Here is a 121,362-nt window from a genome sequence, read left to right on the forward strand (position 1 = left end):
AAGATGCCAGACACCAAAGGCCACATATGGTATGATTCCATTTTTATAAAATGTCCAGAATAGGCAAATCCATAGAGACAGAAAGAATATTAGTGGTTGCCAGAGGCTGGGGAGATGGAGAAATTGGGACTAACTGCCAATAGGCACAGGGTTTCTTTTTGGGTTGATGGAAATTAGATAGTGGTGATGCTAGGACAACACAGTTAATATACTAAAAACCACTGAATTATACACTTTAAAATGATGGATTTTATGTTATGCAAATTATCTCAATTAAAAAATCCTAAAATTTAAAAAATGTATTATGGTCTTCAGAGAATAATAACAATTTCAAACTTACTACAAAATGCAACTTTCAAGAAGATTGTAGGCAATTTTAAGAAAAAAAATAAGATATATCTTTTAATGCATTCTTCAGAAAAACACCTGTGACATGTTTTTGGGACAGAAACAACTAAGAAATGTGAATATGGGGCTGGCCCCGTAGCCAAGTGGTTAAGTTAGCGTGCTCTGGCTTTGGCGGCCCAGGGTTTCACTGGTTTGGATCCTGGGTGCAGACGTGGCACCACTCATCAGGCCACACTGAGGTGGCGTCCCACATGCCACAACTAGAAGCAGCCACAACTAAAATATAGAACTATGTACTGGGGGGACTTGGGGAGAAAAAAAGCAGAAAAAAAAAAAAAAAACGATTGGCAACAGTTGTTAGCTCAGGTGCCAATCTTTTAAAAAAAAATGTTAATATGTTCCAAGAAAAATAATTCTGCTTATGTTATTTTTTAAACAATCAGATGGTCAATATAAAGACGTTAATTTTTGCTTTCATGTACACAGATTCGTGTTACTCTTTTTTCCAAAAATTTGTTGGAAATAGCTTTCTATCTATTTTATTAATCCACCACTATAATAAACCAATTTATTGATCAAAAAATATTTCAAAAATTATATAATTTAAATTGTATTTAAAGCCCTCATTCATTTTCAAAAGTGTGTTACTTTCCACCATAAATTACATGGTCACCCTACTTAGAAAGAAACAGTCCAGAGCACCAGGTAATAGCTCCTTTGTACCCTGAGGAACCAAGACACTACACACCCTGAGGAGAAGGTCCCCTTCGAACACCTCATGGGGCTCCTGCCGTTACCTTCTCCCCACCCCCACCACACTCTGCCATCCAGATATTTTCCCCCACACTAGGAACTCCCCACTGGCAAGGACCCCGTCTCATTCCCCAGGACCTAGCACTGTGACTGACCTATAAAAGGTGCTCAAATGCTGAAAGGAAGGAAATAAGGGAAGGAGGAGGGAAGATTACCCCTACTTGTCACTCTGTGCTCTATTCCTGCAGCCCCAGTCCCTGGGGGGTCGTGTCCCCTCTGTTCTCTAGTGTGGGATCCAGAGAGAACGATGGAAAGCCTGGCGAGACAACTGGCGCTTGCCCCCTCTCCTCTCTGGACTTCTGGGACTGGCAGCCGCACCCCCCCTAGACTAGACAGTGAAGCCTCACATCCGGCCGCACACAGCCGGCCCTGAACTCCAGTCCTGCCATCCTGGGCTTGCTCCCAGCACTATGGACAGGAGCTGCGGCTCTGATGACTCTACACTGGGCCCTGTTGGGAGCAGTCAGGCCACAGTGGCTGAAAAACTTTATATTCGGAGGTCTCAAGTTGATGTGGCTGAAATAATTCATTAATTTTAAAAAGATATTTAACATACATAAATAAAACAGTTAACAATTTCAAACATGTTTATTTCATTAAATAATTATATATGTATGTGTGTATCTGTGTATGAATGCTGGATTAATCTGCTTATCACTCTTTTTTGGTGATGATTGTTCTGAAAACAAAACAAAACACTAGTGAATAATCAATCTTCAATGATTAACTTGTTGAAAATAGTTCTCCTCTGACTTCACAATTACCTGCTTCAATTAAATAAAATCATCACAGCATTATTTAATTTCCTGACCCAACTGCCAAATTAATCTAAAATAAAAACAAATTACTGTAATTTCTCAATCTTTTTTGAGGAAGGTTAGCCCTGAGCTAACGGCCACCAATCCTCCTCTTTTTGCTGAGGAAGACTGGCCCTGAGCTAACATCTGTGCCCATCTTCTTCTGCTTTATATGTGGGACACCTACCACAGCATGGCTTGCCGAGTGGTGCCGTGTCCACACCAGGATCCGAACTAGTGAACCCCGGGCTGCCAAAGCGGAACATGCACGCTTAACCGCTGTGCCACCAGGCCGGCCCCTCAATCTTCTTTAGACTAGCTGGCCTTTCGGCATTCAGAATGGCTTCAAATCTGGAAGTAACCAAGAAAAGAAAAAGCAAAATGTCTCTCTCTCCAGCAGAAAAAGAAGCACCCTCCCAGTGACAGGCTTGTCAATGTGCTCGCAGAAGTTACGGCACCCTCTAATTGGCAGAACTCCCAAAGGGCCAGCTGCTCCTCACCAAAGCCAAGAGGTGTGGAAGGAAAAAAAACGGAAAAAGGAAAGAAGAAAACAGGCAGAGGATAGTCAAGGTCGATCATAAAATCCCGGTCTAAGTCCTAACTCTACTGCTAGATATCTGTGTGACTTTAGGCAAGTCACTTAAGTTCTCTGAGCCTCAGTTTCCTCATCAAGAAAACAGGAAAAAAAAGTCTGTGTTTTGGGGTTTGGGGAGATTAAGCACATGATAGTGTTTCAAAGAGCTTCTGACCTAGTAGCACTCAATGAATGTTTCCTTTTTGTTGTGACAACAAATTACTTTTCCTTGGAGGCCTTTTGGATTCAATTAGGGATAGAGAGTTATTACAGATAGTAGATAAACTAAATGGAGAGGTACAGCTGAGAGGCACTTGCAGTCTACTCGTTGGCCCCTAACGTGAAGGAGGTTGATATTTTAAACCAACTATGTACTCCTTAAGACAGAGAAGACAAGGTTTCACTTTGAGTGCCAGCTCACACTAACTAGTAGCGGATGCCTGAAGCGCTATGGTGAGAAGGATTCTGCAGCTGAGTCTTGACTCCAGAAGCAGGAGGGATACGACAGATTGCAACGTCTGCCCTGATCTCAGAAGAGGAAGTGATGGCACGGGCCATTCCTGATCTTCCATGCACAAAGGACACACCTGCGATGACTTTGGTAGCCAACTTCATAAGAGAAACTCAGACAAATAATAGTACTTCTTAAACCAAGAAATAATTCCGTTCAGAATCACTTCATTAAAAAAAAAATTATCTAACCAAAAATGCCAATACTGATAAGATCCATGGCATTCCAGGGACAACTATTCAGGGATATCCTACTTTACTGACTTAGGCTCTTGAAACTAGAGGAAGAGACTGGGAAGGGAGACTCTGTTGGACAGCCCAGGAGCTGACACCATTGTCAACATTCGTAAGTTTCCTGTCCATGGAAGGAAATTTTAAGAAACAACAACCCTCTCCCATGCTCCCCTGCCCAAAACTTTACTATAATGCACAGACAAATCAGTAGTTCACAGTATTGTCCCACAATGAACACTGCCAAATACCACTCCCAATGCTGGGGAGAGCTCAGCTTGGACTGGCCTACCACAGAGTTCTCAGGCTGGGGCTGCTCCAGCAAAGGCCTCTGCTTGTGCCCTCCAGGCTTGTCGGCAGGGTCTGTTGATCAGAGTTTTCAGAGGCTTCATTCTGATGGGAAGATTTAGTAAGTCCTCCTCTACTCCACTCTGCTTTCTTAATCAACACTTTGCTGCCACAATAAGGGACTCTTCCTTTTGATGCCAGTTGCATTCCCTAATTGTAGGCACATCATCTTTAATACCCTGGCCAAACCTAAAACATACAGAGGAGGGTTCTGTGTCTATGCAGAGTGACACATGCCTCCTCCTTCCAAATTCGATACTGAATTTGATCAAGTGCCTCAGGAATTCCTAGAATAGGGTAGGAAGGTGTCCTTCATGAAATTAAAACCTGGTTAGGACACTAGTTTCCAGGGCACAAGATAAGGAGGAAAAATTCTAAGAGTTCAGGGAGGCCAAGGTGGCTAGAATTTGGGATGGAAATAGTTTATGTTTCCACCAGCCAGTGTGCCCTCATGATACAGAGGTAGAATCCTCAGAAGGGTGTTGCCTTAGTGGGGATAAATTAACTCTAGACCCGACACTGCTCTGGACTCAGCCTAATAAAGCTTAAAGGCAGGTCTTGAAAGGATCAAACTGATTCCAAGCAACTTAACTGGGCACCAGAACAAAGTCCAACACCATGTAAAAAAATACAGTAAAATCCAGCACCCAACAAGGTAAAATTCACAATGTCTGGCATCTAGTAAAAAATTATCAAGCATGAAAAAAGGCAGGAAAATAGGACCATTAACCAGGAGAAAGTGCAATCAATAGAAATAGACACACAGGGCCAACCCACCCCATGGCCGAGTGGTTAAGTTCACGTGCTCCACTTTGGTGGCCCAGGGTTTCGCCAGTTCGGATCCTGGGCAAGGACGCGGCACCGCTTGTCAGGCCAGGCTAAGGTGGCATCCCACATAGCACAACAAGAAGGACCTACAACTAGGTACTGGGGGGCTTTGGGGAGAAGAAAATGAAGGAAAAAAAAAAAGAAGATTGGTAACAGATGTTATCTCAGGTGCCAATCTTTGGGCGGGGGGGTGGGGAGAAAGAAATAGACACAGGCCCCATAGTGTAATGGTTAGCACTCTGAACCGACACAGAAATGAGAGAGGTGCCACAATTATCCAACAAAGACATTACAACAGCTATGAAAAATACACTCCATATGTTTAAGAAAGTAGAAGAAAACATGAGAATGATGAAGAGAGAAACTTAAGGTATAAAAAAGACCCAAATGGAACTTCTAGGGATGAAAAATATTATATCTGAACTAAGAAACACATTACTAGCAGTTTAGACAAAGATAAGTTAGATACAGAAAGGAAACAAAAAACAAGAACAGATATCAGATTCTTTCAGAAGTGGAAGGAAATTCTTCCTTATAAGAAGACATAATTCTCTCTGAATTGCCATTAAAATTTAAAGATAATGGACTTAATGTTAGGATTAGCAGCCAGGAAGAGAGAGAATAATCACTGATTGTTTTTTCTAGATGTGATCTTTATAGGACTATAAATTGAGATCTTGGTTGAATGTTAGATTCAAAACAGCACTGTCCAATAGAAATATAATGCAGTCACATATGTAAGTTTAAATTTTCTAGCAGCCATATTAAAAATAAAAACTAGTGAAATTAGTTTTATTAATATATTTTATTTCATCTCATATATCCAAAATAATCATTAATATAAAAATATTAATATTTGACACTTTTTGTACTAAATCTTTGAAATCCAATGTTTACTTTATACTTAGAACACATCTCAATTCTGACTAGCCACAATGCAAGTGCTCACTTACCACATGTGGCTAGTGGCTAACATAGTGGGTCTGAGCAGGTGCATCAGTCAGGGTAATGCTAGGTGTTGTAATAAACCCAAAAATCTCAGGGGCTTAACACAATCCAAGACATTTTTAATTCAGGTCACAATCCAGGGACTCTGATAGGGAAAAGAACGCTGCTTCATTCAGGGACTCGAGCCTTCTTCCAGTCAGTAGCTCCACTGTCTCCTTTCTGGAGACTTTTCACTGGAGTCTCTTCAGCCAGCCACCTGATGAGCAAGGAGCAAGGGCGTGCCCCCGAAGGAGCAGCAGCTACTGGTGCATTCTCTCCACGTGACAAATCATAATTAAACAAGAGTCAAGCCAAACCACACACACATTTAAGACCTCTGCTCATATTACATTTGCTAACATTCCATTGGCCATACCAACAAGAACAGAAGGAGAAAGGAAAAGGGGAATGAATGTGCTGAACAAAGAAGTATCAGATCTTGTGGATGGTTCAATTTGAAAACTCTTTGGAAAAAGGAGAAATTACAGCTGAGTAACTGATGTGTTTCTTTCTGCACAGGTAGTGGTAGTTTTGCTGACCCCATATTCTCCAAGGAAGATAAAATATAGATTAATAATAAGCAATAACATGGGCTGAAAATAATCATCATTATAGGAAATGGCTCAAATTTCATCACTAGGTGCCTCTCAATGATTAGAAAAGCCTTTTTTTTCAACTGTAAAATAAAATATAGATACAGAAAACCAACTATAGCAATGGATAACAATAAATTATTAATAAGAGGGAAACTGTTGTAATAGCACTCAGGTCAGGAAATACTTTGCCAGCCACCCAAAAAGGCCCTCAGTATGCCCAATTCTAATCACAATCTCCTCCCTGCCCCAAAAAGTAACACTATTCTGGCATTTATTACAATCATTTCCTTGCATTTCTTTTAGTTTTAGTTTTAATACCCACTGTGCATCCCTAGACAACATAGTTTAGTCTTGTCCATTTTTTTCCAAGTTATTTTATTGAGGTCATAATGGTTCGTAACATTGTGTAATTTCAGGTGCACTTTATTATTTATCAGTTTCTGTATAGATTGCTTCGTGCTCACCATCAATAGTCTAATTTTTATCCGTCACCATACATATGTGCCCCTTTACCCCTTTCGACCACTCCCTCAACCTCCTTCCCCTCTGGTAAACACTGATCTGTTCTCTTTATCCATGTGTTTGTTTCTCTTCCACATATGAGTGAAATCATATGGTGTTTGTCTTTCTCTGCCTGGCTTACTTTGCTTAACATCATACCCTTGAGGTCTATCCATGTTGTTGCAAATGGGACACTTTTGTTTTTTTTTTATGGCTGAGTAGTATTCCATTGTGTATATATATATATATATATACACACACACACCACATCTTCTTTATCCATTCACAGTTGAAGGGCACTTGGGTTGCTTCCATATCTTGGCTATTGTGAACAATGCTCCAAAAAACATAGGGGTGCATAAATCTCTTCGAATTGTTGATTTCAAGTTCTTGGGATAAACAGCCAGTGAGATAGCTGGATCGTATGGTATTTCTATTTAATTTTTTGAGAAATCTCCATACCGTTTTCCATAATGACTGCACCAGTTTGCATTCCCACCAGCAGTAAATGAGGGTTCCCTTTTCTCCACAATCTCTCCAACGTTTATTATTTTTTTGTCTTGGTAATTATAGCCATTCTGACAGGTGTAAGGTGATATCTCATTGTAGTTTTCATTTCCATTTCCCTAATAATTAGTGATGTTGAACATCTTTTAATGTGCCTGTTGGCCATCTGCATATCTTCTTTGGAAAAATGCTCATATCCTCAGCCCATTTTTTGATCCAGTTGTTTGTTTTGTTTCTGTTGAGTTGTATGAGTTCTTTATATATTTTGGAAATTAACCCCTTGTCGGATATATGATTGCAAATATTTTCTTCCGGTTGGTGGGTTGTCTTTTCATTTTGTTAGTCTTGCCCCTTTTTAAGAAACCTCCTATGTCCTTTTAATCTGAAGATTTCCCTTTATCCTTTTCTTTTTCTTATCCAGGACATTCGGCCTCTAGGCTTTTCCACAATATGGATTTTGCTGATTCCAACTTGTAGTGCAGTTTAACTTTTTTCTCTGACCTTTGTATTTTGAGTTGCAAGTTGGCAACTCAATCCAGAGACTTGAACAAACTCAAGATTATTTTATCACTTTGGTTAAAACCATAGGTGATTTGTATTCTTTCATAAAGAGGAAAAAACATCTGGTTGCCTTTGTGATATTAGTAGTACATGGTATTCAATGCCTAGATCCATTAATTCATTGAAGATTGCAAAGTGTAGATATTCTATCATTTGTTTTTTCACTTATTAGCAGGAATACTTTAGTAAGAGATGCCTCTCTTCATCTATTCTTTTGCTCTCTAGTGGTTTAATCCCTTTATTTGCTAGTTTTCAAGAAAATGAATTTACTCCCTATAATCCTCCAAAGGTAAACATTAAGAACTGAAGGATTTAATCATATTTGGATTTCAATGCATACCTATACTGAAGCTCAAATTATCTTATTTTTGGCCAGTGGGAGCCTCTTCAAGTTAGCCACTGTGTTCTTTGTTATGACTAATTGTCTTTAAAGATTCTTTGCTACCTGGTATAAAAGACATTCCAGGTTCATCTTGTATAATTTCTGCACCAGACCTAGAATCAACTATTTCTCCAAGAAGGCTTAGTTTCTTTCACTGGGAAATTGTGTTATAGTATTTCAGGACCATAATCTGAGCAGAGGAGGTATGTGTCTGTGTGTATGTCCTTAATACAAAATGAGAACTACAAGTTTACTCACCCGCTTCTATTTTATATCTGTATTTGCTTTCTTCCACTCCGAGAATCCTGGTCTCAAGGATACAGATTATGATAAAACTGAAATATCCCATAATTACTCATTTGTTTTATCCCACATTACATACAGTCTCAGATACCACTAATGATATCATTACTAAAAATATTTTTAAATTTTGCATATGCATTATCCATTTCCCTTTTTTTCAGTTGTACTATATCCACACTGTCAGTGCATACGGCCATTACATACTTTACTTCCTCTGTTGTAATCCTTATTTATTCCTAGCTCTACAAATAACCATACATTTAACGCTTACAACCAGTCCTTATGAATCTCATTCTCTAGGAAATTCCTCAGAAGGGCCCACAGCAACAATACTCCTTGACTACTCATATGTTGATAGCAGTTTGTGCTCTTCATACTTGAAGATCACTTTTACTGAGCATAAAATCTTTGGTCCACACCTTCTTTCCTTGAGTATCTCAAATATATTATTCTATTTTCTTCTGGCATAAAGCATATGTCAACAAGTCTGATAATAATCTAAATTCTTTTCCTTGTAAGTCACTTGGTCTTTTTTCTTAGATGGCCAAGGGATTTTTTCTGTTTTTAGAATGGTTTCGTAATCTACTAGAATGTTTTGTCTTGGTGTTTGTCAACTCATATCCCCAGGTACACAGTGTACTCCTAGTTTCAAATCATTTTTAAAAATTGTACTTTCAGGAATGTTTCCTTGAATTGTCATGTTTGGTATTTGTTTTGGTCCTGTGCTTTACTTTCTTCTTTAGGAGCTCTTACAATCCGTAGGTTGGACCTTCTTTCCCTATCTTCAATATATGGCACTTTCTCTTCAATATTTACCACCATTTCCTTTCTTTATTCTTAAAATATCCTCATTTTCACCCTCTGTTTAAGGCATTATTTTTGTGTTTATTCACACTTGTGTCTTCTGTTTAGTCTTCAGTTCTGAAACTTTTTAAAAATTTGTTTCTTCCCTAAGTTTTGTCACTTCATTTCTGAGTTTATATAGCTCTAATTTATGTTGTTCTTTTGCATCCTGAATTATTTCTTTAATTTCATTTAGCCTGTTTTGAAACAGTAGGTTAATAGTTTTGATCTATTTTGTAAGCATGTTATACTAGTGTGCTTTTATTTTCTGTACTATTCCACTCCTTAATCTCTCTCCCACTCTGTCTCCCTCATAATCAGTTTATATGGGATTTGATCATGGTATTTTTCTGTTGCTTATATTTCTATAAAATTAGTTCTCCTAAGTATTTAGGAAGCATGGTTCAGAATAGCTTTTCTAACTTCACAAAGTTCTCTTTTTTCTGTTTTTTTATAACTTAAAAAATATGTCAGTTTGCTTTCTGATGTTTTCTGACTTTGCTAAACTTCCCCACTTTTATCTGCACCCTCTCTTTCCTTTGTCTTTATTGTCCCCTCTTGGTTTTCTTTTTTTCTTCTCATAATGATGTTAAGAAACTGATAGATCATGATCACATGCATCACCATGTGCATTACCTCATTTCACAATAATCCCATAAAGTAGATATTATTATCCCCATTATACAGATGAGAAACTGGGGTACAGAGCAGTTAAGAAATTTGTCCAAAGGCACAAATTAGTCATTAGTGGAGTCAGGAATCAAAATTTGACAGTCTTGACATCAGAGCCTTTGTATCCTGCTCAATTTTGATACATCTCCAAGCAGTGTGTTGTTGCCCTATTTTGGAAGGGAGCTATGACCAGTCAGTTTCAAGAGTTCATAGGGGTTAGACTGCTTCAGATCTGAATGTGCCTTGCACTCACTCCCTGTGAATTGTGCAAAACCCCTTCCAGTTTCACATGCTAATCTCCAATTGATCTTCTGTGCTTTCCAGAGATCTGCTGGCTATTTTGGAGTTGTCCTGTTCTCAGGTCTATTAAGACAACTTTTGCCTCCCTTTGCCTCCTCCTGTAGAGATGCAAATATGCACACATTTTGGCTGCAGTACCTTGTCCCCACCTGCTTGTATTTTGGGGCTCGTGGGTTACCTTGTCACTTAGTTTTGCTGGAAAAATTGTATGTGGGTTTTTCGTTTTGCTATCTAGTTTTCCTGCTCATTTTTGTGTGGCGATTCATGGAAATTCAAACACTAAGTTGCTACTGCCACCATCTCCCTAGGACCTACAACATTTTAGTCACACAAGATTCTTCCCCTGTACCTACCCAATCTTCCCAAATAACACCATTATTTACTTCCCAAACACTCAATACCTAATTCCTTTTAATCAACCTCAATTGCAGGAAGGAGTATGGGGAAAACACAATCACAAGCAATCCCACTGAGGAAGAGTAGGGTGATACATCATCTAAAACAGTGGTTCTCAAACTTGGCTGCATGTTGTAATTACCTGTGCTGTTACTGAAGCCTGGGCCCCCCTCTCAGAGATTCTGATTTAACGGTCTAGGGCATAGGATTTTAAAAAGGTCCCCAATCTAATGGACAGTGTGGTGATTATTGCTAGTAATACTGTATTATATACTTGAAATTTGCTAAAATTTTAAGTGTTCTCACTATACACATAAAAACTATGTGATGATCATCTCAATAGATGCAGAGAAAGCATTTGACAAGATCCAACAGCCATTTACGATAAAAACTCTGAACAAAATGGGGATAGAAGGAAATTACCTCAACATAATAAAGGCCATATATGACAAACCCACAGCCAACATCATATTCAATGGGCAAAAACTGAGCACCATCTCCCTGAGAACAGGAATGAGACAAGGATGCCCACTATCACCACTCTTATTCAACATAGTACTGGAGGTTTTAGCCAGAGCAATTAAGCAAGAGAAAGGAATAAAAGGAATCCAATAGGGAGTGAAGAAGTGAAACTCTTGCTGTGTGCAGACGACATGATCTTATATATAGAAAATCTCAAAAATCCATTGGAAAAGTAACTATGTGAGGTGATGGATGTGTTAACTAACGTGATTGTGATAATCGTTTCACAATGTATATTAAATCATGTTGCACACCTTTAAAAAACCACATTGTACAACCTAAACATATGCAAATTTTATCTGTCAATTCATGCAATTTTTTCCACACCACCAAGCAATTCTGCAATTCTCAGCAGAGACACACTGCGTATCCTACAAATTAACTCAATTCTGACACTCTCTACCTGAAGATCGCATCAGATAATACAAGTCAAAGGTTCAGTCCCTCAAGACTGCTCCCACTTCAGATGCCAATTGCAAGTCTAGGCTGTCTCAACAAGTGGCTATAAACTGGAGGTCCCCACGACCCCCTTTCTCAGGCTCCATTAATTTGCTGGAGTGTCTCACAGAACTCATAGAAACATTTACTTACATTTACCAGTTTATTATAAAGGACACAGATGAACAACCAGGTGAAGAGGTACATAAGGTGAGAAATGGAAGGGTCTTGAGCACAGGATCTTCTATCCCCATGGAACAGGGATGCTTTACCCTCCCAGTATGCGGATGCATTCACCAACACAGAAGTTCATCAAATCTTGTTGTTCAAGAGTTTTTATAGAGCTTAATTTCCAGCTCCCAAACCTTCCCCTTCCCTGAGGTTGGTGGGTGGGACTGAAGGTTCCAACTCTCTGATCACTTGGTCTTTCTGGTGACCAGTCCCGTTCTGAGGCTAGGCATAAGGAGCCCTACTCTAAGTCACCTCATTAGCATAAACTCAAGTGTGCTCAAAAAGGCTCCTTATGAGTTACAAAAGAAACTCCTATTACTTCTGTAGATGAAGAATAGTGCAATATCTGGGTTCAAATCATTTCTTCTTTCCCATAGCTCACAATAACTCTTCTACTTCATCATCTATTACTCAGTCAAGTAAGATGAAGAAATAAATTCTTATACCTTGATATCTATCATCAATGGGCACCAGCTTGTTCCAGCCACTAGTTTTGCCCTTACCATCATTAAATGATGTAATAGCAATTCAGAGCAAATGCCTCTGCCTACGAATACATATGCGTTGCCCTTGTTTCTACTTGTCACATAATATAAGGGGTGGAGGAGCTCTGCAATTAAACAGATGTCTAATTACTTTTCTCTCACTGAAATATAAACAATCGCTGGGCTCTAATCTTTATCCAGTTGGCATATGTCCTGCCAGATCCCATTAGGGAAAAACTTCCTGAGGTCAGCCATTTAGTCACACTGGCAATTTAATGTTTTGGGGAAGGAAAAGTACTCATCCACTTAGGAAAACAGTTTAAAATAACTAAAGGAAAGTGATTCCTTCCCTTGGAAAGAAGCCCACAACCTAGCTGCAACCACTCACAAGGACTCTCTATTTTTTCAGCATTATAGGTGCTCCAGGAAACTCACAGTGTTTGACATCGTCTGTACTTTCCACACACCCAGCCCATCTTCTCTGTATCCAGGCCACAATCTCTGAGCTCTCACGGTTCTCTGAGACTCATTTTTGGGGATCCTCCTATCTTGGATCCATGCACCTACCATAAAGTTTCCCATGTGATGCAAATGAAACACATTTCCTTTTAAGCAACTCCTTTTCCTGCTGCTTCGTCCCAGAAGGCCTGCTCTTTCCCAACTTTCCTGATGCTATTGACCTTATTAACGTTAATATAGTTGTCTCTCCCATGATCATAGCGCTCACTTTCTAAAGAAATAGCTGAAGCTAATTTAACTGGTAAATCTGCCTTATCATATTCATTAGCACCCTGTCTTTAACCTTACTGATCAAATGTCTACTGCTTGCTGTCCTAGAACAAGTCCTTCTAGACCAGTAAAACTTTATGGACATCTGCCATAAAACAGAAAAGTCCCCCTCCCTCAAATCATAATTTCTATCTGTAATCACACTGCATTTGCAGAGAGATCTCTTAAATAGCAATGGCAAGTCCTCAGAGGACTTAGCCTCCAGGCTGGTCAGGGTCTCATCAAGTAGTCATATTTCCTATCTTCCACCTGGTACAAACTGGCACAAGCTATTTTCACCAAAACCCTTTTCCACTGACTTCTATCTATAAACTAGATAAGATCACTTTTCTTTACTTCTGAGAGAGCCACAGGATTACCAAAATCAATCCCTAGATATTACTTGGTCTCAGATTACTTATTTTGAGGGGACAAGTCTCTTTAGTCATTCATTCAATAAACTGAGTGCCTATTATGTACCAGGCAAAAGGGACATAAAAATATGCACATGGTTCCTTACTATAAAAAAGCCTCTCAGTATGCACACACATAAACAAGTAACTTTCATACAGTCATTAACCCTGGCCAGTCATTAATCTGGCTGCAGGGCACCTCTCTCTTCAAGTGCCACCTTCTTTTCAATTACTGCAGTGAGTGTGGTGCATTTAAACCTCCTTTACATTCAGCGCCCCAAAGATGGGGCTTCAAGTCTCAGTACTTTTTTCCTGCTATACATTATAGCCAACAAGAAAAAAATCAGTGAAATTTAAATGCCATTTCTGATCTAGCTTTGTGTTTAGGATGCACAATGCAGAGATAGCCAGGAGACTCAGTCTTCGGTCACTAAGTCTCCATCTGACTTACTGTGTCTCTTGCATCTTGAGGCAGCAGTAAGGAAAGGGCATTACAGAAACAGAACACTCTGCTTTGAATGCTCTGGTCAGGCTAAGATGAAAGGGGGGGATATGGACAGGCACTTAGCAATCCATGCTCTGAAGTCCACACATTTCTCTCTGAACATCATATGGAACCAGAGTATCTTTACTTTTAACCAATTAGACCAGTTCTTTAGGGCTACAATAAGTAAATTACTCTTTTCATCCCATTCCAATTGCTTCTGTTCTTTTTAGCTATTGCCTATCAAATTACTGAATAGTATTACTTATTATTCAACTATTTAGATAATAAAGAATATATAGACCAAAGAACAGTATAGGTCACTTTGCATTTATTATATGTTTAACTGAGTTTTTTCAAATTACAGAATTCAACTCCAAAATAAGGTAATTAATGGCTAAGTTATTATTTGCTTGCATTTTTTCCTCCTAAAATTTTAACACAGCAAAACACCTTAAAGATATGTGAATAGGTTGAGTGCACTTTCAGTGGCTCACAATCATGAGACAAAGACCACTTTTATCCATGAAAAATAGGACAAATAGCTCAATATTTTAAAATATTACTGACATGAAATAAAACAAAGGAAAAAATAAAATACTGCATTTTCACCACCAGTGTTTTGGTAGATGGTAGTAGAATATTGTTTAAAACAATGTTCCTCTGCAGAGCATATGCCGTGCTTGGCATGCTTTGCACATAAGCACCCGATAACTGCTCTGCTTCCATCTGCGGTTTTTCAGAAGGACCCTTCCTCAGAGCCCACCTTCCCCTGAGCCTGATCTGCCTGGCTCCACCGGCACTATCTGGTGGGAGCCTGATCCTTCTTCCTCCACCTGTGCTGCAGGCTTTCCCTGTCTGCCATTACTCTCCCCTAGATTCACACTTGCTGCCACCTGCATTCCCAGCAAAGATGCCTGACGCGGAACTCATGTAGCTGAGTATCCCCCCACATAGCTCTTACTCCAGATGTTGTCCCTTCACTTGACTAAATTATGACTGTAAAGTAAAGAGACGATCTACCCACCAAAATCATTCTCTCTACTTTATAGTCACATCTCCTACAATGCAAAAAAGGTTGATGATGCCCGATTTAGAACTTAAAACATTGAAATTAGTTTAGGCAGAATAGATAATGCTCTGAAGTACTTTAAAATCTACTCTTTCTTATTATTGTTTGTTTTTAAAACCAGAAAAATATAAAAATTGTAAACATTCTACTAAACATTTCAGTAGAAACCCTGTTACCCTAGTTTTTATTTAAAGGGTTCAGAAAGAACAAAAGTGACACCATGTCCCCTTTGGCAGACCCAAAATCATGCTTCCAGCCCTAACCTACTATTACATGTCTCCGGCATCGACAGCTCTGTAGGCCAAGCATGTCTCTCGTGACAACTGCTGCTATCACTCATGAACCCCACTCATGAACACCCTTGTAGCAACACAGCACAGCAGCTCATTGTAATCTCTTCCAGACAGCTGTCCATGTACTTGCTGGGCACCTTACATCTACTGCTCCACACCAGACCCAGCCTCGGTGACCATGCAAACATGTGGAAGTAAGAACACAAAAAATTGGAGCACCTCCTTTGCTACATGCTGCATTCCTCTGCAAAGTGAGAGGGCACTTCCTAACTCTTTGTCAGAGTAACAGCAGAATCAGGTGGAGTGGGGGGGTGCTGCTGACAGAGGTAAGAACAAAGAGGATGCTGATGAGTTTAGCCACTAGTGTCCACCACACGCCCAGAGACAGTACATTCCCTTCACCATGACACTGCTGGAAGCCTAAGGATGAATCTGATCTTCTATTCAAAAGGAGAAACTACACAGGAAATTCCAGTCACTTTTCATTGCTCTTGTAGCAAGGTTATACTGTATTTTTAAAAGCATAAAATTACCAAGGTCCAACATTTTTTGAAATGAATAACTTAAAAAATAATTTTAAAAAATACTCCTTTTGTTTTCAGGGAGGAATATGCTAGACATAAATGCCTAATGAAATCTATCAGCTCCCGGGAATCCCCTTAAGCATCTTTATCAGCTATGATGCATGAGATAACTTAAAACCAAAATTCCACACCTTGGTGATAAACAGTACCAATTAATCAGAGTATTAACTGCAATGACTTAAAACTATATTACCTGAATAGTCTCCATGGTGAAGTACCAGAAAAAGTGAAATAATAAATATTTTCCACAGCACCATAACGTTTTATAAAACACTATTTCAGTTTTTAACATTAATGTACAATCTCAAGATTCTGGTCCATTATTCATATTAGGCTTCACCTCTTCTTCTACTGATAACAGTTCTGACAGAGGCCATACAGGCACAACTATAACATGAAAATGATATATTTTACTGAAGAACCTGTAGAGTATACTTATGTTTCAGTTGTATCCATTGACTACAAGTGGATTCAAAGGCCAGGAAAGACAGTTTTGCCACTTATACTCTAATCACAAATTTTTATTTGGCAAAAGGAGTTCAGTGGTAACTAAGCTATTTGCCATAACTAAAAAGTCCTTATATCTGTTTGCTTTAGTATTGTGTGCTCTTGTGGGTTTTGTTTCTGTATGATAATATTTTGTAATTGGCTGTGAGTTTTTAAAATAAAATAAGTGATTCACGTTGAATTTTAAAAATAAATGCAAGTGGAAAACATACAAATTTTGTAGCCAGATTATCTGCAATTATGTGCAATGAGTTATCTATAATAAAAACTGTGTCACAGACTGGATCTCCCCAGTATCCAGCATGCTCCTGGATCTCCTGAACTGTTAAGAGTGTGCTGTGCCAACTTAGTTCAACACTGATATAAAAAACATAATTGAAAGTAATGACTTCCCTACCAAAAAGCATACACTGCATTCCCAAGCCAGATATGAATTAAGTTTGGGATTATCAATTCCATGTCTCCCCTCCATTAACGCAGACTTGACTTTACTACAAATCAGCTAGCACTAGAGTAAATTTGCTATAAAATTATTTATAACAAAATAAATATTTTCAGTCCCTCACGCTAAGTGATATATAAATCATTAGCAGTTTATAATATTAGCTTAGGTCACTTTTTGGAGACCCAAACAAACTGTACAATCCTGAGTAAAAGGTTAGGGATACAGTTTCTTGGGGATCCTTCTTGATCAAGAATCATAAAGAAAACACATAAAACCACAACTTGTAATAATCCCCATTTTCATTAGAAGTACCATGAGTTCTTTTTACTTTGGTAAATAAGTTTGTCTATGTAAACCATTTATTTTGATGGAGTAAAATATAAACAGAACTTCTGCTAGGATCCCTCCATCACCTTTTGACACTGATACAGTAAAGAGTCAGGAAGAGAAGGGCAGGAGGATCTGAACCACAGGGCTAATACGTCACTGTGAACTCGGAAATGCAGCAAGCAGGGGATGGATGGGAGCAGCCGACAGGCCAATAGCCCTTCGTTGCCTACAAGAGAATAAAAATTAAAAATTATTTAATACAAAAGGACTTCAATGGACATTTCTCCAAAGAAGATATACAAATGGCCAATAAGCACATGAAAAGATATTCAACATTACAGATCAGTAAGAAAATGCAAATCAAAACCACAATGAGATACTACTCCACACTCATTAGAACGGCAATTATCAAAATAAATAAATAAATGTGTTGGAGAGGATGTGGAGAAACTGGAAGCCTTGTGCATTTCTAGTAGGAATATAAATGGTGCACTTGCTGTGGAAAACGATACAATTTCTCCAAAAACTGAATACCATATGATCCAGCAATTCTGAGTATATAACCAAAAGAATTGAAAGTAGGGTCTCCAACACAGCTATCTGTGTACCCATATTCAGAGCAGCATTATTCACAATAGCCAAAAGGTGGAAGCAACCCAAGTGTCCATCGACTGATGAATGGATAAACAAAATGTTGTATATTCATACAATAGAATAGTATTCTGGCTTAAAAATGAAGGAAATTTTGACACATGCTACAATATGGACGAACCTTGAAGACATTATGTTAAGTGAAATAAGCCAGTCAGAAAAGGATAAATATTATGATTCCTCTCATATGAGGTACCCAGAGTAGTCAAATCGGAGACAAAAAGTGGAACGGTGGTTGTCAGCGGCTGGAGAGGGAAAAGGAATGAGGAATTAGTGTTTAATGGGTGCAGTTTTAATTAGGGAAGAGAAAAAGTTCTGGAGATGATGATGGCGATGGTTGTACAACAACATGAATGTACTTAATGCCACTAACCTGTAAACTCAAAAATGGTTAAAATGGTAAATTTTGTTATATATATTTTACCACACACACAAAAAATTCTTTAATAAAGTCTGAAAAACACATTCATCTGAAAGATACTCATAACAGGAAATGTAGCTCTAAGAAATCTGACACTTATAAGAGGTGATTTGTGTTCTGATTATGAGAAAGCCCCTATAAACACAGGATTGCCTTTTCATGATTCTACAAACCTATAATGTCAACGACATGAAGTCTTAGTTTCCGTTGCAGGGTCTTTAGGACAGAAGGCAAAGTGGCTTGAGATTCTGACATCTTTACATTTTGCTTCACATCATTTGCAAAGGATAACCAGAGTTTGCCAAAGTCTTCAGTCGAGATTTTTAATGGTCTGAAAAATAATATTTAAAATTAGATTTATGTCCAAGAGAATGAAATGATTCTAAACCAACAAATCCATTTCAAATAACTCATGGGAATAAAACAATCATTGTATACCTGGGTGCCATAAAATTTATATTTTTAAACCAAGTATGAGTAGAAGGCTTACCATCATCCTCCAACCCGATGAAAATACTGAATAAGGAGATGTTATTAAAGTGCAAATGTCATTTCGATAAATCACTCAGTTCTGAGTATGAGTCACTTCACTAAAATTTTACCAAGTAACTTCAAGAATCATTCAAATATAATATAAAACTTGTCTTCCATGTATACTTTGGATTTGGGATAATGAGACATTCTATTAAAGTCATAAACAAGTATGAATACAAAGACCAGCACTTTAAGTAAATTAGAGCAAGAGAATGGATTTTAACAGATGTATTTTTTTTCTTTTTTGTACTGCTTTTATCATGTATAGAGATCAATAATTTTGGTTTGTTTTTTTGTTTTTTTTTTTTTTGCTGAGGAAGATTAGCCTTGAGCTAATATCTGATGCCAATCTTCCTCTTCTTTTACTTGAGGAAACTTAGCCTTGAGCTAACATCTGTGCCAATCTTCCTCTATTTTGTGTGTGGGTCACCACCATAGCATGGCTGACAAGTGGTGTAGGTCCATGATCTGAATCTGCAAACCTGGGCCACTGAAGCAGAGCACGCTGAACCTAACAACTAGGCCAGGGGCTGGCCCCTCAATATTGTTTTAAACTATTTTATTGAGGTCATACTGGCTTATAACATGGTGTAAATTTCAGGTGTACATTATTATATATCAGTTTTTGTATAGACCTCATTGTGCTCACCATCAGTAGTCTAGTTTTTTATCCATCAAACAAATGTACTTTAAAAGTGATTCATGAGACAAGATCAAATAGTTAACAATGGGTATCTCAGGGTGGGATTACAGAGAACTTTTATATTCTACTTATATTTTTCTATAGTTGAATTTTTATAAGTATGTATTAATTTTATAATTAGGAAAAAAGATTTTTTAAAGATACAGAAGATTTTATTAATATGCACAGAACTCGTTTTGCTATATATATTGTACTTCTTCAGGTAACTAATGCTCACCATGGAATATACCTTCACAGTCACAGAATGCAAGTTTTCTGAAGGCTGGATTCTATCTAATACAGTACCATGGTCATTAATATTCTTTGACAGATTGATAGACAAGTTGTTACTAAAAGACTTGAAAGAGGAGCAAAAATTATAGCACTGTAACACAACTGGATGTGTGGAGGTTAAAAAAATTTTACAGATATTCATTGGTATTCTGCATTCTTGGTTCAGGTAGCCTTCATTTTAAAAAATGTTTGAATACAGTACAAAATATTCATAAAACTAAAGGAGAGCAGAAGAGTTAGGTTTTTCTCAATTATTCTGGTAATACTGCACAGGGCCTAGTATACTGCTAAATATGTACTATAAAAGTTTAATAACTGTTGAATAATTTTCTTACAGCTCTCTAAAGCTTAATAAACAGATTTTATGAAAGAATCAAATAAATGAAATACAAACTTGACAAGCTTTAAAAAAAAATCATGCAGAATCTTCGAAGTTATTTCAGTTTAAATATTACTTTAATATTACTTTCTCTCAGAAGTTTTCCAAGATCACTAACCAACCCCAACCTAAATTGGATGCCATATCATAATTGCTCATTGTCCCATTTACTTTCTCTGCATGACACAATTACATATGCACTTATATGAGTGTTCAATGTCTCCTCCCTTGACTGGACACTCCCTAAAGGTAGGGACTGTGTCTAGTTTTGAACTGTTAAACTCTCCAGCACCTAGCATAGTGCTTCTGCCCAGAGAAAAGGCCTAATAAATATTTGCTGAATGAATGAATAAGCTGAATTAACATTCCAGAAAATATTTACCGAATGAAATCTAATAATGATAAGTTCACTGAAAATTCGAGCTGAACAGAATGAGCATCCATCATTTGATAATTTATGAAACCAGAAAGACTTCCTTCTGTGAAAGGTTTTTCCATCTGCACACTATATTGAAAGTTTTTGGTGGTGTTTTCTGCCTCTGTTACAGGCAAGCAGCATCCAGAGTGCTCAGTGATCTGTAAATAAAAGTAATAAAAGTACTGAAGAAGAGATCAATACACACTATAATATGAATACCAATTTTCTATTTAATTGAAGTGGTACAAAAGCATACTATTGTGAGTGTGGTTAGTAACGAACCACATTATGAAGATGAAAACTACTTCACCTGAGAAAAATTCACCAGCACAGATAACTAAGAAATAAGTACACAAGTCAAAACTATGTAACAAATGGCATTACAATGAAAACTTCTGTATAATTTAACAACAATGACAAAAAAGATTATTAAACTCTAGTCTGTGGCTCTCAATCCTGGCTAGCACCAGATTTTGAAAGCTAGTAGAGTTAAAAATAAATAAATACAGGTGTCTTCCCTTCTCATTCTCCTCCCTTACTCAAGCTCTGGTGGGAGAGCTCAGCAACTGGACTGGTTTGGTTTTGCTTTGTTTTGTTAAGTTCCACAGGTGATTCTAATGCACATCTAGAGTCAGGAACTTTAGTCCTGGCTAAGCCCCTTTAACATCCCATTCAAGGCATTCCGGCTCACAGAGGAAATAGCGTCAGTTTTATGGAATACTGATCTACTAATCAAATCTCATTATAACCTCACCAAGGACATCCACACAATATCGCAATTAGCATATTTCCTGAAATCATAATGGCAGTCTCTTGAAGCTAGGGAAGAAACAGAATTGATGCCTGGGCACTCAGTATAGTGCAGAGGCACACACTATTAATATCCTCATTTTAAATGTGAGGAAACTGAGGCACAAGGCAGTTACATAACTCGACCCTGTAACACAGGTCAAAAGCAGCAGAAGCAAGATTCAAAGGCAAGCAGTCCAAGTGAAGAGCCTGCATTCCTAACTACTGTGCTCTGTCAACACTCACTTTACATTTATGGGCTTCCCCACCACAATCTTTACTATGTTTCCTCATCTCTTGAATAATTCGTCCCTACTCAAAATAACGAAAAATCTGTCACACCTCTTACTTTTTTTGCTAAAGAGGAAAGAAGGAAATGGAAGAAATTTATAAACCCTCAGAAGAGCCAACGGGAGAAACACTAAGTATGCACTGACCATTTAAGGCAAAAATAATGAAGCACTTATTGTCTTACCTTGAAATTTTCTGCAGGAACAATTTCTAAGTTAGCACTTTTCAATTCCGAACCACTCTTATTAAAAACTGACCAGACCATCAATAAACAGTCATCTTTCCAAACTTTGTAAGAAGACACTGATAAGGTTTCATTACTACAGACTTCCATAAGATCTGAATGCATGTATTCAGGAGTTCCTTCCAACAACGAAGAAACTAAATAGGTTTCATTGGCAGCCGAGGCTGCAGTGGATGGAGGGGGGTGAAAAACTTCCATGCTGTTATCAGCAAACAAAGACAGTGTACGTGGTCTGCAGTCTGAGAGCTTCTCAACCAAGGGCAGTTCTGTGAGTGACTCAGAATCCAAAAGTTCCGAACTGAGAGAAAATTTCTTTAATTCTTTGTCTCCTCTATCCTGCAAATTATCCAAATAATCTTCATAAGTCACATTTGGCGAGGAACTAAAGGAAGAACAGGTCATATTAGGAGCACTGGTTGTTTCTCCACTTTTGATTTCCTTGACTTTCGATTTTCTTCTGAACTTGTGAGAAGCAGTATCTGCTTTTCCTAGCTGCAAAAATAAAACATAATAATATAAAAAGAAACCATTCTATTAGTCATGAGTTTTAAACATTTTTCTATAATTTCAAATGAGCAATTTACTAACTTGCTAAGCTTCTATCTATAAAGCATAGATTAACAAAGAATCAGAGATGAACAAAATGTTAAGCCCTAAAATTTCTGACAGCTACATAACTTTGAACTATTAGCTAAATCTTATTTCTCATTAAAAAGACATAAAATCAGGAAAAGAAATAAGGTCAAAAAGTCAACTGTGAACAATTCTAAAAACTTGTTAGATTTCAGAACACTAGAGTACAAATTAAAAACAGTGAGGAACCTAGCCATTTTTTTGAGTTTCCAGAGTTGTCTTGTAGAAGCTAAGATACCCTCAAATGCAGGGATGGCTCAAATTCTGGTTCAGTAGTTTATAAAATGATTTCATGGCCTGTGAGTCAATAAACAGGGAAGAAAACTGATTTTACCTCAAGAATCAACTGGCAGAGGCTGACTGAACACACAGCAGGAAAGAATTCTGTGACTAGTGATGTCTGCTACAGCCTCAGGAGGGTGAACGGCAAACTTGCCATCCTTGAGCTCCCCTTCTGAGGAAGGGTCTACGAATCTCTGTAAGAAGAGCGATGGCTCTAGTGTCCTCTCGCCTCACAAAGTTCTGTCTAGATCAGGGCAGCACACTGGCATTATTACTCTAAGCCCATGTCTCCGTCCTCCTGGGGGCTTCAACACTGTGTGGCCACACGTTGCATGATTCTAGTTATCCAGAATTCTAGTTCTCTCTTCAAACCTTGTCGTTCTCTCAAGTTCCAACATCTCTTCCAACTCTCAGCAGACATTTGCCTCCTACCTTTCACTTCAGAAGTCATCAAACAAGAACCAAAATTCTATTAACACAAAAATGGAAACAAGCGAAGGAGGTGGGAAAAGTGGGTGAAAGACTTCCATTTCCAGTACCATTTGGACTCAAATTAGATGTATATTAGACTGCTTGATATTGTTCCTCAGGTCACTGATGCTCTGGGTTTTTTCAATTGCTTGTTTTTTTGTTTTGTCTTTTCTTTCTTTCTGTGTTTCATTTTGGATAGTTTCTATTATTTTGTCTTCAAGTTTAATGATCTTTTCCCCTGTACTGTCTAATCTGCTGTTAATCAGAAGCTACACAAGCCAGAAAACATAGGACTGACATCTTTGTTAAATTACTTAAGGAAAAGAAACAGTTAACCTAGAATTCACTAGCCAGAGAAAATGTCTTTTAAAACTGAAGGTGAAATAAAAGACAAAGGCGGGGGAAAAAAAATTTGACCCTTACAGTGAACTATGTAAACAAATTAACTCATAATGGACCACAGACCTAAAAATAAAAGCTAGTTAAAATGAAATACATCAATATAGCCTTGATCTATGTAACTGAGAACCTTAAACATTAGAAAAATCTGAAGGGAAAAGGATTGCTAGAGAAAAACAGCCATCTAGAACATGGAGCATATCCAGTCAGTGCCCACGCTGTGTGCTCTGCCCTAGGGACAGACAAAAAATCAGGGTTGAGGGGTGAGACGATACTTGCCAATTTTATGTAAGCATTTGCTTCCCCTCCTTTCTGCATGATGCCATCTGAGTTACAACACAGTTCCTCACAGAATTCAGGGTCCCATAAAACAGGGAAATACACTCCTTTTTTTTTTTTTTAAACTATTCTAATGATAGCTGAGGGGAAAAGAAAAGCATAAGGGGTAACTCAAAAGGATTCAGCATAACTTAAATAGAAAAACATCTTAATTACATTTCTGATTTCAAGCCCACCACAAAAGAGTCTGATGATTCATGTGTCACCCTGTGTTCTCCTGAGAAAGACTCTAACTGAAAGCTATGCACTTTGTTGAGAAGGCAGGAATCTTCCACACCAGCAATGAGGTTCACAAATCAGGGCTTCATTAGCCTGGGTGCGCTCTGACTGCTGAGAACTTGCACCAGCAGTGCCAGAGCACCCACTGGTACCTTCACCACAGCTGGCTGGTAACAACTCAAAGACCCAAGATCAGTCACTTTGCTGCTGAAGTGCAAATGCTGACGAGACAGCATTGAGATACGTTACTTATAATACTTTTAGGCTGAATTTGTTTTTTCTTAGGAGGGAATATCAAGTCTGACAGAAATGGGGTCTGGAAAACAGAGAGATACAGGCAGAGGATAGCCTAGAGTCTGGCCTAGTGTTGACAGGGATGGAGGGAAAATTCCACCAGTGGGGAGAAAAAGGATGCAAGAACTGGGATGAAGTAAAACTGAAGAAAATGTAGTTCTAATCACAATTTTGCACTAGTTAAGTTCATCAGCCCACCAAACGTCAAATTACATGGAATTCTCAGATGCTCAAAAACAGCACCTGCCCTTCACTCCAACTTTTCATTCTTTTACTATGAGAACATTATATCAGAGTAAAAAGTTGAAAATCATCATAATCATAATGCCTGAATCTAATTTTCATTTTTTGTATAATTCCTTTCAGCTTCAACATACTTTTATCTTCTTAACAGTAATACAAAGGTATAAATAAAACTTTATATTCTGGGTTTTTTGCTTAATATATCATAAGTATTTTTTTAATTTACAATGCAGCATTTATCATTTTTAAAGGCTGAGTAATATTCTGAGCTAATATAACATGTACCCATTCCCCTACTGTTAAACATCTAAACTGATTCCTATTTTTCACTTTTAGAAATGCCATTTCGAGGGGCCGGCTCCATGGCCTAGTGGTTAAGTTCAGTATGTTCTGCTTCAATGGCCCAGGTCTGCAGGTTTGGATCCCAGGTGTGGACCTACACCACTTGTCAGCCATACTGTGGCAGAGACCCACAAACCAAGTAGAGGAAAACTGGCACAGATGTTAGCTCAGGGCTAATCTTCAACAACAACAACAAAGCCATTCTGAGAACTTTTCCCATAGACATATCAATACTGTTGAACTATTATTATTGGCACCATTTCCATCAAGCCCCCATCCCACTGAGAACTGTCCTATCAACCCACAGGGGTGAGCATACCCATGGTCATATTTGGAACTTTATTTGGACCCTGACTCTGGCCCTAGCTGACTGCACTAAAGAGAACACCTGACTCAAGCTGCCATTAGATTTTCTCTTTCAGGAACATAAAAAATGTGTCGCTAGTGATTCTGGAGCTGGGGAAGCCATTTCCCACCATGTGTATAAATGACAGCCAAGAGCTTTTGTAGAGCCAATTTTTTTGTACAAAACAGGGGACACAGATTCTCAGAGGAATATAACTGACTACTTACCAAATTGATTGCACTTTCTGATCCTAACCCAACAAATAATGATGATGCCAGCAGCTGCTTTTCTTTCTCCTCTTTGGATTGGGTAAGGACTTGAGAATGATCCTTTTTTGTTATAGTCTGATCTACATTCTCCATTGTTATACTCTCTTGAGGTACAGGCGCAGCTTCAGTTTCATCACCAGTTTTGCTTTCCTTCTTGGGAAGGTAGCCCTCTTTCCCCCACAATTTCTTAATACCTTCCAGTTTCAAGCTATTTGTCCTAAGGAGATCAAAAATGAAATCTGGTCAATTTAAATAATTGCTAAATAGTTACTTTCTTGAGGCATTTTTAAAAACACATCTCTGCCATGGTTTTTCAGAAACAGCTTTCATATTACATCCCATATTCCAGAAGTAAAACCTAGGTCTCTAGATTTTATTTTAATTATAGCCAACCTCCCTCCACCCTCCAGCCAAAGGATTTAAGGCAACAAAACTCTAGACTTAGTTAAAAATTTCAGATCATTTAACTTTCACTTAGTTGCTTGAGTAAGTTGTCCAAAAATAGAACTACTGTAAATCGGTTCCTTTCCCCCATTGATTTTTCAAAAATATCTTATCTTTAATTCTGAATGCGTTACAGATCAGAAATGACTCAAGTTTCTTAGCTATAATCACTCAACAAAGGAATTAACCCTACATATTCACTAAACCCTAAAAATTCACTAAATAAAATCCTGTTGAAAGCAAAAAACATCATTCAAATCCACTACTATGTGTAAACTTACCTTTAATCCAAAAGATTTTCTTAATATCAACACTAGCTACATTTTCAACTATTATAAATGTAATTTTATAAAAATGAAATAAGGTTTGATCTATAAAAGAAAACAGTAAGATTTCTGGAAAAAGCATCAAGGTTAGGAGTTTTCTATACCTGAGTTGAAGAAGAGTTAAAGTAGTGATTAGAATTTGGACTCACCTACAATTATCCCAAAAGTTACAGCTGTGAATCTAGAGTGAATAATATAATCATAAGCGCTGGCTGAAACAGCCAAAGACTGCCTCTGTTGTTTACATATAAAAACTATGTGTCCTTGGCACTTAGCTCATTTAAGCATCCCTGTCATGGTCCAAAATAGCATTTTGAAAATTTATATTACAAGATAGGCAGATCATGAGATGAATCTAAAAGAAAGACTCAGAAATATCTGTACTAATTATTATTCCCTTCTAATTTGCTGGAATCATGAACAATCTGATTTTCTGTACTCTGCCAGAAACAAAAACAGGTAGTTATACTTCATATTGAGTGAAGAACTGATACTATTAAGCACAAATGGGCTGAAAGAAAATCTGAATATTAATAAAGCACACCCAACAGGAAATTAGTCCATTCCTCCTCAATCTATTTTACTGAAGAATGTTTCTTTACAAATATCTTCCTTTCTCCCTGTCTTTCAGGTACCAAAAGAGTTTTCTAAAAGTTTTTAAAAAATAAAAACCATTAGTTATCTATCAAACCTCTTAGAAGAAAACTGATTGTCCTTGCATGAGCAGATCTGAAAGTAGTCATGGGAACCACTAAACTGAACACCAACATCTCTAGGCTGCTCAACAGCAGCAACTCAAAGGGATTCATGAATGCCCACAACAGGATTACAGTGCTTCGGTAACCCTGTTCACCAAAACAAATCCTTTAATTATTAAGGAAAAAAAAGAGCAGCTCCCCAAGTTCCACTAATAAATGATCCAACTATTAGTTTAACCAAAAAAAGGCAGGTACACTGGACACTAGAATGCTCCATCTAGATCCCCCTTCAATGAAGCACTTGTTGCCCAGCTGTTGGGAGTGCAGGTCCCTCTGGAATCGCCTCGGCCGCAGAGGGCCACCTCACCCGAGATCACACCCCTTCCCAGGGCAGCCCACATCCAGTGACTGATCCTGGCCACCCATTTTGGCCTAACTAAGGACAAATCTGAAGAGCCATTCTAGCTTCAGACCTCCCCGTAGGGTCGGGAGAAGCTGTCATTGGCACTGCATCACATCTCATCTTCTTCCTCTGCCCAAACCTGCTCCTTTCCCCTTCCTTCCACAGATGTTGATCCCAAGGGCACTCTTTTATATTCTGCATGCTAAATTCCACCACAGAATGAGCTTCCGAGGGAACCCAACCCACAACAACGGGCAAAATGAGAAAGGGGAGGAAAAATAAGCCTAAAAGGAGTCTTGACTTATTTTAAAGATTTTTCTGGCTCATTTCATCTGCATACATGCCTATTATCAACACAAATTTTTTCTGTCATGCATTACATATAGACAGTTTAAAAAGCAGGAAAATAAGAGAACAGCAAAAGGCCATTTCATACACAAAATACACTTCTTTATGATACAAAACATATTGTAAAAGAATTTTTTTAAACATGAGTCATCTTTGCCTGGATTTTGACAACAATATTAATATAATTCGTGGTTTTATATGGTATATTGTATTGTTTTTAATCAGACCATTCAAAGAAAGATGTAAATTCTGGCCAAGCAACCTTCAAAAGATTAGGGATAGACTTTAATTCAGCTCTAGGAATTCCCATTTGAGGAAGGGTACTGCCCCATAACAGGTCTTAAGGTAAGAAATTCTAAATTGGGCTTGCAACTACTTTATTCCCAGTTTGCCAGAGACTGCAGAAGAGCGACTGTCTCCTCTCTAAAGCTGATTACCTTGCTAACTACCACACGGGTTCCTAATCTGAAATAATGTATGAGCTGTGGTCCTCTTTGGAAAGAAATTTTAAATTCATCCTTCATGTTCCATTTCACCATAATACAGCATACGTATAATTCCTTAGCAGCTTTGCCAAATGTCATTTCTCTGAGGGTAAGACATGCATATGTACAGGAATTACAAGGCCCTGTCAAGTCCTCTAGATCCTAGCTCAATACCAAAAATGCAAATGCTGTCACCTATTGTGCAGGTAAAAGGGACTGTCTAAGCTTCCTTCCCGGGTTTGAAGGGTTCCTGTCTCTCCTTCCCTTGCCCCTCTGGTTCCATTTGGGGCACTTAATTGCAATCACATGCCCACATGCTCCCCATGCTTCCCAAAATTAAATGTCTGGGAAAGAAAAGGGTGAAAGGGTATCAACAGAGCAGGAAAACAAAGGCTAAGAAAGAGAAGTTGAATTTATGCCATCTCATGCGACATATTTTACATTCCTCATAATCTATGTGTCATTCTTCTAATAAATGCTTCTTATAACTATCTCATTGGAAGACTGACAAATGCAAAGATGAACATAAAATAAGGAGACTGACTCCTTAATGAACACATGAGAACTCAAAATTCAAATGGCATCTTTCAAAGTTGTCACCTTTGAGATTTTATCACATTTATTCCAACCATGCTGCCACTTCTCAAAACATTTTTTAACTCTTTTAGAAAAAGCTCCTTCACAGACAAGAAAGCCATTTTCATTTTCTATGTCACATCAGTATACTATTGACCAAAGTTATCCAGACTGATCACTAATTTTATTTGGTAAACTCAGCTTTTGCATAATGATGATCATGATGGCAATGACAATTATTATTAACAATAGCAGCTACCATTTATCAATCACTTACTATGTACTGGGTTAGATGAGGCACTTTACATTCATCTCATTTTATTAACTTAATCATGCTTCTAAAAATTATTTATTTATATTTCCAAAATCAAAATCTAAAAAGGAAGAAGATTTGGCTCTATGTGAGACATTTAGACAAACATGTCACGAATTTTTAAGGTGGCTGGAAAGAGGCTCTGAAAGCATTTTGAGCAAATCACAGAGCCTCCCGAAGTGAAGTCAGTTTCCTTATTTTATGTTCATCTCTATATTTGTTAATCTTCCAATCAGATGGTTATAGTAAGTAGATTATGAGGAATGTAGAAAGATATGCTGAATACTCACCTGGTTATATAAGTTTTGATACAGTTTTGATTTCAAAAAATATATATATGTATATATGTGTATATGTGTATATATATTTATACACATATACATACAATATGTAGTAATAACACACATATCATTACCTTGTGTACATCCTATGCTGTCTTGGAAGTAAGCAAGCTCTCTTGAAGTATAAGGACAGACTATACAGTATCAACATCTTAAGAGCAATAAATAGAAACAACTGAAACAACAGCCCATGCAGAATTTAGCTTTCAGAAACCCTTCTATATTAAAAGACAGTTAAACACTCCCATGTTCTCAATTTTAATGGGAAAGGAACTTACTCTTTCAGCCCTGTCTCCGCACTATTCCCAGATATATCTGAACCAAGAGAAATGCCAGCCGGAGATTGTCGTCCAGTGAAGCCAGATGAAGAAAAGGAAAGTCCATATGGTTCAAAATTGAGAACTAGAATTTTAAAACAGTAACAGAGATTCATATTTAAAACAAAGCAAAAATTATGGGGAAAAAAAGCAAAAATTATCAGTTACCATTCACTACTGAAATAAAATAATTGAAGACTAGAATGCAGTGACAACTTTTAAACTAGAAGGAACTCTGGAGATAATCTAATCAAATATTTATAATAATTATAATAATAATAAAGTAGCCATAATTTATTGAATGTCTACTACAGTCTTCATACTATTTGTTGATCAAAGACAAACAGTCCTTCATTTTTATCTTTTTACCTCCCTTAGAGAGAAAAAAGGATTCAATTACGAAAGACAGCTGATAAACCAGGTGTACTGAAAAGTCGCTGCTCTCAGGCAAAATGTTTAATGAACTATGAATGAAGAGATGACTATGTTTTGCTTAATGAAAGGCTCTTCAGCACATTCCTACACCAAATGGATTGATGGAAGTCCTCAGTGTGAAATCTCCCTTACTGACAAAGAACAAGGTTTACTCAGGTTCAGATCCCTTTGAGTCTGTATACCCCAATGAACTCAACCAGAGCCATGAAAATTCATATCGTTACTGTGACAGAGCAGATGCCAATATACATTCTCCTCTTGTTTCTAGTAATAAAACCCTCCATTCATAGCTGGGTACATGCCACCAAGAAAAGAGATGACATTTCCAGACTCCTTTGCCCTGTGACTGAGGTCTGGCCAATGAAATTGTGCACACATTTTGTGCACAACCTCTGGGAGGAATCTTCCTGAAAGAAAAAACATCTTTCTTCTTTCCCTTCCTCTTTTATATTCATGAGGCCATCAGATCGTAGGCTGCCTACATCTGGATTTCTTTAATGGGACAGAGCAATAACCTTCTGCCTTGTATAAGGCCCCACTTTGTTTTCTAATACGCCATTTAACTAAACCTAATCTAACTGGCACATTTATCTTTTTGGACGGTCTGGATTATAATACAAAGGACCTTCTTAAATCATAAAAAGTATCTCCGAGGAGCCAGCCCCATGGCTGAGTGGTTAAAGTTCTGCACAGTCCACTTCAGTGGCCCGGGTTCACCAGTTCAGATCTCAGGCACAAACATACTCCACTCATCAGCCATGCTGTGGCAACATCCCACGTACAAAATAGAGGAAGACTGGCACAGACGTTAGCTCACGGTTAATCATCCTTAAGCAAAAAAAAGAGGAAGACTGCTAACACATGTTAGCTCAGGGCAAATCTTTCTCACCAAAAAAATAGGCTAGAAAATATAAATGTGAACTTCTGTAATTATTGTCCTCATTTTACAAATGAGGAAACTGTGGCAGAGTTTGTCACGAACATACCCAAGATTACAAAGGTAGAAAATGATAGAGCCAGATAAAAAATTAGATACTCTGGTTCCAGAGCTGCACTCTCAACTATTATATTATACTGCCTCCTCCCAAGGAAACAGCATCTAATCCTAAGAGTACTAAATAAATACTTGTTTGTTAGCTAAATGATTGATACAGAAGAGGAATCAATGTGAAGAAGAAATAACAATGGGCTAGTTAATAATCAGAAGAATTGAGTTCTTGATGCAGGCTGGATGTCAACTAAGTGTATGAACTAGACCTTAATTTCTTTGTAAAGTGAAGAGTTCGGACTAGATCAGCAGTTTCCAAACGCTGATTTAAGAACCAGCATCAAGCTGACTTCATAGAATCTCCCATGGACCTTTGTATACATACAGCCAAACCTCCAGAGGTTCAGATACAGAATGTATACAAGTAGGGCTCAAAAATCTGTATCATTTTTAAAAACTCTCTTTGAGACTCTCATAATCATTTTTGAACCACTTGTCTAAATCTTTCTAAAGTCCTTTTCAGCCACAATATCCACTCATTTTAAGCTTTTCAATCATCTAGTTTAACCTTCTGTCCCACATTGGCCTCTTTCTAATAGCACCTGACAGTCAGTCATCCAGACTCTGCATTAACACTTCCAATAACAGTAAAATGTTTCCTATGCACAAGTAAAGACAAAAAGTTTAAACCAAAGAGCAACTAAAGATAAAGAGTTTAAGCAAACAGCAGAAAGAATTCAAAATTAGAGGTAGAGAGTTTGAAAGTAGAAAGAAAAAGACTAGACATGGAAGAGGACATATCTGGAGAATAGTCAGATAAAATCCAATCCTGAGACAAAAAAATTAAAAATTGTCATCAAAGGAAGGCCTGGAAAGGTTTGAGAATGAAGTTCAAACGACATTATTTTCATTCTTTAGTGAAAATTTCCCAAGATCCTTACAGAGGTGAATGACTGGAAGGGCCAAAGATTTTTAGGAGGTAACTAGATGTGCAGGCGCTCGTGTGCACTTGGGGAGCTAGAGGAGAACAACGGTGCGCAGGAGTCAGGAGAAGGAAGAAGAGGGCTGAACCGCAACTTAAGGAACACAGGGAAGTTCACCAGAGGAAGAGTGAGGGCACAGGGCAATTCCTGCAGAAAAGCAAGCACGAGCTGGAGGCAGACAAAGTCCTCGGGAGTCGCGAGTTACTGCAAGTAATGCAGGTGAGAGATAAGATATAAACCATCCTGCGCATCAGTGAGTAACTCAATATTTAACCTCCGTGACTTTATACGCACACTTCTTCATCTTACCTTGTACCGCAGTGCTTTTATATCTTCATCATTTGCCTATACTTCTCTGACCATTCCCAACTGTTATTTTTTTTAATTTTATTTTTTGAGAGACTAACAATCTCAACTTGACGTGGTTTTCTAAGAGCCATGGTTTTGTAGTCAGGAGATTACACTGCTATTTCCCTTTACTATTTCCACTTTTATCTAACATTGGGGTTACAACATATTCAAATAATGTTTTAACAGAATAATCCAAACTCATGCCTAAATGCTTTTCTTGAATGGTAACTGGTAATAAAAGTTTGTTTCCCACTATCCTATTTTTGCCAATTTCTTTAAGTACCATTCATAAAAGTGACATTTAACTTGAATGATTTATAAAAAACTTAAATAAGATCAGTATCAGAATTGCTGATATTTGAAGGATTCCAGAATTAATAACTTTTTAGGCAGTAAATACCTATTTTTCCCCTACTCTTTATTTTCTAATAGCCACTCCAATTCTAAGATATATAATTTTATAACTTATTCATCAAGTATTTATTAAGTACTTGCTATGTCCTGTCTTGTAACTGATTTTCTTTTCCATGATATAACAGACAGTCTAAATTCATAAAATTTCAATTTACTTTAGAGAACTTTTGAAAAACAGATTTGGGAGGAGAGAGGAAGAGCCTAATTTGAGCACTTAAGCTCATTTATAATGATGGTTCTATGGAAAAAAATGTACTTGGCAAAGGAATGGATTAGCTTGGGGAATTCCAGGGCTATCTATTATATTTGTGTCAGCCACTTAACTTATTTTAAGAAAGAAGACAAGCAGTGCCAGGAATTAGGTCTTGTCCTATCTCCCCTTCCCTACCCTACTCTTGAATAGCAACAATAGCACCTGATGACCCCTAGACATTTGAAAATAAGGAAATATGGCAATTAGACCACATCTCCCACTCTGGAACTCCAGATTTTCACTCCACGCCGTGGATGTCATAAGGCCTCTATATGCACTATAGTCAGAGGTCAGGCAATCGTAATTCATAACTTTATTTTTTCCTCCACATATGCTATCAATATATGAGGCATTAATAGGAAGGAAATTGATTACCCTTTGAAAGAAAATTGAATTTTCTAGGCCATTAGGTATCACTATGCTAAATAATATGTCAAAAATCTTAAAAGAACAAATACTTCTGCAAAAAAGATAACATCAAGGCTATTATTAGTGTTCATACCTTTAGGTCTCATTTTAGGATCAACCATTTAGTTGTATTCGTAGGCCTAGCACAGAGGCTGAAAAATAATACGTACTCAACAAAATCATTAAATGATGAATAGAGAAAAAAAGACCTTTCAACATTGAACTTTTCAGTATAAAATTCTGAAATCCTATATATATAACATTCAGTGGTCTCCCTTTATTCATACACATACTTTCCAGCCACCAGCCAAATATCTCAATGATTTTCTCTTTATCAAAATCATGACAGAAGTCTTTCACTGACAGGCTACATTTCTTAAATGTAAAGTTATTCTTTCCTTTCTTAGCTTTCCCAATTTCAGTGATCAGATATTTTGCTGGAGGAAGAAGTCTAAGATACTTAAGATATACAGGACTGCTCAGAATGAAAACGAAACCCACCAGTCCACAGTAACCACAGTTTCTTTCTGAAACTTATCCACTGATATGCTCACACTAGCATCTGTCAGCCTTCTAGCACAGTGACCAACATGATAATTCCACCTTCGAGTTCTTTCAAAATTCCAAGATGGCTGTCATATCTTAGGCACTTATGTATATGGAGCCTATGACTTTGGGAATACCTCTAGGCTAACTTTTATTTTCTGGGTAGCCAAAGACCTAGTCAGGGTAAATAAGTTACAAGCACATTTAAAGAGGGATAATAAAAGTAAATATCCTCAGTTATTTACTTACATGATGATAATATCTATTGCATTAAAAAAAATGATGTCCCTACGATCTAGTTTATTATAAACCCATGAAACATTACCTTTTCCCTGAGAAAGCTTCTCCTCCTGCCGTTGGTGGTGAGGTTTGTAAGGTGCTGCGCCCTGACTGAGTTCTTCAGCCACAAAACCATCCAAAAAAGATAAAGAAGCATCTACCTGTATTAAAATGAAGCAAAAATTAGGAATTAAAAAAATTTACCTCAGGGGCTGGCCCGGTGGTGCAGCGGTTAAGTTCACACGTTCTGCTTCAGCGGCCCAGGGTTCGCCAGTTCAGATCCCGGGTGCGGACCTATGCATCACCTGTCAAGCCATGCTGTGGCAGTCATCCCACATATAAAGCAAAGGAAGATGGGCACGGATGTTAGCTCAGGGCCAGTCTTCCTCAGCAAAAAGAGGAGGACTGGCAGCAGATGTTAGCTCAGGGCTAATCTTCCTCAAAAAAAAAAAAAAATTTACCCTCAACAGTAGATGGTACCTTCACATAAGTAATTTAGGCCCATATATCCTAAAAATAATTTTTAACTGAAAAACAGAACTTCAATTCTAAAAAGCACTATCCAACTCTCTAGCTTTCTGAAACATCTATTATCAAATGAATCAGCTAAGAATCTAACAGTGTAAGTCATTTGCAGTTATTACTAATTTCATTGCATTCAGAACACGTTTTTGAGCATCCAATATGTTAGGACATCATGTTAGGTGCTTTGATTGAGTCTTCACACATTTGCACTCTCATAAAACTTGTAATCTACTAGAGGAGAAGACATACACTCTAACTACAGTGTCTGTATTTGTTTCCTGCTGCTAGGGGCTAAAAACAAAGTGTTGACAAGGCTAGATCCTTCTGGAGGCTCCAGGGGAGACTAAGTTCCTCGTCTCTTCCAGCTTCTAGAGGCTGCCAGCATTCCTTGGCTTGTGGCCACATCACTCCAATCTCTGCTTCTCTTGTTACTCTGCCTTCTCTCTGACCTCTTGCCTCACTTTTATAAGGACACTTGTGATTATATCCTGCCTACTCAGATAATCCAGGATAATCTCCCCATCACAAAATCTTTAACTTAATCAAATCTACAAAGACCCTTTTACCAGGTAAGGTGACATACCTACAGGTTCCAGGGATTAAGATGTGGACGTCTTGAGGGGGCCATTATTCAGCTTCCCACAGTGCCTTTGATTTAACTATCCTATTCCCTTCCACCTGAAAATGCTTTTTCACAAATCTATGGAAAATTACTTAATTTCAGCAGGAATAGAAAGGTACAAGAGAAGGATTAAATGAAAAGAACTAAGAAATGAAGAGAGATTAAGAGAAAAGGAGAAAAGAAAAAAGGCGTAGAGAGAGAAAAATAAGATATACACAAGAGGATACAGCAGTGATGACCTCACAAACCACAGATTTGCTTCTCCTGATTTAGCCAAGTGTATGCAAACAGCTCAGATAATTTAGAACAGCAAGTAACTCAAATATTTAAGTCACATGTCACACTCTGAATTTGGAAAGGTTTAGTTTATTTTTTCTTTTTTTAATATTTACTGTCCAGTCCTTTTTTTATTTTGTAATTTTACTGATTTTAGTGAGGAAGATCGGCCCTGAGCTAACACCTGTGCCAACCTTCCTCTGTTGTGTGTGGGACAGCGCCACAGCGTGACTTGATGCGTGCTGGGAAGGTCTGCACCTGGGATCTGAACCTGCGAGCCCCAGGCTGCCAAAGTGGAGCACGTGAACTTAAGCACTACGCCACCAGGCTGGCCCCTGGGAAGGCTGAGTTTCAACAAGAGTCTTAAGGGATGAAGCTATGTCATCACTGTTATCTTTTATTGGAGGAAAGGGGAAGTGCAATTACTTCCTAATTTAATACTATATATAGCATATTTATTCATCATTTCAATGAATGTCTCTGAAATGCATACCAGATGTTAAAGCAAGACCTCTGCCCTTGAGGAGCTATTGAAAGAAGTAATGAACAAGGTTCAAAATGAATGCAAGCCACGAAAATCTCAATCAGAATTAGTGAGAACACTGCCTATCCTCTCCTCTTTCTCAACTATATGACATCTAATACACAAAAATTTGAAGAAATCTGGTCTCCTTTTGGAAGTTTTCTGATTTACACCAATCTGAGGAAGAGACTGGTACAAAGTCAGAGGGTGCGTAGTAACTGAGCACTTCGGGTCAAAGGAGGTGGTGGCTGACAGCAGGTGGGAGAAGGAAAGCTGGGTGATGAGGTTCCAAATGGTAAAGAATTCAGATAGTAGATTGACAAAATAAAACGGAGAACTATTTTTTTACATTCTCACAGAAAACAGAGTAATAATAAAATGACATATTAGAGAAGTCCAAAGGAGATAAAACTAAAAAATTCTTGAATTATGATATATTAAAAGAGATTGTCACTGAATATAAATCCCTTCACTGCAGTTCTCCAGAAGAGAGACTCTTCTATTCCCGACTATCAGGAATTTAGGATCACTACTGAACGGAAGCTCTCAAATTCTGTCTCATGCTAATGTGAGGAAAACGCCAACCTTCATTTTAAGTGCTACAGAAGCTATATTTTGATATATTCCAGATATATCACAAAAATGCAAGAATTACTCTGTTTAAAAACAATGCACTTTTTAAAAAGATGGAATGCAGATGCCTTACCACCATGTCTTCACAACTCTTGTCAACTGGAAGCAAGCTCTTCATAAGTTCCACATTCTCATGCAAATATTTTAATTCAAATGCATGTTGTCTCATACAAGTATCCAAAGATCCAGTAAATTCTTGGATTAACTTCTCAACTACGTTAGAAGAGTGTGCTTGCACCGTCAACTTGGTCACAGCAGCAATTAACCAGGCCTTTGTTTCCGAAGAGACAGAGTCATTCATGAGTAACTTGTAGAGCTTGGTTATAACTTGCTCTGGCGTTTCCTTATCTAAGAGGTAGGAATACTCCCCTAACACCTATGAGCAAAATAAAGAGATGTTTACATACAAATATCAAGTTATATAGCAAACTACACTCAAACACCTAAATAAAGTGCCTACTGCCAGACTGAATTTAATCCAGACTAAACATATTCTCACGGTGAAGAAATTTTTGGATAAAGACACAATTACACATTTCAGGCTCAAAATTATATCAAGAATTGGAAGTCAATACAAAAAGGTTTCCACATCTTTATCATTAACAATATATAAAGCAGCATACCCTTACAAGTTAGGTTTCTTCTCAACTTCCAGGTTTGGTTGTTGGTTTTTACAAGCACTTTCACATTGTTACTATTTTCCAATAAGCATGTAAAAGAGTACTTCTCACATGCTAATATGCATAAGAATCACCTGAGGTGTTTCATAAAAATACAGATTTCTAGGCTGTACCCCAGATATTCTGATTCAGTATGTCTGTGGTGGGGATCTAAGATACACGTTTTGAACAAGTGTCTGCTGATTCTGATCTAGATGATCCATAGAAGAGACACTGAGGAACAGTGATCTGTTACATATCTTTTTTTTACATCTAACTTATCCAGGTGATATATAATCCTATTGGTCTAAGAATCATTAATAAACTGATAATTCATGGAGTGTGAGATCTTTCCTAAGTGGTATTTATGAAGCACTTTCATGTCTTTGGTGTAATGTTGGCACCAGCAAGAAAAAACAGAGGGAGGTGAGGTGATAGGCAAGGGTAGATTTATAGCTGGTAACAAGAGGAGGAAAAAGAAACAGGACTAAATAAGCTCAATCCTTAAATAGTAAGATAACGTTCTGAGTGGTTTAATAAAAGATAGAAGGTAGCTCTAGAAGAGCAGATAACCTAAATCCCAGTTCAAAATCAATGGACTTATGCTTCTAGGAAGATGGAGTAGATGTACTTTTCCCCTCCTCTTCCCGCTAAGTACACCTAAAAACCCTTGATGTTATGTACAAAACACACATAAAAAGACTGGACAAAATAAGGCAGATCGCTAAGGACTATGGGACCTAAGGAACAATACAGTGGGTTGGTTGTGTGTTGCCTCATATTCCCCAAACTGGGTACCGGAGAGCCAGAAAGCTGAAAACACCCTGAAACACGGGCACAGGCAAAAAGCCCTAAGAAAAGCCTGCCCTCTAATCAAAGAGCCAGGAAGACAGAAAACTTTTGGATAATAACCTTTTTACTCCAGCCAAGCACCACACAGAAAAAACTGCAGCCCCACCCACACCAGCAAAGGCGGAGTGGAGAGCCAAGCCTTTCACCCCTAGGAGGTGTCCCAACTCCCCCACAAGGGTGGTGGCAGAGAAGACTGAGTGGGGAGCCAAACTTTCATTGCCACCAAGGTGTAGAGAGGCCCACTCCTCTGCAGCGTCCATGAAGATCACATAGGAAGGCTGCACTTCACCTCCACCCACATATGAAGACGTACGCCTCCCACCTCTGCTGGGGTGATGTCAGGGGAAGCCCAGTGGAGAGTTAGGATTTTCACCACTGCTCAGCAATAATGAGGCCACATAGAGACCTCATCACCCTTGTCTCAACACCATCATCAAAGTAATTTAACTCACTTTTATAAAACACATCACCCAAGAATTGCAGAATACCCACTCTTTTCAAGCACCCACAGAACATATAACGAGAAAGATCATATCTTAGGCAATAAAACAAACCTCAATAAATTTAAAAGAACTGAAATCATAGAGTATTTTCTCTGATGACAATGGAATCAAACTAGAAATTGGTAACAGAGAAGAAAACAGGAAATTTTCAAACATTTAAACTTAACAACACTCTTCCACACAATCTTTCCAGAAAATAGAAGAGGAAAGAACACTCTCAACTCATTTTATGAAGCCAGCATTACCTTGATATCAAAACCAAACAGAGCAGAAAAAAATGAAAACTACAGACCGATATTCCTCATGAAGAGAGATGCAGGAATTCTTTTCTTGTGTGTGTGAGGAAGACTGGCACTCAGCTAATGTTGTATTTCTTAGGTGTAATAATAGTTTTATGGTCATCTAGAACAATGCCACTCTTAGGAGATTTACACTGAATTTTTTATGGGTGAAGTGTCATGATGTCTGCAATTTAACTTTAAATGGCTTAGCAAAACAAATTGTATATAGCTAGACCTAGATATAAATGTAGATGTGGTAAAGCAAAGGTGATTAAAAATACGAACTGGGAATCTAGATGAAAAGTATAGGCTTATCTATTACACTAGTCTTTCAACTTTTCTGTCGATGAGAAAAGAAAAATTCTTAAATAAAAGTCTAGGTAAAATTTAAGTTAACATGCTAACATTTGGCAAAACTAAACTATTAAAATGTGCATATCCTATGACTCAGCAGGTGCACTTCTCCAAACCGTCCCCTGAAGAAACACTCATCCAGGGGCCAGCCTGGTGGTGTGGTGGTTAAGTTCACGTGCTCCACTTCAGTGGCCCAGGATTTGGAGGTTCAGATCCCAGGCATGGACTTACACACCGCTCACCAAGCCATGCTGTGGCAGCATCCCACATACAAAATAGAGGAAGACTGGCACAGATGTTAGCTCAGGGCCAATCTTCCTGAACAACAAAAAAATTAATTAATTAAAAAAAGAAACACTCAGCCATAGGCACAAGAAAGAATACATAAAGGTAAGGTGACAGGATATAGGCAATTATGTATGAGTATATTACATAAAATTGTGAACTTTATCTTGCAAAGGGATAATCTCCCTTGCTGGCTTTGATGAGGCTGGCAGCCATGCTGGGAGACCCACAGGACAAGAAACTGAGGGCAGCTCCAGGAATTAAAGGCAGCCTACACTCGACAGTCTGAACCTCAAACCCTCAGTCCTACAGGTGCAAGAAACTCATTCTGTCAACAAGCACATGTGAGCGTGCAAGCCGATCCTCCACCAAACCTCAGATGACACCGAAGCCCCAACTGACGCCTTGACTGCAGCCCAGAGAGACCCTAAGCAGAGAACCCAGTTGAGCTATGCCTGGACTCCTGACCCACAAAACTGTGAGATAATAAATTCATGTTGTTTTATGCACTAAGTCTGTGGTAACATTATTATGCAGCAACAGAAAACTAACATAACACAGATACATGAGTATTCACATATTCAAATAAAGGTTTACAGAGAAAACACAACAAATACATTGTAGACACAGACAGGTATCTACACAAATACCCACATTTAAAAGACTAGACAAGTGAGATGGCAGGGAGAATGAACAGACAAGTAGTTAAGTGACAGAAGGTGGCCACTGGGAAAGAAAATTGATGACTGAAGGAGTTAGCTGAGTAGAACCGAATGATTTCTGAAGGAAATATATTGTTAGTATTTGGTTTATAAAAAATAACGTTATAAACATTTATAATTTAATGTACTTTGCTCACCCAACTCATAACCTGAAGAAATCTCTGTGGATAGAACACATTTTCCACATCTAGTAAAGTGAGATAAGACTGAACTGCATAAAGCCTTAATTGTTGATCTTCTGTTTCATCATCAAAACCTATAAAAAAATTGGTATATCATTTTAATTTCCACTAGATTCCCTAAGGCCTCTGTAATAAAAACATCTAATTTTAAAATCTTTACAGAATGCAGCAGTTCACTAACCTTCAGCAAGCAGTCTCAGAAAGTTATTTGGAATATCAGGATGCATTACATCTCCTCCCACTGAAAACACAGCATTCATTGTCTGAATAAACCACGCATTATCAGGAGCATATGTGTCCACAGTGTTAAGAACAAGTACACTTCTAAATGTCACTTACTAAAATTATCCTCTCTGTATCAACCTTTTAAAATATAAACCCCACTTCATCCTAGTTTGGCATTTTTACCTTTAACTTCTGCCAATAAACTTGTATACTCCAGTTTTATATAAAATAGATGCTCAGTATAAGCTTATTTAATAAACTTAATAAACCGAGTTCATGTTGCTTTATCTAGCACTGTGCCTTGCAAATAATAGGCATCCAATAAATAAATGTGAAACAATTGAAAGAAATGTTCCAGTTAACTACAGACAAATAAATACAGTCATGCACCACATGACAATGTTTCAGTCAACGACAGACCGCATATATGATGGTAGTTCCGTAAAATTAGTACCATATAGCCTAGATATGTCGTAGGTTATACCATCTAGGTTTGTGTAAGTATAGTCTATGATGTTCACACAACAACAAAAGCACCTAATCACACGTTTCTCAGAACGTATCACCATCATTAAGCAACACATGACTGTAATGGAAAATGATACACACTTCAGAGAGGCCAATTGTTGTGGCATGTCTACTTGAACAAGATGTTTAACCTCGTTTCTAATCTGTTCCTCTTCAGTTCTAAAATTCTATCATTTTGCTGGCCAGAGCTATAGCACTAGCTAGGGCAAAACTATACTTGAGCAATTTCCAAGAAAATTTGATTAACATTACTCATTCATTCTTTCTTAGATTTAAACAGACATCTTAAAAAGAATGGAATATCCTTGTGACCTGTAAAGTTCCTCTGATTTTTAAAAAACAAATGTGAAGAAAAGTAACATGTGAATCGAGGTCCCAACTACTTTATTGTGACAATTTCCAGTAAAACAACAGTGTAAAAGATAAATTTTGGCATCCTAAATCTCCACCAACACTCTACAAAACAACCAGAACTTTTACTCAGAAAAGACACTGAGTAGGGAGTAAAGTCGAAAACAAGGAGGGACTGAAAGAGGAATTAGGCAGAGGTTCCTGTATCTTCATGCTCCTAATACTGACCAACCAAATGAACAGAATCAGGAAAAAGCCATCTCCTACAAAATCTAGACAAATTTCTTCTCTTGATAACAAGAGGCTTGAATATCAGAAATGGAAGTTATTGCCAGGTTTCTGAATTCAACTTGCAAGTGACCATGTCAATACCAATTATTTTAAAGTTGCTCTGTATATTTACAAATCATATATCCAACAAGGGGGTAATTTCCAAAATATACAAAGAACTCAAAATTCAACAACAAAAAACCAAACAACCCAATCAAAAAATGGACAGAGGATATGAACAGACATTTTTCCAAAGATATGCAGACGGCCAACAGATACATGAAAAGATGTTCAACATCACCAATTATTAGGGAAATGTAAATCAAAACTACAATGATATATCACCTCACTCCTGTCAGAATGGCTATAATTAACAAGACAGGAAACAACAAGTGTTAGAGAGGATGTTGAGAGAAGGGAACCCTTGTACACTGCTGGTGGGAGTGCAAAGTGGTGCAGCCACTATGGGAAACAGTATGGAGTATCCTCAGAAAATTAAGAATAGATCTACCATATGATCCAGCTATCCCACTGCTGGGTATTTATCCAAAGAACTTGAAAACACAAAGGCATAAAGATACTTGCAACCCTTGTTCATTGCGGCATTACACACAATAGCCAAGACTTGGAAGCAACCTAGGTGCCCATCAAGGGACGAATGGATAAAGAAGATGTGGTATTTATACACGATGGACTACTACTCAGCCATAAGAAATGACGAAATCCAGCCATTTGTGACAACATGGATGGACCTTGAGGGTATTCTGCTGAGTGAAATAAGTCAGAGGGAGAAAGTCAAATATCGTAGGATCTCACTCATAAGTAGAAGATTAAAACAACAACAAATAAACACATAGCAATGGAGACTGGATTGGTGGTTACCATAGGGGAAGGGGGGAGAGGGAGGGCAAAAGGGGTGATTAGGCTCACATGTGAGGTGATGGACTACAATTAGTTTTTGGGTGGTGAGCATGATGTAACCTACAAAGAATTCGAAATATATTACAACGTACATCTGAAAGCTATATAATGTTATAATCCAATGCTACCGCAACAAAATAAAAAAAGAAAACGAAAAAAACCCATTATGATCTCAATAAAATAATTGAAAAATAAAATAAAATAAATAAAGTCACTATATAACTAAAGGTATTTTATGACTTATGGTCCAAAGGATATTTCTCAGCCAGCTCAGCTATTTTACCAACCAAATTGACAATAATATACTCTTCTTTGCTCTGATGTAAATATTCAAGCATTTTCTGGACAATCACTGTTATATTCTGTGCATTAGTAATTCTGTAAAGAAGTTCCAGAGTCTATTTAAGAAAGAGAAATAAAATTAGTATTATCAAACTATGCATAACACCAATAAATACAGTAACATATAGGTTTATAACAGTTGATTCTTCCACTTTTACCTAGATCTCCTGGGCAGTCAGTTAACAGGTGCTCAAGAAATGCACATTTTAACTGAAATAGAACTTAAGAAAGGTAAAACTATGGTCAAAAAATGCATTATGATAAATTCCACAGTCTAAAAGCCTTCTGTTCATACAGATAATTATGATCGGACATTTACACATGACAAGCTGTGTAAAGACTAAAAAGTTAAAAGGTTTATAATCTATTTTCTAAAAATATAACAGTTTCTTAAATCTACATTACTTATGCCTGTGTGTGTGTGTGCGTGTGCACATGTGTGTGTATACACACATACAAACACGTATAAAAATCTAGTGTTAAGAACTGTATTTTCCACACTACCCAACAACAGAAAATAGCCCTTGAGTGGGTTTGTCAGCTAAGGGCCAATGGCCTCTAACGGATGGACAAACGTTAGTGGCTCAAATGCTTCAAAGCCTGGCAAGGCCTAGGTTCAGAACCTCGGGTATCAAAGAAGAACCGTTTTACAGCTACTTTCTCAGTGCTGAGGAATATACAACTTGCTGCCTCGAGCAAGATGAAGGAAGACCAGTACCAGAGTAAGCTCCCTTTTGGCTGGCTTTCTAAGGCCTCATATTAAAGTTCTAAAAATATCATAGTTCCCAGAAGTCAATATGAGACCAAGGACCATACTAAGAAAGTATCACTTACTAGTGTTTTAGGATCAACGATACTAGCCATTAGTATTTCCATGTATCTTACTTGTCAAATTTGTTCAAAATACCTTTAGGGCTCTTTCTAATTTTTCAATCCTTACAGCCAGGACTATCCAAGTATAATGATAACAGATGTTGAAAGCTTTTTTTAAAAAACTGTGTCAGTTAATCCTTAACTCCATTTAAAATCTATAAATACTTAGGTCCCACCATCAACAGCTTTCAATTTACTTCAGCTTTCAATTTCAATTTCAGACATGCTCCCTGTAGACTAAACTATATGTTATATATTTTTAGATAATCTACATCAAACTTATTTCCTACTCTAAGACCATGAAATTCAGCGCTTCCAGGACTGAGTGGTGTCATAAATTACATCTTAAAATGGTACTAATGAGAAGACCTAGAAAGAGAATTCAGGTCTCCTAGTGATATAATTTTTGGACCAGAAAGATATAAATCAATCCATACAGGTAATTGGACCTAACTCCTCCAACTCACAATTTAAAAAACATTCCTCTGAATACCAACACAAGTACTTTTTAGAAAAGTTCCTTAAACTTTTAGTGGAAAGAATAAAATGCACTCAAAAGTTAAAATACATACGTGTGTGCACATACACACACACACTGCCCACCACTTCAATCTCTCTCAATAACACCAATAGAAAGTTTAAAAATTGTAACACTTCACATACACTATTCAAAATATCAGTTTACCTCTCTTTTAATAATGGGATCAGGATGGTCTAAGCATTCAATTATCGTCATCTGGTGTTGAAGGGCCAGAGTGGGATCCTGTTGGATAACATAGGTAAGAGCCTTCAGTCCTAGAAACAAAAATTACATCACACAAAGTGACTTGAAGCAAACACCCATCAAACTTCAAAAGCACTCTTTGTAATTTCGGTCAAAAGAACCAAACATCTTACCTAAATATTTGAGATTTATTTTAGGTGATAGAACAAATTTTCCAATGCACTTGGCAGCCTTCTCAAGTAATTCTGATTTAGGATAAATAGAATAGACTGTATGCACACATTCAAACAGAATAGCTAGAGAGAGAAAACACAAAAATGTCAGGGATCATGTTAAGGCACAATGAAAGAACATATTTGTGTAGAACTCATAACAAAACAAACTAATTGGAAGGTCGGTTTTAGTCAAAAATCTTATTTATGTAAAATTTTCAAAGATAGGAACTTTACTGTTTTCAGGCTTATACAGTTATTAAGATTACATTACTACAGTATGCATTTCAATTTAAAGAGAATTATATATATTAATAGATAAGAATTCATTCTTGCAACAAGTATTTACTAAGCACCTCCTATGTGCCAGGCATAGTTCTACTAGGGTGGATACAGCAGTGACCAAAACAGACAAAAAGCCCTGCCCTCAAGGAGCTCACATTCTAATGGACACGTAAGTAATATATTCACTGTTCCTATATAAACAGCTATTTCCAACACTCCTTGAATGCTTTAAAATAATTGATTCCCAGGCAGTTTCTACCACTTATCCACAGAAACTGAATATGTAGTTTATTTTGATGTGTTTAATTTCAATATAATCATTTTAGGATTCTTCAGCACTTATTTCATAGTAGGGCCACACTCAAAAATCTTCAAGTCACTTCTTTAAAATTAACCTCGAAGAATACAGAACCTATCGAACATCTTGATAGTGTTCACATTTGATTTTCAAATATAGTCAAAGCTACGACAGATATCTATAATAGATGATCAAAGTGGATGATAAAATTTTTTCCAAACTCTTTTAAAGAGCATGAGTCAAGGAGGTGGAGTTTTGCCTTGGCAAAGAAGAATCCCTGAGGCACCATTCCGTCCCACGTGTCCTGCAGAACCACAGTGTGACAAGTGAGGGAGAGAATTAGCCGACCTAAAAACAGTTCTGCTACAAGCTGAAGCACATCACGCGTCCTCAGGAGAATCACTCCTCCTCTGTTTCCAAAAGCTTAAAACATAACAATCGGTCAATTTGTGTACAAGATAGATCCTGAACATTCAACTAGTTTTACACTGAGTAGTTGCCCATCAACTGATGCACACATAAATTTTGCGTAAAAAGCTTTATATAAACGCTTTCTATAGAAGGAGAGAGCGAGAGAAAAGAAATGAGAAATATAAATTTATCTTAAGAAGGGAACTGACTTCAATTAAAGGAAAACTTACAAAGTAAATTAATTGAACCTAAAAAGACAGTTTGTATATTCAAATATTGTGCTGCAAAATGCCTTTACTCTGTGCTACGAAAAAAGCTGACTTTATGACTTCATGAACTAAACAAAGAGAGCCTTGGTCAACTGACTATCAACTAAGGTAGGAGTGGGCAAACTAACCACTAAACCCAGCCCTCAGACTATTTTTGCATGCCCGTGAACTAAGAATGATTTTCACCTTTTTTTTGAGATATAATTGACATATTAGTTTCAGATATACAATTATATTTTTTAAGGGTTGTGAAAAAACAAAACAAAAATCAAAGGAGAATATATGACAGAAACCTATACGACCTACAACGCCTAAAGTATTTACTCTGGCCCCTTTTTCAGAAAAAGTCTGCCGTGGGGCCGGCCCCGTGGCCGAGTGGTTAAGTTCGCACGCTCTGCTTTGGCGGCCCAGGGTTTCACCGGTTCAGATCCTGGGCGCGGACATGGCACTGCTTGTCAGGCCCTGCTGCGGCAGCATCCTACATGCCACAACTAGAAGGACCCACAACTGAAAATACACAACTATGTACCAGGGGACTTTGGGAAAAAAGGGAAAAATAAAATCTTTAAAAAAAAAAAAAAAGAAAGAAAAAGTCTGCCAAACCCTGACCTAACATGACAGTCCTAAGTAAGATTTAAAACGATGATGCTCCATTTTCTATTGTAACTGACATTTTCCTTCATGGATTCCTGCCAATCAGAACTCTCTTGCTATCAAATTGTTTTACCAGAAAAGCTTCTCATGACCCATCTAAAATCTAAACTTGTATATTTAGATGCTCATAAGATTTCTGGAAAGCTAACATAGATAAAATTAATCGTTCAAAAATTGCACTTATTAGCTACTTATGTGTTGAAAATGAGTTTAATAGATTTTTAAACTATTTTCCTACCTAAAGCTAGGTCTCTTTATTTTCAAACTCAATAAAAATCTGAGTGTAAGTCCATAAATGAAAAAGCAGCCACTCCGCTGTGTCCTCTCTGCAGTGGTTAAAAGAAACATACTTCTGAGGATTTCTAAATCTAAAAGCACGACGTGGAGCTTTGTTTACTCCTCAGAGGAACCCAGGCCCTAACCAAAACACTATCAAATAAAAATTAACAAATTAAAAATTAATAACATTCTAACATTTGTGACATTGTAGTTTTATCATTTTGGGGGTTGAATTATGCACAAAATTTGAAGAAATTCTACTAATACCTTATCCTTCAGACTACACTTTACTTTCATTTTAAATAAGTTCTGTCTCCATCTACTGACACCACTCTGGCAGGGAGACAGGGGTACTGCCCAATGCGGGTGGAAGTCCAGGTTCTCCACTCTGCCTCCTTTGACACTTGGAGAGAAAGGGGATCCTGGTTCCTTCTGGGTGGGGGACTGGCGTATCTGTTGATACTACCCTGCCCAGAGAAGGAGGGGCACCTCATTACTGCTCCCTGTGTGGCCTCCACTGACACTGAGGGGGTGGCCTCAGTATCCCTGACCAGCGGTGAAAGCCCTGACTCTCCACTAGGTTTCCTCTACCACCACCCCAGCAAAGAGGGGAGGGGTACCTCATTACTCTCTGCTCCTGGATAACGTGAAAGCCAGGCTTCCCACATCATCTCCACCAACAATGCAAGAACGGGGGCCCGCTCTAAGACCTGGAAGGGATGACATCTGCTTCCCTGCTGGGGTTTTCCACCACTAGCCCAGTGGAAGGATTGGTACCTCGTTACACCTGGTGAAGGTGAAAATGTTGGCTCCCCACTCAGCCTTTGCTACCGTGGGTGGGTCCCCAGTTTTTTGTGTGGTGCTTGGTTAGAATGGAATGGCTACTGTCTAAAAGTTTTCTACCTCACTAGTTTGGCCTTTTCTTCTTGGTCCTTCGGCTAGAGAGCAGACTTTTCTTGGCATTTTTATCCGCGCCTATTGATGTTTCCAGGTTGCTGGCTCTCCAGTACCCAGTCTGGGGTATATGAGGCAAAAAGAAAACCTAGAGTCCTCATCATGGTTTCCTTCCTTGAGTTCCAAGGTCCCTAACCAGTCTATCTCCATTTCTCCCCCTTTCAGAGTCTTACTTTGTTTTACATATAACCTCCAGGGTTTTTAGTTGTACTTACTGGGAAAATAGGAAAAAGTACTTCTATCTACTTTTGATGGTTCTGTCCTTTTTATATAACTCTCCCAGTTTACTAAGCAGTTTACTAAAAATGTCATTCTCATCTTATCAGTACCCTGTCCAAAAATCTTCCATACCTCCAGAATGATATATTATAAAGTCCAAACTCATTTGGCTGCCATGAGAAGACCTCCACAATATGACCTTTCCACCGCTCTCACTATGAATTGTCCATTCAGACTGGTGAGTCATTGTCCTCTGAAGTTGTTTTAAACACCCCCGCTTCTGCACCTTCTCTCATGTTCCCTCTGCCTAGAACCCCCTTCAACCTTCTTTCTGGCTATCTAAACCCTACTTACCTTTCAGGGTCCTATTATATCAATAAATCTTTGTGTGCACCCTCAGGCCCACAGTGATCTCTACACCACCTCTGGACTCCTGTAATATTTATTCCCTGTACTACCCCTCTGCATTCTCTCTTATACCGGTATGATGCTTTCATAAAGGAGTCCTCTCTTCCATTACAAATTCCTTGAAGGTAAAGATCACATTTTATACTTCATATCCTCTACATCCCCTTATACAATGACTGGCACATAGCAGATACTCAATAAATGTCTCTGATGTGATTTATTTCTTGATTTGACACTAAGGTAAGTTATAATAATGGAACTTTCATAAAAATATGGTTTAGAAAGTATTAAGACTGAAACTCAATCAGATTAACTGATAAAAGTAAAATAACTTTCTCTTCCTTTAATTCAATTAAAACATATTACTCATTGATTAACCCAGTGCCAGATACTTGGATATTCTGACTAGTAAGACAGACACAGTCCCTGCCCTTATGAAGTTTATAATTTAAAATTCACATTCTTCAGCAATAAAATATTTATATTAGGATTACTAGAAAATACTCTACCATTGATAAAATCAATGTAAGCTATAAACTGTATCAATACAAATACGAGGAAAAAAGCAGAACAATAGAAAGATGAATAAAGGAAATAAAACAACAGAAACTATAAGGTTTCCGTGGCAAGGTGAAACACTAGACTGACAGCCTACAAAGAAACAAATTGTTGGTGTTCGTTCCAGCAATCTTAATAAAAGGGTATCCTAGCGGAGAACATTAAAAAATATTTCCTTGGGTATACAGTACTCTCCAAATCAAAAGGAATAGGTAACAGTGGTTGTCTCCAGGAAGGGGAACTGGGAGGTTGGGTGATAAGGGTCAAAGGGACACTTACTGTTCACTGTATACCCTTTTGTACCTTTTGAATTTTGAACCATGTGCATATATTACCTATTCAAAAAAATAAAAAAAATTAAAGCTGAAATGTCAATCACAAAAAAAAATACTTTCTGCAAGGAAAAGAAAAGCAGATTCTTAACTGATTTTAAACAGAATTCCTTGAGAGCCTTTCAAACCCTTATCTGAGACACTGATTATACCTGAGGCAAAACTTTTTAACTTACAAAGATTCTGACACTTGTCTGGATCTTCTGACCCTCCTAGCAAGGCCATCTGCCTTAGTAAGGGTTCTCCTTATCTCTGGCCCCTTATTTTTCCCATTACATAGCAGGATCCCAGATAATATCCACTGTTCATTATACTACACACTCATAAGGGCAGGGCCTGTGTCTACCTTATTCTTCTGTCCATCTCCCACACTTAGCAGGGAGGAATACACAAGTCAATCAACTCTTTCCTCAATCTGTACCTAGTTTACAAATCAAGTATCGTTTTGCAGGCATTCAGTAAATACTGGCTGAACAAATGCATAAACCACTCTTATTCCTTTAATTACCATTTATACATGCAAACATAAATCTATCCTTCAAAATTTACTATCTCAATTCACTACCATACACATCGTTTTTCCTGGACTAGTCTTAGGCATGCAATCTTTTCTCCTCATTCCTACTGCACCTTTGTCAAGCACTTTTATTACAGTTAAACTAGTGCAATTTCTGCCCTCTCATCTACCCCACACTTCTACAACTATTGTTCTTAAAGATCCACAGTTCAGCACTGTCTGAAAGAACAAGCAATGTTCTTCATCCCCTGCTTTATGGTATTTTACCAGATTAAGTAATGACTTCTTGTTTGAGTTCTATCACTCAATGCCTCTTCTTCTGCTCTTCTGCAATGCAAAATTCAAACTGCTTGCTTCTATCTTTTAAATGTCGCTAAATATCCCTACTTCTTCACTGAGCTTTCTCAGACTGATCACTAAAGAACTAACAGCTCCTCCCTCTGGCTATTCAGACTGAAGTTTTTTGGTTACTTTTCTCAGTTCTCCACCCTCGGCCTGCAACTTACTCTTATCTACCATCACAAAATTACTTTTTATATAACATAAATAGCTACTGTCTTTTCACAAATAGTATGTTATTATTCCACACCTACATATCCTTATCTATATCCTACTCATCCTTCCATTGTCTTCTTACATATCACTTTTTCAGAAGAACTTTCCTTGTTCTCCCCCACACCTAAGACTAGCTGCTATATTCTCCCACGGCACACTGTACTCTTCCTCTATAACACTTACAGCACCTGTCCTTTTCCATCTATATAGACAGTGAGCTCAGTGATAATACTGTTTCATTCACTGCTGTATTCCAAGCATCTTGCACAGGGCCTGACAAAAACGAGAAATTTCAGAAATATCTCATGACTAGTTGACCAGATTGATTTATTTAAGAACTGTCTCTTAAATATGGAACAGATCTACCAGGTTACCTTCACAGTCAATTAGATGCTTGATGAATGTTTTCAATAAAGAAACAATTTCTCTTAAAAAATAAAGTCTTTAAAAAAAAGAGAGAGAATTATAATAATGAACTTAGGTCAACATTCAAAACAATGTCATAATTTCAAATTATTTCTATTAGTTATTCAATGCTTCCACTGAAAAATAATAACCCAAAGAACCACCTTAAAAATTAACATATAAAGTCTTATTGAACTTTATAGTATTCTAACACAGATTTAGCTATAATACTGAAAAACATTGTTACTCATTAGAGTATTACCTACCATATGTGATATTGTGATTTAATTCAGCTCTTCGTAAGGATTCATCAAGAACATCATACATTAATTCACTTGTCCTGTTTAAAAGATATTTTATTTGCAGTAGAATTACAGTATTATAACCCAATAAAACATAGTTTTTCAAACTTCTCTCTCTTTAAACTGAGGATCTACAGAAAAGAAGTGAAAGAAATTCATTTTATAAAGTTATGGGAATTTCACTTCTTAAAGATTCCATTTACTCTTTTTTCCTGAGTTTAACTTCCTGCTTTATCAAAGTCGACTAGTCAAATGAAGAGATATACACAAGTCAATCAACTCTTTCCTCAACCTGTACCTAGTTTACAAATCAGGTTTTTGTTTGGTTGAATACATTATCTTTTATAATAAAACATTTCTATCTATTTTAAGTTACTATAGTAATACCTCACATATCCAGATTATTCCAGACAGTATATTATCTGTATTTTAATCACATAGTTTTAAAATATATTCAAATACTAGTCTTTGAGTAGCACTAGGTTCTTCAGAAAGAAAACTTTAACTTTCATCTATGTTAAAGACAAAGAAATTATATTTTGTGGAATTAACAGATTTGTACCGTTCCTATGTCTTTATGGTCACTGCTTAGTTACCGTAACCGGGTTGAGGCAGATACTGTAAGAAAATGCAGTGCTTTATAGAGCCCTAGGACTTTGCCTCCAAACCTAGAAAAGTCCTCTCCAAGAGGCCAATATGGAAACTAGGGCTTCTCGGCTGATATTTTTATATATTTTCAAAAAGCACTAATAGAAAAACTACCATCAACACCGAATACACAGTTGTTTTGTAGAGAAACCACACTATAAAACAAACAAAAGATCAAAACAATCTGGAGCTATACAAATTACATATCATATATGTTATATCTTTTTCAGAAAATTTCTTTATTCCAAACATAGAGCTATAAAATCCAATTTGAACTGCATGTACTTTTACTTTATCTTCACTGAAGTATAAATATCCAGTGAGAATCCAGAGCCATAGTCTAAAATCCCTCTTTACTGTGTAAGCATTTCTTACACAAACAATAACGAACACAAACACTACGAATCCTCCCACAAAAAATTTTGTGACACTACACCTAGATTACAGTCTGGCTTCTCAACTTTAAAAGCCAATGTCTGGCATAACAGTCATAATTAACCACATGAAATGTGTAAACATTTGCAGACATGATCGAGTTAAATGTTAATAACCTAAAAAACAAAATGCTATAAAACACAAGAAAATATTCAAACAATAGTTATAAAAGACATAAATATAAGACTTTTCCAGTCCATTAATTCTTTCAATTAAATACATTAGAATCCTGTTACAAAATAACAAGATTTTTACTTTGCCACATTGAGCTAAATGTCTTAAGAAATATAAAATTTATGTTAACACCAAATCTCACTACAGTTGGGACAACAAAGGAGAAAACTTTCTAATATTCTACAACGTTATAAAAGAGTTCCAATCTTTATTCATTTAATTGACCCTAATTTCTATTTGGCTGAGCTCTTTGAAGGTTAGCAAAGCACTCTCTTATTCATCTTTGTATGTATTCTCCAAATTCATCCATGAAGGAAAGAAGAAAGGAAGGTAATGGGTTAATGAATTTAGTAAACTCATTAAATTCCTCTGAAGTTACTTCCTGACAGTATATAACGGCATTAAATCTTTTTAGACCACTGAGGTTTGGATGCATTACCATAAAATTCATGGTTTTAAAATAGAATTCCAGTGAAGTCCAACTAGAGCTCCACACTGGGATAGGTTGGGTTATATAAAATAATTAGGACAAACATTTCTAATGGGTGTGTCTGCTCCATCACCTCCAGATTCTCATCCTAGGTTTCAATCAGGGTTTAGATTCATAAACACAGAAAAAGCAACAACAAGAATGATACAGCCCAGTTAGTGCTCACCAGGAGCTCAAAGGCAGATGGATGCTGACATAACACAAAAGGCATTACTAGGAACAATAGCCTAGAGGACACTCCCTTCATAAAGCTAGGCTAAAGAATCTGCATAAAAATGTACCCTACTGCATAAAAGAGAACCATATCTCATAAAATAAGAACACTGATTAGCAAATATTTTCTTAAAACAGAAACACATCAGGGACTCAAGCATGGTCCTTGTCTCAAGGGAACTAAAATCTAGTTGGACTTGCTCTGAAATAGTTCAGAAAAAAATTTAAAAATAAAAATAATATGTGTGCACCCATGCACATACAGAGAGAGAAAGAACGATAAAGTAAATGCAAATAATTGAGGAATCTAGATAGAGGGTAGAAGAGAGCTCCTTGTACTATTCTTGGAACTTTTCTGTAAGTTTGAAAAACTACGGCAAAATAAAAAGTTACAAAAAATATATATAATTGGAAAGATGTCCATAAAAAGTTTAATATAAATTACTGGCTAAAAGAGTAATTTAGACAAAAGAATTAAGAAGGTGAAATGCTCATACCCAACTAGAGCAAGGGTCAGCAAACTCTAGTCCACAGGCCTAATCTGGCCAGATGTCTGTTTTTGCATGGCTGGAGGCTAAGAATGGTTTTTACATTTTTAAATAATTGGAAAAACAATCAAAATAATAATATTTCAGGTCACATAAAGATTATACGACATTTAAGTTTTAATGTCCATAAAAGGTTTTTTGGGAACACAAGGGTGCTCATTCATTTACATATTGTCTATGGCTGCTTTTCAGCTATACAAGAGCAGAGCTGAATGGCTGAAAAGGACAACCCATACCCCACAAAGCCTAAAATATTTATTATCTGGTCCTTTACAGAAAAAGTTTCCCAACTCCTAAACTCAAATGATTAAGAAAGCTTCAGGAAGACAAGGAACTTCAGCCGTACCTTTCACTCTGAGTTGGATTTAAATAAAGAGCAAGCCAGGATTATCCCAGCAACCTGAACTTATATACTTCTTACAGCAGTTTGTTTATCACTGTTACGCCAATTAAGCACTAGGAGAATCTGGCTTATCATAAACCCTCTAAGTGACTAAAGCCTAAGGCTGTCAAACTTACTTACAATAGTTTACCTTTGATCGTCTTTTCCTAGAAGTCCTAGGATTCTCAAGAGCTGAATTTGTAACCACGGTGCTGGCACACTGTGGTAATTGAAATCTACCGGGAGCTTTCCGCCAACTACTTGCTTCAAAATTGTTACAAAACTCCCAGTCAAGTCTTTATAACCAGATGAATTCTCCTACATCCAAAAAAATGAAACAAAATAAAACAAAACAAAAAACTTTCTGTTAATAAAAGTCTTAACAAATGTAAAATTGAGCTGATTGAAATGCCATATAGACTCTAATTTGATACATGCTCACTTAGAAGTAAGAACTCCTCCGGCTACCAGATCCAAAGCTGAATCATCCTTCAAAAAGCTTCCAACGCTGCCTACTTGTCCCCACACACAGTTTAATCACATTGCAAAAGTTCTTATAATTGCATCTTAGATAGAACCTTTAATAGCTAACATCAGCAATTAAAGCAAAAAGTGAAAAGAACTAGCATGCTGAAAAAAGGGCAGTAACAATCTCTCCTTTTGATGAAACTCAAGGCGTGTTTGCAATCTCTGTACTTTGTCTGCAAGACTTCTCGTGTAAATGAGCTAAATGTGTTCTGGGTGGAAGAGCACAGCCAAGACTACTCAAACATTCAAACCCCCCAAAATCAGTGAGCCTGCTTATCAAAAATTAATCAACCCTACAGTATTTAAACATATTTTATGATTCTGAATGGGTGTGTCTTGATTATCTATCTGACTAATCTCTTAGATTGGGGAAATTAAATACACATTCCTCAAAACGAACATTAGATTCTTCATTGTAATTTTTATTACGTATCAAGGACAAATTTTTTGGAAGGGAACTAATAGCTCTTTCAAAGTTTAGTAAATGTTAGAGGAAAAGATTTAACATCAAATATCTATTTATAACATACCATTTTGGAACACAATGTGTAAAAGTGAAGACAACCTTCAGTTCTGTAATTTTAAATTGACTTCAATAGCATGTTCCATTTCATTATAAGGTACTCAGGAAAGCTCTCACAAATACATACTTTCAGAGACAAAGGCTTTCAGGCAATACACTGGGGCTGAATTCATATAAACCCATATCATCATTTAGAAAAATTTTTTTACCATATCATTCAACTCTCCTTCCTCATCTGACACAGTATCAATGTATGGAGTCAACACTGTAGTCTATACTTTGCACAACCTCCCCTGGCTCTCCTCATTTCTATAAGCTATTATATGCATCCCATGAAGTTGTATAAAAGAGAGTCATTGCTTAAAAAACCTCAAATCTGCAAATTTCAATTGCCTTCCATAACTACCATTTTCCATGTTTCTTTAGCAACATGAAAAAATTCTAGGCATTAAAAAAAAAGACTAGGACCAGCCCCAGCGGCCTAGTGGTTAAGTTCAGGGCCCTCTGCTTTAGGGGCCCGGGTTTGGTTCCCGGATGCAGACCTACACCACTCGTCCATCTGTCAGTGGCCGTGCTGTGGCAGTAGCTCACATACAAAAAAAAAGAGGAAGATTGGCAGCTGACATTAGCTCAGAGCGAATCTTCCTCAGCAAAAAAAAGAAAAAAAAAGAAATTCTGTAACGTGCCTATAACTCATGCTATCAAAACTTGCAAAAATTACTATTAAAAAGTCTATGATAGGAGCTGGCCCCATTGGCCGAGTGGTTAAGTTCGTGCGCTCTGCTTTGGCAGCCCAGGGTTTGGATCCTGGGTGCACACGTGGCACCGCTAGTTAGGCCATGTTGAGGCAGTGTCCCACATGCCACAACTAGAAGGACCCACAACTAAAATATACAACTATGTACTGGGGAGATTTGGGGAGAAAAAAAAGAAAAAAAAAGAAGACTGGTAACAGTTGTTAGCTCAGGTGCCAATCTTTAAAAATAAAATAAATTTTTTTAAAAAGTCAATGATAAAAATTTAAAATGTTAAGCATTTTACTGAAAAATCTAAATATTCTTTTAATTCCATAATTATATTTTTCTAATGGTAACTACTCAGTACCCGTGAAATTTCCAACTTACCTTAATCATCCTAAGGTATATGTGCAAGGAAGCAGCCATGACCCCAACATCTCTGTCACAAAGCGCTTTTCGAAACTTAATATGAATATGCTGCACTTGATTAGGAGCAATGAGATGGAATTTATATAATGCCAGAACAGCTTTTCTTCGTATAATCTCCCTAAGGATAAAAAATGATATCTAAACAAACCATCTGAATCATCGGGCATTTAGCTTGAAAAGATTATGGACTAGATGACTTCACAATATCAGCTATTACCTTAAACTAAAGAGCAAGAGGGAATTATACATTTATTATTAATTTCTTTATTCTAATCCACCAAACTATAAAAAGTGGTTATCTCTAAGACGCAAGACTTCAGGAGACTTTAGCTGCCCAGGTAGTTAAGAATTTTTTGGTAACAAGTATATATTACTTTTAAAACCAAAACAAACAAGAAAGATAAATAAATTCCTTAATTCCCTAATTCCATTTTTGAAGACCATTTCTCCAGAAATTGGTAAAAGAATCAACAGCAAGTTTAAACTAGTAAGAGGTAATTTCGGCTGATTAATATTAAACAGTCTCTTCATTAATATTAAAAGTCTCTCTAACATTCCAGCTTTTCATATTTCTTTTCTTATATCATGGGTAATCATACTCCAAATACCTTAGGGGGGCAGGAAAGCATGGGAAGACTCACATTAAAAGATGTTACTCCTCTCTTTGCCCAGCTCATGTTTCAAAAACCTCATTACAACAAAGAGGAAAGTGTACCTAAGTCCTGCACTCCATTTGTAACAGATAATGTCTAGCACACAAGATGCAAAAATAAAGAGTTGCTATCCTATGTTCGTAATGTAGTTTCCCAGGAAGTGTACTCCTTGTTATTCTCTCTCAAGCCTATTTCTTCACATCTCATATTTGCAGACTATGCTGGCAGCACTTACAACAGCAACAAATGTCACAAAATTGAAGTATTTGATTTTAGGATTCCTTAATATATACTTCTTTTACCTAAAATCACAGAATCTCAAAATTAAGATTATGCAATAAGTCCTTTGTGTTCCACTCAAGAATATCTTTTATAAGATTCCTAACAAATGGTCATTCAGCTTCTGCTAAATTCCATTAACGAGCAATTCACTATCTTCCTAAGCAAACTATGCCATGCTGGACAATTCACATAGAAAGAAAAGTAGATTAACAACAGATTTATTGTTAGTATTAATACTATGATGACTATAAATGAAATCCCAATGCACTGCTATTGAGTGTTAGCCAATATTAGCTCTAGGAGAGAGCACGTAAATGAGATGAGGAAAGAATAAAAACTCTGAACAGGCTCAGGAATCCCAAGACCTGGCCTGAAGTGGTAGTACTAACACAAGACATCAAGAGACCAGGATTGGGGCTCTAGATCTGGCACGATGAAATTCACCGAGGGATTCAAAAGTAAAGTCCAAGTCCTGTCTCACCCCTTCTTTGGGACATTGACTGGCCTACCTGCAGCTCAGTCCCATGTTCTTGAGCTCTTTACTCTACAGCATGGAATTAGATATGACCATAACTGCAGAAGTAGAGTTTCAAAAAGTCTAAACTAACTAGTAGAAGACAGGAGAGGCCAGGATTTTAAATTAGAGTAGATGGGAAGCAAGAAAGAAAAAACCAAAAGGGCAAATGGGAAGCACAGGGAAAAAATTCAGTTCTCAGACGGATTTCATACAAACGGTCAGTAAGTATGATTACCACAAAACAGTGGTGCTGATGGAAAAGCTATATAGAAATATGCTCTGCTATGATCAGATTAACCTATAATTATCTAAGAAAAGTTAATATTTTATTTCCAGTAATTAACTGTCCATAGTCATCATTTGTTTTAAACAGATGTGATAGAAAACATTATAACAAGTCAGAAAAAACCTATGAAGTTATTCTATAATTCTTAGTAAAAGTTATCATTTTAGCTGGAAGATTAATAGTCCAAGATTTCTTAAAGAATAGAAACCATAAAACATTTTATAATCTTAGAACACTAAAAATACTGACTTAGAGAAGCATATGAAATAAGGAAATACTATATGAGTAACAAAAAAACTTCATCAAGAACGTATGTATAATTAAATACTGTAATCACAAAAGAAAATGGAAAATGATTGCAAACTTTTTCCTAGCTTTAAAGATTATAAAGTTAAGTGGCTTGGTCAAAAACAAAAGAATTCCAAGTGTGATGAAAAAGTAAGTCAAGCTGATAAGGAGTGAGTTAAATCTCACAAATAAGATTAGCAGAAAACTACAAGTTAAGGCTTATTTAGATAGATTCTGTTATAAAATAGAATTTGAGCACTGCAGTTTTGACCTAAAAGCATCCCCAGCACACTGAAGCTCTGCCTTCATAGCACTTGAACCATTTCCAAATGTTTTCCATTATTTCACTTTATCCTCAAAACAACCCTGTGAGAACTAAGGAGCTTCAACCAACCCCATATAGCCAAGGGAAAAACACAACCACTGCTGATTAGTGGCACCAGTGGGAGGAGAGCCAAGGATTCCTGACACCAAGCCTCTGTCTCAGTTTAACTTGAGAAAGCTGCGTAACATTTTTCTAAACCCACGTAAAAATAAAGGACAATGCTATCGGGGATTATGGCACTATATCTGGCAATCAAAGAATATCTTCTACCCTGGTTGCATTAAGTTAAAGTTACAACAGATTTTTGAGTGTAAATGTTTTGTTTTGAAACATATAGTACAGACACCTATTCAAAAAGAATTTACTTACTTAGAATGTTGAAGCTTATCTTCTATTAATGGAAGAACAGCTGGAATCATTTCTCGAGGAAATATCTGGCTGACGATAGTAAGTGCCATACATACTTCTACCAGGTTAGTGCTCTGCAAGTCCTGACGTAAGAAAAGAAAAACCTTCAGTGCAAATTTTGAAACTTGGGATAGTGAGCTCAACATCCTTAAGTCATACATACTTACCAGTTTTTTACTAACTTTATAATTAATTCGTATAGTCAGGCTTACCTCTTATTTTATACGAATATGCCTGTTTCATTTGCCTTAATAGAGTCATTAGACAAATATAGCCAAAAAAGCAACTGATCCAAAAGGAGATTGTTTTTCTGTTCTAACACTGGTCAAAGTAGTCTCCTTTATTACAGCCTTTAAAACTTCTCTAAACTAATAAAACAATTTTATGAATTTTTTCTTGTTAATGATACAAGTGGAAGTTTAAAAGGAAGTAATTCTCGAATATATACAATAAAATGCATGCATTCATAGCGGCTCACATAAACACAAAGTTTATAAAGCATTCTAATAGAAGCTGAAAATATGTTTCTGAAAGTTTGGAAAAATTTAAGCTACTTGTAACTTTAATAAGGTATATGACTTAAAATTCAGTAAGTACTACACATACACACACAGACTCACATATCAAAAGACTGACATAAGATAAACACGAAAAAGCTGAGCAATTCAACTATACTTCATTACCAATTTTGATTAAAAGTTTTACAGGAAAAAATACTGTGAGTGTGGACTAAATTGTATTTTTATTACCTGTACATTTCAGTAACTCAATTATACTCCACTCTCCTTTAAAATGACTTTTAGAATTTAAAAGACTTCAATTATTCAATTTATGTCTATACCCCTTTAGAACAGACCCCAAAGAAAAAGACAACAGCCTGGAAAGTGTACCTGACTAGGAGTCTGGAGATCTCAGTTATAATTCCAACTCTGCTTTTTTAAATCAAACAGTGATAACAGCAGCAGCAACAACTACTACTTTACACAGTGCTTCATTTAAACCTCACAACTTGGTTAAGTTCTCTTCTTATCCTCACTTTACAGATGGAGAAACTGATCTAAAAGACCATTCTAAGCCCATTCTGTAAGCCTACCTTCTTCCAAAAATGTCTAATTCAATAGGATTAAGGAGAAATGTCAGACGCTTGCAGGAATAATTTAAGACTTCATATTAACCAACACACAATACAGTACCTTTACAACTGTATTCACCAGGAGAAGCAACAGCTCATGATTTTCATGGAGAAATAAAGAAACAGCCAAATAACCTATAAAATTGGAGGGAAAAACTCTTATTATTACCTGCCAAAAATTAACTTTTCCTGAGAAGTTAAACAAAGCAATAACATATTCCAAAATTCAAGGGTCAAAAATACCAGTTACAGGTAAATATAAAAACAAATTGCAAAACAGGAGGTTCAAAAACTTCAGTAAGTAAGATTTCAGGTCATCTTCCTCCTGAAATCTTTCACAATTATGTATTTCCCAGGACATACCTGAAATGGAAAAGAGGCTATGTGTACCAGCTTAAAAGTTCTGTAAATGACATTAGGAATATATGCCTTCTATCTCCTGTGCAAATCTCTACACAATCAATCAAAACATTTTCTATCTTGTAGCTAAACATATAATTACTCAAAAACTAATAGCTACTACAGTTAACAGTGAGTTCCTGGCTATTTGTATTACTGAATGCACTACCTAATACCAACCCATATAATGTAAATCATATATTCAGCCATAAATAATACCTTATTTTCTCTATTTGAAGACGTACTATTGAATGAATAGTTACTGAAGAAAGAAACACTGTCTACCATATCAAATGTACTCATTGACCTTAAGCATTTTTATTTCAGTAATATTAAAACACAAAAAAGTACATCTTAGAAGTGAGAAAATACCTTAATACTGTGACAAATGCCATGTGCAAGGAATTTAGAAGCTCCATTTCATTTTCCTGTCACCCTTCATATTGATAACATTTGTTAGACAGTTAGGATGGGTCAAGTACGTTACAAGCCTCACCTTGTTTAATCCTCACAACCCTATGAGGTAGGTATTATTATCATTCCCAATATAATAATGAGGCTCCCAAAAGGGTAACTGCCCAAAGTCTATAGCTATTACATGGTGGAGCCAGGACTCAAACCCAGTCAGCAGTTAGCTTGTTCCTAACCCCCATGCTGTAACGTCTCTCCACACAGTCTACTTTGAGGCTCTATTCCCTGACTCCCATGCTCATTGTTCTTCATTCTCCTCAATTCTTTCAGCCTTTTTATTAGGGATTCTAATGTTCACTATCCCCATCATTACCCAGCATCCATACTGTCTGTGTCTTTTGGGAAACAGGGGAAAACTGTTAGAAACTTCCTATTCTCACAACCAAGAAGTAGCAGCGTGACCCACTGCAACATCTTCACTGAAGGTCAGAGGAGCAGAGCTATTACTCCCACAATTATGAAAGAGAAAAAAGAACTAACCGGAGCCAAGAAACAGATGAGAAAAACTCTAGAGAGCATTTAAAGCAGAGATTAGGTCTTCTCAGAATGCTGAAAACTCATTTGCTCAGCTAAGGTATCACCCATAACCAAGTCACAAATATCAAGGTACAAGATCAACAAACTAATCCAAGACCATCTCAATGAAACCTTAATCTATCTGTTACAGAGACTATGCTGTTTTGACAATCAGGAAACAGAAAAAGATATTCTGTGACTCAAAAAATGAAAAAGGTTTCAGGAAAACAAAGAATAACAACTATGATTATCGAGTATATTTGATATGACTAAGAGTGAAGTATAGAATAAGAACACAGGCTTTGACTCATAGAAACTTGGCTTCATATTCTGGCTCCACCACTTATTAGCTCTGTGACCCTGGACAAGTTACTTGACCTTTCTAAACCTCAGCTTTCTCCTGTGTAAAATGAAATACTATCTCACAAGATAAAGCACCTAACATAATGCCTGAATTAATGGGTACTGAAATTTATTTATTCAACAATATTCACATAAAAAATAAGAAGATATTCTCCATCAGAGAAAGCACCAAAGCTAGCCTTAGAAATCTCAGGAGAGTGGATGAAGCAATAGTATCAGAGTAGAGACACATAAAAGGCTTAAATGCTGTCTCAAAAAACAACTTCCGCTCATTAGCACATATAAAGAATATCTGATAGTTGCAGATCTCTCTCTCTCTAGTTGGCAATACAGTATTTTCCTATGGAAGATGATAAATTTCAATAAAAATGACTTTGAGGTCTTCTTTAAGATAAGCCACCCTACCTACTAATAATACATGTACAAGGTTATTCATTGCAACATTATTTATAAGAGCAAAAAATGAAAAACAACCCAAATGCCATGGGGCCAGCTCCATGACGTAGTGATTAAGTTCAGCATGCTCCACTTCAGCAGCCTGGGTTCAGATCCCGGGCATGGACCTACACCAGTCGTACGGAACCATACAGAAGCAGCGACCCACATACAAAATGGAGGAAGACTGGCACAGATGTTAGCTCATGGTGAATCTTCCTCAGAAAGAGGAACCTGAGGGCCTCTAAGCCTGGTTTGACCTGGTTGAAAAGACTGGTACATCCATCCACCCAACAAAAACTTTGCAACTGGATAAAAGTGTGAAGATGTCAAAACAAGGTGTAGAATAATCTATATAGCATGCTATTTTTTGTGTAAGTGGGAATGTGTGAGTGTGTATCCATGCATTTGCTTGTTTTTTCAACAAGAAACAATGGAAAGAGTAACCAAAAACTAAGGAAAATAGTTCCTATGGGCGTAACGGACAAACTGGGTAGAGGGGCTAGGGACGAAAGTGAGACTTCTCTGATTTCATCTTTGCTTAAGGCCCTAACTTTTGAACCAATAACACTTTACATATTTTAAAAATAAAACTACATTGAAAATGAAAAAAATTACAAGAAAGTCTAAGAAGCAGAATGTAGCAATAGTTGTACAAAATAACTACCCCACTAACCATCTAATATTTATTGAGTACCTATTGTTTCCAAAATTTCCAGCCTTTAGTGATCTTAGAATTGGTTCAGGAGCTAAGACATTAATATATGCAAAGACAACACCATAAGATAACAGATGGGAGGAGCCACCCGAGTGATCACAGAAGAGTTAAAAGTTAATTTGGAATACGGAAAGGGAGAGACAGGATACCAGAGGATATTCTTCTTGGAGGAAAAAATACAACAAATCTACAAGATAGAAGAGTATTTTGGGTGGAGTGAGGTTTAACAAGTGGAATACTGTGTGCATACAGTCTCCGAATCTTTACCAAAGACATCCCCCACCCCACCACATCATCTGAAAGCACAGGTCAATATAACTTGTGACGAATGCTGGTCCTTGACAACATGACACTATCAACCCCTCTGAATAAAGAATATGTTCTACTCTATTATTCTAAAGAGCTTCCTCCTTGGAACTCTGATATAAAGCTGAACCTATATGAATAGAAATATTTAGGTCCTTGAAAGGATTCTTCCTAATAGCCCTAAAGCTTGATTACAGAGATAACATTTTTAAAAAGAAACCTCTAATCCTCATAGCTAACATTTGTGAAACTGACAACAGGAAATTTAAAATTATTTAAGTCAATTTCAGTTTTATTCTACTAAGAAACGTTTCCGATCATTAAACTGATGAGGTCAGACAGACTTATTAAAATCAGCTTTACTGAGGTATAATTTATATACAAGAAGATTCACCCATTTTAAGTGTACAGTTTAACAAGTTTTGACAACTATATACAGGCATCAAACCACCATCAAAAGATCAGGCGGTGATTTTTAATCTTCTTTATAACTCCAAAATGGTACAGATTAGGAAAATTGATTTCATTTACAGGCTTTGAGTTTTTGAAGTGTTATTTTTTAAAGCTTTGGAAATTACAAGGCAATATTCTAAAAACATACTAATTACCTGGCATCATTCATTCTAGGTAGTAGCTGAAACTTTAAGAACAACTTTAAGTATAAAAGTCTTAAATACATACATACCTACTCTTTTTTCTAAAAGATTTCCTTGTTGTGCCAACTTGATTGCATGTATATAGCCAAAGGAAGCATCATATCCAAGCATTTCACAATATATAAGTCTCACCATACATTCCTTCATCATTTTCTGAAAAGCAAAATATCCAGTAACTGTATAGACAAACAGAATGTTCTGATTTTTTTTATTATGTTGTAATCATGTAACAGGGGAATCCTTTAATCCTGGCACTGAAGAGATAACATATATATTATAAATTAATCATCCCAAGTCAGACTTTATAAATAAAAGTTGCTCCCAAACTTAACTACCAACAATACTCATTTTAGTAAAATTATTTCAATATTTTTTTAGTGACAACACTATAAAATAAATCAACTGTAGCAGGCTTTTTTTTTTTTTTTTTTTTTTTTGCTGAGGAAGATTCGCCCTGAGCTAACATCTTTGACAATCTTCCTCTATTTTGTAAGTGGGTCACTGCCACAGCATGGCCACCAACAAGTGGTATAGGTTATAGGTCCGCAACTGGAACTGAACCCAAACCCAGGCCACTGAAGTGAAGCACGCTGAACTTAACCACCAGGCCACGGGGCCAGCCCCCAACTGTAGCTATTTCTAATTCTAGGTGCCCCTGTGTAAAATTTGGTTATAACATGAGACACATGCTCCTCATAAAAAATTTCACCTATAGTAATCTGATTGGCTTCTAGAATGCAGCACATCATTGTAATATACATTTGTCAAATGAAAACATCCATAAAATTCCCCACAGGTCCGTAGTAATTTCTATAACAAAAATATTTTTCACATTTAAAAACTAAATTGCACCTGGACTTTCTTCAGAATTATTATGTTCTATATAATATGCAAAAGTTTGCTTTATAGGAATTCTTTTCAACAATCCTCACAATTACATGAACTGAAGGGCACGACTTCATTAATGGTATAGCCATTTCAATATTTAACTTTTTAACTGGGTCTTTTAATATTTACAACACAAGCTAGTAAGGTGTTTTAGGAGATTCTATAAATTTGTTTTATTAGTATGATATTTGCATTCTCAATATTTACAGCAAATTTTCATCTGAAATTAAAAATATAAATAAAATGTGTTTCAAAATAAGAAAAGCTCACAGACTATGTTAACATCTAAAAATTGGTTAGGGTTAGTACATTACAGGATTACTAAATCACAAAATGCTTAGAAAACAGCAAAATAAAATGTTTTAAAGTAAGGATAATAATGTTCAACATTTTATTCATATATATATTCCATTTATGTATATACACACATATATACGTGTGTGTGTGTGTGTGTGTGTGTGTGTAAACATGAAGAGTTTAAAAAGAAACCGTAAGATCGGGGCTGGCCCCGTGGCTGAGTGGTTAAGTTCTCGTGCTCTGCTTCAGCGGCCCAGGTTTTCGCCGGTTCCAGTCCTGGGCGCAGACATGGCACCGCTCATCAGGCCACGCTGAGGCGGCGTCCCACATGCCACAACTAGGAGGACCTACAGCTAGAATATACAACTATGTACTGGGGGTCTTTGGGGAGAAAAAAGAAAAATAAAATCTTAAAAAAAAAAAAAGAAACCATAAGAAAATCTTAGGGGAATAAAATTTAATTCAGGTCACTTGTGATTACAGTAACCATAGTTAATTCATTAGCACATTAATTAAGACTACTAAATACTGAGAAAACAAGCTTAAAAGATACTGGAAGTCCCTCTTCAAAGGTTTCTGCATCAATTAAAACAAAAGACTTCATTTAAGCCATTAATTATCAATTCTGGTTTTATAACATTTTATCTCAGCGTTTTTCAAAAGTCATTATGAACTTTAAGTAAAATTATATTGCATACACTATTATTCTCTTATTTTTGGAGAAGAAAGTGCCTTTCCCAAGCAGGAATTTGCTTTACAATATCTCTAACGAATGTCACCCAACCTCTCCATGACCACCTCGGGGACGGACTACTCTGTAAAGTATGCCCAGAGCTGGGTAGCCATAACTATTAGAAAATCTTCCTTCCAAACTCTGGCTCCCTAACTTCTACCTATTTATCTTAGCTCTGTCCACACCAGGTTTATGCCTGGTAGCAAGAAAAATTATATTTACTGATGCCAATTATAGAAAATGGAAAGTACAAAGACAGAAACCATTTCTGTTTAACATTTCTATCAAGTATAATGACGGACAGTGATTTTATAAATACACACACATACATATCTATACACACACACATACGTACATATATACACATGGATATATCAGGTTAATCATGTTTTGAGTTTCATTTGCCCACATATTACTAATGTCATAAAAGGAAATATACACATTTTCTCAGACTTTACAAGTTTATTCACATACATGATCATGTGCTCATGCAAAATCATCACCCCAATATTTTTATTAGAAATACATTCCCACAGTGACTTACACACAGAAGGCACTCACTAAATATTTGCTGAATAAATGTGGCTTGGGAAAACCTCATTATATGAAACCACAAGAAAATTAAAAAACAAAACAAAACAAAAGGAGGTCTTTAACTAGGCAGGGATGGTCTCAGAGCGGCCTGCATGTAGTGGCCGCTCATTAAATAGTTGCTGAATGAATGCAGTTTGAAAAATCAAATGATATGGAACCAAATTTTTTTTAACACTGGATCTTGATTTAACTGTTGTGCACTATACTCCGTTTTACAGCAAGAAAATCATTTTCAAACCTGTCAGCCAACCTATAATAGTAAAACAAGAGATCTACAATATGTCAATTCTGGTCCAAAAACATTATTTTAAATGATATATTCTAACCTTTTCTCAGTGCACAACATTAAAACAAAAATATCAGCAGTGAAGTCCCGGGAGGATTGCCACATTTATGTTATTATCGTCACGTTGGCAGTGACATCAGTCGAGCAACTCTTACTCTGGTGCAGCCAGTCAATAACTAAAGGCTAAAGTTAATGTCTGACTTGCTACCATCCATAACGGATTTGACTACGATAAATCAGATTTTAGCAACTGATCAATTAGATGCCACTATCAAGTCCACAGTGGATCAGATTTCAAATTCAAACGTGCTGACACTGACTATGCAACCTTACCAGTGTCGTAGTAGGAGCGGAAACAGCTGCTTTCAGATTACTCAATTCTTGCTGGATTAATTTCTCTTCCTCCTGAAAAAGTGAAAATATTTAAATGCATGAATAGCTATCTTTTTAAACTGTAGAATCATTTTCTAAAGGAAAAATATAATTTATAATACTTTCAATAAAAAAAGAAACCATATTCTAAAGGAGAGTTATAAAAATTATGTGCTTAAGATTTGCCTAAAGGCATTTCTCCAACCCTCAGAATCATTCCTGGAAAGAATAAATATTTCCAGGCTAACCCACCATTCCTCTTTTGTTCACTGTTACTGTCCCCTAAAGGACAGTTTAGCAGAAAATTTTTTTAAAAATTAATGGTAAAGAGAAAGCAGAAAAGAAATTCTTCATGTACTAGCCCAGGATAATGTTCTCACACTTTCCCCTTAACAGTAAAACGTCTTCCAGGGCTGGCCAGTGGTGCAGCAGTTAAGTTCACACGTTCCACTTCTCGGCAGCCCGGGGTTCACCGGTTCAGATCCCGGGTGCGGACATGGCACTGCTTGGCAAAAGCCATGCTATGGTAGGTGTCCCACGTATAAAGTAGAGGAAGATGGGTACGGATGTTAGCTCAGGGCCAGTCTTCCTCAGCAAAAAGAGGAGGACTGGCAGTAGTTAGCTCAGGACTAATCTTCCTCAAAAAAAAAAAAAAAAGTAAAATGTCTTCATGGAATAGAGAAATACGGTAAGAAGGCAGAAACAGAAATCCATCTTTTTCCCTTAAACCATATTCTTCCCTATCCTTTTCTTCTTTTCCTCAAATCCTTTCCCTCACTTCCCATCTCTCTCTCACACACACAACAAATACACCAATCTGGTGTCTGCATTGTATTTCACCTCCTTAAGCACTTCAGAAATTGGCCCCATTTTTGGCTAATATAACGCTATCTTTAAATCATACACTGAATTAGCAGACGTCCATCAGGTGGCTAATCAAGAACTATTAGTGAAGTACTGCCACATTTAGACGCCTTATGTACAGTTTGAAACTGCAATTTAAGACCAAAAATAACTTTTTTAATTTCATTCAGTCACTCATAAAAATTAGCAAACGACAAAACATTAAGACAAACAATATTTAGGGGCAGCCCCATGGCTGAGTGGTTAAGTTCGCATGATTCTCTTCGGCAGCCCAGGGTTTCACCGGTTCGGATCCCGGGCGCAGACATGGCACTGCTCATCAGGTCACACTGAGGCGGCGTCCCACATGCCACAAGTAGAAGGACCCACAACTAAAAAATACACAACTGTGTACTGGGGGGCTTTGGGGAAAAGAAGGAGAAAGAAAAAAAATGATTGGCAACAGATGTTCACTCAGGTGCCAATCTTTAAAAAAAAGAAAAGACAAACAATATTTAGTCCACAAATAATGATTTCTGAACGTGAAGCAGGCCCTCTGCAGTACAGCACCCTATTTCAGTTTTAAAAGCACATTTTAAACCCTCAGAGCACGCTGAAGAAAACCCACTCCATCTTTTCTTCTCTCCTGGCAGTTAGATTTCATTGCATACTGCTTAGACTTGTTTTAAGCCCAACACGAATGATCAATTCCTTGGGAAAAGAAAATGTTTCATTCTATTTCCTCAGGGTGTAACACATAACCTCTTCCATAAATATCTTTTGAACAAATTATGACAAAACACACCATCTTTTTCTAAAATAGAAACTCCTTGAAGCTTTGAATCAGGTTCTTACACAACTCATGCAACTACCAAAAGTCTGTGGGAACTTAATAACTTCTATTACAACTGCTCATTTTCGAAGCCCCTCTGAGACAGCGACTTACTCAGCAAATTTTACATTTTGGAAAAATTAATGCTTTTTCTTTGCCCAGCCCGTTGGTCTAACCTAAGAACCTCAAGCTCCCCAAACATATTGGTATGGCAGAGTCTGTTCCGGTGTGTGACCTCTAGAAGTTGAAAGAACTGGGGGAGAGAAAGAACTTGAGCAGGGAAAGAAACTTCGTAGAAGGTGAAAAATGCTGACACGTTCACTTGGTGTTTTCACACGCTGGAAGTCTCATCTAATCGTCAAAACAACCTATGAAATATGTATTGGTACTCTTGCACTTCAACGTTCAGGAAACACCTGGAGACTCAAAGATTAGAGATTTGCCCCTAGATGATAATGAGTCAGGTCAGGGTCAACTGAGGAAACCCGGCCTCCCAGTTGTCAGTCCGGGCAGGAAAGTGAAGCTTGCAAACAGACTCAAGGACAGACAGACACACACGCTGTCCCTGACCCCGCCGGAGGGCCCACCCCGGAGGCTGGCCGCCGGACCAGGGCCTCCCAGCGCGGGGGCCTCCCCCGGGCGCCCCCGACCTCCCAGCGCGGCGGGCACCTACGTGCTTGGAGGTGAGCGCGGTGATGCCGCGGACGAGGCTGCCCAGCCGCGAGGAGAAGGACGCCTTGGCGGCCGCCGGGGCGCCACCCGACTGGTTCTGCAAGAAGAGGCCCGGCAGCGCCGTCAGCGTCTTCTCCACTATGTCGCTCATCGCCGCCGCCGCCCGTTCTCCGGTCGCCGCCCGGCTTCATGCCCGGCCCCTGCCCAGCCGCCCGCCCGGCCTCCGTAGGCACTTCCTGTTTGTTTGAAGAAGAAATCTTTATTCGCGTCCCGCTGGACAAACACAGCGTCGTTCTCGAGAGAGGCCGCCGGAGGGCGCGAGAGTCCGCGGCAGAAAGGCAGCGCGCCAGGCCTGCTCGCAGAGGTTGGCCTCCTGTAGACCAATAGAAGGACCGACGCTCCCGTTTCGATGGCAACCCTGGGATCTCGGGCGTCTCGTGGTCCTCCTAAGGTAGCCGCTGGGGCCCGTCCTTCTTAGACTTCGTCCCCGAAGGTCTCCATTTCCCTGTAGCCGAGCAATCCGCCCGCCTCCTTCCACCGCACCCCGAGGGGCGGGGTCGACGCGGGGCCCTCGCCCTGGCGGTGCTGGGGACTCTGGTGGTGTTGATTCTGTTCTGCGGAGTCATCCAACCAGGTTCAGAGCCCGCCGCGTACGGGGGACTCGTGGCCACTGTCGCTTCCCATCCACTCCTCTCATCTTGGGATTTGGGGAGGCAGCCGGGAAAGAGAAGCGGTCGGGCGGGCAACCCCCTCCCCCCGGCCGACTCCTACTCAGCAGGTCGCAGTTTAAAGGTCACCTTCCTGGAGCGGACGTCCCTGGCCCGGCAGATAAGGATAGGTCTCCCTGGCCTACCCTCTCACTACGCTCGCTTCTTTTCCATTTTAGAACTGATCACAGTTGCTGCTACATAAATATTTATCTCCCTATGGAGACCCTTATTAACATTGCTATTACCCCAACTTCGACCTAGAACAGAATCTAGTACATACGGTGGTTCTCAAAATGTGGTCTGGTGACTTCCGAGGGTCCCGGACCCTTCCAGGGGATCCACAAAGTCAAAACTATATTCGTAATATTACTTAACGTTATTTGCTGTTTTTGCGCTCATCCTCTCGGGAGTGCACAGAGAAGTTTTCAAGAGAATAGATGATTTATAGTCGCCCTATTGGTTAGTGAAATGTATGCTTGGGTACTGTTGTGTTTTCTAGAACTTTCTAAGGTTTAGAGTATAAATATACACGTTGTCAGAGATTCTCAGCTTGTCTTCCGTACTTCTAGTGTGTTCTTACAAGCTATCTTCACTTGTGCCTATTCTCTGTAACCTCATTAATTATACAATACACGTTTTTTTGAAATCCCTAAATTGTCCTTGGACCTATGCAGAAACATAAGAAAAAAGCTCACTTTGTTGACTTGTTTTGCAAGAATTTTTTAATTTATTGAAAACTGTTGTATTTAAATTTTATCTAAAACTTTTATTCTTTTAAAATGTAATATTTTATTCTAAAAGAAAATTTTGTTGATATATATATTTTTTTTAATTTTTAGGATCTTTCATTGGCTTACAAAAGGAAGATTAGAAGACTTGCTTTCCTAACCCTCTCGTATCTAAAGATGCTGAAAAAGATGTTGAGGTCAATATCAGAGGCTTCTCTGACTCAGGTAAAGAGAAGAGTCTGGGTGAAACTGTAAACAAGAAAGAAAAGTATGGGCCTGACCCGGTGGCATAGTGGTTAAGTTCTTGAGCTCCAATTCATTGGCCTGGGTTGGTGGTTTCAGATCTCGGCTGGACCTACACACAGCTTATCAAGCTGTGCTGTGCCAGTGTCTCACATACAAAATAGAAGAAGATTGGCATGGATGTTAGCTCAGGGCCAATCTTCCTCACCAAAAAAAAATGGAAATTGTGCCCAAAACTTCATTTTTTCTTTGGGTTTAGAGATGTTAATAATTTAGCTTATTTTGTCTTAGTCAACAGAACATTTTCAGATACTATTTTGGTGCCAGTTAAGTTGAGGCATCATTTTGAGACCAATCATTCAGAGTTTAAAAGAAAGGAAATTAAATATTTTAAACATGATAAACGCTTTAAAAGCCAAAGCTTTTTTCTTACCACTTTTCAAACTAGAAATGAAAAACCCACTGAAGCATCTTACAGGTTAAGTTATTGTGTTGCACTGGCTGAAGAGAGCATATGATAGCTGAGAGACTAATAAAGCCTGTGCATTACTGTGCCTGCTAGATGAAAAATCAGTCAAAGAAATCATGGCAGTGCTGCTCTCCAAAGATGTAGTCACTCACCAAAATAGAAATTTAGCTGCAAACATAAGACTGAGTTGACGTCTCATCTGCAGAATTATACTGGCTTTAAGATGGACAAAAATTATGTAATTACAGATGTAGCTAGACTTGTTGCTTTGCTTGTATTGATCCAGTGTCAGCACCGACAAATACTTGAAGATCTTTTCTACAAATGCTTGGCAGTAAACACAAGTGGTGCTGAAATCAAGTGTTGAACAGTTTTTTTCATCTCGTAGTTTATCCTGGAACAACTGTGCTGATACCTGCGCTATGATATAAAAGCACTGCTGGCCAAAGCTGCTGGCATCTTGGTATAAATCAAGGCCGAGACTCCAGACTGTACTCTTCACCAACACACGCTCACATTTTAAAAAAGAGAAAAAAAGCCAGTTTCACCTAAGGATATCTTTAATGAAGCAGTAAGGATTCTTAATTTGATTAAATCACAACGCTTGTGAACATTTCCTGTAAATACTGTGTGTGGCTAAGCGGGAAGTACACATAAAGCAGGTCTGATGCGCAACCCAGGTTTCTCGTTTGTGCAATAGTTTGACTTGAAAGCTGAACCAGCCGCTTTTCTTCACGGAACACAATTTTCTATTGAATTAATGATTAACAAGCTGTGGTTTTCTTGAAAATGAACAATGAGTTTGTCACATCCAGGAAAATAACTGACAGTATTTGTTGCCAAGCTTTCAAAATTAAAATTTTGAAAAATGTGTATCTGCCACCAGGAATTTGATAATTTCCCAATATATAAGGACTGTTCTGATAAGATTGGTGGTGACATTAATGAATCTCCTATTTTTATATTGTATAATTAAAGGTGTCAACATTTGGAAGATATATATAACTCAGAGAACCAATATTTTCCAAATGATCAATGCATGACGTTATAAAATTATGTACAGACTAAAGATCCATTTAAAGTGCATATAAACCAATGATTTTCTTTTTTCTTAAAGCCTGGCACCTGAGCTAACAAATGTTGCCCATCTCTTTTTTTGCTTTTTCTCCCCAAATCTCCCCCATACATAGTCGTATATTTTAGTTGTGGGTCCCACCAGTTGTGGCATGTGGGACGCCGCCTCAGCATGGCCTGATGAGCCATGCCATGTCCGTGCCCAGGATCCGAACTGGCGAAACCCTGGTCGGCCGAAGTGGAGCGGGCGAACTTAACCACTTGGCCACGGGCCCGGCCCCTAGACCAATGATTTTAATGTAACCCGATAGAAAAAGTTCACTGTTTTCAAATTCCACCTTGCAACAAACCTTTAAGAAACTACTTCCTGTTGAGTTTTGATGTTGTATCAAAGAAGAATATGCAGTTATTTCAAAAGGCTATTAAAATACTCTCTTTTTTCCCCTGAATTATGTATCTGTGTGAGACCAGGTTTTCTTCATAAACTTCAAACAAAATAACAACTCTGTGATAGGCTGATAATGGCTGCCGAGGATGTGTCCACATCCTAGTCCTTGGAATTTGTGAATGTTGCCTTGTGCGGTAAAACTTGTGCAGATGTGATTAAGTTAAGTATCTTGAGATAAAGAGATTATCCCGGATTATCCTGGTGGGCCCCAGATCCATCACAAATGTCCTTCTAAGAGAGAGGCAGAAGGAGATTACCCACCGCAAAACAAAAGAAGAGAGGTTGAGGCAGAGATTGGAATGATGCACTCACAAAATTAAGGAATGCCAGGAGCCACCAGAAGCTGGAAGAAGCCAGAAATGAATTTTCCTCCGGAGCCTCCAGAGGGAGCACTTCCCTGCCGACACCTTGATTTCCACCCAGTGAAATTGTTGTTGAAGTTCTGGCCTCCACAACCCTACGGGAATACATTTCCGTTGTTTTAAGCCAAGTTTGTGGCAATTTTTTACAGCAGCCCCGGGAAACTAACACAAACCCCAAAGCAACAGATTAAATGCAGATCCAGACATGAGAATCCAGCTGTCTTATATTAAGCCTGACAGTGAAGAGATTTGCAAAACGGTAAAACAATGCCACTCCTCTCACTGATTTTTTTTGTTTTGAATATATAGCTGTTTTTCATTTTTCTTAATGTTGTTAACATATAATGGGTTTATTATTGCTATTTTAAAATGAATTAATAGCTTAAAATTTTCTCAGTTTTACTTTCTACTCAAGTAGATATTATAGATATAACCCATATAAACAAAAGCTTTTGGGGGTCCTCAATTTTTAAGCGTGTAAAGGAGTCCTGAGACCAAAACGTTTGAAAACTGCTTATCTGGTATGTAGTAGGTGCTCAATTATTTATTGAGTAATCGTTATATTTATCATTCAGTCACATCAATCGATGTATGAGTATAAGCCAGTGAATAGCAAAAGAGTTTAGGGATAAGGTGAGAGGTTGCAAGGGAAGACAGAGAGTTCTTAGAAAAGAGAAACATTTGGAAAAAAGAATTATCTCCAACTGACCAGATGATGAAGAAGTTGCTGGAACAACTTCCAGAGCTTCCTACCCTGTGACCCAGGCACAAAGATCGTTGAATCCCCACCAATTCCTGCCATTCCTCCTCTGACTTCCACCTCAAAAAGCTAAAAATTGAGGGGCCATCCCCGTGGCCCAGTGGTTAAGTTCATGCTCTCCACCCCGGCGGCCCAGGGTTTCGCTGGTTTGGATCCTGGGCGCGGACATGGCACCGCTCATCAGGCCATGTTGAGGCAGCATCCCACATGCCACAACTAGAGGGACCCACAACTAAAATATACAACTATGTACTGGAGGGATTTGGGGAGAAAAAGCAGGGGAAAAAAAACAAAAACAAAAGCTAAAAATTGAAAACACAGCTAAGAAACTAATGTCAAAAGCCCAGAAGTGAAGGGTCTGGTAGGAAAAGCTACAGAATTCTTAGCTTCTTGTTAAGATTTCAAATTATAGGATGTGAGAACTGAAAGAAAATTTAGAGGTCATCCACACATCCAATCACCTAATTTTGTAGAAAAGGATACTGAAACTTAGACTGTGGAAGCCACTTGACCAAGGTCACACAACCTTAGGAGCAGAAGTGAAATTGGAGCCCTAAGTCTAGACTTTGAGCCTGGAACGTTTCCCCATGCCTGCATGGTGTTGCCAATGAAGAGGGTGCCTGTGGCTTCCCCGTTCTGAGACTCTGCTCCAAGTCCTGCCCTGCAATGAAGGAGATGTGGATGTTCTCTTTTAGGCCTATAATTTTAGACTGTCCATTTTTTCCATAAATATGGGCTCTTCTTTCTCCTTTTCTCATCTTCACCTCTGTCCCAGGTAATTTCACTCAGAATGACATACTATCACAGGGATTGAAGCTATTAAATTAAACCCTCTGGAGCTGGATTTCCTCTGACTCTTCTTCTGCTCCGAGAGGAAGGTGGCTCTCATTGAGCTGAAAATAGGGCAGAGAAGTGACTCAGTACATTTTAAGAAGGTGCAGTGGTCCTAGGACAGCAGGGGGGCAAACTAGTTTATTCCCCACAGAATAGCAGCAGCCCCACCACAAACTTTCTAAGCAGAGCTGTCTCTCTAGGAAATGTATGTAGATGTGCGAAAGAGTAATAAATGTTTTTCTTCAGTGCATTTCTTCAGCTTTCTTTAAAAAAAACTTTTATTTCGAATAGATGTTAAATTCACTTTATTCAAAATTCAAAAGTTATACTGAGAAAGTCTTCCTTCCTTCCCCTCCCCCAGCCCCCCACTTCCCCTCCCTAGAAGCAACTGCTATGATGCGTTTCTTCAGAAATATTTTATACATAAACATTGGCTTTCACTTTGACAGCCTTAGATTCCACCCCCACTTCACAGAGAATTCAGCCCACTTCTTTTCAGGATATCTCTCTAGGGAATCATGTTTTCATGTAACATTTTTCTGAAAATTTCTGCCCTCGGTTGATGGGGCCAGGACGCACCACAGTGGTTTATGCTCACTGACTCCAAGGTTGCTGTGCTGTCCCAGGAATGTGCCTGGGAACCACCTGAAAGGGGATTTCCAGGACACACACATATGCATGGCCCCAGTTCTCACCCTCTATCCTCAGCCATATTCTCCCCTAGGCTCCGAGTCATCCATCCTGTTCCCAACCCCCTCAACTTCTAAGCTCCATTTAACTTTCTCCAGCCCCTTGCTCTTTGGGTCTAACATTTGGCAGTATTTTCCCTGCTTTTACCCCTAATAATGTGCTTAATCCACCCCCATTGCTCCATTTCCCCCTGCCGCCATCTTGCTTTAGTACCTCATCTCTGTCCTTATTACAAAAATCTTCTAATTAGTCACCCACCATCACCAATTTCTTCTCTTTTTGGCCAGCCATTCAGAGAGAGCTTTCTCTGTCAGAAGTCTGACCTTGTCATTCTCAGATCAAAATATCCCAATGGATAAAATGCAAACTCCTGTGGCCGAGTGGTCAAGTTCACACTGTCCACTTCGGCAGCCCAGGGTTCGCTAGTTTGGATCCTGGGCGCGGACCTACACACTGCTCATCAAGCCATGCTGTGGCAGCATCCCACATAGAAGAACTAGAATGACTTACAACTAGCATATACAACTATGTGCTGGGGCTTTGTGGAGAGGAAAAAAAAAGATGAAGATTGGCAACAGATGTTGGCTCAGGGCCAATCTTCCTTACCCCCCCACCCCCCCCCAAAAAAAGCACATACTCCTTACCAGGGGATCGAGCCCTTAATAACTTTCATATTGCCCACCTCTATAGCCTCTTTTCCTACTAGACTTGGGCTCACATTTTTTTTGTTTTAGCAATATTGAGCTACCAGTAGTCCCCTAAACTTGCCACACTTTTAACTCCTTGTGTTTTTGCACATGCTGACTGCCTGGAATATTCTCCCACTCTTACTTAACTGGAAAATTCCTATTCATCCTTTAAAACAGATCTCAGGTGTCACTTCCTCTGTGGAGCCTTCCCTGCCCCATGTTTGTACCTTCTACCACCTCTGCTAAAATTGAATTGAAATGATCTATTTGTATGTCTCTCTCCCATTAGAACTGAACTCTCAGGAGTAGAAGCATGTTTTTCCTATTCTCAATTCTAGCACAGAATCTCTAGTTGTTGTCATGGAAAGATATTTATGATACATTGATGTAAGTGAAGGAAACAGTTATAAAGCATATGTATGTGTGGTCTGAGTCCATCTTTGACAAAGTGCCTATCAATTTCACATCTATCACAATTTATAAATATAAAATTATTTGCCTGATTTATTTAATGTCTTTTTCCCTCACTAGGCTGAGTGCTCCTTGAGGGCAAGATCAGGTGTTTCCCACCATTTGCCCAGTGCCTGGACATTTGCACAATGCCTGGCACTTAATAAGCACTCATTTTACATTTCTTATATGAAGAGTGTGGTGGGAAGGAGGGGTGTGCGTGGAAAAATATCCAGAAGCATAAATACCCAAATACTAAAGGTAGTTGCCTAGGATGGTGGAATTATGGCTACTTTGTATGTTTTTCTTTATACTTTTTGGTATTTACTGAATTTTTGGAAATGGTAATATGTTTTATAATCATAAGGAAAATTAAAACTATTTTAGGAAAGAAACCAGGAACTCAGAGGCCCATCCAGGCCCCAATTCTACCTTCTTTGTCAGAATAGATTTGCCTCAGGGGACTGGCCCGGTGGTGCAGCGATTAAGTGCACACCTTCCGCTTCTGTGGCCCAGGGTTCACCGGTTCGGATCCTGAGTGCAGACATGGCAACGCTTGGCAAGCCATGCTGTGGCAGGTGTCCCACATATAAAATAGAGGAGGATGGGCACGGATGTTAGCTCAGGGCCAGTCTTCCTCAGCAAAAAGAGGAGGATTGGCAGTAGTTAGCTCAGGGCTAATCTTCCTCAAAAAAAAATAAAAGAAGAATAGATTTGCCTCAGACATGGGACTTGTGGGAACTGAGAGTGTCAGGGATTAAAACACAACCAGTAGAAGAATTACGAGAAGAAAGAGGTGCTAGGAGGGCACTCTTTATTTCTTCTCCAGTACTGGCAATAACCTGTAGGAATATAAAGAAGTACCCATTGATGACCATATCCACTATAACTGATCCCTATATTTGACCCAAAGTCTAAGCAGTTCATTTGTCCCAGCATTTAGCAAACTACGTTTCTTAAGTGTTAATAGATATTCACTGTAAAAGATATTCTATACCTAAATTAATTGGAAAATGCTGCATATTTGTATTCTACTAACAACCTTGTTCTTAGGGATGTTCAGTGCATCTTGGCATATTCATGACCCTGTGAAGTTCTGTAATAAAGAACCCTATTTAATTTTAACTCAGCATTTCCCAAACATTCATAAAATATGAAACAAATTTTTTACCAAACAACAATCTAGTTTGTTTTCTATGGATAAACTACTTGTTTTCTATGGATAAAACATAATTTTATCTAATAAAAAAATTGGATTTCAGGACAGGACTTCTCACATAATGGAGAAAGGAGATCAGCAAATCCTGTCTATTGAAAACAGGTATAAAGCAAAATTATCAAAAACATTCATTTCAGTGCTCTAGAAATCAATCAAATGCACACAACAAGTTGAGAAGTGTCACTTCATGAAAAAGTAATACGCATCAGATAAGAATAGAGGGAGTCATGGCATTCCTGCCTGGGGCTGCTTGCCCTTGCCCACCCCACTCCAAGTTTGGCTGGTGCTGTAATCTACTGGGGTAGAGCAAGTCATGATAACCAACAGCTTCACTGCTAGAGGGGACTCGCTTGATTTGGAAACAAGTGTAAAAATCTAGTGTCATCTGCTAACCTGAGGTTGCAGTCCTGATTGAGATAAGCAGTGGATCAAGGACTAGCTAGCAAAGTAACAGAGAGGTCAGGAAATAGACAGCTGTAGATAGTGGCTCTCCATCCATCCCGGGCTGACCAGAGGCTACATGCGCACAAAAGGGACACAACAGGGTCCATTGGAAAGTAAAAGGCAGACTTGAAAACTGCCTAAAATGTGAAAGTTCTCCCCAAACCACGTATATAGATAGCAGAAGATGAAAGTCTTACTGGCTCTGGGTATGTGAGCAGAACCTCTGAATAATCATTGGCTGACCAATAAGCTATCCGGACATGAGGGTGACCCCAGAAAGCCAGAGACATCAGTGAGCACACAATGTGAGAGAGACATATCCATGGATTTAGTCCAGGTATTACTAAACAAACAAAAACCAGCAACAACAACTATCACTGGGGGCAAAAATCAGAAACCAGATTTGCTACAGAATTTTATCTAAAATATCCAGCTTTCAGCAACAAAATTATAAGAGTTTCAAAGAAGCAGGAAAGTATACTGACTTATACTCAGGAAAAAAAGCAGTTAAAAGAAACTCTTTCTTTTTTCTTTTTTTTCCCCTGCTTTATCTCCCCAAACCCCCCCCCCCCCCCCCCCAGTTCACAGTTGTATGTCTTAGTTGCAGGTCCTTCTAGTTGTGGGATGTGGGATGCCGCCTCAATGTGGCCTGACGCGCAGTGCCATGTCTGCGCCCAGGATCTGAACCCTGGGCCGCTGCAGTGGAGTGCGTGAACTTAACCACTCAGCCACGGAGCTGGCCCCAAAAAAAAGAAACTCTTTTTGAGTGACGGCCCACATGTTGGATTTAGCAGACAAAGATTTCAAAGCAGTTATTATAAATATTTTCAAAATACTAAAGGAAATCATGTTTAAAGAATTAAAAGAATATATGACAACAATGACTTAACAGGTAAATAATCTCAATAAAGATATACAATCTATAAAAAAAGAACCAAATGGAAATTCTCAAGTTGAAAAGTATAATAGTTGAAAATTCACTAGAGAAGTTCGACAGCAAATTTGAGATGGCAGAAGAAATAATCAGTGAACTTGAAGGTAGATCAATAGAAATTATATAATCTTACAAGCAAAAAGGAATGAAGAAAAATAAACAGAGCCTCAGAGATCTGTGGGGTACCATCAATGGTATCTGTGGAATACCATTACATTACAACGTACATGTAATGGGAGTCCTAGAAGGAGAGGACAAAGAAAATGGAGTAGTAAGAATAATTAAAGAAATAATGGCTGAAAACTTCTCACATTTGATAAAACACACAAAGAGAAAAATATTCAAAACAGCAAGAGAAAAACAATTTATCAAGTAAAGGGGAAAACCAGTTTGATTAATAGTTGACTTCTTACTAGAAACAATGGCAGCCAGAGGCAGTGGGGTAATATATTCAAAGAACTGAAAAATCAAGAATTGTATATCCAGCAAAACTGACCTGTGAAAATGAAAGCGAGGTCTTCATTTCCTTGTGAAGGCTCCTCTGTCAGATAAAACCTATACTAAGTAAATTTGTATTCTTTTCTATTAAAAAATGAAAGTGAAATAAAGACATTTCAAGATAATTAAATAATTTGTTGCTGGAAGACTTGCCTTAGAAGAAATGGTAAAGAAATTTCTTCATGCTAATAGGAAATGACACCAGATGGTAACTCAAACTTTATACAGAAATGAAGAGCACACAAAATGGCATTATATGGGTAAATATAAAAGACTAGAAATATGTATTTTCTCTTTCCTTCTAAGAACTCCTTTAAAAGACAAAAGATTGTGAGAGATAAGTCATAACACTGTATTGCTGAGTTTATAACACATATAGACGTAATATGTATGACAATAATAACACAAAGGAAGGAACAGTAAATGGAACTATATTGAGGCAAAATTTACATATTTTATTGGTATATTATTATTTCAGTTATTATTAATCTGAAATAGACTGTGATAAATTAAGATGCATGTTGTAATTCCTAGAGTAACCGCTTAAGTATACAAAAAAATGTTTTTTAAACATGACAAAAAGCAGTAAAATAGGAACAGAGAAGCAGAAAAAACACGTGGCATATAGAGAACAAATAGCAAAATGACAGTCATGACTCCAACCATATTCATAATTATATTAAATCCAAATGAGCTATTTCACTTCATTCTGTTAGTGTGATCTATTACATTGATTGATTTTTGTATCTTGAATCATCATTACATTCTAGAAATAAATCCCACTTGGTCATTGTGTATAATCCTTTTAATGTGCTGTTGAATTCTGTTTGCTAGTATTTTATTGAAGATTTTTGCATCAATGTTCATAAGGGATATTGGTCTGTAGTTTTCTTTTCTTGTCACATCCTTGTCCTAGCTTCATAGAATGAGTTCAGAAGTGTTCCTTACTCTTCAGTTTTTTGGAAGAGTTTGAAGAGGATTGCTGTTCATTCTTCTTTAAATGTTTGGTAGATTCACCAGTGAAGCCGTCTGGACCTGGGCTTTTCTTTGTTGGGAGGTTTGTGATTACTGATTCAGTCTTCTTACTAATTATAAGTCTGTTCAGATTTACAATTTCTTCATGATTCGGTCTTGGTAGATTGTATGTTACTAGGAATTTATCTGTTTCTTCTGGGTTATCCAATTTGTTGGCATACAGTTGTTCATAGTATCCTCTTATAATCCTTGTTTCTGTGGCATCAGTAGTAATATCGTTTCTATCATTTCTGATTTTAGTTTTTTGGGTCTTCTCTCTTTTTTTCTTAGTCAGTCTAGCTAAGGGTTTGTTAATTTTGTTGATCATCTTGAAGAATAAAGTTTGGTTTGAATGATTTTTGTGTTGTTTTTCTATTCTCCATTGCATTTATCTCTGCTCAAATCTTTATCATTTCCTTGCTTCTGTTAGCTTTGGATTTAGTTTTCTCTTATTTTTCTAGTCCCTTGATGTGTACAGTTAGGTTATTTATTTGAAATCCTTTTTCTTTTTTAATGTATGTGTTTACAATTATAAATTTCCCTCTTGGCACTGTTTTGCTGCATCCAGTAAGTTTTGGTCTGTTGTGTTTTCATTTTCATTCATCTCAAGGTATTTTCAAATCTCCCTTGTGATTTCTCTTTGACCTCTTTGTTGTTTAAGAGTACGTTCTTTAATTCCAACACACTTCCAATTTTCTTCCTGTTATTGATTTCTTGTTTCATTCCATTGTGGTCAGAAAAGATACTTTGCATGTATGTATGATTTCAACCTTTTTAAATGTATTAAGATTTGTGTTGTGGCCTAACATATACTCTATCCCAGAGAATATTCTATCTGCACTTGAGAAGAATGTGTGTTCTGATGTTGTTGGATAGAGTGTTCCGTATCTGTCTTTTAGGTCTAATTGGTATATAGTGTTGTTCAAGGCCTCTATTTCATTATTAATCTTCTGTCTCGTTTCCTATCCATTGTTGAAAGCGAATATTGAAGTCTCCAACCACTATTGTAGCCCTGTAATTCTCCCTTCAATTTTGTCAATTTTTGTCTGTTGATAGGTGGAAGATCTAAGTGAGTGGATGGATATTCCATGTTCATGGATTGGAAAGAATCAATATCGTTAAGATTGCAATTCTCCCCAAATTGATCTGTAGATTCTGTGCAAAACTGCAGCAGCCTTTTTGGCACTAACAACCAGTCTGATCCTAAATTTTATATAGAATATCCGAAATAATTTTGACAAAGAAGAACGAAGCTAGATGACTCATAATAGCCAATTTCAAAATTTACTATAAACCTACAGTAATCAGGATAGTGTGGTACTGGGGCCAGCCCCGTGGCCAAGTGGTTAAGTTCGTATGTTCCACTTCGACGGCCCAGGGTTTGGATCCTGGGCGCAGACATGTCACTGCTCATTAGGCCATGTTGAGGCGGCATCCCCCATGCCACAACTAAAAGGACCCACAACTAAAATATACAACTATATACTGGGGGGATTTGGGGAGAAAAAAGCAAGGAAAAAAAGAAGATTGGCAACAGTTGTTAGGTGCCAATCTTTAAAAAAAAAAGATAGTGTGGTATTGGTGTAAAGATAGGCATATGTAAAATCTTACATTTATGGTCAATTGATTTTCCATGAAGTAGCCAAGACAGTTCAATGGAGAAAGGACAGTCTTTTCAACAAATGATGCTGGCATAATTTGATATCGATATGCAAAAAAAGTTAACTGAGACCTTCACCTCACACCATACACAAAAATTAATTCAAAATGAATCTTGGGGGGCTGGCTCTGTGGCTGAGTGGTTAAATTCCCACGCTCTACTTTGGTGGCCCAGAGTTTTGCTGGTTCGTATCCTGGGCACGGACGTGGCACCACTCGTCAGACCATGCTGAGGCAGTGTCCCACATTCCACAACTAGAAGGACCCACAACTAAAACATACAACTATGTACTGGGGGGATTTGGGGAGAAAATGCACAGAAAAAAAAAAGATGATTGGCAGCAGTTGTTAGCTCAGGTGCCAATCTTTAAAAAAAAAAATGAATCTTGACTTAAATGTAAAACTATAGAAGTTTTATTTTGTATTTTAAAGTATATATTTACAAATTGTATATCTGATAAAGAACTTGTATCCAAAATATACAAAAAGTTCTTAGTAATAAGAAGACTAACAATCCAATTAAAAAATGAGGGAAGTATTTGAATGCACATTTCACCAAAGAGGATATATGAATGGCTAAAAAGCAGCTGAAAAGATGTTTGACATTATTAGTCATTAGGGAAATGCAAATTAAAACCACAATAAGATAGACTTACATACCCAACAGGGCTATAATCAAAAGGACAGACAATACCAAGTGTCAGAGAAGAGGTGGGAAAATCTTCATATATTGCTGGTAGGAGTGTAAAATGGAACAGCCACATGGTAAAACAACTTGCTAGTTTTTTTAAAAGCTAAAGAAATTTGCCATATGACCCAGAAATTCCATTACTAGGTTTTTACCCAAGGGAAATGAAAATATATGTTTACACAAAGACTTGTACAGAAATGTTCATAGCAGCATTATTCATAATAGTGAAAAGCTGGAAACAGCCCAGAAGTTCATCAACTGATGAATGGATAAACAAAATGTAGTATATCTATAAATGGACTATTTTTCAGCCATAAAAAGGAACAAAGCACTGATACGTGCTACCACATGGATAAACCTCAAAAACATTATGCTAAGTGAAAGAAGCCAGATACAAAACACTATGTGTTGCATGATTCCACGTACATGGTATCACCAGAAAAGGCAAATCTGTAGAGACAGAAATCAGATCAGTACTGCAGTTGCCTGAAACTGGAGGTAAAATTGAGGATTGACTGCAAATACACATGAGGGAACTTTATGGGGTTTTAGAAATGTTCTAAATCTAGATTATGACAATAATTATAAATTTACTCAAAATCGTTGACTGTACAGTTACAATGGGTGAGTTTTATGGTATGTAAATTATATTTCAATAAAACTATAAAATTTTTTTTAAAGATTGGCACCTGAGCTAACATCTGTTGCCAATCTTCTTTCTTCTTCTTCTTGTCCCCCAAACCCCCAGTACATAGTTGTATATTCTAGCTATAGGTCCTCTGGTTGTGCTATAAAATTTTTTAATGAATTTCAGAAATGATTGATTCACAGTTTGCAACAGGATCTTTCTGGGCTTAGTGATCAGAGATGCATGCAGAAATGGAAAGAGAGAAATTGTTTAGAAAAATTAATACATTGAGGAGGATCTATAGGGGGTGACCAGAGAAAAACTTCAAGAGAGAGACCTTGAGAATGGCCAGAAGTTGGTCAGGAAGTTCTCCAGGCTAAGACAAGGCCTAGAAAAGGAGACATCCTTGGGAGAGTTCTGGGGACTGCTATGGTGGGGATTTAGGCAACTTTAAAGAACACAGTTCCGCTCTCATGCCCAAGGGGGCGCCAGAGGAGCAAGCCGCAGTTGTGACTAGACTTTCCAGTCCCTGATGGCAGGGCACTGTCCTGGGTTCATTCAAAACCCAACCCAGGTTCCTCAGAGACCAGGACTCTCAATTTCCTTTTATTTTCTTTCTTGGGAGGAAGAGGGAACTTGCCTGAAGGTGGTTTCCTTTTAAGTCTGAAAATGCAGCAGGGAGAGCCAAGTGCGGCCCTGTGACGGTCTCCAGGGGAAAGGCAGCAGTACAGCCAAAAGAAACTGCCCTAAGAGGAGCTTTTTCAGAACGACACATGCTATTTTCTTCCTCTCCCTCCGTGACTCAGATCCACAGTTCACACAGACTTTATCCTGTGTTTTCTTTCCTCTGCCTTGACCACTAGCCAGCAGACTGTGTCCGCAGTGTTTTCCCACTCCTGCCCCCCAGTCTGAATCAGCCTGATGAAAACATTACCTGGAAGAGATTTGTGTTTACCAGGTAAATTCCTCTACAAGAAATACCTGTGCAATGAAAATCTTACCAAGAGCCCTCCACAGCCCTGCTTATGTCCAAACTAGTTCAAGCCATAGTCAATGAAGCAAAATTCTAACCCACACCACGTATTTGGACAGTTCAGCCGGGCTTACATGTAACAGGATTTGACCTGTAATACTCTCTTTTCCCCAAGGAGCTTGAGAAATAAGTATAGGCAGAAACAGAGCCCCCTTCACAGCTGGAGAGTATTTTCCCACAGACACTTGTTTTAGAAATCCAGTTCCCAGGAAATCTCTGTGAGGACTTTCCCAATAGTCTTTCCAATCCTGGACAAGAAAGAGAGAGAAGCTCTAGATTTGATAAGCCGAGCTCTTCTCAGAAGGAAACCATGGGAATGTTCTCAATACTCAAGCAGGCCCTGATCCAGAGCATTGTAGAAAGTGATCAGAAATGACTCAAGTTAAAGGGAACAGAAGTGGCATTCCAAAGAGGTGATAGTACTGTTGAGGCCTGAGGCTATCCTAATGTGCTAATGAGAGTCGAGTCTTTAAAAATACAGTGCTTAGATCATGTGACAGAATTAATTACATCAATCCTTCTTACACACTGCTAAGAGCAAGTTGTTCCTCAAAGGGCATTATTGCTGGGGGAAGCCATTTTCTCCCTCTCCCAGCTCCATAAAACAGAAACTTCCACTTTTTCTTCAAAATTGTGAAGCGCATTTGCCTTCCTGCTTTACCCCTCTCAGTTCTCCCCAACGGAGTGATTCATCTGACTGGGGCACTGGGGAAGGCACTGAGCATGCTTGGCACCTTCTGCACCTTCTCCTGGGACTTAGCCTGCCCACCAGACAGTGCATACCAGCCTCCAGCCTCCCACACACACGTGCAGCCACCCCTGCCTCCCCAGAAGGTGCAGGGGATGAGTATTAAAAAGTCTGGTTGTAAGCCCTGACCTGTGGCTCCTCCACTTTGGCCTCACCCCATCAAAGCTGACACTTTTATCTCCATGTGTCTGACTCGTTTGTCTGTTTCTGAAAAGGTTCTGAACACAGGGTAAGAGCTGCAGTTTTATTGGCCTCTTCAAAGCCCCCAAATTAAGACTTTAAGTAGCCGGGCCACTGAAAAGTTTGAAAACCAGTGAATAACCCAAAGAAATGACTCTAGCAGGAGACTGAATTTTTACAGCATGTGCCCTTGAGCAAGGGCTGAGGGGAGCTGCCTCTTCCAGAAGAGAATGCAGCTTGAGGGGCTTGCACAGTGGGTAGTGAGGGGTGAAGAGACAGCTTCCCAGGATCCCAGAGTGGGGAGACCAGCGTCACTGCCAGATTCCTTCTTGTCTGAAGTGTGAAGTGGTGGCAGGAGCCCAGAACTGGGACCCAGAAAACTTGTGTTGAAGTCCCAGATGTGCAGCCTTTACCCTTTTGAACCTTGGTTTCCTTATTCATAAATTAGCATAAATATTATTCCCGCTCACCCTGTAGGGTTACTGTAAGAATCACATTACATCGTGTATATGAATGTTCACATCATGGGAAAGCACAATAGAAATATAAGATTGTATGAAAAAAAAAATGATGGGGCCAGCTGGTGGTGCAGCAGTTAAGTGTGTACCCTCTGCTTCAGTGGCTCAGGGTTCACTGGTTCGGATCCCGGGTACAGACATGGCACCGCTTGGCAAACCATGCTGTGGTAGGCGTCCCACATATAAAGTAGAGGAAGATGGGCACGGATGTTAGCTCAGGGCTAGTCTTCCTCAGCAAAAAGAGGAGGATTGGTGGCAGATGTTAGCACAGGGCTAATCTTCCTCAAAAAAAAAAAAAAAAACAACGGTGAGGAGAAGGTACTTGAAGATATTTTTGGGTGGAAGTCCTGGATATTTTCTATTTGCTCCTCCAGATCCCCTCTCCCCTCTGATCTGTGTGCTGGAGGCTGAACTTTCTGAGCTGCCTCAATGGGCCCGCTAGCCTTTTGGCTGCTGGTTGAATTTAATCAGGGAGGAGCAAAGAGGGGATTGGAGAGGGGGGCTGTTCGGCTGATTGGATTAGATTTCCTCGGTATCCTTCATGCCGGGTCTCCTCAGGTTGGCTGCACCTCTCCAAGAGGGCACAGCTTGAGTCAAACTGCCTTCTCCATACAGTTTTCTCCCCAGACCCAGCAGCGTTGCCATCCCCAGGGAATTTGTGAAAAATATAAGTTTTCTAGTCCTACCCTAAACTTCCTGAAGCAGAAATCCGGGGTGAGGCCCAGCAATCTCTGTTTTAACAAGCGCCCCAGGTGATTCTGATGCATACAAAGTGTGAGAACCACTGCTGTTACTAATACTCCCTTTCCTTTGCTCACAGCTACTAACCCTGGGATGCTGTCTCTTGTTGTTTCTCCCAGAACCCTGTTTACCTTTGTAAATAGTCCTTTTATTAGTATTATTTCCTCAAATTACTCATTTTGAGTGTCCATCATTTCCTGCAGGACCTTAACATCATCTACTAGGAGCTTCTTGGAATCTGAAAAATAAGACAACTAATTGTTTTGTATTCCTGTGAAAAGGACAAGCCCACTGACCAAGATGAAAGAAAAAAACCTGCCAATGGGCTTGCCAAATAAGGAGATCAAGTTACTGATCATCCCAAAATCCTGAAGGCAAAAGCTTGCAGTGGGTCGCTGTGTTTCAGGAAATGTCTCCATTTGGTAAACTAAGAAATGATGTAACATCCTTGTGAGACATATGACTAAAATCTGAGGTTTTTGTGTGGGCATCAGCTGTAACGTTGGTTTCTACCAAGGACTTTAGTCTGAAGTGGGAAAATGCTAAAATAAGTTGCTACTTGGAAAAGGAAGCTGCTAGTATTTCTTTCCTTTGGCTAAAGCCAAAACTATAGACAGCTAAATTCATACCATTTATTTCTCAACCAATATGAAAGTTGTTTGGGCCAAGATACAACATTTGAGCAGCTGTAGAGAATAAACAAGTTCACAGGGTCAGTCTGACTACAGTGTATAATACCTAAGACAAAAAGAGACTGTTTCTAGGTGTTTGTTTCCTCAGGTCTCTTGTCACAGGGACTCTCCTTGTTTCCAGGGCATAAAGCTGAGGCAGAAATATCCAACAGAGGTCAGGAAGGGAGCCTAGAGTAAGCCGAGAAGCTCCACTCCAGCAGCGCATTTCCTTTGTAAACGTGAAGCTTAGGAAGCCTGGAGTCAGGGTAAGAAAGAGGCGTCAGGAAACCTTAGCCCAAAGTGCTAAACTAACCCACGATTTTCTTGCCTTCATGGACTGAATTTATTGCTTTTGCTACAAATGAAGAAACTTTTCAAAGTTTCAAAGTAGCATCTCTTATTTGTGTATTACGATTTGTTAATTTAACCAGTAAGAGCTAGACCCTGAAAAATGGTGAGGCAGGCCAAGCTTTTCTTCAAATTTTTCTTTAATTCACTTTTTTAAAACAATTCTCCCATCTGCCCCCACACACAAACGTACACACAGATCCATGGTATCCTCAAGCTGTAACCTATCTGTTCATGACCCACCACTTGAACAACCTTCCCAGGTTTTCCACTCTTTGAACTTTTCTAGAGCACACTCAGAATTCCTCAGGGCTGATTGCTGATGTGATTATCTAACTAACCCTGGTGGGCAGTGGCTTCTGCTAGTAACCCTCTTGCCTAAGGCAGCCCACTAGAGTGGACCCGTCTCAGGGACAGAAGGCCTTGCCACTTAGTAGCTGTGTTATTTGGGGAAAGTTACAAAGAAAGATACAAAGAATCATAGAATGTTGGGGTTGAAAGGGACCGATGCTTAATATTCTAACACCTTACCAAGGTGTTCTCCACTTTTTATTTAATCTTCTACTGAAAATAATTTCAACCACTTGTTGAGCACCTCCTATGGGCCAAGGCCTCTGCTAAGCACGTTGTGTACATTATCACAAATCCTGAAAGTAACCTCGCAAGGTAGTTAGCACTAGCCCCATTTTACAAATGTGGAACTGAGACTCGATAAGGTGACATAGTTAGTCCAAGTAAGTGGCAGAGCCAGGGCTCATACCCAATTACAGTTGGCTCAGAAGTCAGTGCTCATTCTACTTGACTGTGATCTCCTGAAAGATCCCATTCTAAGCCTACAACTGAAGCATCCTTTATGGTAAGCTGGATTCTGGCCTCCTCTACCTCCCACCCACCACCACCTCCAAGTTCTACCCCTCTGAGTATGACAAGCAAAGTTGGCTTCCTCTTCCACATGCCACTTCTTGAGATATTTGAAGACTACATACTACTTTGACCAAACTGAAAATATTCAACCCTTCCTCCTATGAAGGTTTCAAGTCCCTTCACTGTCCTGCTGATTCCTCTTCAGTTTGTCTATGTCCCATAAATCAACAAAAACAAAAACCTGAAGCTTAACATATATACAGAAAACTGCACAAATTCTAAATATACAGTACAGTTAATTTTTATGAAGTGAACACTACTTGACCAAGAAACAGAAGCATTACCAGAACCCTAGAAGCCCATGCTATCCCATCTCTGCCTCCGCCAGAGGTAGCCACTATCCTGACTTTTCTTTTTTTTTGAGGCAGATTGGCCCTGAGCTAACATCTGTGCCCATCTTCCTCTACTTTATATGTGGGATGCCTACCACAGCATGGCTTGACAAGCGGTGCATAGGTCCACACCCGGGATCCGAACCAATGAACCCCGGGCCGCCAAAGCAGAATGTGTGAATTTAACCGCTGCACCACCAGGCTGGTCCTACCCTGATTTTTAACACATGGATTATATAGAGGGAAGCACACAGTCTACATCCTTTTGTGTCTGGCTTCCTTTGCTCAACATTGTGAGAGTTCCATGTCATATTGTGTGGAGCTGTAGTTTGTTCATTCTCATTGCTTTCTGTGTACTTTTTAGAAAAATTGTCATAAAATATCCATAGCATAAAATTACCATCTTAACCATTTTTAAGCATACAGTTCAGTGGTATTAAGTCCATTCACAATGTTGTGCAACCATCACCACCATCCATCTCTAGAACTTCTTCATCTTCCTAAACTGAAACTCTGTACCCATTAAACAATAACTCCCCAACTGCCCTTCCCCCAGCCTCTGGCAAACACCATTTTACTTTCTGTCTCAATGCATTTGACCACTTTAGATACCTCATGTAAGTGGAATAGTATAATATTTGCCATTTTGTGACCAGCTTATTTCACTTAGCATAATGTCCTCAAGGTTCATTCATATCGTAACTTGTATCAGAATTTCCTTCCTTTGTAAAGCTAAATAATATTCCATTGTATGGATATACCACATTTGTTTATTCTGTGTGCTTTTTAAAATGTGTTGCCTTAAATGGGACCTAGTGTCCCCAGAGGGTCTAGTGTGAGCCAGTCCTTTGCACTGCTCTACCAGCTGCACTCCCACATTCTTCTTCACTTGCTTCTGTGTCTGGCTTCCCTCTATACAGAGTGTTCCTTGTGCCTTATCCATCTTTGCTTCCCCAGTACCTAGCTCTGAGTAGAAATTCAGTGAACAATACTGTTATTATACAAATGAATAAAAGTATAACTGCCCTGTGAGTTCCTCTCTCTTTACCTCTCTGAATGTCAGTTTCCTCATTCTTGAAATTGAACTTGAAATGAAGCTTTTGTTTCTCAAGTTTTTGTCGAAACATCGATTTCTCAAGTCTTGCCTACCTTAGCATCTCTGATTTTTTGACACACTTGCACTTAACAAGGCTATTCAGTGACCTATTCCAAGGGTTTAACTAACAAAAACAATAATAGTAATTTTTAAAACTACACTTGTGTGTCCCACTTTATGTAATTTCAGCTTATCCCCTTGTAACTCTGTAAAGTAATGTGAGAATTTAAAGCTCTGTCAGAGATGCTTCTGGACAAGGAGACAGACTTGCAAAGTGGGGCATTGAGGTGGTCTCCATGAGGAAGAAGTTGGCCAACCTAATTTCTCCGAATTGACAAACTTCCCCACCCCCAGGGGGTGGGGCTGGAAGGAAGCTGCAATTCCCAACCAAGTCACTAGTTGGCCACTTAACTGCACCCAGAGGGGACAGATGGGAAAACAACTCCAGCCCCACAGCCAGGATGGTCCCAGAGTGGCAGTAAATCAAATTAGGCTTTTTCTAGGAACCTTTCCAGACATAAAATGGTTAGGAGGCACTGGGTGTTCTGAAATACACTATGACTGGCATTAGGCTTAAACTGCTGCTTGCTGTGTTCCTGGATAAATTAAAATGTGACCATAATATTTTATCCTCCATCTTGTGACTTCTGGAACTTATTCTCTCCTCTTTTCCTTCTCCCTCATCCATTAGAATTTACGAGAGAAACACAAAGCCAAATTTTGATGGGCCCAAGATTGAAACACACTGACTCAAAATGTCTCAAGGGACAGTAAGTTTACGAGCACATCAGTAGCTATCCAGCTGGAATTTTTAAAGGAGACAGAGCTGACTGTCTTATGAAAGAGAACACTCACACATATTTCAAGAACGTTAGGAAACTTTTGTTTCAGATCAGATCAAGATCCATACAAATAAATGTTCTCTCCTTTACAATTGCTGCTACTAAAGTGACATATATGCCTCCAGGTATTTTTTCCTAAGTACATACCAGCATATGTTTCTTCTTTATAAAAAGAAAAACTAACACTTTCAAATAATCTTCAAAATTTTATTATAAAAAGAACTGTTGATTAAACTATGACACCTAACTGTTAACCTCACTCCACATTCTATTCTCTTACTTTGAATATTCATGGGTTTTGGTAAAGTTGTGTTCAATTATTTCTTATTTTATCTTTTTTTTTTTCTTTTTTGTACCCAGAGCCGATTTTTTTTTTTATTAAGATTATGATAGATTACAACCTTGTGAGATTTCAGTTGTACATTATTGTTAGTAATGTTGTGGGTACACCACTTCACCCTTTGTGCCCTCCCCCCACCCCCCCTTTTCCCTGGTAACCACCCATTGGTTCTCCGTGTCTGTATGTTAACTTCCACCTATAAGTGGGGTCATATAGAGTTCGTCTTTCTCTGTCTGGCTTATTTCGCTTAACGTAATACCCTCAAGGTCCATCCATGTTGATGCGAATGGAACAATTTGGTCCTTTTTTATGGCTGAGTAGTATTCCATTGTGTATATATTACCATATCTTCTTTATCCAGTCGTCAGTTTCTGGGCATTTAGGTTGGTTCCACATCTTGGCTATTGTAAATAATGCTGCGATGAACATAGGGGTGTATGGGATTCTTGGGATTGCTGATTTCAGGTTCTTAGGATAGATACCCAGTAGTGGGATAGCTGGGTCATAGGGTATTTCTATTTTTAACTTTTTGAGAAATCTCCATACTGTTTTCCATAGTGGCTGCACTAGTTTACATTCCCACCAACAGTGTATGAGGGTTCCTTTTTCTCCACAACCTCTCCAACATTTGTCACTTTTGGTTTTGGATATTTTTGCCAATCTAACAGGTGTAAGGTGATATCTTAGTGTAGTTTTGATTTGCATTTCCCTGATGATTAGCGATGATGAACATCTTTTCATGTGTCTATTGGCCATACTTATATCTTCTTTGGAGAAATGTCTGTTCATGTCCTCTGCCCATTTTTTGATCGGGTTGTTTGTTTTTTTGTTGTTAAGCTGTGTGAGTTCTTTGTATATTATGGATATTAATCCTGTGTCGGATAAGTAGCTTGTAAATATTTTTTCCCAATTAGTGGGCTGTTTTTTTGTTTCAATCCTGTCTTCCCTTGCTTTGAAGAAACTCTTTAGTCTGATGAAGTCCCATTTGTTTATTCTTTCTATTGTTTCCCTCATCTGAGGAGTTATAGTGTCCGAAAAGATTCTTTTGAAACTGATGTCAAAGAGTGTACTGCCTATATTCTCTTCTAGAAGGCTTATTGTTTCAGGCCTAATCTTTAAGTCTTTGATCCATTTTGAGTTTATTTTTGTGAATGGTGAAAAAGAATGGTTGATTTTCATTCTTTTACATGTGGCTGTCCAGTTTTCCCAGCACCATTTGTTGAAGAGACTTTCTTTCCTCCATTGTAGGCCCTCAGCTCCTTTGTCGAAGATTAGCTGTCCATAGATGTGTGGTTTTATCTCTGGGCTTTCAATTCTGTTCCATTGATCTGTGCACCTGTTTTTGTACCAGTACCATGCTGTTTTGATCACTGTAGCTTTGTAGTATGTTTTGAAATCGGGGATTGTGATGACTCCGGCTTTGTTTTTCTTACTCAGGATTGCTTTAGCAATTCGTGGTCTTTTGCTGCCCCATATGAATTTTAGGATTCTTTGTTCAATTTCTGTAAAGAATGTCCTTGGGACTTATTTTATCTTTTAAAAATAATCTGTATTAATTTATTTTGGCCTGCTTCTGAATCCATAAGTATTACTGGCATTTCTTCTATAAAAGTATTTTAGCCAATTCCTACCAACTTTCTCTATTCTTTTGAATTGCAAATTTGATTACTGAACCTAGGTTATATTTTTTAGACTGATTTCTAACTTTTGAAACATATGTTGCTCCATTTTATTATTGTTGCTTCCTTGGTTTCAAGCACTGTGAACTTGGTCAAGTAGTGTTCACTTGGTAAAAATTAATGGCACTGTATACTGAGAATTTGTGTAGTTTTCTGTATGTATATTAATCTTCAGATTGATTTATAACTTTTATATGGCAGGCCCTGGCTCTGCCACTTACTTGGACAAATTATGTCACTGTATCGAGTCTCATCCCACATTTGTAAAATGGGGCTAGTGCTAACTACCTTGCAAGGTTACTTTCAGGATTTGTGATAACGTACTGAACATGCTTAGCACAGGCCTTGGCCCATAGGAGGTGCTCAACAAGTGGTTGAAATTATTTTCAGTAGATTAGGTAGGATTAGTACACTTTACTGTTCTTCATTCTATTATGTTCATGGAAGTTCTGTGACTTCCCTTTTTTATTCGTTCTTTACCATTTGTAATGCCCCATGGGTTAAAAGGAGACAGAAAATCAGAGATGAAATAATAAATAAATAAATAGCTGCTTGGGAGACCACAGAGAACAACTTCAGCCTACACTTAGCATTATATAAGGATAAAATGAAATAATGAATGTGAAAGCCCTTTGAAAAATATAAAAGAATGCCATGCAGATGTAATATTTGGCTTGACTTCAAGTAGAAACCAAGAACTGCTGAAATAATGGCTCCTTAGGATTTACCAAATGCCTGGGGTCAAATATCTGAGGAAAGAGCTTGAGACACATAACTACTCTACATTGTTTACTTACAAGTGTTCTGACTACTATTGTGACTTAACATATTTTAGTAGCAGAGCGATGGGAGAATGCATTATTTTACAGTAACCTAGAGATTCCAACAAATATCAGGGACATAAATCAGCACGAAGTCTTAAAAGTGGCTAGTCTGACAAGAAGGAGCCAGTGTAATGTGGCTTTTCTATTAGCTTGGCTATAAAGTTGGCTATTAACTTAGCACTTAATTGGATCCTCCTACAGTGGATTGATAAAAGCATTCAGTCCTGCAGGCTAGAGAACATGTTGTACCTGTTGAATAGTGTTTAAGGTACTTTAAAAGTCTGGTTATAATTGAGGAATGACTAAACACGACTTTCTTATATCGGACTTTTAGAGGTGGTAGGCATGGTGTCTGCTTACACAGAATTGTGTCTGCAGTACTGTGTCTGAATCCTAGCACCACCATTTACAAGCTGCAAGACTTTGGTCATATATTTTAGCGTTCATGACCCTCAGTTTCTTCATCTGTGTAATGAGGGTAACATTATCTGTCCTCTTACTTCATGGAATTATAAAAATTGTTAGATCGTGCACAGAAAAGAGCTTTGGAGACTTAAGCACTATACATACGTTGGTTACAATTACCAAATGTAACCGTCATATTTAGCAATGAGGAAACCAAGGCCCAGAGACTCTAAATGATGTGGCTGAGGACCTATGGTGGCAGAGTTCGATCCAGAACACAGAACGCCAAGGCCTCTTTTCTTTGCGGTATATCAATCAGTACTGTTTTTTGACATTTTATATAAACTAAGGTCTCCATCCATGACTCATTTACATACAATTTATTACCCAGCTATAAAAGTTCATTAAAATTTAACTTCAAGTTTGTTAGCAGCTCGATTGAATCATCATGTCTATGTAGATGCAGTGCTGAACTTCCAGCTAAAAGTACAACTAGGCTAGTCGCTAAAGGAAAAAGGTTTTTGTTTTCACTTTGCATGTCAGTGCTTGACTTAAAACTTCTGTTTTTATAAGAGAGTCACATGAGATAATCTAAACTCTAAATCTAGTTATGAGGAAGAATCTACAAAACAAATTCAAACTTTGTATGAAAGCCAAAACTTTCATTATACTTTCATAGACTTCGTAAAATAACTCTTTTCACCTTCATCCTAACGTGTATTTCAAACCTGTAGTTTTGCCATTAACCTAAAAAGGACCAGTTGTGGCCTCAAAGATATCTTATTCTAATATTATTTTTGTCTCAATAGATTCATTTATCAATAATATGTCTGTGAAAATAGCATTATATCTAAAGGCACTTTTTTGTTTTAAATAAGGCTATTCTGAGTTTTCCCTCATACTTAAAATTTATGATGGATTTAGACTAAATAATGTCTAAAATTTGCTTACAACTCTAAGTTCTTATGATCTAGAATTCAGAATTATAAGAAGAAACTAGATCAATATTTATTTTTCCAGCTATAGTCACATGGCCATTTGAGGCTAGTTTCTTTTCCATAGAAAAAAATACATAGGGGCATATTCAACCTTGGGACCTTATTAAAGAATGTTTCTCAAAGTCTTTGTGAGTTTACAGTAGTTTAATTTTACAGTGTTGTACAATGGAGAATGTGTGGAATTTAAATCTAAAGATTTGGGCTCATGTCCAGGCTGATCTTGAGCAAGATATTAAGCCTCTCTAAATCTCAGTTTTTTAATCTTTTAAATGAGGTTGTTTCAACAGGATGCCCAGAACTTGTAAGATTTTTTAAGGGCTGGGAGCGAGGGTTGGCAGGAGACTGAAGAATCTAGAAAAGCTATTTTTTCAAAGCTAGAGAGTTTTTCAGTCTAGAAAGAGGTGAAAACTTGACTATTCCTTGTTGTCCCCCTTTGCTCTGGTGAAATGCCCCACTGAGCCCTTTACAAAAAGTGAAACTCGTAGCCCCCCTGGGTCGTGGAAAGCACTTTGGGGAAACCTAAATGCAGAGAGAACTTGGCTAGATATTCTCATTGCTCACACAGTTGTTAGCTTCTGAGCCTGTGCTTTATCTCTGCCCACTTTGTCACTTTTGAGGTGGGAGCAATGTCTCTTTTCTCTCCATACGAATCTAAATGGATTAGGGCAGCCCTGTTGCTTGTACAGGTACAGGTCCTAGGTACAACTAGGTAATGTGTATTCTTGCCAGGTAAGGTGCTATCCAGAAATCCAAAGCTGAGGCCCTGAAGACAGCAGGTGTTCGTATCTAGAAAGTGGGGACAATGAAACTTACCTTGGAATGTGGTTGTGGGAATTAAGTGAGCTAGTGTATGGAAGGCTCCTGGCACATAACAGATAATAAATGGTAGCTATCCTGAATAAGCTGTAGGGCAGCAGAATTTGCCACCCCGAAATGTGTCTCTTTGGCTTCAGGATTATTTTGGGCTGATTATTTTTAAGAAACAAAAGGCTCAGGAAGAAACTTTGACCTTCTTCATAAGTGCCTGAAAGAATTGAAGATAGAAGGCCTATTCCAGGAAGGAGCTATCACCATAGATAACTATAGTATAATATGAACTAGGTGTGGTAGACAGGGAGGAGCCTAGCAAGGCCCATTTGATCAAAGTCCTCTCTGTGTCCTACTGTCTCTAGTTGGCTCAACAAATATTTGTTTACCAAACATTAACTCTTTTCATCTTCCTGTGAATTGCCTCCTTTTTTGAAGGCCCAGACCCCTGCCCTCTTCTCCTTAGTCCAGAATGACATACAGTCATATGTCGCTTAGTGACAGAGAAACATTCTGAGAAATATGTCGTTAGGTGATTTCATCATTATGTGAACATCATAGAGTGCGTTTACACAAACCTAGATAGTGTAGCCTACTACAAACCTAGGCTATAAGGTATAGCTGTTGCTCCTAGGCTACAAACCTGTTCAACATGTTACTGTACTGAATACTGCAGGCAGTTGTAATACAATGTTAAGTATTTGTCTATCTAAACATATCTAAACATAGAAAAGGTACAGTAAAAATAAGATATAAAAGAAAAAATGGTACCCTTATGTTGGGTACTTACCATGAGTGGACCTCGCAGGACTGGAAGTTGCTCTGGGTGAGTCAGTGAGTGAGTGGTGAGTGAATATGAAGGCCTAGGATGTTACTGCACACTGCTGTACACTTTATCAACATTGTAGACGGCTACACTAAATTTATTTAAAATATTTTTATTTCTTCAATAATAAATTAACCTTAGCTTATTGTGACTTTTTTACTTTGTAAACATTTAAGTTTTTTAACTATTTGATGCTTTTGTAATAACACTGTAAAACACAAACACATTGTACAGCTGTACAAAAATATTTTTCCTTTATATCTCTACTCTATAAGCTTTTTTCTATTTTTAAAATTTTTAATGTTTTTTTTTACTTTTTAGACTTTTTTCTTCAAAACACACATTAATCTAGGCCTACACAGGGTCAGGATCATCTATATCACTGTCTTCCCCCTCCACATCTTGTCCCACCAAAAGGTCTTCAGGAGCAATAACACGGATGGGTTGATGGAGGTGTCGTCTCCTATGATAGCAACGCCTTCTGGAATACCTCCTGAAGGACCTGCCTGAGGCTCTTCTTAAGGAGGTATCACTCTTTTCAGAAATATGCCCATGGTGGTTTGCTTGGCTTGTTTCTTTTTTTCATCATAGATTTATTTGTAAGCAGATAATGTACTATGAGTGTTCCTCTCTATTCATGAAAACCTTTCAGTGTTGGGGTCCATGTTTTCAAACTCTTTGAGGAGCTCCTTGAGATCTGCAAAAGCTTCTGTTAAACCCTTCACTGTGAATTTTCTTGGGGGTTCTTCTTTTTCTTCTGCTGAAGTTTCCTTTTCTCTTGCCTCTTCTTCAGCTATATGTTCCTGTTCCAGTCCTCCAACAGCTCCTCATTAGTCAATTCCTCAGGAACCACCTCTAGGAACTCCTTAATGTCATCCTCATCCATACCCAGGTTAAAATTGTTTGCCATCTCAACCACATCCTTGTTGATTTTTGCAACCTCTTCGTTCTTGGCAAATTCTTTGAAGTCATGGACAAACCTCTTGAGTGTCTTCTTCCAGATGCCGTTCATACACTCCTTGGTGACATTACCCCAAGCTCAATCAAGGTTCTTGATTCAGTCATAGATGTTGTCATCCTTTCATGATTGCATCACTGTCTTAGTGTCTTCCTCAGTTGCAAGAATAGCCTGGGCAAAGATCCTCCTCAGGTAGTAGGCCTTAAAAGCTGCTGTAGAGTGACGTGGCATGCAGCAGGCAATGAGGACATGTGTGCCCTCATTCCGTCCTCTTTCTCAACTCCATCTTCAAGGTAGCAGCAGCAGTGGCCATGGTTCAGTCACCGACATGCAGCTCCTTGTCCGCGCCCAGGAGCTCCACACCATTGAGGTGACCAGCCAGGAGATGGTTGCGTAAGGCTCATGTAGCCTCGCTGCAGGGCATCACTCCAGAAGATCAAGTCAGGCTCCTGGCAGGCATGCCCCTAGAGGATGAGGCTGTCAGTGTGGGGTGGAGGCAGCTCTGACCACTCTGGAAGTAGCCACCTGCATGCTTGGAGGTGAAGTCCATGGTTCCCTGGCCACTGCTGGGAAAGTAAGAGGTCAGACTCCAAAGGTGGCCAAACAGGAGGAAAAAAAGGAGACAGGTCAAGCCAAGCAGTGGATGCAGTACAACCGACACTTTGTCAACATTGTGCCCACCTTTGGCAAAAAGAAGGGCCCCAATGCCAACTCTTAAGTCCTTTGTAATCCTGGCTTTCTCTAATAAAGCCACTTAACCCAGTCAAAAAAAAGCTGCTGTAACTCCTTCATCATACCAAAGAGGTGGTATTTGGAGGGATAAATACCACTGTGATATTGAGATGAAGATCAGCAATAAAAGGAGAATGTCCAGGAGCATTATCAATAATAAGCAAAATCTTGAAAGGTATGTTACTCTCCAAAGAGTATTTCTCCATTTCAGTGGCATAACAATTCAGGAGGGCACCTTGGAAGAGGAGCTGGGTCATCCATGACTTCTTATTGCTCCTGTAGTACACTGGTAGTGTGCTTACTGATATGCTTGAGGGCCCTGGAGTTCTCACTGTGCCAGATCACAAAAGGTTTCAATTTGTAGCCTGCAACATTGCTCCCAAGCAAGGCTGTTATCCTGTTCTTAAAAGCCTTGAAAGCTAGCATTGACTTGGCCTCCTTATGGATAAAAGTCCTTTCAGGCATCCATTTCCAGAATAGGAAGGTTTCATCCATATTAAATATTTGCTCTGGCTAGTAATTTTCCTCCACAATCAGCTTAACTAGAGTTCCCAAAAATTTCTCAGCTGCCTTCACATCAGCACTCACAGATTCACCACTCATTTCACGTTATGTAATGAATAATGATTCTAGAACATTTAAACTAGCCAGAGCTAGCAGCAAGTTCAACATTGTAGTCAGGTCCAGCCTTTTCTTTCAACATTGCAAACAAACTTTTTGCTTTGGCAGTGATCAACACGGTGCTAAGAGGGATACGCTTCTCTGTCTGGTCTTCAAGCCAGGTCATTAAAAGTTTCTCCTGATATAGTTTCTGTCTGATATAGGCCTTTTTCCGATTTTTATTAGTCTTGTTGCCTTCAATGAAGCAGATGCTTTAACAGCTTCTGTCACTTTGTTCTTGTTCTCAAGATCATAGCTGGATCTTGGTGGAATGGTGGAATGAGACATGCCTGACTGGCAAGCAATAACCATCACCGATTTTCCACCTTCATAGTCCTTAATCACTTTTAATTTTATTTGCAGGTTATTCACTCAATGTGGCCTCTTACTGGCAACGTTAGCAGTGGATTTTGTACATTTAGGGGCCATGATGAACAAAACAACACAAGATTAAATCTAATATAAGAGAAAACAATGCAATCAAGAGATGTGGTAAACATGAGACGTGTGAGGCTGCTGCTGGCATAACACGGCATACTGTTTTACAGTAAATTTTTTTTAATATAAGTAGAAAATGTACCCTCTAAAATAACCATAAAAAGTATAGTATAGTAATACATAAACCAGTAACATAGTTGTTTGTTATCATTATCAAGTATTATGTACTGCACATAATTGTATGTGCTATACTTTTATACAATTGGCAGTGCAGTAGGTTTGTTTACACCAACATCACCACAAACACGTGTAATGCATTGTGCTATGACGTTAAGGTGACTATACTGTCACTAGGTGATAGGAATTTCTCAGCTTCATTATAATCTTATGGGACACCATCATGTATGCGGTCTGTCATTGACCAAAATGTCGTATGCGGCACATGACTGTATATACCTCATTTTCCCTGACTGCCTTTGGAATTTTTAACACTTATGTGAATTCCCCATTCGTACACATTAAATTTGATTTTCTCCTGTTCACCTGCCTTATGTCATTTTAATTGTTCAACCAGCCATAAGAACCAAGAGGGAAAGGGGGGAAATTTTCCCCTCCTCATAATGCCCAATATTGTTTTCCCAAGTTCTACCATGGTCTCTTCCTCTGGCAGACATCAGAGGAGGTGGCAAAAATCAGGACAGCACTCAGTGGGCAGCCCTACACAAGTGCTGACCTGTATGGCCCCACCCTACCCCTGGGACACGCACCTACAAACCTTGGGCAGGGCTCTGAGTGGCAGATGGATGGGGTTAATAGCAGTGAGAACCAAAAGCAATCTGTACACCTAGCATCCTCCTGAGGCTGGCCCAGGGAGACATGTGACCTGCAGTTCAGCAGAAACGTAGGCAGGGAAAATGCTCAGTCCCTAGTTTAGATAGGCTTGCATTTACTTACTGAAGCTTTGAACAGAAAAGATGCAGCAACGTAAGACAAAGGGACACTGCTGTCAGGAAGTATGCCCAGGACAGTGCTATCTTGATGCTCTCTGATTGTTTTACCTCCAGTAAATATTCTGCCCTTTAGCTAAATGACAACTAGAGTAGGAACATGAAGACAATGCTGAGAGCCATCTTCCAAGGGTTTAATAGATGTGAGTCATGAGAGAATTGGGGTAATGGGAGTACATGGAAGTTTCCTCTGATTATTCATATAAGGAAAGAGTAAGTAAGTTGACTTGCAGAGTAAAAAGGGGCAGCAGGTGTGAACTAGCAATCTAGGGGAGGGGGTAATGTGATGGACTAGCCAGGCAGCATGGAGGGCCATAGGATGTCCATGATCTCCAATTTAAATTGAGTCCAGTTGGCACGGTTGTATGTTTTCCTCAATGCTTTTAAGTGTGAAGAAGGTAGAGCTGGTTTTAATTAGAGTCAGGATTTTGCCAGGCAAGTACTATGACAGGAAAGAGGGGAAGGAAATTGGGAGTGTATGCAAGGACCATGAATAGAAGTTGGGTAAGGAGGAAAGTAAGGACACAGTGGGCATGAGGGGTGATGAAAGGTGTCAGGGTTGATGCAATGGATTCTAGGTCCTAGCAGGGTAGAGGAAATTCTTTAAGAAACTCTTGGCATTACAAATCTTTTTTTTTAATTTTTTTAGGTGTTTAAGAGTGGGACATTTCCTTGCTATCTTCCCGCTTTACCTTCTTTATTCCCACTTTTTTTCTGCTCCTTTCCATGTTTAAATAGTAAGTTCATGAGGTGTTGCTACTTGCTTTGCGGAGAAAGAGAGAGAGAAAGAGAAAGAAACATCCCTCCCAGGGCAGATTCTTGTACTTCTGGCAAAGAAGGAGTTAAATGGTGTTATTTGGAAGTTCTTTAACATTATCCAGATTTGGCTTAGAGATAGGATTATGCTTATGTCCTTTATTTCTCTCCTTAATTTACAAAGAACTCTCTTATCTCAGACATTCTGGTGCTTTGTTGGAATTTTCTGAGTAATGCAGCCGATTACAGAGCAATTTTTTGGGAGAGCTGAAATCTGACCCTTAAATTGGGGCAGGATTCCAGCAAAATAGAGGCCTCCTGGCCAGAGCTTCTGTTCAGGTTCCTAACTGTAACACACTTCTCATCAGATTGGCTGCAAGAAATCAGATAACACAGGCCATTCTATCAGTTTGTTGTGCTGGTCTTTCACCTACCTGAAAACTGTCTTAAAATGATTGTTTTCCAAATGCAATGACACAGCAGTCTGTTTTCTAGAGACCTTATGTTCAATAATGCTCCTTGCTCAGAATGTTTACCCTAGTGATTCCGGAGGTGATTTAAGGTAGAATGAGCAATTTTCAAAGGCACAGAAAGGATGGAGAATAATAGAATGCACGAGATTTTGAAATCACGAGAAGTGAAAATGACCCCCTAATATGTCCACCATCTTTGCCTTGCTGGAAGGGGCCTTGAATGGTTGGTCTCCCTGTCCATCTTTCTGCCCCTACACGGGACTGCAATGAAGCTGTTCTAGAAAGAGAGCTTTCTGACCACTTAGAAATCAGGTCTAATGCTCTGTCAATGTCTAAGGAATTTTTATAAGTTGATCTTATATTTATCTTCAAGCAGATTTTACTCTGCCACACTTTAATTCATTCGTCTATTAACTGTTAAGGGATAGTCCCAATTTGGAAAGTAATTCACTGCTTGTTGCTATAATAAACAATGCCTAATTTTTAAGTTATGGTATTACCACAAGAAAAAATTAATTGCAATAATCTATAGCATGAATCTTGACTTCTTGGTTTTTTGAATTTGTGAAAAGCACAACCTTTTGTGGGTGACTTGAATTCTCCCCGAGTTGAGCCGCCTTGCTTCTCCAGGTGCTGTGGAGTGGTGCACATGGAGAGCTGAAGGTAGAGCCTCAGAGTCCAATCCTGCTGTGACAAGCTGCATTGTCACAGTTTATATTCTTAATTTTTTATACCCCAGTGTCCTCATCTGCAAAATGTGAAGAAGTAGGCCTATGCCCCAGATAAATCAGGTATCAAACGTAAAAAACACTTTGTAAATATTGGAAACATCTGTCTATTTTTAGAGTTTACTCCTAAATGCCCCATGGTAGTTTATTTGCGGTCCTCCTGGGGCCCCTCTCCTTCCCTCTTCTTTTTCTTTGTCCAGCTTCCTCTCTCCTTTCCCTAGTGTCCAGCTGTCCTCCATGGAATGTTGCTGTAGCAGGAATCTCAGGGACCACAAAAAAGCTAAAAATATAGCCAAAGAAGAAATTAATACCAGTGAACAGAGACTTCCTGCTAAACGCATTTCTTAGGGGACACTCTAAGACTGGACAAAAGAGGAGAGGAGAAGAAAAGCAGACTGGAGATGCCAGTGACAAGAGAGTAGGAGAGGGGAGAAGGAAGAGCAAAGGAGGCAGAGAGAATCCACTAGAAAGGGAGGAGCGCAGAACCTCACCCCCAAACCTCAGAACCCAGCTGGAAAAGGAGGGGAGAAGGACAGCATAATGTGAAGAACACGTGAAAGTACATAAGTGGGAGTTTGTACAGAAAAGGGTAAAGTAAGCACAAGAGAATAAAATTCTTTTTAGGGAGGGGAGCATCAGGTAGTATTGCAGGTAGGCACTGTGATAAACTGAAGTTAAGATACGGTGTGAACTGCTGAGAATAGTTTAATAAGAGTAGGTGATTCCTATAGCCAGGGACTGTGAGGAAAGTGTAAATCGCTGTTAGATTTGCATTGCAGGTAAAATTATCCTGTGGCCAATAGAATATAGAAAAGAGATTTGCTTAAAATTTGGTTGGGACTCCCACTCTTACACTCTATCCACATGATAAAGACAACGTGGGAAATGAACGCGGAGCAACACACATTCCCATCTGCCTGCTTCCCACCCCCAAGAAAGCAAGCGGCACTCTGCAATAACTTGGAAGTAGGAAGACAGGTTTTCAGTGGACACCAGGTGTGGGAATTGAAGACTGAAGGAATTGGAGGTAGAATCACCGCTAAGGCATGGGCTGGGGCTCACAGAGGGAGTAGAGTAGCCTAGATGGAACAGCAATCCTGTTAGAGACTAGACTCTTCCTAGTGGAATTTCTTGAGCAGGAAACTGCTAATACATAATCTACCTTGTAATTAAAGGGAGCTCCACAAGCCCATTTGCAGACTTGGGCTTCTGTGGAAACATCACCACCCCGTCCTCAGTCTCTTCTGCCATGTACATCAGATGTCTTTCTCTGACCCTGGATGAAGACATTAGCAGACCATATTATGTCCCAGTCTCCCACCTGCACAAGACTATTTAGGAAACTAACGTTAAGGGTAGCAACCAGAGTAATTAGCTAAGGTTGGGAGAATTATATTCCGTATCTTCAAACTCCCCGGGGAACAAAACCAGAGAGGTAAACTGTTTCTGTTTCACATTCCAAAAGTATCTCAGGACTCACCCAATTCTTTTTTCTTGATTGTTACTTCTCTTTCTGATAGCATCCATCTCATCTTAGGCAGGTCTAACCTTTGTTACCCTACTGTGAGCATAAGGATGTGTTTCTCACATGATGTTTTGAGATTCACCACGTTAATTTCACTCCTGCTATGGCTACTCTGAAATCAGCCCTTTATGCAAAATTGAATGTAGGTGCCTTATCTAAAGGTTGAGCAAGGTGTCAGTGAAAAGAGAAGCCCTCTTTTGTTGGCTGGAGAGACTGGACTTTCTTTGTCATGCAATTCAGGTAAATACCCCTGCTGCCAGGCCTCTAGGCAGTTTTCATGGCCATACGTTCTCTGCTTATACTCTGTGGCCAAGAGAAAGAGAAAACAAAAAAATTCTAGGCGACCCCATTGGCCTCAAAACTAGGACTTGGTGACTTCTGTGGTCTGCCCTCACTTTCAGGTTCGGAATCCTAAGGCTGTGGCTTCTACCCTCATATCCATTCAAACAAGTTAAGCAACATTCATGGCTCCATTTTTCTAGGTCGTTGTGTAAGGGAAAGCACAGAGGAAGAACTAAAACCTTTGGCCTTGAGGGCAAAACACTTCTGCTTCCACTTCGAATAGAGGCAGTGAGACCGAGCAGAAAAATTTTCCATAGCTACCTGCCAGGTGTTAGTTATAACAGAGGAAGGCAGGGACAGATCCTTTGTATAAATCAGGAATGTTCTGGTTCTTGAGATGGAAAAGCAAACTTAGGAGAGCCAGTCTTGCACTTATAAACTCAAGTTCAGAATATCTAGTCCACAGTGCCGCTCTATGTTGTGGGGCTAAGAAGGGTTTATCTTTTTGTTGGTATGGGAAAATTAAAGAATACCAAATTATGGTTTTTTTGGTTTTATTTTGAGGAAGATTAGCCCTGAGCTAACTACTGCCAATCCTCCTCTTTTTGCTGAGGAAGACTGGCCCTGAGCTAACATCCATGCCCATCTTCCTCTACTTTATACGTGGGATGCCTACCACAGCATGGCTTTTGCCAAGCCGTGCTGTGTCCACACCCAGGATCCGAACCGGTGAACCCCAGGCTGCCAAGAAGCGGAATGTGTGAACTCAACCACTGCACCACTGGGCCAACCCCACCAAATTATGTTTTACATACATATCAGGTACCAAATAATAAGCCTTAAATACATACATTGTATTTACCTTGATTTTCAAAATGGGCAATTAGGCTTCATTTTCAGTATCTCCTCTTTCTTTCTTCCTTTCTTCCTTTCTTTTTTTTTTTTTTTTCTTGCTAAGGAATATTCACCCTGAGCTAACATCTGTGCCAATCTTCCTCTATTTCAGATGTAGGTTGCCACCTCAGCATGGCCACCAACAAGTAGTATAGGTCCATGCCTGGGAACAAAACCTGACCCACTGAAGCAAAGTGCACCAAACTTAACTAGTAGGCCACAGGGCTGGCCCCTCAGTAGCTCCTTTTAGCACAAATATGTTTCTAGCAATACATCCACACTTTATTATTTGATTTTTGTCTTTTTGCTCTTAATTAATAGGTTTATAATTTAACTTTTCCTGTTTCTTTTATTATAAGCCCCTCCAGTCTAAATTTGGAAGAATAAAAGGTATGCAGAAGAAATGCATCATTTTAAAATAACAATAAAGATCATAACTTCCAGTCAACAAAAAGACCTTTCCTCCTATTCCAAACATTTAGAAATAAAACATATATAACAACAAAAAAAATTAAATACTTAGATAAATTAAAAAGGAAGAGAGGAAAATCCCTAGATGCCAAAACTGAAGCAGAAACTAAAAGCCGTGACATGAGTCAAGTAAGCAGCAAGGCAGCTAACCCAATAGGTGCCTTTGCATAAATCAGAAAATGGACCACCCTCTGAGTGGACTCACTCTCATGGGCGCAGGACTTGGTGAGTGGAGCTCAAGCTTGATTTCACCCCCGGGCACCACCTCACCCAGGTGCTCTTGTGTAGGACATAACCTGCATAACTGTACCCAGTGCCCCTGTTACCGGCCACAAACACAGGTTCTTTACCTCCCACACAAGAGGGGCCAAACAAAAACTGGAACACCAGGCTTATGGCAAGGAAAGGGTTTTTATTATTGAAAGGCAGCCAGACGAAGAGATGGGACTTAGTTAGAACTCAGGTCCGCCTCCTTGAAGGGAAAAAGGTAGCGGTTTTTATTTGGGATTTTACGTAGAGGAGGGGGAGCATGTGCTGGGGTTTTAGGTAGGGAAGGAGGAGCATGTGGCCTTGCCGGTTGGTGCCCTCCCACCAGCCTGCACGTGGCCTCGAAGACTGAATTTCTTTTCCCTTCCCTATCTGGACTTTCCTTGTTAGTTTTCATCTTCAGCTTGTATTTGGCCTTGTCAGGTTGCTTGTAGGGAAGGGGATGGCAAGATAAGGGAGTCCGTAGGTAGGCATCCTTGGTTGTCTGTCTCTGTGATGGATGGTGGATTCTGGTGCCAGGAAACCAAGGAGTTGGGGTCTGGGAAGCTTCAACTTCTTGATATTCTCTGGATATCAGTTTCCCTGTAACAAACCTCAACAACCCATAATTAGCCAAAACTTCAGTGTGAGCCCAGTCTGAGGTCATCTGGGATTTTAACAATTTGTAACTTCTATTTGCCTTGTGAAGTTCAGGGATACAAAGGTTTAAAAGAACCAATATTTACATATGAATGTAGCTTAGAGAAGCAGGCAAAGGGGTTGAGTGCTTTTGGTTTTAACCCCACATGTCCTGGGTTTAATGTAGTGGAACTGATATCAGGGCCAGTATCAGCCCTAACAATGAGAGAAGAAGCTACATCACTCAGGGGTTTTGAAATTGGAAACAGGCCTTTGGGGTTGAAGGACAGAGTTTAAATGCATATATGAGGAAAGAACACTAAATCCTAAGTCCGCAAAAGACAGGGAGCTGATTGTACGCCGTGCTCATAGCAGCACTATTCTCAATGGTCAAAAGGTGAAGCAACCCAAGTGTCCTTCGAGGGATTTATGGGTAAATAAAATGTGACATATACATAGAATAGAATGTCATTCAGCCTTAAAAAGGAAGGAAATTCTAACACATGCTACAACATGGATGAACTTTGAGGACATTCTGCTAAGTGAAATAAGCCAGTTACAAAAAGACAATACTGTATGATTCCACTTATATGAGGTACTTAAAATAGTCAAATTTGGGGCCGGGCCCGTGGCCAAGTGGTTAAGTTCGTGCGCTCCACTTCGGCAGCCCAGGGTTTCACTGGTTCAGATCTTGGGCGCAGACATGGCACCGCTCATTAGGCCACGCTGAGGTGGCGTCCCACTTACCACAACTGGAAGGACCCACAACTAACATGTACAACTATGTACCAGGGGGATTGGGGGAGAAAAAGCAGGAAAAAAAATTAAATCTGTTAAAAAAAAGTAGTCAAATTTGCAGAGACAGAAAGTATAATGGTAGTTTCCAGGAGTTAGAGGGAGGGAGGAATGGGGAGTTGTTGAACAGAGATGGAATTGCACTTTGAGAAGATAAAAGCTTTGGAGATGGATGTAGCAGCACAGCAATATGAACATACTTAATGCCACTGCACTGTACACTGAAAAATAGTTAAGGTAGTAACATTTTATATTATGTGTATTTTACCACAATTTTTTTAAAATAAAAATTACTTATGGGGCTGGCCCCCTGGCTGAGTGGTTAAGTTCGCACACTCTGCGTCGGCGGCTCAGGTTTTCACTGGTTCACATCCTGGGTGAGGACATGGCACTGCTCATTTGGCCATGCTGAGGTGGCATCCCACATGCCACAATTAGAAGGATCCACAACTAAAATATACAACTATGGGGGGATTTGGGGAGAAAAAGCAGGAAAAAAAAAGACTGGCAACAGTTGTTAGCTCAGGTGCCGATCTTAAAAAAAAAGACTAAAAAAAAAAATATTAAAAAATTAAAAATAATGAAAGTTACTTAAATACATACAAACTTTAAAAACAAGATCAAAATATGAAAAAAAGAAAGATAGGAAGCTGAAACAAAATCCATAACACCAGGAGCCACAAAGGACTGCCCTTGAAGTAAAGCAGTAAGTACTGTGTGTGGACTTCAGTAGAAGTAGCAAGGAGTTCTGCTGTCATCCTGGGCCATGAATCCAAAGAAATAAGAAACCCAGACCTGTGCCATTCGTGGATATAAGGTCTGAATTCACACTACCTTCAAGTTTTAGGAACCTTAAGTAGAAAAACACACATAAAAAGTGATCAGGTCGGGGAGGGATGAATAGGCAGAGCAGTATGGCAACACCTTTTCAGATGCAACACCGAAGGCGTGATCCAGGGAAGAAACAGTTGATAAGCTGGGCTTCATTACAGTTAAAATCTTCTGCTGTGAGAAAGGCAATGTCACTATCTTGAGAAATATCTACATGCCAATGTTTATTGCAGCGTTATTCACAATAGCCAAGACGTGGAAACAACCCAAGTGCCCATCAACAGCTGAATGGGTAAAGAAAATGTGGTAATGTTATGGAATATTATTCAGCCATAAAAAAGATGAAATCCTGCCATTCGTGATAACATGGATGGACCTTGAGGACTTTATGCTAAGTGAAGTAAGTCAGAAAGGGAAAGACAAATACTGTATGCTCTCACTTATATGTGGAATCCAAAAAAGATTTTAAAAAGCCAAACTCATAGAAACAGAGTGGAATGGTGATTACCAGGGGGCTGGGGAAGGGGATAATGGGGAGATATTGATCAAAGAGTACAAACTTCCAGTTAGGAGATGAATAAGTTCTGAAGATGTAATATTCAGCATGGTAACTATAATTAAAAATACTATATTATATACTCAAAAGTTACTAAGAGAATAGTAGATTTTAAATGTTCTCACCACACACACAAAAAAAATGTAATTATGTGAGGTAATGGATGTGTTAACTAACCTTATTGTGGTAATTATTGTGCAATATATACATGTATTGAATCATCACATTGTGGACCTTAAACTTACACAATATTATATGTCAATTATGGCTCAATAAAGCTTGAAAAAAATAAATGCTATGAAGAGCAGCTTTTCAGTTTAAAAAAGAAAAGACAGTGTCAGGAGTATGAGAAAAGCCACAGACTGGGAGAAAATATTTGCAAAAGATACATCTGATAAAGGACTGTTATCCAAAATATACAAAGAACACTTTAAACTCAACAATAAGAAAATCAACAATCCAAATAAAAAATGGGCAAAAGCCTTAAACAGTTACTCACCAAAGAAGAAATACAGATGGCAAGTAACCATATGAAAACATGCTGAACATGATACGTCATTAGAGAATTGCAAATTAAAACAACAATGAGATAGCACTATACACCTATTTGAATGGGAAAAATCCAAAATACTGACACCAAATGCTGATGAGGTTGTGAAGCAACAAGAACTCTCAGTCACTACTGATGGGAATGCAACATGGTCCAGCCACTTTAGAAGACAGTTTGGCAGTTTCTTACAAAACTAAACATACTCTTGCTATACAGTCCAGCAAACACACTCCTTGGTATCTACCCAAAGGATTTGAAGACATGTCCACACCAAAACCTACACGCAGATGTTTATAGCAGCTTTATTCATAACTCCCAAAACTTGGAAGCAGCCAAGATGTCCTTCAGTAGGTGAATGGATGAGTAAACTGTGATATAGCCACACAATGGAATATTATTCAGTGCTAAAAAGAAATGAGCTATCAAGCCATGAGAAGACATGGGGAACCTTAAATGCCTATTACAAAGTGAAAGAAGCCAATCTGAAAAGGCTACATACTGCATGGTTCCAACTATATGACATTCTGGAAAAGGCAAAACTGTGGAGACCGTAAAAGGATCAGTGGTACAAGGGGTTAGGGAGAAGAAAGATGAATAGGCAAAGCCCAGAGGATTTTTAGGACGGTGAACTATTCTGTATGATATTACAAAGGTAGATACATATTGGTATACATTTGCCAAAAGCTACAGAATGTACAACACCAGGAGTGAACCCTAATGTAAACTATAGTCTTTGGATGATAGTGATGTGGTTCATAGATTGTAAGAAATGTACCTCATGGTGTGGATGTCAATAGTAGAGGAGGTTGCGGGTGTGTGAGGACAGGGGATATATGGGAACTCTCTGTACTTTGCACTGTAAATCTAAATTGCTCTAAAAAAATAAAGTTAATTTTTTTTTTAATTAACAGAGAGAAGAGAGAAAATTCCTGAAAGAGAATGACATCTGAAAGACGATAGACACCTCATCAAAACAGTAGATTTCAGAAGACAATGGATTAATATCCTCAAAGTGCTGAGGAAAAATAATAGTATAGTTATAAAATCTATATGTACCCTTAATTAATAAGGAAGTCAAAATAAAGATTTCTTCAGACATTTGAAGACTAAGGCAATTTCTGTCCAGACCCTCATGAAAGAACTACTGAATTTTCTTATTTGGAAAAAATAGAATAAAAGAAGCTCCCATTGGCCAAATACAGGAGAAAAAGTGAACGTCAAATAGAATAATGACTGTATTAGGTTAAAATAGGTTGACTATATAAAAATTCATGAGTTCATAATATTACAGAATCAAAAAGCAAACAAGAGAAAGCAAGCACACACTATTTACACACATTGGTCACTATTGAAACCTAGGGTACAAGTGCTTATTTTGAAAATTGGCAATTAAAAATAATTAAGAATTTATCCTGTCTTTCCAGAATGAGCTATACAAAAGAACTTCAGTAAATAAATATAAAGCAAAGATAGAATTAGAAAATCTTCCATTTTCAACCAAATGAAATAGTTGATAGAGACAAGGCTCATCAGTGGATGAAACCACTAGAGAAAAAGTTGCTGGAGAACTTTACAAGGGAGGGATCAGACTGTCAACACATGAACCTACTGATCAATCTTAGCATCACTCAAAACGCAACAGTGAGACAGGCTGGCTTCCTGATTTGATACAATATGAAGTACAATATATGGCGCCAACTTTGAATTATTTTTTGTCAGAAATATTGAGCCTAACCAAGACTCTCTTCAACTAGTTTCCTCTCTTCACCTACTTTCCAATGAGAGGAAAAAGGGATAGAGGAATAAGTTAGATGATCCCATGAGGGAGCAGACAAATTCAGAATGTGGGACATTCTACAAGACAGCGCGTCTAATTTATTCTGTAAGTCAACACCATACAAAAAAAGAAGGAGGACTGTACTAGATCAGTGTTCTCAACCAGAGATGATTTTGTCCTCAGGGGGACATTTAACAGTGTCTGGAGACATTTTTGATTGTCACAATGTGAGAAGTGCTACTGGAATCTAGGAAGGAGAGGCCAAGGATGCTGCGAAACATTCTACAATCACAAGACAACCCCCCACAAGAATTAACTGCTCCAAAATGTTAATAATGCCACTGCTGGAAACTCTGTACTAAAGGAGATTGAAAAGACACAACAATCCAATTTAGTATGTGGGTCTTATTTGGATCCTGATTTAAACAAACCAAAACCATGAAAAGACATTTTTGAGCTAATCAGGGAAATTTGAATACAGACTGGGTGTTAGATGATACTGAAAAATTATTGTTGGGTATGATATTGGTATTGTGTATGGTATGTAAGAAAACGTCTATAATTTTTAGAGATTCATTCCAGAGTATGTAGAAATAAAATGGCATGATGTCTAGGATTTTCTTTAAAATATTTCAGCAAAAAAAAGAATAGATTACGTAAGTATGGCAAAATATTGATAGTTCTAAAATCTTGATGATGGCTGTTGTGACGATGGCCTATATATTTGTGTATATTTGATAAAGTTTTTCGTTTAAACACAAAGGCCATGCCTCACAAAGAAGGGATTTAACCCAGCAGAAAAAAGGAATAGACAAGAAACAATTATTATTATTCATGGAGGAATCCTATTGGACTGTGTGGACCCTCTTCAGACTGGAATGAGCATGGTAAGCAGCTGGTGCCCATACAGATGCTCAGCACGATGAACTGCGTGGTGCCCAGACACTGGTCACAATTCAGTGAGAAGAAACAAGGCCGTCATGCTCGCCAGAAGATGCTATATTGGAAAAAATGTATATTTTGGTGGGTTCATTCAGTTCAGAAGCTGTGGTTATATGTATTTGCTGAGGAACAAGGTTTTTCTCACTTCACTTTTGTAATAGATGCTTTTTAGAAATTTGACTATTCTAAAAAATTTCAATATCAGGAAAAACCATTGAGCTAACAAGGAAGGAATCTCCTCTTGTGCCTGTTGTTTCTCTGTATTTTCAAAGAGTGTCATTTTTTGCATCTCCGTTTATTTGATGACTGTGCCTCTCAGAATATTCTACTTGTAATTTTCCTTCGCTTATTATCATGCAAAGTCTAGACACCTCATATGACCTCATTACTGTCGGTGCGGTGATGGGTGTGTTCCTCATGATTGATGGTGGCATTGGTGGAAAGTCAAAGCCACACTTGCACTGCCCAAATAGAATCCTACTGTCTGCTGGAAAGCAAAAGTAGATGTGGAAAAAGTCATTCACTTGTATTGCAGGACACAAGTATGGACCACAGTATGAGTGATTTTCACTGGTATAGTGGGTTGGATGATAGACCCCAAAATGATATATCCAAGTTCTAATCCCTGGTACCTGTAACTGTGATCTTATTTGGCAATAGGGTCGTTGCAGATATAATTAAATTAAAAATAAAGAATCTTGGGGTAAGATCATCCTAGACTTAGGATGGGCCCTAAATCTAATGGCTGTGTCCTTATCAGAGAAAAGAGAAGGAGATTTGAGATAGAAGAGAGACACAGGGAAAAGCCATGCGAAGATGGAAGCAGAGATTGGAGTTATGCAGCTTCAAGTCAAGGAATGCCAAGGATCACTAGCCGCCACCAGAAGATAGGAGTGAGGCATGGAACAGATTCTTTCTCAGAGCCTCCGGGAGGAACCAACCATGCCAACAACTTGATTTTGGACTCCTAGCCCCAAGAACTGTGAGAGAATAAATTTCTGTTGTGTTAAGCCACCCGGTTTGTGGTAATTTGTTATGGCAGCCCTGGGAAACTAATATAACTTATATGGGGCAGATTTTCCCAGAAATACCCTGATGAATTAAAACAAATGACTCCCAGATTCTCAGAAGGCCTCCATTGGTCATTCATTCACTCATTTTCTCATTCGTTCATCGTTGAAATGTCTATTTATTATGTACTTGGGTCTAAAACATAACTGGGACTTTTTGGATTCTCTGACACATTCTTATCCAGGGTAAATTTGGTTATTGCTAACTCTGTAGTTGGGGAAAGTTTACTGTAGATATTTTGTACTTCACTTCAAAAGAGTTGTTATCGTCTGGATTCTTCATAAGTTAACTTTGCATTCTGTCTAACCATCGGCTAACAAATGGCAATAACAAGAAGTAAATGGGATTTTTCTCTTTTCTCAGAATTTCATCCAAGGCCACAAAGTGGAAGATAGAGAGCAATCGATACTCCCACGTTGGGAGGAAAGGTGCTAGATACATCTTTGCAGGATTTATAGAAAGATAGAACTCTCGTCCACGCACAGTCTGCATATGAGAAAAGAGGATGTTTAAAAAGGAATCATTGAAAGGAATTCATAGAAGCAATGAGTGTTGAGATTTTCTTCTTGGGAACATTCCTTACAACTGTGCCAAGTGTACGTTGCACAACTACAGGGGGCACCATTCACCCCACAGTCACTGGAGATTTATATAGTGCTATAACAATTTTCCAGCAGATGGCAGTAAAGTATCTTGAGGAGTAAAGGTCCTTTTCCTAATTCACACAGGGTCATATGGGCTAATACAGACGCTGCTCCTTTTCATTTTTCTCCTCTCCATGCTCCCCCAAGCCAAGTATGTCGAGTTCCAAAAGAATCTTCACAGATGTTGGGATTGCCTACAACAGGAGAGACTAATGTCCCATTCCCTGAAGGAATGCTGGCTGAGTTACAGAAACTCTTAGGCCTGCCCCAGGCTACTTACTATCAGGGCAGAGCCTGAGAGTCCTGGGAGAGCCTGATAAGTGTCCCAGGAGCCTTAGGCCTAATGCTTGCTCTTTCTCTGGAAAAGTCTGAATGGAGGAGACTGGCTAGAGCTACCATGACAGCAAGATAGGCAGACAGAGCTAGTCAAACTGCACTTCCACCACTTGGCATGGTAAGAGTACATGAATTCCCTGGGCCAAATGGACACCCTTGCTAGGGGCAGCCAGGCATGAGCTGTCTGAAAGAACTTTGTCTGAGGGAACTGACCACTAAGTGACACCCCCACCACCATCTCCCCCGCCACCACCACCACCAAAAAGAAGGGATGTACAGCAAGAAGAGAGAAAAGGTGAGGGGAGATCACCAAAGGTCAGGCAGAGAAAAGATTACCTCTGGCACAGAAAGGTGTGTGGAGGTCCACCACAGGTTTGCCAAAGAACTCATAAAAGTGCCCCAGAAGGGAGAAACCTTTGGTCACCTGCTATTACAGAAGGCATTCCACAGCCAAGAGAAAAGTATGAATAGCACCAGCCTTTACCCATTTACCTGTTACTCATTCCCCCTCCCTACCCTGGAGGAGTCAGAAATTGCAAAAGAGCAGAAGGAGCAAGAAAAGTAAAAAATAAACGATATCCCACCTTCCCTTCCTCAGTGTGGGTTCCCAAGGCACCAGTCAAGCCTAAGAAATTTCTTCTCACTGTATACTCTTTTGGTCTGTCTGAAGAGAACCTAGAGTTTTATGTGGTAGTCTTCTCTCCCCCATGCAACTTATGTACATTCAGGGAAGCTAAAATTCTACTAACAGCAACAACCCACTCTTCATCACCCCAGCACTAGTTTTTATTCTCTGAAAACTATACAACATTTTTAAAAATCTAAATAAATGAAAAGACATCTCATGTTCATGGATCAGAAGACTTAACATTATTAATAGTAACAATTCTCCTCAAACTGATCTGCATATTCGACACAATCCCTATAAAAATCCAAGCTGGCTTTTTAGCAGAAATTAACAAGCTGATCCTAAATTTTATATAGAAATGTAAGGGATCCAGAATCACCAAGACAATATTAAAGAATAACAAAGCTGGAGGACTGACACTCTGATTTCAAAACTTACTGTAAAGTTACAGCAATCAAGACAGTGTTGTACTAGTATAAGAATAGACATACAGATCAATGGAATAGAATCGAAAGACCAGAAATAAACCCTCACATTTGTAGTCAGTTGATTTTCTACAGGATACCAGGACAATTCAATGGGGAAAGAATAGTCTCTTCAACAACTGATGCTGGAACAACTGGATATCCACATGAAAAGAATTAAATTGGACCCCTTCCTCACACCATACACAAAAATTAACTGATCATAGATGCAATTACAAGAGCTAAAATTATAAAACTCTTAGGAGGAAACATAGGGGTAAATCTTCATGACCTCAGATTTGGCAGTGGTTTCTTAAAAATGACACCAAAGAACACATGACAAAAAATAATAGACAAATTGGACTTCATCGAGATTAAAAACCTTTGTGCCTCAAAGAATATCATCAAGAAAGTGAAAGACAATCCACAAAATGGAGGAAAATGTTTGCAAATCATGTATCTAATAAGGGACTTATATCTAAAATATATTTTTATATATATTATATTAATATGTATATATGTTAAATGTATCTAAAATATATTTTACAACTCAATACAAAGAACAACCCAATTTTAAAATGGGCAAAAGATATAAATAGACATTTCTCCAGAGAAGACATACAAGTGGTCAATAAACATGTGAAAAGATGCTCAACATCATTAGCCATCAGGGAAATGCAAATAAAAACCACAATGAAATACCACTTCACAGCCACTAGGATGAGTATAGTTAAAAAGACAGATGATAGTTACTGATGAGGATGTAGAGAAACTGGAACCCTCATATATTGCTGGTGAGAATATAAAATGGTGCAGACACTTTGGAAAACAGTCTGGCAGTTCTTCAAAAGTTTAAACGTAGAGTTATTATATGACGCAGCAATTCTACTCCTACGTATATACCCAAGAGAAATGAAAGATATTTCCACACAAACACTTGTACACAACTGTTCATGGCAGTATTATACATAATGACCAAAAAGCAGAAACAACCCAAATGTCCATTAACTGATGAATAGATAAATAAAATATGGCATATTTACACATTGGAATATTATTCAATCATAAAAAGTAATGAAGTACTGATTATGCTACAACATGGATGAACCTTGAAAATGTTATGCTACATGAAGGAAGCCAGTCACAAAAGCCCACGTACTGTATGATTCCATTTATATGAAATGTCCAATATTGGCAAATCCATAGAGATAAGAAGTAGATTAGTGGTTGCCTGGGACTGGGGGCTTCGAGAGAACGGAGGGTGACTGCTAGTGAGTACAGCGTTTTCCAGGGGTGATGAAAATGCTCTAAAACTGACTATGATAATGGTTACACAACTCTGTGAATATACTACTAAGAACCACTCAATTGTCCACTTTAAATAGGTGAATTATATGTTAATTATAGGTCCATAAAGCTGTTATATATATATTTTTAATTATTGGGTCTATCCCCAGAGATTGCATTTTAATTTGATTGGGACATCAGGAGTTTAAAAACTTCTCAGGTGATCCAAATATGCAGCAAATCTTGAGAGCTACTGAGCTGAGCTATTCGCGGTTAGTTTGCCAGAGAATGGTTTAGGCCTGGGTATGTGCATCTGGCCAATGAGACATAAGAAATTTGCCTAGGGTTTCTGGGACAGCTTTCTTCAAGGGTGGCAGGAAAAGAAACCTCCTCTTCTTTTGAATAATATGTCTGGAATTGCAGCAGCTGTCTTGCAACCATAAAAGGAGTTAGTCCAAGGACGAAACTGACACACTAAGGATGACAGAGAAGAAATGTGTAAAAGAACCTGAGACCTCCATGACTTAATTGAGCTGCTGAATGGAGCAACACTTGAGTCACCTGAATCCTGGACTTCTTATAACGTGAGATAAATTCCCTTATTGTTCAAAGCTCTTCGAGTTGGGTTTTCTGTTACTTGAAGACCAAAGCATCCCCACATACTGAGGAACGTTTAAAGGGCAAGGGAAGGAGACCAGCCTACACAAGAGAATGAGGAGGAAAGGACAGAGAAGTAGGGAGACAACCAGAGGAAGAGAGTATCCTAACAGCCAAACACAAAGAACAGGCTAAGAAAGAAGGAATAGTCAACAGTGCCAAATGTTTCAAAGCAGTTAAGATGAAGTCAAAAGTACTGTGAAATCCTATTCATCTTGGCTTCTACCCAGCTGCAACAGTACCTTGGCATAGACGATCTGTGCATGTAGACCCACACCGTCTAATACAGTATCTAGAAGCCATGACTGTTTAAGTTTAAATTAATTAGAACTAAATAAAATTTAAAATTCACATTCTCAGTACCATTAGCCAGATTCTAATTGTTCCACAGCCACAGTATCGAGCAGATATAAGACATGAGCATCATCACAAAAAGTTTTATTGGACAGCATTGATCTAAACAACATGGAGCCTCTGGTTCTTAGGCATTCTGAATCCTAAGGTCAAGTCTGTTATTCCTTCTATTCACCTTTCTCTCCCTGAAGTCTAATCTTTGGGGAGCATGTAATGTTCTATCCACCTTATTTTTCAGAGATAAATTAGGGGCTGGCTCTGTGGCCGAGTGGTTAAGTTTGCACGCTCCGCTGCGGCGGCCCAGGGTTCAGATCCTGGGCGCAGACATGGCACCGCTCGTCAGGCCGCATTGAGGCGGCATCCCACATCCCACAACTAGAAGGACCTGCAACTAAGATCTACAACTATGTACGGGGGGTTTGGGAAGATAAAGCAGAAAAAAAAAAAAAAAGATTGGCAACAGTTGCTAGCTCAGGTCCCAATCTTTAAAAAAAAAAAAAAAAAGAGATAAATATAGTTGTAGTTGCTCATTCTTTCTTTCTGGGCCAGATAGTTTCCATGTGTCCTTCAGATCCACCCTTCACTTTTTTTCCACCCTGCTCTGTAACCCAGGAGGCAGATTGACAGCTTTCTTCCTTCTCATTTTTGGTTTGGTTTGGCCAATGGGCAGCACCAGCAGGAGGTCAGAGGGAGGAGAGAGACATCAGGATATTTATGCCCTGGCCTGCTCCCTGAAGTGTTGTGCATCAGATGTGTGCCTGCATCGGAGACCTCAGCCCCAGTCAGGTTGCCCTCTTCGTGAATCCCTCTATCTCCAGGATCTATCTGTCTCCACATCCTCCACTCACCACTGTAAGCCTTGGAAGTGGTACAGGGAGCCCTGCTATTATCAGTTTTAGGATACTACACTTTCCCTTGTGATTTTCCTGCGACATGCCCACAACTTTTAAAATAGTCCCTTTGTTAAATTCTCCTCAAATTGTTATAATTTGAGAGTATGATGAGCCCTAACTGATAGACTTTCTGATATTCATTAATTCTCCAAGAAGATAGGCCTATGAGTAGGGCGACCAACACTCTCAATTTGTCCAGGGTTGAGTGCTTCCCCAATACAAGGGGGTTTCAGTGCTAAAATCGGGTCAGTCCTAAGAAAACTAAGATGGTCGATTACCCTACCTATAAGTATCTTCTAATGTGATATTTATCCACATGGAAGTCTTTAAAAATTCCTGGATACAAATATTATCTCTCCTTTATTAAACTACCTGTTTAATTTTTGCTCCTCTCTACCTATCTTGAGTTTATCTTGGAAGTTATTGGTTTCTGTCAGATTTTTCCCATCTTCTGGTATTCGATGCCTTTATTCCTTTCTGTTTTGTGCCTTGATACCCCAGTGGTATCTTCTTTCCAGTGTGGGAAGAAGTCATACACAGTACCTGTCTGGAGATCTAAACAGTGTAATATTTTAAGATGTTTCCTGGGGCCAGCCCCGTGGCCGAGTGGTTAAGTTCATGTGCTCTGCTTCAGCAGCCCAGGGTTTTGCCAGTTCGGATCCTGGGTGTGGAGCTAGCAATGCTCATCAAGCCATGCTGAGGCCACATCCCTCATGCCACAACCAGAAGGACCCAGACCTAATATATACAACCATGTACTGGGGGGCTTTGGGGAGAAGAAGGAAAAATAAAAAAGAAGAAAAAGAAAATACAGATGATAATAAACTTATTTTTAAAAATGTTTCCTTAAGCCTATAATGTTTATGGAAGTAAAATCTAGCTTATTTTCTTGCTACTACCCTTCTTGGGATCTGTGAGTGACCGTTCATTCAGGGTGATCAGAGTCTGAAAGTTTCTTGGTTATTTCTGGTATAAAGAGAATAGCAAACTTGCTTTAAGGGTTACTATAAGTATAAAGTGACTTCAGCCCACTTAACCTGTACCCTCCAGGGTGTTGGCTCCTAGTTAAGAGATAAATATCCTCTAAATGGATGCCATGTTTGTTAAGGGCTATTCTGAGGTTCAGAGTATAAATTTGGGCCCAGGGTCTAAGATCCCAGAACTACAAGCAGGAGCTGAACAGCGATGAGCTACTGCTTTAGGCCTGAAAGTGACCGTGGGGTTAAAGAGGATTTGTGAAGGCCCTGGGAATGACAAGTGCCTCTTTCCCTGGAAAGACCATCCAACAACCTCCCTGACTCTTCCCGACACTCATGGCTATTGTCTACTCAAAAGATTGAGTCACACTACTTTATGGAATTTCCCTTAGGATGAAAATCTTGATTTTCCGCTCTGTGATACTTCCTTTTTATATTTTTTCCCTATTCCCAAAATAGAGGCTTTTTGTTTCCCGTCTCTTCTCTGTTTGCTGACTGCTGAACCTTCTACTACCTATCAGGCCAGTTGATTAATAAACGTCTATGTATGTGGTCCTATGCTGGGAGGATGGCTAGCCATTCAAGGAGTTGAGAACCCTTCTGATGGGACAAACTTACAGGGAAGGGGGGAAATGTTTCTTCCCAGACACTTAGTAAAGCTTAACTTCATTCACAATTCTGGTTGCCCTCCCAATCCATGGTCCTTAACCTGGATTGCCCATTAGAATTA

General features: G+C 38.5%; 1 protein-coding gene, 1 long non-coding RNA gene and 1 pseudogene across 3 annotated transcripts; 2 read left to right on the forward strand and 1 right to left on the reverse strand.

The window, feature by feature from the left end:
* Nucleotides 1–14,154: 14,154 nt before the first annotated feature.
* AP4E1 (adaptor related protein complex 4 subunit epsilon 1) lies at nucleotides 14,155–71,000 on the reverse strand. 2 transcript variants are annotated; one of them, XM_008513838.2, is made up of 21 exons: nucleotides 70,207–71,000; nucleotides 67,820–67,891; nucleotides 64,718–64,841; nucleotides 60,886–60,959; nucleotides 59,654–59,775; nucleotides 56,892–57,051; nucleotides 54,868–55,034; nucleotides 51,791–51,864; nucleotides 45,342–45,464; nucleotides 45,130–45,239; nucleotides 43,488–43,627; nucleotides 41,116–41,228; nucleotides 40,890–41,008; nucleotides 37,170–37,472; nucleotides 34,564–34,678; nucleotides 29,822–29,945; nucleotides 25,568–25,826; nucleotides 21,713–22,264; nucleotides 20,413–20,606; nucleotides 18,315–18,472; nucleotides 14,155–17,295 (listed from the first exon to the last, which is right to left on the reverse strand). In XM_008513838.2, exons 1-21 carry the CDS (start codon nucleotides 70,354–70,356, stop codon nucleotides 17,135–17,137), a joined length of 3,414 nt encoding a protein of 1,137 aa, XP_008512060.1. In that variant the 5' UTR covers nucleotides 70,357–71,000; the 3' UTR covers nucleotides 14,155–17,134. The 2 variants fall into 2 exon arrangements, with proteins under 2 accessions (XP_008512060.1, XP_070436356.1); XM_070580255.1 differs by having other exon boundaries at nucleotides 41,116–41,239; nucleotides 43,499–43,627; nucleotides 70,207–70,978.
* Nucleotides 70,516–114,335, forward strand: LOC103546930 (uncharacterized). Its single transcript, XR_543808.2, has 3 exons — nucleotides 70,516–70,656; nucleotides 71,755–71,868; nucleotides 111,514–114,335. It is a non-coding gene; the product is annotated as an uncharacterized lncRNA (long non-coding RNA).
* Nucleotides 99,129–99,792, forward strand: LOC139076642 (ubiquitin-like FUBI-ribosomal protein eS30 fusion protein; annotated as a pseudogene).
* Nucleotides 114,336–121,362: the final 7,027 nt, after the last annotated feature.

This window comes from Equus przewalskii, chromosome 1 (genome assembly GCF_037783145.1).
Source record: "Equus przewalskii isolate Varuska chromosome 1, EquPr2, whole genome shotgun sequence".
Classification (NCBI taxonomy): Eukaryota; Metazoa; Chordata; class Mammalia; order Perissodactyla; family Equidae; genus Equus; species Equus przewalskii.

Excerpts from the sequence above, each read along its gene's own strand:
- AP4E1 (XM_008513838.2), bottom strand. The coding sequence starts at position 70,356 with ATGAGCGACATAGTGGAGAAGACGCTGACGGCGCTGCCGGGCCTCTTC. Across the intron at positions 60,960-64,717 it reads TCTTTTAGAAAAAAGAGTAG|GTTATTTGGCTGTTTCTTTA; the intron begins GTATGTATGTAT and ends CCAATTTTATAG. Across the intron at positions 34,679-37,169 it reads AGAGTTGTGAAGACATGGTG|GTAGATGCTTCTTTATCTTT; the intron begins GTAAGGCATCTG and ends ATTTTAATACAG.